The following is a 144,179-nucleotide window of genomic DNA, read 5'->3' on the forward strand; positions in this document are numbered from 1 at the left end:
ACCACACTCATTTTAAGAGAAGTGACTTTTTTACTTAATATTGCCAATTAGGATATAGGATGCAAATTGGACATGATTTATTCAAAGAATTTCAGTTACACAAATGAGTAATGTGATCGTTCCAGTAGAAATTAATCCAATTCTATCTGCTCTGTCTCTTACAAGTCCAAATGCATTTTGCATTTGAAAAATGTTGGGTAGACCTGTGAGGCAAAGTTGCACAAATAAATGAAATGATACATGTTTACCTCTTATTGTTTTTATGCATTGTGATCTGTTGACATAACTTAAGTAAATTTTGGTATTATAAGAAGGTATGATATTTAGTGATTTAGAAGGCACTGAAATATGATTTATATATAATTAAAAAAAATTAATGAATGCAAATAACCTTCATCCAGACATTTAGTAATCTTATACCAAATTCCACCAGATAATTAGTAAATATAAATAACTTTTGCCCAAATAATTAGTAATTATAAATTAGGTTGGACCAGATATGTAGTAAATCTAAATTAATTTTGCATAGAAAGTTAGTAAATGCAAGTCAGTTTTGCTTGTGAAATTAATTTGGATTTATAATAGTTTTAGGCTATATAACTCATCATTTGGCATGAAATTACTAAATCTTACACATTTTAACTGTTGCTGTTATTACAATGTATTTATTTCTTTGGTGTAAATCTAGTTGACTTATTCAATGAATTTTAATCAAAGTTGTAGTACTTAAAATCTATTCAATTATATCACTTGTCACTTTGTTGCCACAATTTTTTTAAGTAACCATTGGTCACATTTTTTACAGTGTTGTCTTCCCACTACAAAACAAACTAGGCTACTTGTGCATAATGTGGGTGTATAATATTTTCCCTATAAGTGATTAAATAATGTCCCCATGGCTCAACAATTAGGATTTCTTCAACATATTGATTCATTCTTCATTCCACCATTCTACCGAATACGTGCAAATTCAGAGGTTGAAACATTTTGAAAAAAGTGTCTTTTTTCCCCAAAACTTTTAATTCACATGCATTGTATAACATCTAAGGTACACATTTCTAATAATTTGACATTTTTATTTCATATTGTCTTTTTATACAGTTTTGGAATGTTTTCCTTCTCCCAAAATGTGTCACGACCGAAACACAATAACAATTAACAAAATAAGAAGTTTTATGATAACCTATCAGGAATTTCTTTACATATACCTTCTAAATATATTTTTTAGAATTTTTCTTAAAGCATTTCCATGATTCAACTGATAACAATAATATTTTTAACACAAAATAAAGCTCATTTATGAGATTAATTGCATTTTAAAAACAATATTTCTTTGTAAAATGCATAAAGTTGATCATACCGTTTTCAAATTTAAGGATGTATTACTATAAATATATATTTAACCAACAGGGTGTTAAGTGATGAAAAATACTTAAAAGTATTAGTATCTAACATGTTGACAATTGCTCAAAGAACACATATAACCTCCAGATCTAATTTTTAGTGTTCAATTTGTTACCTTCAGGGCCCTATATTGACAACCTAAGACGCATGATCTGAAGCATATGGTGCGCCAGGTGCATTGTTCAAAAGGATTGTTCTAATGTCCCTCGCCCCTTAATTGAAGGGCTACTTCAAAGTAAAAACGACCTAGGGTTTAAGTTTACAATACTGCGGTTTATCTGTATCTGTGGATGCCCATGGACACTACCGCCGAAGTGTAAGGCTATTTTGTTTTGGTTGTTTTTACGCTGGAGTATCCCTTTAAGCATGAATGTTTGTTATGTATAACGCATAACCCATAACTGCCAACACAGTTCCCGTTTTTCCGGGTTTCTCCCGTATTTCAAGGTCATCTCCCGGCGCCCACCCGTTTTGTTATTTCTCCCGGGGAAACTCCAAGAATATTGCATGACCATCAAACTTAATTTTAAAATCACGGATCTATTCATTTTTTCTGTTAGTCTGACATTTCCCAGGTTGCCAAATTGGGTATGATATGCACCCTACACATAGCCAACACAATGACTTACTTTCAATTTCAATCCTGTTGTCATTAAACCTGGCAACCCAAAATCCGTTTTTTAAAAGCTAAATGTCAGCAGGTATGCCATAACCAATCAGAAGAAAAACAATAAGAGTGCCATCTCCCATTCCCTAGGCAAGTAGGCCTACTGCATGTACCATGGCACCATACGGATGAGCAAACACATTTCTGCAGAAGGGATCTGCTGAAGGCTTATACTTTTTTATTCTTTAAATCAACAATTACCCCTACTAGGTACTCACACAAATGTGAAAGTGTGCAAAACAAAATGTGAAAGTATGTATGGAACTATTGTTGGAATGCTTGAAACCAGGCGACACCGGTTTGCCTTGTCCATAGCCAGCCTAAACTCTGACCCACTAGGTCAGACAGCCCAAGTAGATAAGCAAATCCACAGTTCACAGTTTTTGTTTTTTAAATGTAAGACAAGGTTCTTTCCCAAATTTCAACAATGAAAACAAAACGAGGGTGGAGGGAGTGGTCCACTGTGTAGGAATCCTGGATCATGACCCGGATCAGGAGTGAGGTTTAGGGGGCTTTAAGAGTGTAACGGTAGGTGTGCAGTATGTTGGTAAACCTCCCTGCAGACGCCTATAGAGTAGTGTTGCAGCCTGGGCTTTTGCTTTGCTATTGCTAGCATGCTCGACTCCTGATCCGAGGTGCTGCTGTTTGCGGGTTCGAGTCCGGACGAGTGACAGGTTGAGCCACGTGGTTCAACACAACACAGATTACACAGGCAAACCAGCGTCCCCAGGTGTATGGAGTATGTATGTGTCAGTGTACTGTTCATGCTCATGCACTTCGCTTCCTAACACCCTGATAACATTCCAATGAATGTTAAAAATGCTAAGGACATTCATCTAAGCACACCAGCCCAGACTTTGAATTGTGTTGCCAGGCACTTGTTGCTTAGGTCAGTGGTTCTTAAACGTTTTGACTGGTGACCCCTTTGACAATCTGATTTATTGTTTTCCAAAGGATAACTAGCACTCATCCAATGTATAACTGGCAGTCCTGTGGCAAGAAAAGGCTGCATAATGTTCTGTCACTGGTAAGCTTACGCACGGCATCTTTGAAGTTATCGTTGCAAGAGGCGCAGATAGAGATTTGAGTTTGTGTAAACAAAGCATCCACATTCGGAGGAACATTATGGAAACATTTTGAATTGTAACCCTATATCTAGGGCTACTGAATATCCCAGTTTTTAAACATGTCGGTCTGAAAACCCGCAAATCATTTCGCGACCCCTCCGATATTTTTGTCAACCCCTCTGGGGGTCCCGACCCCCAGTTTAAGAAACACTGGCTTAGGTCTTACCAGGCTGTTAGACTCCTGACAGTGCACCCTCAAAATAACTGAAATAATGCCCATTTAACTTTAGATCACATTCATTTTTTGTGGCGTCAAAATAGCAATTTGTGATCATAATATGCCTGACCACACCTGTTTTTTTCATCGATACACCCGTGGGTGTGCAAGGATCACACAGTATGGGTGTCTGGTGGAATAATGATAAAATGCGCTGACCTAAAACTAGGAAAACAATTGTGTTGCGACACAATTAACGCATGCCACTGGGTGTTCCCGACGGTAGCTATGCAAATGACTTGAAGTAAAACCGTAATGTGATTGGTTGGTGTCGTCCGTAGATTGGCTTGATTGGCCGGTGCCGTCTGTCGGTGCAGCAACAGCTAAACTCCTCAACGCGAGCGGCGGGAGAAACGCGACGCGACGGACCCACAATTCAGTTCGGCAACGGATCACGTGAGCCCATGTAAAGTGAATGGGATGCGTCTCCAGCAACGCGAAGCACGCAGCTGTGTGTGGGAGCCGTAAGATAGGGCCCTCAGTCTTCCTAACTAATGCTTCTGCAAAAATATGCAGTTGAACTAGCCTGGCTAGCGCCACCACTTCTCAATGAGACGTGGTCTGGGAACCAAACGTTCATTTTCTCGTATTTGAAAAAAATGCCCAGATCCGTTTATTGGGTGCCACGGATGTCTATCAAATGCGTCTGTGCATAGCTCATCATCGTCTTGCTTTCCCCCTTGTTCTGTGATTGGTCGCCTATCTCAGGAGAAAATTTGCTCCATGGTCTCCACGCTGCCTTAGCAGCGTGAATCAAATCGCGCGCAAGGTAGCATGGGAACACCCAGGCTACAGTTGAACAATGATTTCTTTCACTTTCCTTTCTTAAATATTCTTACTACTTGGTACTGAGTCATCCCTCAATATTTGTCTATATTTTATCAGTCTTTCTGCTCCACATTTTCTTTTATGTTTAGACATGTTGGCAATTTGTTTCTATATTCATGGGTGTCCCTGAATCAGGTCCCTTTCCACAGGTGTATACAATTAAGCACCTAGATTATGAATGCAGACTGCATGGTGCTTGACTAACGGCTCCCACACACAGCTGCGTTCCGTCAACGCATTCCAGTGGGTGTTCCCGACGGTAGCTATGCAAATGACTTGAAGTAAAACCGTAATGTGATTGGTTGGTGCCGTCCGTAGATTGGCTTGATTGGCCGGTGCCGTCTGTCGGTGCAGCAACAGCTGAACTCCTCAACGCGAGCGGCGGGAGAAACGCGACGCGACGGACCCACAATTCAGTTCGGCATGGATCACGTGAGCCCATTTAAAGTGAATGGGATGCGTCTCCAGCAACGCGATGCACGCAGCTGTGTGTGGGATCCGTAATACACCTGAGGAAAGGAACCTGATGAAACCCATGAATAGCACTATCTTAATCATTGAAACTAAAATTGTATTTTAGGTTGTAGGACTAGTCTTAAATATCCTAAAATGCATTTTATTTATATAAATGTGCAATTCGAAATATCACTGATTTACCAAAATATAGGACCTAACGGTCCATTTAGTCACTACCGAAACCATCTCGTCACAATCGAAACTTCAATACATGTTTCGGTTGTGACTGTTTCGTTGGTGACGAAAAAATATATTTTTGAGCCTATCTCAAAGATGCTAGTCAGCACATGGTTAGATAGCACAATTCTGAACATTTATACAAAATTATAAAAAAAAAACCCAACCAAAACAACTTGATTAATTGAAATAAATGTGATTTTGAGACTTTTGAATGCATTTACTCAAAAATGATTGGACTGATCTACTCACCATGTGGCCATGAGAGAGAGAGGGATTCACACACACTTCCTGGTCCAAAATGGAGGGGTGTGGCTAAAATCATTACCATCCTATGGGCTAAACCTTACAGTGTTTCGGTTGTGACATAAAAATGCGGGACAAAATTTTTTACATAATTTATGATTTTTGAAAAAAATATGCAATAAATATATTTTTTCGATTGCTTTTATCATAGGTATTCAAAAGATCTTTAGAAAAAAATTACAAAAATGATTTAATATTTTTTAAGGTGAAATTTAGGCCTTAGGGTTTGGGACAGCCACCTCTCAATTGAAAGTACATGATGATTTTATATATATTAAGCTTGATGCTACCTCAAATATTGTTTTAGTTCTTAATAGATAATAAAAAGATCTTCATAAATATGTAACATTTTTCTGTATAAATGCTTTTTAAATTACTTTTTAGGGTCTGGGACAGCAATTTGCACGAATTCGGTAGAATCGTCTCTATATCTGCGTTCATAATAACCTATTCAGGCACATTTGCACACAATTCCACATCTCATTCACTAAGCCTTACTGATACTATCACTGAGACCATCTCCTCAGCTCCTATTTACAGACTTGTCAGCAGAAGAACCATTGATGGTAAGGCCATTATTCTGTACAAATTTATTTTAAAGAAATGCACATATCTCCACAGTACAATAGTAAAGATTTACAGTTGCCAATTTCTCACGACAGGGCGTGACTCTGCTACGGTCCATACACAATGGTCCCCAATGGTATCTATGGCAGCAATAGAGCTGTTACATCTCAAGAGATCTGTACACACAAGTCAATCTGCAGAGAATACTCTCGGTAATCTGAGTCAATCTGCAGAGAATAGTCTCCATCTGTAATCTGAGTCAATCTACAGAGAATACTCTGTACATCATGGCCTATACAACAGTGTCACACCATGAGCACCAAGTCAGTTTGTTTGCATTTATAATAGTTACTCATTTCTTATCATCACTATGACGCCGGTTTAGTTTCAGTCAGAAGATTGTTAGTGTGTTTGTGTACAGTATTTGGTTTAAGCAAAAAGGCAGCACCAGTATATCAGAACTTTTCTCGGTTACACTTTACTTGACAGTATCGACATAAGAGTGACATGACACTGTCATGAATGTGTCATAAACAAGTCATAAATGTTTATGACATAACGCTTCTGTTATTAAGTGACATTCGGTTTTTGTCATAACAAGTTAGGGTTAGGTTTAGGGTTCATGTGTCATGACAGTGTCATATGTTGTGTCATGTCACTCTTATGTCGATACTGTCAAGTAAAGTGTTACCCTTTTCTCTTTAGAAGTTTTCTGATTATTTTTTTTTCATACATAGAGTACCACAAAGGCACATGGTGTTTGTGTAGTTCAATAGTTACATAAGGCACAGACAGAACTGTTTACAGATAATGTGTACATAAAGGTTTGCTCTCTTCCGCTAACTGTTGATAACACAACTGGAAACTTTAATATATACATTTTCAGGAACATTACATATTACCATGGATTATTCTAAAATGGAAAATTCAGTGTATGGGGTTTTGGGTTTCCATCATCATGCTTATACCAAAGAAAAGAGGTGTTTTTTCCAGTGTCTACTGAAAAAGAGCAGTATTTGATGCCATACTGGTGACTGAATTGATACATTTTGAGATGAGATTTTGATTTTGTCAAAAGATTAAAGTCAAATAAATCAATACAACCATTTATCAATAACCAATGACGAACAGATAAGAACTCTAAAAGTAACAAATACAAAACATCCTAAGACGGAAAAAAATAAAATTACGTGGAATATTGTGTATAATAATTCATCATAATTCTGTTGTTCAAACACAATGGACATAACCATCCATTCCAATTTGTTCAAGCCCAACCTTCAAGCATGTGGCAGTTTTCTTGATTAATGTGTATGCTAATCAAGTACTGACTTGTGAATTCCTTAATTGATGTGCTGTTCACAGTAATTAGCATAGTCAACGCAACGCTAGCTTTGCTCATAGAGGCTTGTTGCCATGTACTTCTCACCTAGCCGTGTGCCTGTCACAACAGCGTGAGTGTTAATTGTAGCTCCCTTCCTTGTGTTCATCTCCACAGGTACAGCAATGCAATAATTTGGTGATATGTTCAGTTTATAACGTGATATACTGTATGTTTGTATAAACATTTTTTGGGGTGGGAGTGGGGGGTGGCAAAATAATAGGGCATTTGCCATCCATGTAGTACACTTATGGCCAATGTGGACTGCATCCTCCAAAGAACTATTTTCACATAACTTAAACTCAGTCGCTGGAGTCATTTTCTTTTAACTTTATGCTTCCTTTAAGGGAATGTCTTTACAAGACAGTTACATGGTGTTAACACTAATTTCTCAATTAGTGGATTGTGTTTAATTAGTAATAAGCTAATAGTCTCCCAAGAGGGCATTCTCTCTGTTTCTCTTGTTCCTTCTCACTGTCTACTCACTGACTCGATAACGGTTATTTCTCAAATGCTGCTGGGTGTGTTTTAGGTGCACCAGGTCAGTGAGTTTCTTATTGCCCTATATCCACGCCAAGACTGATGAGGACTATAAGCACTGACACATGTGTCCTGGCAGCAGAACACGGCCTCTATTGAGCCTTTGTAGAGCAACAGGAGATGAATAGAGATATATATGTATATGTGTGTGTGTGTGTGTGTGTGTGTGTGCTTGTGTTTAATTTCCTTTTATGCGTCCATCATAAAACACTAAGCCTGTGACACATTTGTGAAAACATAGCTCCCAATAAATCCCAGCTGTTAACAACAAGCTGACGTTAACATATCAATGCTTTCAACAACGTGATAATACTGACAGCTTTTTGTCAATATAGTTATAACAAGACAGCCTCATTTACACACACAGCAAAACATCATAAAAAACAGGGACCAAACGATAGCTTAAACTCTGCTGTAGGGACAAACAGGAACAAGGAGTTACTTCTTTGGCTTGACACGTCCAGACGCCGCACAACACACACGCCTCACTGAGAGCGAGCGTGCTCATTGGTTGGGACACTTCCACCCATTTCCCCTAGCCTCTAGGTAGGGTAGCTCTTTGGCCAGAGAGAGGGAGGAATAGATGGAATGAAAGAGATGGAGAGAGAGAAAAAGAATGATGAATTACATTTAAAAAAGAGAAAGGGCTCCAAAAATAAAAATCTGGATGCATAGATAGATAGGTAGATAAAGAAAGAAAGAAAGAAGGAAAGAGAGATAGAGAGCCAGAGAAAGCAGCACTGGTGGAGAAGACAGAGAGAGAGAGGGAGACCAGTCTTTCAAGGAGATAATGACATAGGTGTGATCTAGCTGCACAGCAGACCGGCTGACTCTAGTTCTCCTGCAGCTTGATGTGCAGTCTCATGTGCAGGTTCTCGCCCAGCTCCCCCGAGAGGTAGTCTCTGTCCTTGATGTTGCGGAGCGCCCGAAGCTGGGCTGGACCGTATAGTGGTGCACTGCTGATCTCCAGCGTGTAGCTCCCCGGGGTCAGCCGACTCGACTGCCCCCGCCACGCCTCCTCTCCTTCCGATCCTGCCGACGACGCCAAGTGCAGGTAAGTGAGGCCGTCGTCGCTGTGCTCCAGGCGGAAGACGCCGGCCCCGTTGCCGCCGGCGATGGCGTAATGCACGTGGCCGTCGAGGGGCCGCAGGGCAGGCCGCAGCTCCAGGAGGTGCTGGCCGGGGTCCAGCTGGGAGAGGTTGAGCGTGAGTGTCAGCGGCTCGTCAATGTCCAGGCTAGCCAGGCTCACCTCGGGCTCCTGGGTAAATGGGCACACGCACACACACACACACACACACACACACACACACACACACACACACACACACACACACACACACACACACACTATGAGACATCTAGAAGGACATCACACCACTATGCCTTTTCTTTATTGGGATTATCTGGAAGCTCTCAAGTGTGACACACCCAAGCCCAATTATGTTCAAACCACTATTTATGCAGGAAAACATGGGAACTGCATTTGTCAGGCTGCTATAAAAAAACGTCTAGGCTAGCCAGGCTTACCTCTGGCTCCTGGGTAAATGGGCATACACACACACACACACTATGAGACATCTAGAAGGACATCACACCACTATGCCTTTTCTTTACTTGGATTATCTGGAAGCTCTCAAGTGTGACACACCCAAGTCCAATTATGTTCAAACCACTATAAATGCAGGACAACATGGGAACACATCACAACACACAAACACTCACCTACTGTATATGCACCCACACACACACACACACACACACACACACACAACAAACCCATAATCACCTACAGGTCATAGTATTTTCTAAAAACTCCAGCCCAAAGTGAGTGCTCCCAGCTGTTGCATCTAGCATAAACGTAACATTATTAACTAATGGGGATTAAATACCCCTTTGCCATGTGATTGGTTATCTGATCTTTTGTTAGTTTGCGCCATCTTCTGGTTATGTTGGGAAGTGCAATCTTACAGTTCCAAATAATGCTTCACCAGTTGGTTCAAACAATTTTTTTTCTTCTTGGTGTAAGACATTATACTTAAGAGTAAAGATTCTACCTACTTCTATTCCACTTCATCTTACCACCAAAGTTATCTAAACCGAAACATGGCTGCTTGGTCATAAAGAAAAGAAAAGGTCACGTCTAATGGATTTGTTGCCAACTCCTTTTCAGTTCTCCCTCTCAATTTTATTCTCACACAGCTGTACTGAAATTGAGTTCACATTCACATTGTTAGATCCCAAACAGCTACCAAATGAGTTGGGTCTTGGAGAAGTCCAAAAAGCCAATACATTTCAAAGGAACAGACTGAGATAGCAGTCAGTCAATCAACCGGTAACCTTACTGTCTGCATGCTAAATAGAGTGTAGTTGGTGCAATCTTATTTAGGTACAAGTAGAATGTCAGTATCATATCTTATATTATCATTCCTAATCCTAACTGTGTATCATTTTAACAGAGAGAGACAGAATGCCACTCCCTTTCATTTCCTTGGTTCCTCCTGCTCAGGAAATATTAAAATGGCCATCTACATCCTGTTATTTGCTGCAAACAGCCAATGCAAAATGTCCGATGACTACAGTCAACAGCTAAAACAGTATAGGAGAAACAAACATTTTAGCACAGAGAAAGCTTATGCTAACAGGCTGAAGGTAAAGCCTGTCCTCTCAGGGCTGACCCCAGTGGTCTCACCTCTTCGGCTAGGGTTTCATTGGCGTCCCTTCTCTTGCGTATCCCCCTCTTGGAGTGGCCGTTGATCTTACACTCGTAGCAGGCCTCAGGGGAGAGGGCGTTGTCTTCGTCCACTCCTTGTCCTCCTTGATGAGGCGTGTACAGGCCTTTCCCAAAGCCAGTGCCTGACACACAGTGACTGCAACACATAGTGACAGAAGATGTCAAAATAACAATATAATGTGGTAATCTAAAAGGTATAAATATGAAACTGCCTTCTGAGATGTTGCAGAATCTTTACTATGTCAATACACTGATATGTCTTCTTAACACAATAAAATTTTGTTTTGTTTAAATGATAAAATCCTGCGCAAGCAACCAATATGGCTGCCAGCATCAGATTGACTGACTGACTGGTAACTGACCTCATCTGACCCCATATTACCATACATGCAAAGCTAACAAGCAATCATCCACAGTTAAGTTAGCATTTAATTGACATTCCCCCTTGCTCTAATGAACTGCATATTAGCAGCCAACCATAGCATCAATACATTTAGCCTATTTATTCTTCTCATTTCATCTCATTTTCATTGCATATTATTCTCATTTTTATTGGAATTTTATGGAGGGCCAATATCCTGGTACCCGACCAGAACCTGCAAGCATGTGTTTAATCCAGTTTTTTCTCCCGACTGCTCTTATCCCGACTTCACATCAGCCAACTAGACATGAACCAGGAGCAGCAAATGATTGGCAGTGACCTTCTGCACAGTAAAACTGCAAATTAACCACTCAGTAGCTTACTCCTTCCAAATGAGGTCTGGCTGATTATTTCCACGTGTGTCGATGTGTATGTGTATGTGTATGTGTATGTGTATGTGTATGTGTGTGTGTGTGTGTGTGTGTGTGTGTGTGTGTGTGTGTGTGTGTGTGTGTGTGTGTGGGCAGGGGTAGGGGGGGTTAATCTCTCCTCACCCTTGGCCTACTCTGTAGTAGCCCGGGGGGCATCCACACAGGTAGCCCCCCTCAGTGTTGGAGCAGCCGTAGTTGCAGGGGTTCTTGCGGGAGCTGCACTCGTCCAAGTCACGGCAGCTGCTGCTGGGATGGTCGAAGGAGTAGCCCGAGGGGCAGGCGCACTTGAAGCTGCCCAGTGTGTTGTAGCAGGACGCCGAGCCGCAGCTGCTGGGGTTCGAGCACTCGTTTTCATCTGAGCGATGACAAGGGGAAAAACGAAGACAGGAATCATGAGCCCCATACAGTATGTTTTGTACTGTGGTTATTCTTGAGTTTTATTGTATCATTATACTGTGGCAATATACTTTATATTTGTGAAATTTACCTTGGTTTTGTATGTTACATGTGACAAACACAACAAAACTGTATACTGTATACTGCATATATATGCTAAAACGCCTAGGTGATGAGCATTTATGTATATAACTATAAAAAATATTCAGAGGAATGCTCCTATATCTGATCCTGAATCTTGGTAATTGGTAACGGTAATTGACTGAGTATTGCAACCATGAGCTCTTTAAGTTAAGACCACAAGACCACTAGCGTGCAAATTGTGTTTTATGGATGTGATGATGCCAAACACGCTCTAGGTGGCAGTGCAGAGACTGAAACAGTCTCTCTGTCTCTCCCTCCCTCTCCCTCTCATACTCCCTCTCACAGACTGTGTGGTCTCTTGATGGCAGTGGACACAAAAACTATAAAAAACAAAACTGACCATGATTGAAGTCATGACCCTTCAAATTTAAAATCCCCGGCCTGACACTTTGGACCACAAATCCTCTCCCTGTTGGTCCTTAGTAATAAACATGCTTCTCTCAATGATGTGTTCCAACGGCCACATAGTTCAGAAAAATAGAGACTTTATTCAAAGCTCTGCCAATTACCCATAATACTACAGGCATGCCAACACCGTGTGATACCGAATGGGAGGTGTTAGGTTTTACACTGTGCTCATGCTGATGTCCTATGATGGGACACGACTGTGTGTATTGGAGAGGTTGAGAAGGCAGCAGGCATGAGAAGCAATCGCTAACTGAAGTATGTGTGGTCAGGCGCCCAGCATCATAAAACCAGCCAATGGGGCTTTAATTAATGAACGCACTTCACAAATCCAAACTAAACAACAATGGCAGCCCACATTCTAGGAGAAGTCTGGCCTCTCGTGCATTGGGGCCCATTCATTTCAAAAGGATGCATGCACAGTGCTGTAAGCTATCTGATGACATCACTTAACATAATCCTACTTGGGGCTCCGCTGAAATAAGATAACCCACCAGGAGAAGAGATTTATGGTGCGGACAGACAGACAGGCGATACACACACACACACACACACACACACACACACAAACACACACACACACACACACACAGTATCCAAATAGGAATAAGGAATAATGTTGACAGAACCTCTTGAACTCAGTGAGATCCTATTTTATGGATAATGTGTCTCCATCTGTCTGTACTAAATGGTGCATGAGGCACATTGTATAAATCTGTTCTAAACATGAAAGCATTGTAAGTATCCAAACAGATGCACACACACATTGTGAGTGAAGGAGCAGATTAAGTGCATACATTTCTTGAAACTAAAAAAGAAAAACAGAAATCTGCACGAATCTTGCACAATTTTGACAGCGCCAAATAGTAATTTGATTTCCTCCAGCAAATCTTTTTTTTATCTTTTAACACCAGAAAGTAGATTACTCCTGCAGCCTCCCCCAATTCCCACCTCATTGACACTCACCCACACACTGATTCCACTGATAGTGCTGTGTGTAGCCTTGAGGGCAGCTGCAGCGATAGCCTCCCAGAATGTTCTGGCAGCCATACTGACACCTGTGGGTGCTCTTACACTCATCCACATCTGGACAGAGGGAGAGGGAGAGGCAAGAGAGAAAAGGAGGGAGTGATATAAGAGAGGGAGAGAGAAACAGAGGGGGGGAGGGAGAAAAGAGAGAGAGAGGTTTGACACACTTTTATTAAACCAATATTTACATATTTAACTTATTGCAAAACAATCACATCCACATGTATTACACATCCTCATCAAACATTGATACAGATCATAATCCAGACCCACTACTTCAGAGAGAGATAGAGGGGGTGGGGGGGGAAGAGTGGGCTTGATACATTAAGCGAACCAGGCACCACATCTTTGATCTCTGAGAGGTTCATACAGTTCCAGCTCCTGTCTTTCACGAGGCATCCTGACCCCTGAAAGATCTTACCTGCTATCTATCAAGGCGTTGGCTGGAAACTAGATGGCCTACCTCACAGCCATGCCAGGGATACCGCACTCTTTTTGCATGGGCAGTTAGCTTGTCACTTACAGTTGTCACGTTATTACCAAAGTGTCAAGATTAAATTAATAACCTAATATTTCTAGAAGTCTGTGCAGAACTGAAAAATAATATTTTCCATCTAAAATAAATAACATAGTTTCCATTAAGTACATACGTAAAGTACAGAAACAGAAATAGGTTGCGTTCTGCACAATCATCTCTTTTCCTGAAGCCCTTTTACTAGCACAACTCAAACGTAATGTGGAACAAAATCCCGCCTTGGGAGCTTGCAGCGCATTCTGATTCAGACACGTTGAGGAAATAAAATTATTTTCCCTCAGCCAAATTAGCCCACAACATTGAGGAGAAAAAAAAACAAAAAAAAAACGCTCCGTCGTTGTGAACCTGCCCTGTTGGCTCTCTCCAGTCGTGCGGCCCCGGTCCTAGGCTCTGGCGCATGTGTTTCCAATCCTCCACTCACGTGGCTCTCCTTCAGCTGAAACAGTTTCAGGTATTTTTATCCAAGAGGACGAGCGCCCGAAAACAGCCTCGCAGGGCCGTTTTTCTGCAGCTTCTGACTAACGCAAAACAGGTAAAAAAATCCACGATCCACTGAAGACAGTGGAACACTGGGGGACTCCAGGCCACTCAGATACTGCTGTTTTCAGTTCTTATCCATCCGTATTTATAAACACACAACAAAAGTGTATCCTATCGATTTGAACGTTTTGATTGTGTTTGGTGCACACACTCAGGGTGGACATTATTTGCTGAATGGAAGCAGAAGTTGTGGTTTTTGGGGCATGCCAGCCTGCATTGAGTTGGAGAGAACAATGCTTGGCCTCGGCAGAAGCCCCTAAATGAACTGGTATGTGTGCGCTTGGCAGACTGGAGCCACTTAAAGATGGAATCCAGGCTGGATTACTGGGTGGTGCAAAAAAAACGGGGTGAGAATCGAGGTGTCGAAAAACACGCTCACAGCTATGATTTACACCACTACACACACACACACACACACACACACACACACATACAAAACATATGTGCTAACATATTATTTCGCACATATAGGTAACCTAAATAGAACAAATGTGGAGGTGATCAGGTCGAAAAGTAAAGACGCTCCATCATCTAAATGTCTCAAAAACATTCCCTCACGAGGAAACAATGACATGCAAAACGACATCTTAAAACATAAACAAGATTTATGATTACGGCAGTCTGGCTACAGAACAGTTTTAGTCTTTCACTGAAACACAGCATGGTAAAAATAATACAGTGTATTTGGGATTCTGTCTCTCTCTCTCTCTCTTTCTTTCTTTCCTTTATTCTCTCTCTTGCTTTCCTTCTCTTTCTCTCACTCTCTCTATCCCTTTCCGTCCATTCATTCATCCATCCATGCATGCATCCATTTTCATATCTACATATATCGACTGATAAATAGTAGGACTGTAGCACACACCTTCGCAGTGCAGGCCAGTGTTGTCCAGGGAGTAGCCATGCTGGCAGTCACAGTTGAAGCTGCCCGGCGTGTTCTGGCAGATGCCCTTGGCTCCACAGAGGGTGGGCTCCGCTGCACACTCGTTATTGTCTGAGGAGCATAAAGCAACACCTGGGGCTCAACAAGCATGTCGCTTTGTATGGTGGCTGGTTAGGGTCATGGACTTTGGGGGAATTTATATGCTATATATGATTTTAGCACATTATACAGTTTAATGAAATGATGAGAATTGAATTGAATCAGATCGTTATTGACGTGTGTGTGTGTGTGTGTGTGTGTGTGTGTGTGTGTGTGTGTGTGTGTGTGTGTGTGTGTGTGTGTGTGTGTGTGTGTGTGTTTGTTTGTTTGTTTGTTTGTTTGTTTGTTTGTGCGCGTGAGCGTGCACTCACCTATACAGGCTGTGTGGTGCTGAGCAAAACCAGGAGGGCACTTGCAGGTGAAGCCGCCGATAGTGTTAACACAGATGAACTGGCAGTTGTGCTTCTTGGTCTGACACTCATCCAGATCTGCATGTGTGAGTTTGTGAACCATTTAGTCATTAAAACTGAGGCTTAACAGGAACTACTGGAAGTGCATCGCCTCCAGCTCCAAAATGGAAGGAGTTCATCTTTGAATGCATGCTTAATTAATGTTCATGTATTAATGCATTATGTATTATTATAATTGTAATGGCATCATAATGCATTAATACATAATTCTTAAAATGTGAAAGTTTAAAGAGTGTTAAAGGGTCATCCACCTTTGCAGGTCCTGCCATCCTCCTGCAGTGTGTAACCACGGGGACAGGAGCACGCGTAGCTGCCCTCTGTGTTTTTGCAGATGAAGTTGCACGGCTTGGGAGACATGGAACATTCATCCTGGTCTGAAAGACAGATGCATGTGTGTCAGCCTACATGTTAACCAAGTCACGTTCAGTCCACACGTTGACTGCATTTTAACTGCATTTCTTTCAGTAAATATATTTCCAATGAGGCTATGCACATGAAATTGTCACCATACTTTGGTATTAACTCAAGAAATTCACACATATAAAGAAATCCAAACATTAAAGTCCATAAATTAAGTTATGTGTAATAAAGTGGAATGACACAGGGAAAAAAAGTATTGAACTTGGCAACTGAAATTTCTTAAATACTTTGTGGAAAAGCCTTAGTTTGTAATGACAGCTTCAAGACATTTCCTGTATGGAAAAACAAATCAGCCACGGTATTCAGGTGTGATTTTGGCCCATTCTTCAAAACAGATAGTCTTTAAATCTCTTTTTAATCCTGATCTTTAGTTCCTTCCACAATTGTTCAATTGGATTTAAGTCAGGGCCTTAATTTTCTTTCTCTGAAACCAATTATGAGTTTCCTTGGCTGTATGCTTTGGATCGTTAACCTGCTGGAATGTCCACCCACGTCTTATCCTCATCAACCTGGTTGATGGCAAGATTCTCTTGGAAAAAATGGCTCCATTCATCGTTCCTTCAATTGTATGAAGCCTGCCAGCCCAGTACCATGGGATGAAAAACAGCCCCACACCATGGCGCATCCACCTCCAAACTTCACTCTTGGCATTGTATTTTAGGGTGATGTGCAGTGCCATTTCTCCACCGAACATGGTGTGTAGTATAACAGCTAAAAAGTTCCATTTTGCTCCTGTCTGACCAGACTACATTCTCTCATTTGGCCTGTCCAAATGTTGTGTAGCAAGGAGCGCTCTTTGCTTTTACCCATCATGAGATGTTTCTTGTGTGACACCTTGGTAAAGAAAAACCTTTTTTATAGCCTATCAATCTACTAACTTAGCTGATATTAATTTACACAGATAGGAGATATAAATACTTTCTAACTACTTGCAGATTTCAACTGGTTCCTTGCATTTGTGTACTGCTTTTTCTTAGCGTGTTCAATATTGTTTTGCTGTCTCATTTCACTTTATTACACATAACTTTATTTATGGACTTTAATGAAGTGATGAGAATTGAATTGAATCAGATCGTCATTGACGTGTGTGTGTGTGTGTGTGTGTGTGTGTGTTTGTGTGTGTCAGCCTCCTTGCACATATAGCCTCATTGGAAATATATTTACTGAAAGCATTTTAATTACATTCAATACTTATTTCCCCCACTGTAAATTGGCAAAAACATTTTGCTAATTAAATTTCCTGAACCAGGTCCTAAGCACAACATGGGTACGCACCATGCTCCCACCTGCCACAAGACCTCTTTAGTTCATATGTCAGACACTTTGTTTGTTTGCTGCCCAACTTTTCTTGTTGCCTGTCAATGAAACATGTGCCCCATATGTCTATAGCATAACAGTTTGTGTATTTTTAGCCTTACCATCACATGCTGTTCCACTGATAGAAGCGGTGTAGCCAGGCTTGCAGTGGCACTTGTAGGAGCCCATGGTGTTGATGCACTTCCCGTTCTTACACACGTCTGGGATGAGTTTGCACTCGTCTATGTCTGCAAAAGGAGATAAAAAAACATCACACCGCTCAATAACACAGGGCATACATTATGTTTTTCCCCATTTGACACCATGTCAGTGAGTTAGAAATCATTTTTTAAAAATCTCTGGTCTGGCTTGACTGAGCGGTTGCCAGGTTGTGGGCTACCAGCAGGATGAGGCCAACCAAAAGGAAAACCTTGAGGTAGAAGCTCTACAGGAAAATATGTACAACAAACTCGCCGCAAAACCACATGTATGTCTCAATACAGTTTTACAGGAAAAACCAAAGTCAGCACTCTATGGAATACTTCATGGCAAACATAAATCAACAAAAAGGATTAATTAAATCCACTTCATATTAACAGTCCTCATTACAATGTTATTAAGCAAGTAATAAATACTATTATTTGCTTCACAGATGTTATTACATGTTAACCATAAACTGAATCTCAACTGACCACAACTACATCTTCTACATGTAACTACTAAAATATAAATAATGTAACACAATGTACATGTAATTAAGTATTAATATTGTATTGCCATTGTATTGTAATATTGCAAAAATAATTACACATCAGTAGGTCTAATATATAATATATAAACATGAATAAAGAATATCTAAATAGATACAGTGAAAATAAATAAATTGGGGCACAGAGGGCAGTCTCTGACCTCTGCCGTCAGTGGCGTAGCCATGGCCGTGTGGGCACAGCTTCTTGTACTTGGCAGTGCCGGGCAGCGGGCAGAGCTCACACTGGTTGCCCCAGCCCCGGCCCCCGTCACAGCAGCACTGGGACTTGGTGGAGGGGGTCCTGCTACTGGAGGACATCTGGCACATGGTCTGCAGCACCTCTGTGAAGCAGAAGCCCTCCCGGTAGTCTGCACACACAATAAACACATGACACGTGAAGAGAAATCCGTGCGTAACATAACATAACCTAAGAAAAACGGTGCATGCATTCTTAAACTGACACAGGTATTTTGTTAAAATGTTAATAAAACAATTAGCAGTTGCCAATGTAGCATGATGCCAAAAAGTTAGTATTTACACACACATCTGCACACTATTCAAAAAGGGTATAATATCATAGTATAATATCATAGATAGTGTGGTCAGTTTGTCGCTGTTGGGGGGGAGGCTCACCTAAGCACTGAGTGCGGGTGGAGTCTGGCTGGAAGCCCTCCCCACACTCACACATGTAGCTGCCAATGGTGTTCACACAGCGGCCGTTCTCACAGATACCCGGCTTAGTGCGGCACTCGTTTTCATCTGAGAGAGAAGGAGGGAGAGAGAGAGAGAGAGGGAGGGAGGAAGGGAAATAGAGAGGGAGATAGAGAGAGAAATATGGATAGAGTGAGACAAATGGTGCTTCAGTCAATAAAATGTAAAATAACAAATGCTGTTAGAAACTTTTTTTGTCTCCCCACAGTGATGCCATACAGGGATTAAAAATGGTTCAAAGATCAAAAACTGTAATGAACTAAAATTTGGGGTGAATGTAACCGAAAACGGGAATAAAACTAGTTTCACTTGTTCCAGAGTGAAAATGGCAATTTTAGATCACTGGTATAATAATGGTATTTATCTTTTCAATGAACTTTTATTAGAATATTATTCAAAAGTCGATAGGCTTGGAAAGTCACCTGCCCACAAGGTTTTCCTCGGATTCTTTATAGGCTAAATTTAGTCAGACTTTATGAATCTGTGTCTACCCTGTATAATAGGCCTATTATAAGTTTGTAAGATGGATTTCCAATCCAACACTATCTGACTGCCTTTTCCAAATATGTAGTTTAAATTACTGAAACGTGTGAAATAACATACAAGAGAAACTCGGAAAAAATCTAGATCTAGTGTCACGCAGTTGGTAGCAACGTCCATAAGTTTAAGCCAGGGCTTAAAGCAAAGAAATTCTGTGCCTGAATTTAGACTATCAGACATTGTTGAAGATCTTATAGTGTACTGCCTTCTTTGATTTAAGCTTTAAGGCTGTTGTGCAGAAAAAGTTTAGGCTATTGTGCCACCTGTCATCAATCAATTTGTAAAGGCATTTGTAATGTTATTTAAAAGGAATGCTATTAACTGTTCTTCTATAACGCTCTAACCACTTACCATTTAGAGGAGAGACCTTGGAACACAAACTGGAACATAAAAATAATGTTTCAGAACGAACCAAAACGAAAATCCTTCTGTTTTTAGTCCCTGATGCCATGTGACACTAATTTCCTCAGGAAGAGAGGGAGCGCTGAGACTGAGAGCCACTGACCTTGGCACAGCTCATCGTCCAGGCGCCGAGTCATGCCTACCGGGCACACACACATGAAGGTGCCGATGAGGTTCTTACAAGCCATGCCCCGCGACTCACAGTCATGCAGGCCCTCCGCACACTCATCCAGGTCTGACAGAGAGAGAAAGAGAGAGAGGGAGAGAGAGAGAGAGAGAAAGAGAGAGAGAAAAAGAGAGAAAGGGAGAGAGTCTCATTATTAATAGCATTTATTTGGCACTGGTAAACAAACTACAAAGTGGGTCAGGAAAATATCCTAGAATGCAGAGCAAATATTGCAATAGTGTCAAATTAATGAAAGACTGATGACTGTATCCAATGATATTATGGTCCACCATTCATCACACCTTTGGGTTTTTCCATGTGTGCACTGTTTTTGTTATGATAGTCTCCTCAGGAAATGGGTTACGTTTCAGTGAATGATGTCATACCATGTCAGTTGGCCGTCTGTCTGATTTCATGTTATGATTGGCGTCTGAGACTTTCTTTGATGCTTATGAGCGTCCAGTGCGAGGCCTACTGTACCTTTGCACATCCTGCCGTCCTCCCGGAGCGTGTACCCTGCTGGACAGCTGCACTCGTAGCTGCCGAACGTGTTGATGCAGCGGAAGGCACAGAGCAGCGGGTTCTGCCCGCATTCGTTTATGTCTGAGCAAAAACACACCAAACAAACAAATCAGGTCAAACCGATCAAAACAGAGAGGGTGTCCTAAGATACACAAACAGCACATGACAACATAAAAGCAGAACTAAGTCGATTTTACAATTTATAAAAGAGCAACCTGACACAGGCAAACCTCATCGTTTGGCCTGAGAATCAGAATGATGCATATCACTCAGCATGACAACAACAACAGCAGAAATAAGTGAATTAACTAAACAACTGAAACAGTGACTCAGAGGCACTTTCACAAAAACGGTACAAATTCTCTGATCCAAGAAAGCACTCTCTCTTTCTTTCTCTTTAGTATAAGTGAATTTTTATCACTCATTCTCTCATTTGCCTGCATTTCATTTCTCCTCCATGTGGATAATCTATCATCTCATAACTTGGTCTTGCATAGCCACTGTCAGATAAAGTCCATACTGATATGTACACAGGGGAGTAGTGGTAAAATAACCGGTGGGTAAACTATGAATTCTGTGATCACAGTAAGGTGGACAGCACCATGCAGTATCAAATTTTGTAAAAAGGCATTCAGAACATGTTTGATGATGTTGGAGGTTATTTTCCAATGTTTATAACAATACCAGTGGTATTAAATGGTTCCTTGACTGTTGATGAGTGTACATATTGTGAATGTGAATAATACAGTGTGATTTTTGAATGTTAAAAGTTGAAATTTGTGAATAAACTGTTTTGAGAGGTGGATAAACTCTAATAAGAGGTGGAAAAACTCTATTTCTGAAATTTTAGAGGTGGATAAACTGTGTTTACTTGGGTTTAGTCTCCACTACAACCCTGTGTGTACCTACTGTACATAAGAGGAGTCTGTACAAAGCCACTACTAGAGTGGAGCAGTGACCAGAGAAGCAAGTGTAAAGGTCCAGCAGCACTACAGTGCCCTGCATGCAATCTTGGGTTTCCACCGGGTATCGCCAGGTAATTTAATATTAATAATAATAATAATAATAATAATAATAATAATAATGACAAAAAATCTAGAACAGTGCAAGAGTGATATCGATTTCTGCTGCAGTTTTATGGGTCAAATTAAATCAAATACAGAACATGTAATTAACTGTCTTGACGTAATTAAGAATTTTCATTAAACGTCTATTACATTGTAATTGACCGGATGATTTCATTTCCTATACATTTTTTTCCTTACCTGTGTCATTATTATCCAGGGAAATCTTGTATAGCATTACTGTACATGACATTTCCTCAACATTATATACGGACATCTGTGCTTTTCATTAGCAACATTGAACTTTCCCCACAACAAGCACAACTGCATACTTTTGGTGCATACATCAAAATAAGTCTATGTTTCTAGGCTGCCATTTATATGAAATCCTATTGACACAATATTAACTAATAGACTGATGAACACAGCATTCACTCAAAATGAGAACATCTAGGAGAATGAATGGGGTCTCCTTGAGTATACCCGATCCTTCCTCATTTCACTGATTAACTGAGAAATGACCAGTATCATTTCAAGTAAGAGCAGTATACCTTCACAAGTCATCATGGGTCCTGGTTCAAAGCCTTCCTCACAGGTGCACTCAAAGCCCCCGATCGCGTTGGTGCAGGTGCCGTTACCGCATGGGTTTCCCACCAAACACTCATCAATGTCTGCGCACACACACACACACACAGACACACACACACACACACAGACACACACAGACACCTCACTATTACTCAGCCCATTCAGATACACTGCATCTTATATGCTAAAGTTTGCGTCTTAAGTGTTTTGTGACTACCAAAAAGCAAATCATTCTTTTACCACAGCTGAATTTATCATGCTTTGGGGGGCAATCATTTTAAAGATGTCTCCAGAATGTTTCCGGACATTAATGCATTTCCTCTCCAGACTTAGCATATTCCACATTAGCAACATACTGTTGAAAGTGAATGGGAGTGAATGGGGTGGCTCTCTCACCGATACAGTGCACGCCAGTGTAGTTAAGTGTGTAGCCCATAGGACATTCACAGCGGAAGGAACCGTCAGTGTTGATACAGTGCCCGTTGTAGCAGATGCCTGGATTCTCCACGCATTCATTCAGGTCTGGCAGAGAGAGAGAGAGAGAGAGGGAGAGGGAGAGAGAGAGAAAGGTGGAGAGAGAGAAAGATGGAAAGGGAGGGAGAGTGGTATAGCCATAGGACTTAGATAACCACAAATCCAGATGAGACAAAGATTCATCCCTGTGCTATGCTTTGTTGTGTTTCCAAATCAACCCATGCAAATAAAATTCAAATGAAAGCAAATACAACACTTTCCAGTATAGAAAACAGAATGCAAGCAAGGTACAAAAACTAAAGGCTATAGCTACCATTTCCTGAAAACTCACATACTGATGACAAAAAATGTGTAGCTTAACATGATTTACTGTAGGTGTATCCTTACCGATACGCGAGTCATCAAATCCAGGGATTATGCCGAAGCCAAATGGACAGAGGTCCTTGAATCCAGCTTTAGTGGAGGAAAAGGACATTTAAATGCCGTTAAATTACAGAGCTCTATGCTGAATGTGTTAAAAGACAGATCAGTACCTGTAATGATCGAGTAGAACTCTTGAGTTCAAGAAGGTCGATGTCTGCAGCATGCACTATAAACTATGTTGAGTGCATACAGGCTTTTAGCAAAGCTGTCACACTGCAACACCCTGCAACATCATCAATCCTACAACCTTAAGTGAGGTGCATCAATGGTGTGCTGTGAATGACTGAGTGAGAGAGAGACACTTAAGCGTCAGTGATGTGAATGCGTCTGTGACCATCTGAGTGAGAGAGACACCTCTGTGTCAGTGCTACAGACACGTCTGTGGACCTCTGAGTGAGGGAGACACCCCAGCGTCAGTGGGGCGGACGTGTCTGTGAGCCTCTGAGTGAGGGAGACACCCCAGCGTCAGTGGGGCGGACGTGTCTGTGGGCCTCTGAGTGAGAGAGACACCCCAGTGTCAGTGATGTGGACAGGTCTGTGAGCGCCTCACCGTCGCTCTCCTTGGGGCAGAGCTCACAGGGGTCCCCCCAGCCCTCCTTGGGCATGTTGCTGCAGCAGCACTTGGCCTTGGTGGTGTTGAAGGCCTGTGGGAGCGAGCACTTGCCATTCTCAAAGCGCGTGAAACAGTAGCTCTCCCGCTTATCTGCACAAATCGGGGAGAAGGAGAGCGAAAACAAGCAGAGATGAGATGAAGAGGTGCGTTATGACAAGAGAGAGTCCTCCAGAGGAGAACCGGGCTCTGTGTAGGTAAAATAAACGTACATACACATCACTGTGGCATTCAACACGACAAAGGTGGAATGGTTTCTTAAGGATGCTCTAGTCATGACCAGTCTCGACCGGCTACTCATCATCAAAATAAACCAACAAATGTGGCATTGATAGCGTTCTGTAAACCAGACACTTGCATACATATTTGATGAATACTTGGACACAACACAGGCACTTTGTTTTTCTTTCTCTGAAACAGAAACTATTCAGTTTACAGACAGTGAGGAATGTTTTCTGCCCTTAGCAAACTCCACTTATTCAAAGCACATGGGTGAGGTAATTGAATAAGGGCATTATACAGGGTCACTTCAGGAAAAATTCCACATGAACACAAACAACTTAATTGCGTAAATAGGTGCAGTTTGAACAGAACGCTAAAATGGGCCACTTCAGCCTTCACACAATTCACCTACAGGAAGTCAAGTAACTATGAAGTAAATTATGTTAACGATTTCGTTTCACCTCATTAAAAAGCTCCTACTGAAACATCATCACTCTTTAAAAGCAGTTAGCACTCAATTTACTGGTAGTTTTTTCAGACATTAAAACACCAAGGCTACTTTCAGACAAATTTTATACTGAATTTAATGTGTGTGTGTGTTTTTTTTTTTTTTGTGGGACGGAGAGAGAAGTACCATAACATCTGCGTCCATTCTCCGACAGGATGAACCCAGGCTTGCAAACACACTCAAAGCTGCCAGGATTGTTGAAACAGGTCCCAAACAGGCAGATGTTCGGATCTTCCACACACTCATTGACATCTGTTTAAGAGAGGGGGACAGAGGAGCAAGAGAGAGAAAGAGAGAGAGAGAGAGAGAAAGAGAAACAGAGAAAGAGACTGATTCCGTCCATCAACCCATTTGCTCACAGAGAGAGAGAGAGAGAGAGAGAGAGAGCGAGAAAGCACACTGTAAACAAGAGTGAAAAAGCAGGGGGTGTGTTTGGAAGACTGTGACACAGTGCCCCAGAAAAGTCACACAACTGCAGCGGAGTGACTAATACATCATGGTCACCCAACCTGAAACAAGACTAGTGATGCATGCACACTTGCACACATACGCACATGGGCACACACACACACACACACGCATACACACACGCGTGCGCGCACACACATACACACTTGCTGCACACACACACGGGCACACACAAACACAGACACACACACACGCTCACGGGTGCGTGCACACACACACATATATCTATCAATCTATGAACTATGTGTGTGGCCCTACTAGTGAATTGACTGGAGGCTTTGTTGGACAACTAATGATCTAAGAGTCAAACAAGAGGGCCTATTAGCCCATGATGTTGAAAAGGGGCTGCCTTATATGAGCATAAAACCCTGCTGGACAGGACACTGCAGTTGGATAGAGCTGCATTCATTTGACTTGGGGGGGGGGGGGGGGGGGAGGTGCAGTTAACATCATTGTTCACTGTTCACAATTCCTTTACAAACTTAAGGGTTCCTTTATTTTTGTTGGCAGAGGGTTTTTTTCTCCATCCAAAAAAAAATAAAATGAAATAAGAGGGCAGTTGATGAGATAAACACACACACACACACACACACACACACACACACATTTAGACTCTCTCTCGTACACACGCGCACAGACACACAAACTTTCATATTGAGAAAAAACACCCGATGGCCCCTGTTGAGTCACCAGTTCACAGAGTCAAACAGACAGACACACACACACACACACACACACACACACACACACACACACAGTGGCGGGTGGACTGGGGCTCTCACCTACACAGTGTTCGTTCTGCACCCTGTAACCTTCGGGGCAGATGCAGCGGAATGACCCATCCAGGTTCTGACACGTCCCAGGAGCACACGTTCCCGGCAGGATGACACACTCGTTCACGTCTGACGTATTCCCATGAGAGAGGGAGGAGAGAGAGAGAGAGAGAGAGAGAGGAGGAACACAGAATGAGAGAAAAAAGAGATGGAGAGGTTGAAGACAAAGAACATATTAATAAAAAGAGTGAGGCAAGAGATGAAAAATAAATAAAGAGAGAGAGATGGAAAAAAGGAGATATACGCGATGAGATAATACTTTTTAAAAACTTGGATCCACAGTGTACCACTCTACTATCCAAAAACAAGAATAGCGTCACCATAACAACTCTCTGGACACTAGGCTCCGACTCACCGACGCAGTTCTTGCCGTCCAGATTGGGTTCGTAGCCCTCATCACACAGACACTGGAACAAGCCGATGCTGTTGATGCAGCGGCCATTCCTGCAGATCTGACCGTATGACGTCGTGCACTCATCGATGTCTGTTAGAAAATACAGAAGCAGGAAGACCACAGTGTTACCAAGGCTGAGAGTCCAAATACCTGACAAGTGAAGCATATGTATGCATTTTTCATTGTGGTATATGCTCGTTCACTGTAAATGGCTCTGGATTTCAGCGTCTGATAAATGACTAATAATGTAACACTCTATCTATATGTTGACATGCGATTAAATCACACAGGATGTGGATGGAATGTATGGGGATGACAGCAGACAAGGGCCTACCTGTGCAGTCATTGTTGTGCGTGATCTCAAAGCCAGGGTGGCAGAGGCAGTTGAAGGAGCCCACAGTGTTCTTGCATGTGCCATTTCCACAAGGCTGACGCACACACTCATCGATGTCTGGACAACAACAAGAGGAGGAACAGAGAGACACCAGACCAACATTTACAACTTTTATTACAGTGAAATAAAGGAGATGTTTAAACAAGACGTCAACACAGTTCCAAGCCAAAAGATAAATAAAGTAAAATCTTTCAATAAAACATTAACTAATGTTATTCGGGGCCAAAAGATAAAGTAAATAAAGCAACATCTTTCAATAAAACATTGACTAACATTATTCAGGGCCAAAAACACGGCTTATCCTGCTTCAACTATTTGAGTTGAAATATGTCTGGCTTTACTGCTGCCCTCGTGAGTGATCCCAAGAGGGTGAACTAACATGACAGAAACCATTAAGAAGACATATGATGTCTCAACAATCCTTCTACTCACCACTTCCTGTAATGCATCTTAAACCCGTTAGCATTAGCAGGGGTTAATGGAGGTCACTTCAAACACCACCTCCATCCTTGAGAGCACACGCGGACAGGACAGACTAAACAAAACAACAACCGAGGTGCGGGCCACTCACTCACCCATGCACATCCGCCGGTTGTTAGACACCCTGAAGCCGTTGTGGCACAAACACTCGTAGCCGCCGTCGATGTCCATGCATTCCCCGTGGCTGCAGACGTTGGGGATCTCCAAGCACTCGTTGCGGTCTGATGGTTGGCACAATCAAGGGTATGCGGTGGAGGGAGAGAGAAAGATAGAGAGACACAGAGAGAATGAGAGAGAGAGAGAGAGGGGGGGGGGTATGGATAAGGTCACTACATCTGGGTGCAATTAAACGATCAATCCAGGGAGAATCGAGACGGGAGAGGAGGCGGGAGCGGGTGGAAGAGCTTCCAAACAGAGTGGACGTGAGCGCCAAGCAACACAGAGAGGAGACAGTGGGAAAATAAGAGGCTGGCATGGTGCTGGTCTCCAGCTGGAGGTGCCGCCTGCCTGACTGCACGGGAACTGGGCGGACAGGGGAGCAGAAACAGATACCCTGCTGTGTGCCACCAAGGGTGGGAATGTCTAAGGTCATCTACTGCCAATGAGATTGCTAGCCAGCGCTTGGTTGAATTCCCTATTGTGATGCGCTCTTTAGAACGTCATTTGACTTCCAAATCGTTTCACACCTATGAAGTAGGCCTAGTTCCAGTTTTTCGCTGCATTACACTTGTATATCAATATGCCAAACTCATGAAGTTGAAATGAACTGTCATGTTGAAACAGATTTACAAATTAGCGACCTAATAGTCCAGAGCACGGCAACATTGTAACATTTGTCTGATATAACTTTATTACACTACATTTGGACTAAGGACAACAGTGATTTTATAAAGTTAAGGCCCCCGGCAGATCGGCACTAACATGAGTGCAGTCCACTGGACTTTCGGCATTCGATGACTTAGATTTCTTTGTTTTCAATACAACTCAGTACAACTCTACAATCCTGAACTTTTTATGATTTTAGAATCGTGCTTGCATTGAAGGGTACAGAATGTGGCACAGGATGCAGTGGTACAGTGCCACTAGAGGCATGGGTATGGAGTGAGTAGTGTGATGGGAGCTGTGAGGTGGTGAGTGTGGTGCGGTGCGGTGCGGTGCGGTGCGGTGCGGTGCTCTGGTCCTTACCGATGCAGGCCCCGGTGGGGGAGAGGTTGAAGCCGTCGGAGCACTCGCAGCGATAGCTCCCGGGACTGTTGATGCAGTCGGCGTTCCTCTGGCACAGAATCTCACCACTGCTGCACTCATCAATGTCTGAGGAAGGACAGAACAGAGAGAGAGAGAGAGAGAGAGAGAGAGAGGATGAGAGCGAGAAGGGGGGGGGAGAAAACAAGATGCCGTTTGTACAAATACTCTCTCAAGGAAAGAGAAAGAAGAATGGAATGAAATGGCTAAAAATAAGTCTGGCATAAAGAATAATGGAAGAATAACGGAAGTACAGTAGTTACCAAGCTACTTCTTCTGATGTGTTAGACTTAAACTCTCTAACTTGCTGCTAAAATGGTATATTTTGCCTCTTTCTTGAACTAATACCTGCCTTTTAGACATCTTTTCTAAAAAATAAAAAAAAAGACGTTTTTGTCTGCACCCTGCTTTATCTAAAAAAGAAAAAGACAATTTTCAACAAAAAGTCTTTCATATCAAGCTGTCAACTTATAAAAAGAAACACTAACTGTATTTAATAGAGACTGTCTGCTTGAGGTTGTAGAAACATTTCATGAATGGTTTTTGCAGCTTCCTCTTTTTATTAGACTTCATAAAGTCCCAGTGAACACCAGGGCCTTAATTTATATTAAACTTCACAGGAAATGAGGGGGTCTTTTCATAGAGGGAACCGGCAGGCACCGCTAAGAGTTTCCTGTCAAACCACATCTACCGCGCGTGAGTCAGTGCGAAATCGAAGACGTCTGTCTCAACTCCATAATGGCCCATTGAAGGAGCACAGGGCACCAAGCTTTGACATCCAGGGCAAGGAAAACAAAAGCTTGGATTTCACGTCAGAATGTGTCAGATGGCTAATTGAGTCTTATTATAGAGGGGCAGGAAGCTGGGGGGGAGAGAAATCCAATTAATGGCAAAACTATACAGTGACATGGCGCATTTCTGACAGATTCCTGGCAAGACATTTCTTTAATAAACCTGCAAAGATCACCAAAGATAATCGGAGGTAGATCATATATGATGATGAACCATGCCTTCTAAATCACTTGTTGACTTTAGCAGGACTGCATAGACATTAGGATTGACATAGCGATTATTAATTATTCCAACAAGTACTGTATGTAATTAACATTATGATATAATGTTATATGATATATAAATAATAGCTATATATTACAGCCTTTTTTTGCCTTTTCTCTGTCTGCCTATAGATCTGTCAGACTCATAAAAACATCCCAACTTGTCCAATCCTGGGAACAGCAGCAGTGCACCCAACCCCCCACACCACTCCGCTCCACTCAGCCCTGCTCTGGCCTGCCTGTCACATTTTCCCCTCATTGTGGTGGTTTGGAGGGGAGCGGTGAACCCCAATATAGCAACCGCTAATTACGTCTGCCCCCAGAGGATCGCCCGCTCACCACGGGGTGCCCCAGACCCACAGCCCCGGCGCCCTTCCGCTGGAGCACAGACAGGGGGGGTGAATGTGTGTGTGTGTGTGTGGGGTCACCACCAGCATGCTGGAGACACTTGAAAAGTAACGTTGGTTGGTTGGGTCACATCCCCGGCAGCTCCCCTGGCTGTCTCCCCTTCACACTCACACACACACACACACACACACACATATATATGAATCAAACTGTGGTTGCATCAAGAGCGGGTGTTGGGTTGCCCCCTAACAAAGGCTAAGTTGGTCGGCTCCTTTCCCCCTGCATCAACCCTTCACCACAGCATCCCTCCTCACACACACACACACACACACACAGACGCCTGGCAGGGAGCAAAGAGTGGTTGGATCCTTGTGGGCGGGCGGTGTGGGGGTTCAGAGGAGGGTGTTGGGTTGCCCTCTATCAAACAGAGCCCCTAATGTAGACTGACACCACATGCAGCGCAGACCACTCGGTGGGGGAAGTCATGAGAAACACAGGCAGACGCAAGGCTAATATTTGAAGAGACAGAGAGAGGGAAAGAGAGAGAGAGGAGAGAGAGAGAGGAGAGAGAGAGAGAGAGACAGGGAGGGCAAAGGGGCAGAAGAGGAGAGGGAGAAGAGGAGAAGGACAACAAAAAAACGAATGGGGGGGAACAGTGGGTGGAGGCGCACACGGTGAAATTCAACACACCCTCCGTCCTCAGTCTCCATGGCTTCCTGTGTTTTGGGACTTGAGGTCTCTGCTCTCAGTTTCTCTCTCTCTGCTCTGTCATACCAAAACACTACGGGGGCTTAGAGCTCCACCAGGGCCAGAGAAATTGCACAAGCACAATGCACAAGCAGGGAGAGCAGCGCAACACAGGGTGTCTTCATCTGGCCACAAACACAGAGACACAGGGACAGCACATCATAACTCTTGTCTGCACTCTTAAAACAAATGTGTTGTCCCTATCTTGACAAAGAAATGCGTTAAAAAACAAGTTGTGTTGTTTTCAACGCAGGTTGTGTTATTTTTTTCAACACATTGTGTCACAAATAAAAAAAGGAAACTACACAAACTGTGTTGTCCCTATCTGGACACAGAGATGTGTTAAAAACAACGCAAGTTGTGTTGTTTTCAACACATTCGTTTTAAGAGTGTGGGATGCAAAAGATTAAAAAACACCATAACTTTCCAAGCAGAGGTCTTCCAAGTACAGATAACCTCAAATACATCTGTTATTTTACTAGACTGGAGCTTAGTTTGGAGCTCCCAACCACAAGCTTAAAGTACCGTGACTAAAGTGCTGTTACAAGGCTAATAACTGCCCCATAATTCCAGTTCCAGGTTTTTGTTCATGATTTCACTTTGAGTTTGGTGTTTGACCAGCTGCCACTGATCGGTCACTGCTGTGAAAGTGAAAAAGAGTGTGTGTCTTGGTTCATTGCTTACCCTCACACACAAGCAGGAGGTCATTGTAGCTGAAACCTGTGGGGCATTCACAGCGGAAACTGCCGATCTGGTTGATGCAAACACCGTTGGCACAGATGCCAGGGATCTCCCGACACTCATCGATGTCTATGCGGAGGAACAGAGGAGCAGTCACAGACAAAACAAAACAACATTAAACTGTTGTCACAAAAGCTGAGCTGTATCTCGCATAGAAAGTGCTAAAGTTAAAAAAACATGGATGGCACTTAATTAAAACTTCTTACCTATGGCTTTACCAGTCTCAATATCCAGTTTGAACCCTGGCACTATGTTCCCACAGAGAATGCGATACTCATCTGAAATGTTCAAAACAGCCATTAGCTTCAGTCCAACCTGTTGAATGTACTTGTCAATGAACATAAGAAAATTACAGCATACTAACAGCATAGTGGTCAGGAGGAGCATAGGGCTGTTTTCAGATTGCAACCTGAGGTGCGTTCTGAGGTACAGTTACATTTTGGCGTAAACATTCCATTGTAACGGTAACATTTCGTCCAGCTCACGTCCACCTCCACTGTATGTTCCTGGAGAACTACCTCCTCAAACTGTTTGCGAGTGTTTGCAAACGTTCGTCGAGAACTCAAGGCAAACAGAAAAACTGTTTGCAAATGTTCGCCTATGTTTGCGAATTTAAACGCACCTCTGGAGTTTGTTGAGTTTGTTAGTTAACCCGTGGACAGGTCAGTGACTGCCATCTCACCTGTGGCAGGGGTTGGGCAGGCCTCGCAGGGCTTGTTCCAGGCTTTGCCCACGTTGTAGGAGCAGCAGCAGAGCCGGCGGGTCAGGTTGAAGGCCAACTCGTTCTCACACACCGTGCCATTATAGTTCCTGTAGCAGAGACTCTTCCTCATGTCTGGACGAGAGAGAGAGAGAGAGAGAGAGAGAGAGAGAGAGAGAGAGAGAGAGAGAGAGAGAGAGGGGAAGAGCAGAGCGCTGAGACCCACTTCTTTCACCAGAAAACTTCTCAGAGGATGATTAGAGAAATAACACCTCACAGCTTCTGCAGGGCTTTGCATATCGTCATTATAGTTGAATTGCACATTTCTTAAAGCATTGCAGTGATGCTTGCAATACATTAGCTAATTATGGATTTTTTGTTGAAAAAAATATATTTATACCATGTAATATGGTGGGGCATACAGTGTGTCACTTACCCATGCAGTTGTTGCCCCCGTTGACCTGCATGTACTCCTGTGGGCACACACAGGTGTAGTTGCCCAGGGTGTTATAGCAGGTGCCAGGTCCGCAGATGCCCGGGTTGACCACACACTCATCGATGTCTGAGACACACAAAGCAACAACATGACTGAAGCTTGTTGCAAATACAGAATGTGTTTTAGCTTTGGTCAAATAACAAATAAGCATCTGGAACTTCAATTTCAGTCATCATCAGTGTCTCCAAGAGGACAATGCAGGATGATTATCCTGTCATGTCGTTTATTTAGTTCAGAATAACTCCTAGTGCAAATGTGCTGAGTTCAGGTTCCTACCTTCACAGATGCGGCTGTCCACATTGAGGTAGTAGCCAGGAGGACAGTCACACTGGAAACTCCCAAAGGTGTTCACACAGTTCCCACCCTGGCAAAGACCCGGCAACTCCTGGCACTCATCAATGTCTACAACATAAACATTAACCGCCACCATAGTGACCACTTGAGTGGACAAGGACTAATGGCATTTTTTTTCTCTTCAACTTATTTTTCTTTATATTCATCTAGTTGTAAATGAGTTTAACCTTTTGACTGATTTTTTTTATGGTTTCATTTTGTCCATGACAAATGGCTTTTTTAGGAACTAACAATAAACAAAAGTTGCCTAAATCAGCCAAAACATCTTTTCCTACTTTACCTTCCAGTATGATGGTGATGGGATTAGGTCTGAAGCCCTCTCCACCTGGACACAAGGTGTTGTACTCCGCTGCAGGCAACACACAACAGATTACTCAGACTCCAACAAGCGATAAAGCCAGAGCAGATTTATGATGTAAGAAGACTACAGATGTCTAGATGGCATGTACTGTAATACCGAGCTCCTATTTTTATAGGTGCACAGGGTTTTACATTTTTAAGCAGCATACCTGTATGTGAAACCATCTGCATATAAGATTATTCCATATTATTGCACAATAGCCTAGTAAGTCTAGTAAGCCAAATAATGCTAAACATGATAAACGTGATTATGATCCTGATCATAGCATGTTGACATTATTAGTGATATTAATTATTAACTAGTTGATGTTATTCGTGATTGAGCGGTGGGTGTGAGAGAGTTTGTACTCACATGAGTTGATGGGGGGGCAGAGTTCACAGGGGTTTCCCCAGGCCCGGCCCAGGGAGCAGCAGCAGGAAGAGCGGCTCACGCCCACCCCCACTTCCACGCTGCAGGACAGGCTGCCCCGTCCACGAGGAGTCGCCTCCCGGAAACAGTTCCCCACACGAGTGTCTGGAAGAGGGAGCGAGACAGACGGGAGACGGGGAAGAGGGGGGGGGGTGGGGCAGAGAACAGAGAGAGAGAAGATCAAGGACCATGGGGTAACCCAACCGCCTAACTGCTACCAATGAGCAGGTCAATGCCTTTGCTGTTGGTATGCATGAGTGTGTGTGTGAATGGGTAAATGTGTGACGCATCAACCTGTAAAGCACTTGGAGTGCTCTAATGAATAAAAAAAGCACTACATAAATGCAGTCCATTTACCATTTAAAATTACACTGGCTTGGGGACATATCATAATAATGAAAGTGCTAAGCAATAAAATCCTGTGATCACCTTAGCTTTTTAAACAAACTTCATAAAGATCAATAAAAATCACTTACCGACACAGCCGACTCCAGTGGGGTTGAGCTCAAAGTCAGTTGGGCAGTTACACTCATACGATCCAGGGACATTCACGCAGAGGCCATTCACACAGTTTATAGGGTCCATGCACTCGTCTACATCTGTAAGAACAATCACACATGTATCAAACTACATTGCTGAAGACAACTTTTCTCTGTCAAAAAAGGCCTCCTTACAAGATATTGCTGTACGCAATCCCCAACACACAACAGAGAAGAACTCAATGGCATTAGAGACAAACATTAGGGAGAAACGTTAGGACAGAGAAGCATTTCAATGGGGCTGTCTGTCATCTGAGAGTGCAGTACCTGTGCAGTTTCCTCCAGAGCGATCCAGCTCATAGCCATCGTCACAGATGCAACGGAACATTCCAGGGAGGTTCTTGCATTTGCCAAACACACAAATGCTATGGAATTTGCACTCATCAATGTCTGAAACACAGGGATTAAACGTTTATTTGATGCTATGACAACCAAAGAGAGGTGTTTTTCTGAACATTTATATTAGTATTTGTAAGAGACAAGCCTACCAGGCATTATATGACACAGCTTAACTACCTCCAAAAATGTCAACAATTTACAACACATGAAGGACTAAGCCTGTGAAGCAAACATGCACACACAAGAACATGACCCATGTGCACCCTAACACACAGACACAGACTGTATGCACACACGCACACTGACATACACTGAGCGGTACCAGAGAAAACATAACAGGGCTTTATGAGTTTCATGTGATTGTATCTTATGGTCGGCTTTGGATACAATCACCTCTAGTGTTTGGATGTGGCTTTAAATAGAAGACAATTCTTTGATATGATCTTCTCCAGAGATATATATCATACTTTATTCACCACATTTACCCTGCTACACACACACACACACACACATAATGGAGGTGGGTGCACACACACACACACACACACACACACACACACACATAATGGTGGGTGCACACACACACAAACACAAACACAAACACACACACACACACACACACAGCTGTATTCATTTCTCCTCAGGGCAGCAGCGAGGAAGGATATGCTACTTCAGAAATCAACTTCGTCGAAAAGCAAACTTATGTGTAACTTATGCACAATATGCAGCAATATAAATGATGATGCATATTTTATCATAACTTGAAGGCAACATGGCTATAGACATGACATGACACATTACAGACCATGATGATTAGCGAGATAATTTAAGTAATTCTTGCATTTTCACAAAAGTATGATTTAGCATAAAACCTCACGAAAACTCTATAAGGTAAGTGTCTGTTTGCATGTTTTGCTTTGTGTGTGTGTGTGTGTGTGTGTGTGTGTGTGTGTATGTGTGTGTGTGTGTGTGTGTGTGTGTATTTGACTCACCTTGGCAGGTCTTGCTGTCAGGGGCTGGGACGAAGCCCATCTCACACTCACAGCGGTAGCCTCCCGGCACGTTCAGACACTGGCCGTTCTCACACAGGTTCACGTTCTCAGCGCACTCATCCATGTCTGTTTGAAAAACACATCAAATCTGTCTTGATGAAATGCATCGTGACACATCACTTTACCTGTGCAGGTGAGAGTGTGTTATTTACCTGTGCATGTGAGAGTGTGTTTTTACTTGTGCATATGAGAGGGTGTTATTTACCTGTGCATGTGAGAGTGTGTTTTTACCTGTGCATATGAGAGTGTGTTATTTACCTGTGCATGTGAGAGTGTGTTATTTACCTGTGCATGTGAGAGTGTGTTTTTACTTGTGCATATGAGAGTGTGTTATTTACCTGTGCATGTGAGAGTGTGTTATTTACCTGTGCATGTGAGAGTGTGTTTTTACCTGTGCATATGAGAGTGTGTTATTTACCTGTGCATGTGAGAGTGTGTTATTTACCTGTGCATGTGAGAGTGTGTTTTTACTTGTGCATATGAGAGTGTGTTATTTACCTGTGCATGTGAGAGTGTGTTATTTACCTGTGCATGTGAGAGTGTGTTATATACTTGTTCATGTAAGAGTGTGTTATTTACTTGTGCAGGTGCAAATGTGTTATTCACCTGTACAGAAAAGGGTGTGCTATCTACTTTTGCATGTAAGAGTGTGTTTACCTGAGGATATGAGAGTGTTGTTTACCTGTGCAGGTGCTGGTGTGTTATTTACCTGAGCAGGTAAAAGTCTGCTATTTACTTAAGCATGTGAGTGTCATTTACCTGTGCAGGTGCTGGTGTGCTATTTACCTGAGCAGGTAAAAGTCTGCTATTTACTTAAGCATGTGAGTGTCATTTACCTGTGCAGGTGCTGGTGTGCTATTTACCTGAGCAGGTAAAAGTCTGCTATTTACTTAAGCATGTGAGTGTCATTTACCTGTGCAGGTGCTGGTGTGCTATTTACCTGAGCAGGTAAAAGTCTGCTATTTACTTAAGCATGTGAGTGTCATTTACCTGTGCAGGTGCTGGTGTGCTATTTACCTGAGCAGGTAAAAGTCTGCTATTTACTTAAGCATGTGAGTGTCATTTACCTGTGCAGGTGCTGGTGTGCTATTTACCTGAGCAGGTAAAAGTCTGCTATTTACTTAAGCATGTGAGTGTCATTTACCTGAGCAGGTGCTGGTGTGCTATTTACCTGTGCAGGTGCTGGTGTGCTATTTACCTGAGCAGGTGCTGGTGTGCTATTTACCTGAGCAGGTGCTGGTGTGCTATTTACCTGAGCAGGTGCTGGTGTGCTATTTACCTGAGCAGGTGCTGGTGTGCTATTTACCTGAGCAGGTGCTGGTGTGCTATTTACCTGAGCAGGTGCTGGTGTGCTATTTACCTGAGCAGGTGAGGCCATCTCCAGTGAAGCCCGGTGAGCAGCTGCAGTGGTAGGAGCCAGGTGTGTTGACACACTCAGCGCTGACACTGCAGTGGTGCGTCCCATTGGTGCACTCGTCAAGGTCTACAAGGCCACACAGAGGAGGACACACAGCATCCATATGGTATGCATCATGGCTGTGGCTTTCATGAAGTTACATCATTTCTTTGACTTGGCATAAGAAGAGATTTAAAATAATGGAGATATGGTCTTGAGATATGGTCATTTTGTGGACAAAACAGGACTATTAGATTAAATAGATTAAGATTAAACATCAATTTAGCTTGTAAAGAATTTTTTTTGTTCTTCATCTGAAAGAGATTAAATTGTAATATTCCACAGATATATCTATATCTCCACAAACCAAACCAACTAAGGTATATTAATTTCTTGGACAAAACAAAGGAATTAAGACCAAATTAATTTGGCATTAGGTTATTTCGTTGGGCTTCAACAGAAAATAATTAAGTTGCGTTATTCAACAGACATCTGTATATCTCCACAAACCCAGGAGGATATTTGTATCATAGTTCTTCCCTGACTTTGATCTCCAGCATGGTTTCCATTTCACAATATCAGTGGTCAGCCACTTGGAGACATAACATCTGCACCCAGCTGTGAGCAGCATCTCAGTGGACCGCTGAGGGGCCGCAACAGAACCTGTGGGCCAGCCGGCTCCTCAGAAACGTAACAGGCGATGACAAGACTAACAGCCGACACACGACAGCCGTCTTCATGAAGTTGTTTTGTTTCTTTCCGCCCGCGACCGAATCCCCTCTTAAAAGCATCTGACCTGACTCCAAAACGCTGAGAGCCATCCACACAGAGGAGTTGCGGGGATGACGTAGCGACGGACTAGTGGACAAGGAGATAATGCATTCTAGTGTGTCCACTCTCCTGGGAGACACGAGGGGGGACGTAGCTGGACAGTAATGGGGAGATGGAATGAGACACTGTCTGAGGCGCGAAGGGGAGTGGCGTGGTTTACTGCAACGCTTCCAGCGTTTCACTTTACTGCACTGTGATATCACACACCAGGAGCACACAGCTGGACCCTTTTTTTCCTCCTCTCTTCTCTCTCTCTTTTTCCTTTTCAGTTCTTTTTCTTTTTGACCTTTTCTTTAATCCCTCCATCCCCTCTGTGTCTTTCTCTCTTCATTTGGAGAGAAGTTGTGTGTGTGTGTGTGTGTGTGTGTGTGTGTGTGTGTGTGTGTGTGTGGTGGGGGGGCATTAAATGGCTTGCACTAGATTGTTTTTTAATAAAGTTTATAAGCCTGTCTCTCTGTGTTTTCACTCTGCTTGCCCCTTTCTATTACACCCATCCATTATATCAATTTCTTCCAGCAAGTGGTCATTCCATCAGTTTCACCTCTTTCTGTTCTCTCCTCCTCAAATGTCTCTCCCTTTTATCCACACACACGCATACACACACACTGTCTGCCTGTAAGGCTCCAGAGTGCTGGCCCACCAAAGAGCTAGGCACAAAAGAGTCTAAGCAGCGCCATAGATCAAACTGATACACACCACACAGAAAGACAAAAGACACACACACACACACACACACACACCCCTGGTGGCACATTGAGACCACACTCTGCTCTAAATATACCCTCCTCCTTTATTACTGGCAACATCACTGCTCTCCTCAATGCATTTGTTTTAATGAGTGATTGTGAGCCGTGGCTTGGAAGTGAGCGCCTGTCTGAATTGCATTAGCAGGAAGCACAGACCACACAGTCATTTAAAAGTGGTTTCAGTAACTTACACACAAAGACAAAAGTCGTTTGGAAATCACGCAGATGTAATCCAAAGATACCCAAGTGTATTTTGAGGGCATTAAATGCCTCTAAGCCCCACACAGTCACCTGATCACAGACTCATCAAGTTGTTTAGCAGATGTCTTTTCCCCTCAAACTGGCTAACACTCCAGTCACAGCATCCATTTTGTCCACACGTCTACTTTATGGGAATTAACAACGACATTTCTGATTTTGCTAGGAAGTCTCACTAGTTTTCTAAGTCACGTTATGTGGGGTGAGTGATACCTTCTCCGCTGTGGTCATTTTTGCATTAGAGAGGGTGAAGCAAGCGCATGGAGGCCCGAGTGAGATCTTACCGACACACTTGACCCCGTTGCCCAGCCAGCCCTCGCGACAGGAGCAGTGGAAGCCCCCCGGGGTGTTGACACAGGTGGCGTGGACGTCACAGTTATGGGCGTCCACCTCGCACTCGTCCACATCTGCACACAGAGCGAGACAGCTTTAAACGTTACTGTTAGCTTCATGCGGATGACCGCAGACTATAAAGAAAGAGCCTTCAATGGAAACTGATTCACTTTAATGGAATTGGATGTTTAAACGTCTGACATTGAATGATATTTAAAAAAAACACCATTATATTAATAGTAATGTTTTCATTACTGACATACAACACTGTCATTCTAATGGGAGATATTAAATAGACATTAGGAACAACTTTTACAGGCCAAGTAAATCAGACAATGTTTGTGGTGCGGATGGGAACATAGGTATCAAAAACACTATGATCTGTCCAAAGGAAACATGCCATTAATAATTAACGAGACGAACACACGTAATGACGTTAATTAATCACAGTAATCAAAATCTGACCTGTGCAGCCTGACGTGCCGATCTTGACAGAGTAGCCCACGTCACAGTGGCATATGAAGGAACCCTTGGTGTTCTCACATTCTCCAAACAAGCACAGGTTGGTGTTCAGATCACACTCGTTCACATCTGCAGATGTAAAAAACACACACACACACACACACACACTTACATGTGAAAAGAAACGGCTTGAAGGTGGCGCTTTCCAGCAGCACACTTCAGCTGGGGCAGATGTGAGTGAAAAAAATATATTTTGTATGTATTTTTTTAACTCCATGACATCGGTTCCCGTAAAGGCACATGTGAACATGTCGTTGTCATGTCTGTTGCATCAGAGGCCTTTAATTGTGTATTTAGTGTTGTAGTGGAGGCCTGGCCATTGAAGTGGGTTTGTGAGTTATGGGGGCAGGCTGGGCTGACATGCTGAGGATCCTGTGTCTGAGGGCCCAGTGGGATTACGGACTACTTTCCCATGTGGGGCGGAAGAGGTTTGTCTCTTACACACACAGAGACACACAGAGACACACACACACACACACACACACACACACACACACACACACACACACATTCATAAACACATTCACACAGAGAAATATATATACACACACAATCATTCACAAATGTGACACGTGTAAACAAGTTCCACAATCTTCCTGTTGCACTTTATACATCATTACTTTTCCTTCATGAGCAACGTGAAGCAACCATCCATCAAAACACACACAAAAAATCGCACGCATGCACACAAATCCTTCACCAAGTTATTATTACTATGTTATTACATTTTATTGCCCATTACTTTGTTGGCCCGCACTTGAAACTGGCCATGTGCTTTGTGAACACTGTTTACCCAGAAGTCGTGCCAGTGAAAGCCCACAGTGAATGGGGCCAAATCAGAGCGCACAGGGAGGAGCGGGGAGCACTGTACTGTACCTATGCAGCTCTTCATGTCCAGGGACGCCATGAAGCCATCAAAGCACAGACAGTGGTACTCCCCAGGGAGGTTGGTGCACTGGCCTCCGTCACAGATGCCCAGCTCCTCCTCACATTCATCCACATCTGTGAAAGAGAAAGAGGAGAGAGAAAGAGAGAGAGAGAGAGAGAGAGAGAGAGAGAGGGATGAGAAACACAGAAAGTAACACAAACATAAAATATGACAGAATGTGCGTCAGAGAAGAGAGGAGAGAGGGAGAGAGAGTGAGAGCGAGCATAAGAGAGAAATGGAGAGAAGAGAAGGAAAAGAGAGAGAGAGACAGAGGGAGCACTCAAGAGCGAGCGAGAGAGAGAAAAAGAAAGAGAGTGAGAGAGAACAGCTGGAGACCAGACCTTCACCGCTGTATAAAAATCACCTCCATGACGGCCCTATTGTTTGAAGTGGAGAGAGCAGACCACAGTATGCAGAGCTGCCAGCTCTGGCCCTAAAGGCCATAAAGACCTCTGGCAGCCAGGAAACCTGAGAGGAATCTGCAACTGGGCAGCTGGGCAGTCCTGCTTCATTTCAACATATGCCCCCACTGCACATGACTCAAGTGCCCTATGCTTCAACTGGTACATTATTCTTGCGTTCATGTCCAACAATTTAATCAGAGTAAAACAAAACACTAAGTACACACAAGTAAAAAAAGTATATCTGTAGGTATTGCATATATCAGGAGGAAACTAAAGGAAAGTACAGTAATTGTATGAGAAACAATTGTCTTGAAATAAATTGAGTGGTAAAAAAAATAGTTGCCGATGCAAATGATAGATGATGACAGAGAAAACTTCAGATAAGAGAGAGCAGAGAGACAGACGCTAGCAGAACCCAAAAGTTCTGGGAGTTCTTGATGTATGCCATACCAGCACAGCTCCTCTGGTCGGGCATGAGGGCATAGCCTGAGGCACAGCTGCACTGGTAGCTGCCCTCAGAGTTGGTGCAGTGCACATCACAGCCACCGTTCTCTATGGTGCACTCGTCAATGTCTGCAACCCAAAACACACAACGTCAATGACTGCTTTCATAAACGAAAGAACAGAAGATGAAGTGAACCAGGCTAAGACATTGAATGGCGGGACACGTTGATGGATAAATGAACAGATGATGAAACTGACAAATCAAAAAGTACGGATAGATAAACGAATGGCATTATAAACATAGTGACAAGTCAAAAGAATGAAAAGGCCAATTTACATTCACACACTGGCACATACAGAAAAATGTGTTTATACATTTTAAGAAATCATTTATAATTCAGAAAAAGGAAAGTAACAAAGGCACTCTGTTTAAAAGAATATATGAAAACGCCTTTAATTAAACATGGCAACAAGTTAAAAACACATGGGGCTATGTGTAGACAGGTTTCCCGTTTACCAACAAAACTAGATGGATGCGCAGCCGTGGGGTAGAAGACGCTTTGTGGCCGTCCACAACGTTATAAACTTAACCTTATAGTCGGCTGCTGTAAGCTACAATCTGAATTTTTTTTGTATACCCCTGTTCAACATCTTATATATTATTTCAGACTATATTTCAGAGTTTGCCGTTCATTTGCATTATTAATATAACATCGTATTTTGTCATTTTTGGCAAAGACATGCATTCCGTTAGGGATATTGAACATATTGAACATTCTCTAACCATCGTGATTTCAAATTGGTGCCATTTTCAGCACAAAAACTCATTTTATTCTTTTCATGGAGAGCACTGCTCTATGCTGTTCTATGGTGCTTTCTGCCTCTTAGTTGTGCAAGCATGTTTTTGTGACGTTGCATAGAAATCCATGTATTGGCCTTTTTCAGGGCATGCTTGTCTAATTAAAGGCTTCTTTGATATCTTTTTCTAAACAAAGTGCCTTTGTTACTTTTTGACCTTACTCACACCTGCTACAAAAGAGCACCAGTTTGAAGTGATTACTGACATAAGTCTCCTAGGAGTTCTTTGAGCCATTTAGTTTTGTTCTCTCATTTATAACTCATATTTATATAAATGCAAAAAGTTTTCACATTAAAGACTGACTTGGCCAATTAACAATCTTCAGCATGAACACAGTCGTCTGTTTATAAATCATTTATAATACATCAATAACCCATCTATAATCCATCTATAATCCACCTATAATCTATCTAGAATCTGTCTAAATCGACCAGGTGGCTGGACAGGCCTCCTACCTGTGCATCCCTGTAGGTCAGGTGTGGGTTGGTAGCCGGAGTGGCAGGTGCAGCGGTATGTGCCCACCACGTTCACACACTCGCCGTTTCGACACAGGGTGGAGCTCAGCTCACACTCGTTCACATCTGCACAACAAAACCACACACACACACACACACACACACACACATCCCATCAGGAGACATTAGGACATCCTCACCGTCCAAGCGCAGAGATAATGTGATGAGACAATCTTAGAAAAGTTCAGCGGTCGTTAAAGAAGGTCTTAGCCGGGGGTCACTGGTCAAGACGGAGATCTGAAGGTCTAATGTGCCCAATATGTAAGTGGGTCTCTCATCTACTTAGCCTCATTGCCTTTTTAAGCCTCAACAGCTCAATTAAACACAGTGTCTTAATCCAGCTCTGAGCTTGGACTCTTTCACAGAGAAGACCAGCCAAGCTGTGAGAGGGGTCCTTTTCCAAATGGGAGGATAGAATGAGGCGGTCAGCCTTGTTAAATGACATCAATTGAAGGCCATGGAGTGAAAGTATCAGGGGGGCAACGTATTTGATGTTTGGTGTTTGATGTCTAGAGCGCTGAGCGGTTGGGAAATGTCCTGATTTATTTGGAAATAGCATTTGCTGACCCGTAACATTACAGCTTGACCACTCCACATCCAAGGGTGTGAAAGGATGACATCAGTACTTCTCTATTGCAATAGCGGATTGGAAATGAATGTAATAGTGTAATCTATGGGAGTCTACGCCAGTTTGTGTACACCAGTGTGGTCTCTCTCCCTCTGACTCACTCAAGGCCTTTAGTGTGTGTGTGTGTGTGTGTGTGTGTATGTGTGTGTGTGTGTGTGTATGTATGTGTGTGTGTTTGTATGCGTAAGAGTGTGTGAGAATCTGTGTGCATACTCACCCTCGCAAGCATTCCTATCTGTAGACAGCTGGTGTCCATGCGGACACACACACTCGTAACTGCCATCAGTGTTCTCACACTCGCCTCCACGGCACAGGCCAGGGTTCCGCTCACACTCGTCAATGTCTGCCACACAAAGAAACACACACACACACACACATACACACACACACACACACACACACACACACACACACACACACACACACAGACAAGGGCAAGAGAAAGAGACAGAGAGAGAGAGGGGGGGGGGGAAAGGAGAGAGAAACTCAAACAAATGAGAAACACAAAACAGAACATCGTCGGTGTATTTGTGCTTTACACACAATGTAAACATGATGTCAAATCAATGGAGCCCAAACAGCCAGCGCTCCCCTCATCCACACCCTGTACTCACCCATGCAGTTCTTCATCATCATGAAGCCACTCTCGTAGCCGTCGAAGCACTCACACTCGAAGCTGCCAGGTGTGTTCACACAGGTGCCATGACCACACAGGTCCGGTGAAATACGGCACTCGTCAATGTCTGTGCAAAAAAAAAAAACCCAGAGCCGTTAGATGCTATTCTCTACTATTCCAGGTGTAACTAACACGTATCCAACTCAGCCAGACAGTTTTGTGGAAGTGTACTACTGTAGGCCTTTACCAGTGCAGTTGCGCTCCTCCATGTCGAGGGCGAAGCCGTTGTCACAGCGACACCTGAAGCTGCCAATGGTGTTGCGGCATTTGCCATGGGTGCAGATGCTGGGGAACACTTTACATTCATTGATGTCTGTCCAAAGAAACATAGGTCATGAGAGTGCGAGGTACACTTACATTAAAGAGGCCTGAATTGTCACGTTTAAACATAGAATTTTGCCAAACTTATTCTTGCTGAGGTATAGCATTGTTCAGTTAAGTAGACTCTACATGGAGAGTATACATAACATAACTTACAACTTTTAACTTATAGCCTATGCCCTATATATGTCTTATTATAGTGGATGGAATCCACTATCTTGAAATCTCCTGGCTTCTTCTTCTTCTTCTCATTATAACCTTTTCTGTTTACCTTTTCAAGAATGAATGCGACTCTAACCGCTTAACGTACAGACATGTTGAAATAACCGTTCTGAAGGTCTGGAGTGAGGCAAGAGAGTTGTTATTTCAGATTTTTTAAAAAGTTTATACTTTTTGAGAAATAGGGGATTAAAAATGTTAAAAGCTCATTTTTCCCCCATAGACTTGAATGGCTGTGATGTCATAATGGCCTAAAGCCAGCTGCGCTTGTTAAGCTCCCAGAGTAGTCAAAGACTAGCAAGATAGAGCAACGCAATTCGTTACTATGGGAGCAAAACGGGACAGTTCCGGTCTGCATAAGTGGGAGTGTCACCTTACGTCACTAAATAAACTTTCTCTCTTAATAAGCAATAAGAACAGATAAACATAATTGTGTTGACAGTATTATTGTCTGTAATCATTTATGATACCAATGAATCATTCTTTAGGACATGATATGAATAATTTTTCTAATAATTAGTCATGTGAACCGAGCTAGCTAGCTAGCTAACACTAGCTTAAAATGCTATACAAGTGGATGGGAGTAGCTATGGCAATACAGCTATGCGCTAACAAGTGACTACAAGGATACAAGGAAGTTTATTTTCACATGCATATAGTTACTGGAAGTAAGAAATGCAGTGAAATTATGTCTGGTGTCAGCCTATTTCTGCATTTATGGGGGGGGGGGGGGGTGCAGTAGAAGAGGGGTTTAGTAGATTAAGTGGCAAGAGCTGCATAAGGTGGGGCACCAACAAGGAGCACCCAAGAGCAACAGGGGCAAGGAAAAACTCCCTTACCAAGTAAGAAACCTTGGGCAGATCCACGGCTCAAGGGGCTAACCCAACTGCCAGGGGTCTTGGTGTGTGTGTTGGGGGGATGACAGGGGAGATGGGATAGTGTGCTGTGTATGTGGGGAGAGGGCAGTGTGCAATATGTGTGTTGGAGAAGCTTCCTCATGAGACAATGTGCTGTGTATTGGGGGGGGGGGGGGCAGTGTGCTGTAGGTATGTTGGGGATGTGTGTTGGAGAAGCTTCCTGATGAAATAATGTGCTGTGTAGGTAGGGGAGAGGGGGGGGCAGTGTACTGCAAGTATGGTGAAGGGACTTACTATTGCAAGCAGAGTACTGTATGTATGATGTATGTGAGTGATGACAGTGAAGATGTGTGTGTGGGCGGGAGGGGAGTGGAGCAGTGACTGTGTGTGTGTGTGTGTAGTGAGTGTGTGGGTAGGTGGGGGAAGTGTGCTGTAAGTATGTAGAGGATGTGTGTTGGAGAAAATCCTGAAGACAATGTGCTGTGTATATAGGGAGGGGGGGGGGGGGCAGTGTGCAGCAAGTATGTAGAGGAGGCTTACTGTAGCAAGCAGTGTGCTGTATGTATGTATGACTAGAAGTTAAAGGACTTCGCTTAAACTGAATATACTGTTGCAAATTCACTTGAGTATAAACTATCCACTTTAACTAATGTCAGTAATGTTATGCAGCTAGTTATCATTTAAAAGAAATTACACTTCTCCATTTAAAATGTTACCTTAGATAAGAGGCTAGCTAGCATGCTAACAACCGGATAGTAACTGGCAGCAGCATGGTCATTAATATCATTAAGTTATTTTATTACAAATCCGAACACTAAAAAATTACACTTTTAGGGTTGAAATGATCCCAAACACTTACAGATTATGACAAAATTTTCCAAAAAACCCTCAACAAATCCAGAAAGACATAATGGTAAAATTCCACAAGTCTCCATTGACATTAGTGCAGCGAAGGTTTACTCTGGTCTGCATAAAGGGGGATCCCCCCCCCCCCCTTGCAATAATCGAACGTTTGCGCCTTTCGCTCCACTTTAACCCTCTCTGGAGTAGTTCCCAGGCTAATCAGAACACTGGCACAGGTGTCACCTGTGAATCCAACTGTCTCAGCTTCTAATGAATACAATGTGGCGCTCCCCAAAACTACACATCCTGTTTAACGGCTTCTGCACACAGTTGCGTTTCGTCAATGCATGCCAGTGGGTGTTCCCGACGGTAGCTATGCAAATGACTTGAAGTATAATCGTAATTTGATTGGTTGGTGCCGTCCGTCGATTGGCTTGATTGGCCGGTGCCGTCTGTCGGTGCAGCAACAGCTGAACTTCTCAATGCGAGCTACGGGAGAAACGCGACGCAACGGACCCACAATTCAGTTCGGCAACGGATGACGTGAGCCCATGTAAAGTGAATGGGATGCATCTCAAGCACTGCAACGCACGCAACTGTGTGTAGGAGCCGTAAGTGTTTCCCGTGTGTCAAAATAAAAGTCACAGCCATATCTCATGCTTTGCGCATTATATCTCCAGAATGGCTTGACGCATATGCTTCAAATTTGGTACAAGTGTTTGTATGGACTCATAGATGAAGTGAGTTGATGTTGGAGGTCAAAGGTCAAGTCCATGAATACTCTGAGCGCGATATCTCAAGAATGCCTTGACATACATGCCTGAAATTTGGTATGAGCGTTTGTATGGACTCAACGATGAAGTGAATTGATGTTGGAGGTCAAAGGTCAAATGTCAAGTTCAAAAACACCTTGAGTGTGATATCTCAACACCAGACACACAAGGTTTTTTAGTAAGAGGGTTTGTATGAACTCAAAGATTAAGCGATTCAATGTTTTTTTTTTCAGGAATCTCCCCACCAACATTAAGCCAGCAGCTTTCCATCCACTATTGTAATTCCTCTGGCATTACATTTTTAGTTCTATTTTTATTCAGGCTTCTCAGATCTGATCTTACCCTTGTAGAAGGGTCTCCCGGTGAGAACGTCGCCTCGGTTGGCAAAGCCGGGTCCTCGCGGGCAGAGGAGGTCGTAGTCGCGGTTACCAGGATCCGGACACGCCTCACACTCCTTCCCCCAGGCGGCCCCCACCGTGCAGCAGCATGCGTCCATCCGGAACCTTCCGGACACGGGCTGAGCGCAAGTGTCCTCGTCATAGGTCAGGTAACAGTGCTCTGAGCGGACATCTGCAGAGGACATGATGATGAAAGCAACAAAACATGGATTCAGAGAAAAGTGTGCCCTGTTTTTCAAAGACAAAGTGTTCCATCCCAACGTCAGTTTATATACTTGCATTGCTAGATAAGGCTGCAAAACACAGATATATGATATCAATATTTTGAGAAAGAAAGCAACAACAAAACAAAAACAATCGGAAAGCAATTAAATGCAGCGCACGCTTGGAATGAAACAACCCCCTCTTACAGAGCCTCCATAAGGATGTAACACATGTTGCATATTACTCATTATAAGCGTATGATTACAGCATATTATTCTGCATGCAATACACCATACTACAACCACAGAAACATGGCTGGGGCACTCGATTCTCTGTCAACGGCGATCTGATTTACCAACACAACATAATCAGAACCAAAGAAGATAAAAGCCCTAATTAAATCGTTATTATCACATTAAATGGCCAACTGAAGAGTCAAAATGTAAAACGAAAATAGAGATTTGTGCCAATGTGGGCCAGATGTCAGATGAACTGTCATTCTATTCTATGCAAGTAACACGTATTTATACTATACCTTGATTGTTCAGTTTTTATTTTTTATAAGATAAAAAAAAAATATATATATAAAAAATATAAAAAATGATTGACTGAATGTAAATGTAAAGACATGCTCACCGACACACAGGCGTCCAGTGGAGTCCAGGGTCAGGCCCTCGGGACACTGGCACTTGAAAGAGCCGTGGGTGTTCACGCAGCGGCCGTGAACACACACGCCAGGGAACACCTCACACTCATTCACGTCTACAGAAAAGATGGAGAAGAAGATTTGTCATGTCGCAGAGAAATTGGAGACCAGAAATCTGGAGATAATTTCTGCGGCTGACAAGCAGCTCACTGTCAACCTTTAACATCACACAATGCATACATATGTATCTACATTACTGTATGCTTGAGATGTAGGTGACATCTTGATGTGGACATGAGGTATTAACAAATACACAAGAAAAACAAGGAAAGATCTTTTGATGTATTGGCTTACTAATTTCCAAAGATATGAATCAGGAGTAAAATATGTAGACATGTAGACACTCAAAAGAGGGCACAAGGAGGTCAAGGTGGTAATGAGACATCTAAGAAAGAATCTATGTGCACAATTGACCCTTCGTTTTGAAAAAGTTCTCCAGGTCAACAACTGACCCTTCGCTTTGAAAAGGTTCTCCAGGTCAACAACAGGAGGCTGTTTGCCTTCAGGGTAAATACTTCACTGTAGAGACATCTGATCAGCTAACTTAATTCAGAAGTCTTCTAAGATGGAGGGAGGGAGGACCCAAAAATCAAGGGCTTAATTTTATGCCAAAGAGAATGCTATGGTGAATACAGGGAGCGAGACTCTTTCACTGTGTGTTCACTCTTTATTCTGAGTCCGGATTACTCTACATCTAGTTGGTTTAGATAGACAAACCCTATGGAGCATCTGAAGCACTGGTACACACCAAATTGCTCAGATTTCATCATGGTTATGATTCATAAATCAAAAGGCACAATCAAGATGAAAGCATGTAAGACCACCAAGTGTCCCTCTGATGAGAGTGATACTCATTTTGTCAGTGTCTGTGTCTAGTCCCCAAATGGTTCACCTTCACATGTGATCCCTTTTGGACGAGCGAACCCTCTGGAGCAAACAGGATCTGGAAGAGATAAGGAGAGCAGACAAAACAATGTATGGATTTAGCAATACTCACACATCTATTCCAGAGAACAGAGGTGCAGAAGACATAACATATAACATACAGAGCTTTGCAGCAGACATATTATGCATCGCTGTGCTTTACATCTCAATTCTTGCGATGCGTGTGTGTGTACTGTACTGTATGTGTGTGTGCGTGTATGCGTGCATATGCACAAGTCTGCTTGTGCTTTTTTTTTATGTGGTTGCGTGGTTGCACGCATTAGTGCATGCATGCATGCATGTATGTGCGTGTGTGTGCGTGGTTGCATGCTTGCATGCATGCGTGTGTGTGTGTGTGTGTCTGCACTAGTCTGCACACTAAAATGCTGTTCCGAAACTGATTTAATGCAGACACACATGCCCACATCCAGAAGCAGTGATCACAGGGTTCCAAGTGGCTATTCACATTTGGCGTGCAGGTAACGATCATGGCAGTGAGTGAGGCAGCATATAAATTTACATCACAAGATATTGGCACATGCGTGCCTTTAGATTGTGAAATATGTCAATTGCAGTGCCCCCTATAGACACAATGTAACACAATTTGCCATATATCTGCAGCATGTCAAACTTCATTAACTTTGAATCTTCCCATCACAAGATATTGGCACAAACTGTTGAGGGTGTCAAATGAAACGTGACGAGTAAATGTAAGCAAATGTGATGAAGTGTAAACATGCCAAATTTCATAACTGAAGGCAGCACTTCACAAAACTTGGCGTGCGTCCAGAGGTTGTCGTAATGATGTCAAATTTTGTAGGGTTCACATCTTCTCATCGCCATTGGAACACTTACATTTACATATTTCACTAGGTGGTGCTACACCACAAATGAATGGTGTAGGCGAGGTTCATACACCTCATAGAGACCAATGTACCACCAACATTTCAAAATTTTAGGCGCAATTGTAAATGAGGTACTGTATTCTATGAAAGTTGTTTTCAGTTTTCCCAGCTTTCAGGGGGGCTAGTGCAGGGGTGTGTGTGTGGGGGGGGGGGGGGGGGGGGGTGTTCAGGGACCAAAAGTTCCTATTCCATGTCAGCCTAGTGGGGGTACATGTCCACCAAGTCTCATATTCCCCAGTGTTTCAGTTTCAGTATTCTGGGAATTGTTGACCAAAAAAAGGTGAAAATGTGATCCTGCTGCACTAGCGCTAGCAGTGGTCATAATGATTACCACATTAACACAGCATACTGGAGGAATGTACAGTATGTCACTTTATATATAACATACAGTACATGTGTTTAAAACACTTGGCCAGTGTTTGAAAGGTGCTATATATTTAAATAAAGTTGCCTTTGCCTTGCCTATGTTATGTCTGAAAAAAATTACAGCTATTTTGCTCGGCTTTGCTGCAAACAATGTGGTAAGTAAACACACATGCAAAATACTGTTCTGGGAATGTCATTACACAGTAAAATCCCAAGAGTTAAAATGACAGAGTAGACTGTTATTGACTCTAATAGAGTTACATTTACTACAGTTAGAGTAAAATGTACTCTAGCATATTAGTTAAAAAACAGAGTTAAAATCACAAGAGTTAATCAACCACCTCATTTTCTCATTTGGACGCCATTTTAGACATTTCTTGGGAGATGTTTGCCTAATTATTATTTGGATATTATTCATAAAAAATCAAGTGTTTTCTTCTGGTTTATTCCAAAGTCATTCGGTAGCTTTAAGATTTTTTTCTGGACTAGGCTACTAAAAAATTACTTGCAAGTTTGTAGGCTAGCATGTGCTACAGTAAAATAGGCAAATACTGCTAAGCTATCTATAAACGGAGTCTCTGTTATCAAGCCTATAGCTGTTCACAAAGAATAGTCAAAGCGAACAAACATTATAATAATACTAATAATTATAAGTACTGTATGTTTGTTACATGCAAGTGTGTAAGGGCTCAGACAAATTACTAACTGGCGGAACGTGCCCTCTGGCATTTCACGTCAGAGACGAACGTTAGTAGCCTATCACCCACTTCCTTCCATTTGAGAGAATGCAGCGACGCGACGGAGCCTGGTTAGAAGAATCTCTCTGAAGTGTAGTTGAAGGTGAGTAGATGTTCATCTAAAATACACTTACTAGAGATTTATTTCACATGTTCCGTAGTATGCCTCGAAAATGATAAACAATAAGCGGTGACGCGTAAGAGGAGTGTAACTTAACGTAAATGTATGGTCAAGATATCATTCTGAAATTTGTTGACCTTCAGGGGCTAACGTTAACGTTAAGTTAACTGCTAACGAAGGTTGAAAGTTAACATGAACGTTAACGTTACCTCTGTGTAACATGAGGTACATGTCAATTCGTGCTCCCGTATTGTACAATGCTATAAGTTTTTTTTTATCATGTTAATATTTACTCAACCAAATATGATACCAGTATAATCGTCTTTCATGGTCAACATTGACTTGGTTAGCAGCTAGCCTATCAGCCAACGTAGCTCTCATTGGCAGCTTAGCATAATGCAAATCAGATATCAAATGAAGGCTATGGTTAGCTTAATGAGGTAACAGTTACTGTTGTTAGCTACTTAACATTAACAGTCATTAATAGGGCAAATTAGCTTAAAGTTCATGCTCTACAAAAAAGCTTGTTTCACGTAAAACAGGCATCCATAAGCATGAATTTGGCCTTCACAAGTTGGTTATTTCAAAACTAGCTGCATTAATTGACTATCAAGGACGTGTTGATTGCTGAATGTGCATCATTGATAGCATAGAAGACACGTGTTCAGTGCAAAGTGCCAACAGGTGCACGTGCCACATTTACTAGTTTAGTCAGTGTCACTGAGATAGTTGTTACCTGTTTTTTTTTTTAAGAAACTGTTTTAAAAGTAGTGTTGATTTTGTCTGAATGTTTGATTTTATGTTTTCTCAGGATGTTGGTGAAAGTTAAATACCAGGCAGACCAGATACATTAAAATGGTGGAAACTGATGCCACTCTAGAGGATTTATTTAACCAAGGTACTGATTTATTCAATTGTTGCATTGTTTAAGTCTATTGTCAGTTTTTTTTTGTAATGTTCTGTTTTTATTTTAGTGTTCATGAAATTTGATATTTAAGCCAAACACCAAGCTGGGCTAAAATGTATGATGAGTTTGGTACAGAAGATTGACAACTATGTGTCTGAAGATGTGGTGAAGGATCCAAAATGTGGTGTATTAAAGCTGAAGCCTGCAGAAGATGATGGTGAGTTGTAATATGGAATGTAGTTAAAACTTGGTACAAGTTTTGTGAATATATCAACAGCGGTTGCAACACATTGTTTTGATGGAATTCCACTCTGTGGGGTTTGTGGATGTTGATTATGTCCGTCTTTGAGCCTATTTAGTGTTTAAAAATCTCAGCCATCAAAGACTACATGACATACAGCCGTCACAGGTACTGGACATGACTATATAACTGATTTATTCTGTCCTCTGCTTTGTAGTAGATGCATTATGTGATTCAGATGACACCACTGCCTTGTTTCCAAATAAGCCCAAGGGAGATGATGGGGTAGAGCAAGTAAGTGGCATTTTTTCCCTTGTTAAATATTGGTAAAATCTTTATGCTGCCCATTAACACAAAGGTAACCTAAACTGAAACCCACACTGAGGTATTTTTTTTTCTTCAAAAAAATTCCACACACTCAGATCTGTGCAAAATGATCTTTCTATTCTAGATTTCGGTCATAGACCCTCTTCAGGAATCCTGAAAAAGGCCCATGACCGAAAGCTATATAAAAAGATAATTTTGCACAGATGTGAGTGTGTGGATTTGTCATGCTGTGCTTGACTTTTGACTTTAAATCCCAGCATCTCCACCACCAGATGAACAGTATTATTTGTCTCTTTTAAATGATTGAACTTGAAATGAAACCATTTCATAAGTATTTCTGCATACAAATTGTAATGAATCTGTTTAAGATCAAATACATTGTTTACAGTGCACTGAATTTCACATTGATCTCCATTTCTCAAGGTCACCGAGAACTGTCGGTACAGGGGGGAAAAAACAAAACAAAAAAACAATCGGATTCACTTAGCTCGAAATGCAGCAAGGAAGCTACTGTGCTACACTCTAGGGGCATGTTCCTGAGCCCTAATGTTCATGACCCCAGAGTGTAGCGCTGTAGCTGCACAGTCGCTTTAGCTGCTGGCTTTAGCAACTCGAGCTATGTAAAACCGATTGTTTTCGTTTTACATACTCGGTGACCCAATAAATGGAGATCTTTTTGGAAAATCGCTGGATTTCCCCTTAATGCTGGAACTCACCCTACTTTACACTGTTTTATAGGAACATTTCTATGATCCAGCCAGCGGAGCAGGGTACCTGGCCTGACGCATTAAAACAATTCAGAGGAAAGCCTCAGGAACCACAAAGTCCAGCACACAATGAACATAATGGAGGACCAGCTTCTGAAGATGTGCCCGAGCCAGTCCTGAATGAAGAACAGCTGAGAGAGGCTGTATCTCTAATGAAGCATTCTTCTGATGAAGAAGTTGTGCGGCTGAAGGTGAACGTTTGATTATCGTCAGAAAAAATGGTCCATGACCCTCAATCACCTCATATGCTTGCAACATTCTCTCGATTCGTGGATGTAATGGATCAGATTGAGCAAGACTGTGTTACTGTTTGGTGAGATTTCAGCGAACCTTCTTGAGAGGTAGTCAACTATGTTCAAAGAGAAGACTATTAAACAGAGTAAAGGTCTTTCTTCCTCCAGCATCGAACTGCAAAAAAGGATCCAGGTAGCAGAATCACCACATGGGCTGTGTCCCGGTAGAACACTCAGGTTAAAGTGTGGTGAGACTGGGTGTTTCAGGGACATTTTCTGGCTTTTAGAAAACATTTGGAAATGTTACATGAGTATAGCGTTAATAATGTTCATGTTTTGGAAAATAACTGTAGTGAACACAGAAGTAATGATTTGGCGGTAGATTTTGATACAGTGGTTCCTGTTATGCATTCTGCTGTACATGAGATACAGGTTAAGGAAACTATTCAGTTTTTTGAGTGATAAGCAAAGTGTTGAGGAAATGAATCATACTTTAAGTCATCTTGAAAATCTCTTCTAGGCCCCATCCATTGGATCATGCCTTAGGTATGAGCTACACCAGGCGCGTAACTGAAGCGTTCCGTTCGCGACGCGTAAAATTCATTTTAAATGAATGGTCTATTTTTTTCGAACGTACGCGCCGCTATCACGTCTGGTGTAGCTACCTCCATTGATTATAGTGGCAGCTAATTGTTGCAACAGACGCTATGCGAACGTAACGCTTCAGTTACGCGCCTGGTGTAGCTTCACTGTTAGAATGTGTAGACTTAAACATGTCGGTGATGCTAGAATGTTTCAGTACAGGCTGTAGAGTGAGTAAAATTGGTATGTAAGCTAATGTATCACTAACAACAACTTGATATTATGTTCTAGTGGCTTTGTTCCATTTGATGCCAAATGTGTTGTACATGCATTTACCAAAGGAAAAAAAAATGAAACTTTTTATATTGTATATTGATACATTAACTTAATATTTTGTAATAAATATATTTTCAATAATTTGTCTGTATGTCCTTCAGATTTTGTAGAGCTTGATAAAGACAAGCAAAATGGTGACTCTAGCAAGAGTAGCTGGGAATAAACTCTGAATAGAGATAAACTAAGATTACCCCATTAAGAGTTAAGATGACTCTGGAAAGAGTTGTTGGCTTATAGAGTAGATTTTTCTTTACTCCCTGTGGAGTTTATCTTGGTGATTTTTCAACTCTCTGTAGAGTAAATTTAACTCTGAAAAATGTGCTCTAGGAGAAGAGTCAAATTTACTCTCTGTGGGGTGGGACCAATGGGTCTCTATGACAGAGTCAGAATCGACTCTATTAGAGTTGAAAACAACTCTGACAATTTTACTGTGTAGAAACAGCAAACAACACACGTCTCCTCATGTTTAAGATTATTTTTGTCCTTTTCCTGTGAGACTCAATGATGTGATTTCCCCCCCACTTCTCCTCCATCTCTCTGTGGCTTGGATTGTCATTAAGCTCCACTGGCACAGGGATTAGAGGCAGTCAGTGAGTGCGTGGCCGCAGGGTTGCGCGCGGAGAGAGAGAGAGGGCGGGAAACACATACTGTGTGAAAGTCAGCCCAGGCCAGCCGCTTTTTCCCAGGGAGTCGGTGAGAGGGGGCAGGGGGCCAGACCACTGAAGATGAGGCTTCACAGGGGCCTACTGCTCTGGCCAAGAGACAGACCCCCCCAACTCATTTTTTCTTAACGGCCGCTGTCATAGACGGATACGTCTCAATTTGATATTCTGCACTCCACAACGTCCCGGGGGTACGCATCTGAGCTCTACTTCCCAAATGTGATGGGACCGGTGCGTGTGTATCAACACTTTACCCACAAACACACACGTCACCCCGCCCTAGTGCATTCTGTAGTAATACTGTACTCGTACCCACATGCAAAAAAACACACACACACGCACGCGCGCGCGCACACACACACACACACACACACACACGCCAGACCATCCAAGCGCAAACTGCACTAACATTTTCTCACACAGACACAAACACATACTCACATAGACTAAATGCTACCAACATACAACAAACCCACAATCTCATCCCTTGCATTTACTGTAACCTGTAACCAGTATGACTAAACATAACCCAAGGAGCAAGCAGTTTATTCAGTCTGACAAGTTTGAGACGATCAGCCTTGAGTAAATCCCACTTCCCTGGTCCACATTAGCCTTCCCTTTGAACACACACTCAACAGTGTCTTAGGAGTGACTGATTGATGTATAATCTTCACACAAACACGAGGGGAAAAATACATGGGACTGGAATACTCGTGGCCCAGCCACAGAAGCACAGTGGAATGAAAAACCAAATCTGCCAAACCATGTTCTCCCTGAACATGCAGAAAGTCATGTGGTTATAATGTATAACGGCTGTGGCAGGTATGATGTCATAATGCATAACGGGCTGGTTGCCATACCGATCTCGCACTGTTCGCAGGGGCTGCCCCAGGCGGCGCCCAGGGTGGCACAGCACTCAGACTTCAGTGTGCCGCCGTTGATGTTGACCTCGCAGCGGCCATCTTGGATGTGGAGCCAGCAGGTGCCTTTTAGGCTGTCTGTAAGAGAGGGAGCGTGCACACACACACACACACACACACACACACACATACAGAGAGAGAAGAAAGACAGAGAACCACACAAACACAGGAAGAGAGAGAGATAGAGAGGGGGAGAGAGAAAGAGATGAACACACACACATATACACATGCAAAGAAGACACAAAGACACACACACACAGCACAGTGGATAATGAGGACATCAATGGGCACTTTAGATGTTCAAAGTGTATTAAAAGTATATGAGGCATATAAAATGAAGCTAGGATGACATATTTTATCGTGCTTGACCTATTGTGCAAAGTGTGTGTGTGTCATTGGCTATAAATTGTAGGAGGAACATGTACATGCTGGTTTAATATGGTGTAAATGATCCGGCAGAGTTTCATGGGTGATTGAACTGATTGTATTTTTACAGGTTAAAATGTCAGGGTGAATTTGTGCGTGCGCGCAGGGATTGTCTGTGTATGTTCGAGTGTCTGTCTTCGTGTATGTGTGTGTGTGCAGCCATATGCATGTTTCCACCTGCACAGAGGCACTGTACCTACACCAGAGTGTGCACGTGCATTTATCTGTGTGTGTGTGCACATGCATACATATGCATGTATTTACCAGTGCAGATGTGTGTGTGTGTGTGTGTATGTGTACTGTATATGTATGCATGTAATTACCGATGCAGATGAGTCCTGTGGAATCCCTCTTGCCGCCTGGCGAACACTCACAGGCGAAGGAGCCAGCATTGTTCTTACACACCCCGTTGACACACGGATTACTCTCGCACTCATTCACATCTGAAACACAGAGGTCAGAGTTTAACACACACACACACACACACACACACACACACACACACACACACACACACACACACAGCAGGGGAGGACAAAGACATAAAGGGTACTGTCTCTGAGAAGTCCTGAGAAGCACTCTGGAGACCTTAAAAGGGTGACAGCACATTTCTGGATGAGTTGCAACGCTCTGCTATTCTATGAACGGAGACTGAACCACACTATAAACAAATCAAACATAATAATATTTACAAGCACTTGGACGGCGTCACTGGCAAAATGTCACTAAAGCACCTTACTTTATGCAGTTGTTAGTCAGGGATACAGGGTTAGTCAGAAAACAACTGGATTGCAACACTGATGGAGAACATGATGTAATGATTGTGCTACAGTAGTTTTTTACACTTTAAACATTTCTGAGGAAAATGTTGTGAGCTAAAATACTGGAATCCTATTGAATCTTAAATTACCTAGTAAATCTAGGTATTCCAAGAAACTACTTGGAACTTGTAGTTCAAAGTGTGAGATTTCTCAACATTTCACTGTAAGGGAAAGGGGAGTTAGTGAGTACCAGTGAGTCACTGTACAGTCACTTAAAAGTTCAAAATAGGGGGAGCCACCTCACACACACACACACACAAACACTGCCAGATGGCTCATTCCTTTACCCTCCTGATGGTAATAGGTTAGGTGAGTATTTAGATGAATAGCTGTTTGTGTGTGTGTGTGTGTGTTTGTGTTTGTGTGTGTGTGTGTGTGTGTGTGTGTGTGTGTGTGTGTGTGTGTGTGTGCGCTATTCCGAGCAATTCAAACACAACCAAGTGAGTCAAAGTGGGTGCACACTGGGTTAACTGTTGACGCACATAAAGCACTAAAATCACTATTAGCAATTGTAACAATAACAACATCAACCATACAAATGGTCTAGTATATCAGGCAGCTCTGCAAGATACAGTTCTTAGGTTTCCCAGCTGAAAAAAAGATTTAGAACTTATGTATAGCTTTCCTGCCAATGACGTAATGAGCAAGAAAAAAATAAGAATGCTCTTCTCTTCAGAGTCTCAGCATACAATAGTGTGATTCAGAACCGAAGTCAGTCCATCAGGTTCATGATCAGTCTCTCTCTTTGGTCAAATCTTTAGGTGGGGATTGCATAGGTCAGTGGCAAGCCGCAGCAGCAAGCATAACGCAATGCTCAGTCCATAATAAGTTCTATCTCGTTCCTAAGTAACACAAATCGCATTGCGCTTTTGAAAGTTGAACTAAGTTCAACGCTCAGCTTGTTCAACGCTAGCATTACGCTAGCGCTGCCACCGTTCCGCAGCCGAACCAAAGAGAACAATAGGAAACCTGCCGCTTGCCGCTGGTCAGTGTGACCCCTGCCTTAGTGAGACGGCCCTCAAGTGTGTCCCCTGGTCCCCTGATGCACTTGAAACATCCTGTGGGGGACCTCCTCCAGCTGTTGGACATCAGTGGATGACTGAGCCTCACCAGGGCCTCCCCTGCAGCTGCTCAAAGCCAAACGGTCAGCCTCCCTGCGACCGTCTGGGCAGCTCTGAGTTATGGCCCTATAAAACTACAGAGGGGTGTGACCGGAGAGAGGGACCACAGTCCAGTTTCGGTCTCCGCTCCCTTGGTCAGTGCAGAGTGTCTAGCAACAGCAGCACAAACATGATACAGTTCACAGTGTCAGCAATGACTGTCACTATGGTAACTGTTTCTAGGCCAAAAACTGACGGACCTGGTATGATAGTGTTTTACTATAGCAAGAGTTTAAAAAAAGACACAGTCTTTAAAAAAAAAAAGACTGGACTGCTAGCTCTCCTCCTCCCCCACTGTGATTTCAATGAGCCGAAGGAGAGTAAAAAAACTTTCTCACGTAATTAAACACGTGGAATTGGCACAGCTTCAAGGGTTTCCCTTAGAATACAGGCTATACCCATTAACCTGTTGACACCCTTTACTGGATTTTTTTCCAGAAAGTTCTGCCAATGGAGAAGACCTCCAAAGTAGCTATTTTTAAGCACCTGCAGGTGTTCAACCAACCAACCTCACAGTGACTGGCTAACACAAGTTCAGATATTCTATACTCTATGTACATTTCAAGGTATCATATGGTATTGCCCTTTCAAAGCTACCAGATAGAACTATACTGTACCATACTGTTACAGAAGGTTATGGCATAAAGACATACAGTGGATGTGATCCGACAGTGACCGACATATGGACTTTTCATAAACAAAAACATGTTTACTCACCTATAGCTACAGCACACGCACTTTGCATGTCTAGCCTAGCATTCTCAAGCGCTGACCTCATGCTTGAAATGTATATAAACACACCTTTCAAACAAGAGGGGGAAAAAAGACGGTGTCCATGGCGACACAGTCTTGCGGATTGAAAACCACACATTTTCCACCATGATGCACAGGTATTTTCTGGAGGTGGTGATGGGTGTGGGGGGCCATTTGGGGTGCCGAAGCAACAGCAGGTAAAGGTGTGTATTAAATGGGAGGAGAGATCTGGCCTGGAAACGACAGAAAGTAAAAATGAACGACGGAAAGGGTCGAGCCACGCCACGCGCTGACGGTATTACAGACGTGCAGACATTATTTGTCTGGCTGCTGGATGGATGAAACGCACGGAGGCTTCTATGTGGGTCAGCAACTCGGGGAATGTTGCCTGCAGGCAGCTGGGAAGAAACATCTGGTTCAGATGAGAGCCTACAGATAGCAGCAGACTCGACCAGCTCCACTGTCCTCAGTCACATATGAGGAGGAAGGAAGCGCTGACGCCTATCAGCTGAGTTCAGTGTTTAAAGGTTGTATCAGCGATTTCAGGCCCAAAAAACGCCCAAACATAAATGATCACACTGATCTAATCTTTCGTAATGATCCGCTAGCTGTCTGCCCCATAAGCAGGAGGTCAAAAAAACGCATCTCTGTAGGCAGCCTAGGCTCCGAGATCTGTACACAAAAACAATTGCTACCAACAAGGGTTGGCAACCCACTCAAAGGCAAAATAAAGTGTTTCAACCAATAACCAACGAGATGCGCATTTAGGAGAGTTTTAATTGCACTGGAGGGAGGGGGAGGGAGTAGCGAGCTAGCACTCTGTTTTGTTTGAACATCAACAGAAGTGATGTATCCCTGCTATCGCTGATACAACCTTTAACAGGGCACATGCAATAGCCAAGGGACTGAGGATCAAAGACCTTATATTACGTTGGGAGACAAATTTGGGAGATACATAAAAAATGTAAAAAAACATCTTACAAGAGAGGCCTGTTATATTCAGATTGCAAGCCCACATAGTGATTTAATAATATATATGTATATATAATATGTCTATGTGCAATCATTAATATTTTTATTTCATCCTCATGTCTAATTTCTGATAATTGACATTTGGCAGTGCCTGTCTCCTGCGAAACAATCACCACATGTGGCTATTGTAACTGTGACTGTGCAGTGTTGTACTGAACTACAAATGTAATCTCCTCAAAAGGTCAATTTAACTTCATGCTGCATTCCTAGTAGCTGGAAATTCCCTCCCTCCTACTCAGCCCCCCAAAAAACCCCACAAAATCAACACAATTACATTTCCTTAACTTGCTCTGTGCAAAGCCTCAGCAGCAGCAGTGTTCTCTCTGGCCTGTCGGGCAGAATCCCATCACTGATTGTCAGTACACGCCTGGCTTCTGGCAGGTGTCTGCCTCCACGCTGCGCAGCGTCACGTCGCTCGGTTTACACGCTCCGCTCACTTCGCTTAGCTTTGCTTCGCTCACTCACTCACCTTCGCACGTCTCCGAGTCCGGCCTGAAGAGGTAGCCCTTTGGACAGGTGCAAGTGTAGCTTCCCGGAACGTTCCGGCAAAGGCCGTTGTCACACAGCAGCCGGTTCACCAGGCACTCGTCAATGTCTGCGGAGGACAGAAGACAGGGGAAAAGATCTCAGTGCTGTTTCTTCAAGCTGTTTAGTAATTCAGCTCACTGTTTCTCTGAAAAGCTTACAAACATAGTCACTCTTTTGGCCTACAGCTCTGACTTGATGCAAAATGAAACATAATGCAAGATGAAACATCTTACTAACATTATTATTCTCTTTACCTTTCAATGATTTGGTGAATATTACAATAAAAAGACACTACAAAACTAGACATGCACATGCAAGGCTTGAGATAAACTACTCAAGAATCTAAACAGAATGTTCATGCCAAAAGGGAGATCACCCATTAGCATTTTTGTGGTATTAAATGGATGATGTGGAGTTAAAACAAACCAGGGTTTATTTGCGCTACAAGCTATAAGCCATTTCGTTGTTAAGGCAAAAACGCTCCAGCTCAAAACTACTCCGATTAACATATTTTTACTCCCAAACAAAAGTTTGAACTCATTACCATCCATAAATAGACCCTAGGTTGTTTTGACTTGGGATCATTCTTTGAAGATGGTATAATGATGTGTACATCATTGGATACATTTACCATTACAATGAATTAGGCACGCTGACTCAATAACTGTTCATAATTACTGAGAACAGCAGAATGATGAATGATCTTAATGGATGTCGTGTGTCCATTCTATTGTCAGAGGCTAAGTAATCTGCTCAAAGTTAACATACTTTATTTTCCCAGAACTGTCACCATGTCTTCTCTGGGTGTTCAAAGCTCAGTTCCCACTGGACCAGGCTGCCTACAGTGAAACACAGCAGCTTGGGGAAGTCCATTATAATTGCACTCAGGGAAAAATAGCCTATAAACCTCTTTTCATGGAGCATAAAAAGAAAGGCTGGAGACCCTCAATGCAGCTGCAGTCGTTACCAAGAATCAGAAAAATGCCACGAGGAATTTACAGCTCGGTTTTAAAAGCTTCGAGCGGCCTGTTTAAGAGGCGTCCCACGATTTCCTACGCACGATAGGACAACTCGCCGAGCACAGCGTGAGACAACGCGGGAGCTGTCCGTGCGCCTTTAACATGATGTTTGTTTTCCTTCTTGTTAAAAGCACGGTTTTTAGCTTCCCATGCCCGTAATGATGTGCATGTCGTACGGGGATCACAATTACTTTTGTTCCCTGAGTGTAACTGGCGACATCTGGGAGACCTTTGGCCGGGTTGGCTTGACAGATTTTTGTGCGCTGCTGTTGCTTATTCTCTCTCAGGCGCATGAGGCCCGTGTCTTCACGTGGATCATACTGGTCCACAACTGAAATGTGTCTTTGTGTCTGCATCTCCCTGCCAACAACCCCCTCCCCCAAACACACAGTAATAAACACGCACGCACGCACGCAAGCGCGCACACACACACACACACACACACACACACACACACACACACACACACACACACAAGTACACAATGACATCATAAGATCTCTCCACTGCACATGAAAAGTCAGTTGGTGCAGTTAGTGAAAAGGAGCTCTCTCTCTCTCTCTCTCATTCTCTCTGTCTCTATCTCCCTCTCTCTTTAGCCAGTTTTTGGCGAGGCTGTGTCAAGTCTGTCTGGTAAATGAGATTGTTTTGACTGGGCAAAGATAGAAGTTGGCTCAGCTCTGGGGGCAGGCTGGAGGCACTGAACCTCGTGTCTGTGCTCCAGGGCCTCAGTGTTTGAACAGGGGGAGAGGAGGGTGGGATGGATGTGGATGAGGTGGACAGAACTTTAAGATGTGATGCACTGCATATGGAGGGCACTTGCAGAGTGAAATGTATGTTTCAAAATGTATGTTTCAAAAACTACAGGATATGTGTTCATGTCAATGAAGGATAAAAAAATCCTTCTGAAGTTTGTAGAGCTGACTAAGATTAGTCCACTGAGGCCTCCCAGCTCCTACAGTACCTCCCGTTTACACATTTTCAAGTAGTCGCATAATCCTGACATGAGTGTGTGTGTGTGTGTGTGTGTGTGTGTATGTGTGTGTGTGAGTCACACTGGACTCCTGTCAATGTGACACAGACGTACGGGAACACACGGTGTTTTGTTTCGTTTTTGCGGTGGTCGGCTGGCGTGTGAACTCAGACTCACCCACGCAGTTCCTGCCGCTGCCGTCGGTCTCATAGCCCACGTTACAGATGCAGCGGTAGCTGCCCCTCAGGTTCTCACACACGCCGTTGGTACAGATGTCAGGGTCCAGTGCACACTCGTTAATGTCTGCTCACCACCACAACAACAACATGGACACATCACAGATACAGTCACAATTGATGCATGACAAAACAGCAACTTTTAGTTTTCCAAACCAAAATAGACTGTAGGTATATTGGTGGTAGGTTTGTTATGTTTGTGAATAGGATCCGATATCCGAGCCCGATAAACATGTGGTTTTAATTGAACAGGATAGCCCTGGATAAATGTGAGGCATGTTTAACAAGACAGTTTTCAAACTTTATTTGTCAAACAAAGCTGTTTGTTGAGTGCTTTTTCCTCACTGTTTACAAACAGTTGTCTGTGCAGAGTAAATGAGCGAGGAGAGTTGGGATTATTTATGATGGAGAAAAGCTCACCTGTCCCATCTACTGAGAAGCCAATACCACTCCCACACAATGCCTGGAATTCTCCTGAGAAAACAGACATAAACAAATGCGGAACAATCAAAACCTACACTGTTAGGAACAACAATAGCCTCCATCAGTGTGACGAAATAGAACAATACCACAGTGTTGCGCTACTCACAGAGCTAACAGTACTGCCAATATCAGCAATCGAAAAGAGATGTAAGACTCAGAGGCAGTTTAATTGTTTAGAACCATATATTACCACATTGCAATTTAATGCAAAAAAGCTCCATGCAATTTATCTAATTTGTGGTAAACCAAAGTCATACTGTCAATGTCATGTCAGTTAAAAAGGACTATCATGACTGAAAGTGACTGATCACAGTTCTCGTTCGTCTACTGTAATCTAATAAGCTGCGGTTTCATTGCCCTGACTGGCTTCTGCACTGGGGTTTGGGTATGGTGCATGCAGGTGTCAGTCCATCTGGACGAGAGGGGGGTGGGGGGGGGGGGGGGTGTCAGGGGCATAGTAGGAACTAGAAGCTTCAGATCCCAGAGCCTGTGAGAGAATGAGGCCAACAGTAAAGTAATGTAAAGCTACCTAAAGCTCATATGTCTGAGCCCACTTTAGAGTACAGACAGTTTCAAATCCATTGCCTGAAATAAAAGTTAATCAATCTCCTTACATGTTGATTTGATTTCTACTTTTGGAGAGAGTACATGAACCAGACATATGCAAGTCCCTTGGAGTCTTTCTTAGAGTTATTAAGCTAGGGTAAAGTCTCTTGTGGCCCCACCCCATAGGGGAATTAAGAGGAGTTCCTTCCTGTGGTAACACTTTGTGATGTAGAGCCCCTGGAATTTAGAGTAAATCCCCTCAGCTTCCTCTTCTCACCTCAACACTCAATCTGAGAGAGAGCAAAGGCCCAGCGTGTCCCAGGGGAGACAGGAGAGCCCAGGGGTGAGAGCGGAGTCGACCAGTTAGTGGGTGTGTGTGTGTGTGTGTGTGTGTCTGTGCTGGTGTGAAACTTAATTAAATCCACCACTCATTACACACTCACACACACACGTATATACTAACAAACACACATACACACACACAAACACACACACAAGCATGTGCACACGCACGCACACACGCACACACACACACACACACACAAAATCACTGGAATATGTTGGAAACATGGCCAAGTGTTAAATGTTGTCTACAAATTCTCCAAACCATGACACACATGAGACATTCAAACACTCATTTCAATAGCCAACCATTTTACAAAAGCAATTAAATGAATGATAAATGTAAATGATCTGATTGAGAGCGATCTGTAGTGACCTTACTGGAAATGAAAGCCTCCACTTACAGCTCATGAAGCAGATAAATGCATGGCTTTTATGGGAGATCACTCAAAGAGACAGCTACCAAGAAAGATCTGTAGGTGTAAATCTTTCGAAACACCTGTTTTCCATTGCTCAGAGAGCATCTACAGGGCTACAGACATATTTGTTTATTTGTAACATGGTCTCATTCAATTGTTGTTGCATTTGATCATTGTCTTTTTTACTTTTTACTTTTTTTCCTTCTTTCAGTCTCTTTCTTTCTTTCTTTCTTTCTTTCTTTCCTTTTTTCTTGACAGCAAAGGACAAAAAGCAGACTTATTTTATGCGGGAAAAACAGTGCTATTCTACCCAGTTTTCTTCGAAAAAAAGAAAATCACACAAATTCGAGAAGCGGTGGCCTACAAGCATACTTCTTTAATTGAGTAAATGCCCTATAATAGCTCTGGTTTGGCCGAGTCTTACCGATGGCGCTGGTGCTGGGTGGTTTTTAGGGGTAGGGGTGGGGGCTTGTGGTGTACCTGAATTCTTGGCTGGGCAGGGTTGGCAGGGCTCGCCGAAGCTGTAATCGGCGTTGGCGCAGCAGCACTCGGACTTGGTGACCGCTCCCTGGAATGGCCGAACACACACGCCCTTCCTGATGCCTCCGTAGCAGGTGCTGCGCATGTGTGTGTCTGGGGTTGGGGATGAGCATGTGTGCATGTGTGTGTGTGTATGTGTGTGTGTGTGTGTGTGTGTGTGTGTGTGTGTGTGTGTGGAGAAGGAAGAGGAACAAAAGAGGAGAATTTTTGAGGTTCTATGAATAGAAACATCCAGTCAAGAAAATACACTCTGCGTCCATCTTCAGCCTTCCCATTGTATGTTGTGCTGAACATTTTGAATATAATTTAAACTGAATCATGGTACACAGCACAACATATTTCCCAACCCAATATTTGACAAAAATAAGATTGAATTATAGGGTTACTAACCCTTATTGTAAAGATACAGTGCCTATTGTTCAGCAGTGACACATTACATAAATATGTTGTCAACAGATATTTCACAGCTCAGATCTGTATGTGCACACACACACACATAATTTTCTCGAGTAGAACACAGCATTAGTTTCCTGAAACCTCCCTGGAGAAAGAGGACTAGAAAGTCTCTCTCCCTCTGACTCACTCAGAGGCCAGTATGACCAGTATGTGTGTGTGTGTGTGTGTGTGTGTGTGTGTGTGTGTGTGTGTGTGTGTGTGTGTGTGTGTGTGTGTGAAGGAGAGAAGGAGTTTGGCACCATCACTGCCTGGCCCTTACACACAAATTCAAAACAGGTTTGGAGTGTCACAGACAAACAGAGAGAATAGAGGAATGGACTTGAGGGTTTGTGTGTGTGTGTGTGTGTGTGTGTGTGTGTGTGTGTGTGTGTGTGTGTGTGTGTGTGTGTGTGCGTGTGCGTGTGCGTGTGTGTGCGTGAGCGTGTGTGTGCGTGAGTGTGTGTGAGGGAGAGAGAAGAGTGTGTGTATGTGTGTGTGTGTGTTCAAGTGCATGTACAAAAGAACAGAAAGAAAGATGGGCAAGAGAAAGAACAGAAGAAGACAGGAAATAATCAAGAATAATGAGGAAAGACAAAAAGAAAGGGACATTTACAAAGAATGTTCAAGAAGCATGGAAAACTTAAAATGTTTGTAATTAGTATGTGCATGGCATCCTTACTGTATCTTATTCCAGCACATTCCGGTTATTTACACGACTAAATAGGGCCTTCCAGCACTTTAGAGCCCATTTTTGCTGAGGAGCATGTCTGTGTAGATTTACTGTATGCTTTGCATTTGCTGGAGTTGTGTATAAATATGCTTAGACGACTCACCCACTACTCACTGGGAGTTCTGGACACACTGCAGAATGTGGATATGATACACTAGCTGAATATCTGTGAGTCCTCGTCTGTGTCTGAGTGTGTGTGTGTGTGTGTGTGTGTGTGAGTGTGTGTGTGCTGAGACTATGGGTGTGTGTTGTGAGTGTGTGTGTCTGTGTGTGTGTGTGTGTGTGTGTGTGTGTGTGTGTGTGTGTCTGTGTGTGTGAGTGTGTGTGTGCTGAGAGTGTATACACTTTTCCCCTTACCTACGCAGGACCGTCCATCTGTGCTGACGGCAAGTCCTGCCATACAATCACAGCGGAAGGAGCCATCGGTGTTCACACAGCGACCGTTCATACACATGCCTGGAGTCTGACACTCATCAATATCTGAGAAACAGAGGGAGAGGGAGAGAGAGAGAGAGAGACAATCAACACCAAATCTGTAACCTCTAAACAACCTCAATGAACTGTCAGGAAAGAGAAGAACAGAGAAAAGAAGAGGAGGATGAGAAAAGAGAGGATAAGAGAAGAGCAGCTATGAGATGAGATGAAGACAGAGGAGAAGAAATGATCATAGAAGAGAACAAAGAGAAGAAAGGAGGAGAGGAAAAGAGAAGAGAAGAAAAGAGAAGAGAGGAGAGGAGAGGAGAGAAGAGAAGAAAAAAGAGGAAAGGAGAGGAAAGGAGAGGAGAGAGGAGGGACTGACCTATGCAGTAGCGGCCACTGGAGGCCAGCGTGAAGCCCGGTTTGCAGATGCACTTGAAGCTGCCGTCCTCGTTGATGCACATGCCATTGAGACACATGTTGGTGGTGGCACACTCATCATGGTCTGGAGAAAACACCACAACATCGTGTCAAACCTCTCACCGAGCGAATCTGCTTTGCACTCTCACTGTGTCAGATTACTCCAAAGCACACATTTGAAAAAGGTACAGGTTGAACAACCTATCCTTTTACACAACTTCTATTGAAATAAACTTTTCTGGCCCAGTTTTCCATACATGGATTGAAAATTTCAGTGAAAATCTCCACTGAAAAAATGCTGTTATTCTACAACCAGGCTTAAAGGAACAGTATGTAGGAAATAGTGGAAAATAAATTGTAACCATTCCAAAAATGATCGCCATATGTCATCAGAGAGTAAGGAAACACGATGAATTGAAGTAATGGCTTATTTGACAACATTACTATAACCCGTAAAACCCATAAAAAGAATGAGTTACGTGGAATCTCTTTTGTTTATGTTTTGAACGATTAATTCTAGAATAGCGTATTAATAATGGGCTGGCGTGTCCTCCTATTTGTGTTGCCAAATTAGCAACGGCCAACTGTCAACATGCTGTCAGTTGTAGTCATGAACGCCTACGAGAGGCAGGCAAATTTTAAAACAAGAAACCAAAACAAGTGGACATCGGAGGAGCTTCCTGAGATGGCGACATCTTCGTCAAACGAAGAATATCAAGTCTGACACAGGGCTGCCATTTCTTTTGTTGTCACATGTGCATGTAATAATTTTCAAAGGTGCTTGAGGACCACATCACTTCACTTGTGGTTCACATGTGGTGGAAGGTCACTTGTCAGCACATCATTTCAATGGAAGCAGCCCAGTTAGGATATTAAAATCTGGTGTGCTGCGATAAAAATTCCATTATCTCATTGTGGCACGCCTTCCTTCAGCCTAACCGCAATGTGGCTTCCCGTCTTAAATGTGCAGGTGCAACAGTGACTTAATGCTTTTGATGAAATACTTTGGCTACTAGGCCGCTTCTAAGACTCCCCTCCCTCGAACGTTGCACAGATGCAGTGAGCCGTTTTTCTTTTTAACAATCGGCCTACCAGCATCGCCATACAGCCTCGTATATCAGCATTTATGTTACAACAGCCTGAGTGTGTGAGTGGAGTTTATTGCAGTTAGATCCATCTGCTCCCAAATGCCTGGCAGTGCGGTGAGGTGGAGGTGGAAGTGGGGGTGATATGAGGGTGGAGTGGGGTTAGTGTTGAGGTTGGGTTGGGGGTGCAGGTGGAAGGGGGGGGGCATCTTACCCACGCAGTTCCTTCTGTCGGGGGTGAGCTGGAAGCCTGCGTTGCAGATGCACTGGAAGGTGCCCTCTGTGTTCAGACAGCGGCCGTTGTTGCACAGTACCCCGTTGTGCAGGCACTCGTCGATGTCTGCGGAGGAAATGATGTCATCGCTGCAGTAAAAAAGCTTACACAGACTCAGGGGGGCATAGAAAGAACAAAGGGTCATGTCCATTGTTAAAACATGTTTCTAGTTACAGTCTACATACCTACTCATAGAACATAGCAAATGTATAACATTAAGCTTTGCCAACTGATACTGCTAAAACTAGTGTCACACATTTAGCAAGATGTTAGTATATGGGTTCATTTTCTTGACACTAGTTATGATGATGAAATGCATACCTTCAGAGTGCTCTTAATTACATTCTTAAAAAGCATCTGATGAATTTATGTAATTAAATCCAGTGTAATGCAACTGAAAATGGCTGATGACAGCCCTTATGTCAGCAGTTAGAGCGTGACAGTCTCACCTATGCATGTCTGCTTGGTGGGAGTCCTGAGGAAGCCTGCGTGGCATTTGCAGTAGTAGGAGCCAGGGGTGTTGACGCAGTCTCCGTTAGAGCAGGGGTCTGAGGCGCACTCATCAAAATCTGACCGTGACACAGATGTAATGAGCACTGTGGAACATCATGTGTGTGTGAGTGTGTGTGTGTGTGTGTGTGTGTGTGTGTCTGTATGTATGTGTGTACGCGTGTGTCTGTGTCTGTGTGTTGTGTGGGTGCGTGTTTAGTGTGTGTGTGTGTGTGTGTGTGTGTGTGCTTGAGTGTGTGTCTATACTGTACTACTGTTTGCTTACACTGCAAATACACTTCAAAAGACGACAATTTCCATGTCTGCTCAATATTATGGGCAAAGGTCTTAGGTTTGCTTTGTACTTAACTGTACGAGTACAAGAAGGAAAAAAAAACATTGTCTTTGGTGTCTATATCTTGTGATTTAAGATAAAGGAGTCAACACTAAATATGTAGAGAGAAGAACTAAAATACTACAAAAACAGGATATTACAGTACATTTTAAAATAATTTGGCTGATTCACAGGAGGCAGTAGGAGGTGTCTTTCTGTACAGATGCTTTGTAAAAGTAAACAGACCCAATGACTGGACATACCTATGCAGTCTCCTCTGACATCCAGCATGTAGCCCTTGTTACACTCACAGCGGTAGCTCGACGCCACAGAGATGCAGCGCCCGTTTACACACAGATTTGGCACCTGCCTGCAGTAGTCCACAGTCTGGTTCAGAGTCGCTGAGATAGAGGGGGAGGTGGCACAGTGTGTGACTTATGGGACACCATACAATTACTTTAATACATACATGTATATTACAGCATTTCTATATATATTATAGAGAAATAAAAGACACGACATAGATGTACATGGATGACAGGCTGATACAACAAGACTCTTTGTGGGACATAGGATCTATGGCACAATGTCAACATAAAAAGAAGTGTTTATTGATGAATGTTTATTTGGGCAGCCGTGGCCCACTGGTTAGCACTCTGGACTTGTAACCAGAGGGTTGCCGGTTCGAGCCCCGACCAGTGGGCCGCGGCTGAAGTGCCCTTGAGCAAAGCACCTAACCCCGCTGTTGAAGCAGGCAGCTCACTGCGCCGGGTGTGCTTCACCTCACTGTGTGTTCACTGTGTGCTGTTTGTGTTTCACTAATTCACTGATTGGGTTAAATGCAGAGACCAAATTTCCCTCACGGGATCAAAAAAGTAAGTACTTATACTTATACTTATACTTGTTTTCATAATGACAAGGATGGTGGACCTTGCTTTAACGTTGAGAATATGTACTTTTCGCAGGTTACATATCATGGGTATAGCCTACTTCCTGGTCCTGCTCAACAGACACAGTATTCACTCACCATAGTCATACTGCTGGGGTATTTTGTGACCGTTGCCATTGACAGGGTGCGTCCTGTGGCCATTCCCATTCACCGGGGTCTGGGGGTAGGGGTGTCCGTTTCCGTTGACCCTGCGGCCATTGAGCGTGGGGTCGTAGTCTTTGGGGCCCTGTGGGTAGGGCACTCGGCCGCCTACGATCACTGGATCCCCCTCTGGGTACGGCCGCACCAGAGCTCCCTCCTGACACAGTCTCTGGTGCGCCTCTGCGGAGCGGTCAGAACAAAAGGGCTAGTCAGTATCTAGGACAGTTTTCTACTCCACATGCAGTTGGTCAGTGGAGTCTTTTGTGGCTTTGGGACGCAGTATTATTTGTGCATTTGTGTCTGCTAAGTGTGATGCCACTGAAGCAAATCAAATTACATGACGTTGCATTAAATGTAATTCCAATTTACTGAATGGAATTCCCTTTGTCTTTATATGGGACTAAAATGGGTGATTAAAAATGGCTGGACTGAGTTTGCATGGATTTTTATTGGTTAATCTGTTGGAATCTAATTGACAGGAACTCCAGTCACCATTCCATTGCCTTACATGTTTCTGATTATTTATATCTGATACTGCTGATGCAATTCCAGCCCATTATCCTGCATTACCGCCCAAAACAGAACTGATCCAGGACCTGTCGGGCACCACAGCAGCGGTGCACATTTATTAAGCGGCCCCTAAATCAGATCATGGGGATGGCAGCACAATGGAAGGGGAAAATAGGTCAGAGGGGCGAGGCGAAGTGATCGTGTGCCACGGAGGGGGCGAGGGGAAGGGCAGGTGGGTGGGCGGGTGAGTGGCTTGCCCGCTCGCCCGCCTGCCTGTCTGCCCGTCTGCCTGTGCCATCAGCCAACCTGCCCTCCATCCCGTGAGCTCCAGAGTTCTGGGGCGCGTGCCAACAGGGGAAATGAGTAACGTGCCAGGGGCCCCTTCTCCATCACCCACCCGCCTGCCTGCCTGCCTGCCAGCCAGCCAGCCAGAGCATGGCTGACATAACCAAGACACACAGCAGGGTGGAGAGGAGAGGAGGAGAGAGGAGAGGAGAGAAGGAGAGCAGGGCCATCATTTACCAGCCTGACACACACACACACACACACACACACACACACAGGCACTGGTCGGATCTGCTGCGTACGAGCAGAGCGCTGCTGGCTATTTATAGGAGATATTGTGCAGCTGCTGGGTGCAGCTGAGGTCGCTATGGGCAGGTGGGGATGGGGGGGGGGGGGTTGTAGTGGAGCTGATGTTTAGAAGTGTTACAGATGTTGAAAGTTGCTATTGCCTTTGTGCAGAAAATCCCCTTTACTTTGAAAACAAAATGCTGGTGGGTTAGTGACCAGGCCATTGTTTACAAAAGCTCATTGTTTGAACTACATACAAACAGCACAGAACTAATTTAAACCCCATAAAAAAGAGAAGTTATTGACTTACAGACTTTACATATTGCCTCATGATACCCACATGACATATTTAGACCCCTTATAGGTTAACTGAGCTTGACCCACATAATTCCCCATTAGGATTCTCCCTGCAAACACTTCTTGAAAGGCTATTTACAGATTAAGAATTCTTTGGCTGCAAGCTCCAAAGAAATTTTCAGTTTTTCAGCAAGGGTATCAGAATTCATTTAAGCTCTAAAGAAACCTCTCTTTTTGCCAACAGATATTCTTCATCCAATTCATGAGGCTTTTTCACAGAACCATAAGTTTGAAAAGCCAGTATGTCGAGGGAGAGTGTTTGAGTCCTGTGGCCACCTAGGCACCTGTAAATCTCTCCTGCTCAGAGTGAACCTGCTCTCTCCTCCAGTGGCTCAGCTAGTACAGAAAGACACCAAGGAGGTCTGTTTGGGAGCAGACAAACTGATGTAATGGTACATGTGTACCTGTACTGCAAATCTCTTTGGATAAAACTGTCTGCTAAATAAATGTATATGAATAAAGGTGAATGTTATTGTAAACATGTGAGAAGTCTTAATATAAATGCACTGTAAGTAGCTTTGGATAAAAACATGAAAGCAACACCATGGAAGAATAGATATTTATGGCCCTTTGTGTCAATATTCAATGCCATTTAGCACAATGTTTGTCAAAAAATAACTCAATGGGTCATGATCCTACCTGAACAACAACATTACATAGTGCAATATCATGCATACCAAGCACGTAAGGGCTGCTTTAATAAATGAAAGTCTGTAAGCGTAAGTGCAATCATGTGCGAGGGGACTGACCGGAGCCTGGGACAGGGCACAGCTCTGGCAGGTTGCCTCTTGCCCAGCAGCGTCCAGCGTCGCAGCAGCACTGGACCTTACTGAAGCGGCCTGGTAGCTCCTGGGTGCAGCGGCCACTCAGCAGTCCAGAGAAACACAGGCCCGAGTGCTGGTCTGAGGGGAGACACACATATATATATATATATATAAGAGAAAAAGAGACATTATAATTTCTTGTTATAAAGAAACAAGTATGCCAACTAAAATAGATATCTTGAATTACGGTATGGATTACATAACTAAATGCAGACTATTTCTTCTCATGTTGCAAAACTAAAATAATTCAGAAGAAACCCAGATATTGGACATGATTTTTTAGATCAAAATGTACAATTGTCTGCCATAGCAGTTGGACCACCAAACCAACACATGGGAATCATTCCGGTCAAACCTCCAGATTACCTCTCACTTTAATACTACAGTAAAACGTTATAGTGCAGAATAAAGTTGGCTTGTGAGTAGCAGACAAAATCCAGATTTGCGGTTCACCACAAAGTGATTTGACCTCTTGTAATCCCCCCTCTGTCTCATGTTTGGCCTGGTGGCCCTTCTTTTATCGAGTGTGTGTGTGGGGTGTGTGTGTGTGTGTGTGTGTGGGGGGGGGGTCCTGGTTTTGCGTTTTGTTGTGAAAACAGAGAGAGTGGCGTTTGTCCATGGGCACCCCCCAGAGGAGCGTGCGTGCTGAGATAGAGCTGTGAAATCTCCCAGAGTTGTGTCGGAGACACGGGAGGGCAGGGGTCGACACAGGCCCGGGTCAGAACACACACATGTATGGCATGCCACACACTTGCACGCACACACACACACACACACACACACACACACACACACACACACACACACACACACACACACACACACACACACACACACTCTCTCTCTCTCTCTCTCTCTTTCTCTCATACACACAAACACACATCCACACATATCTTGGCATTCATTCATAGATGCACACACACAATACCTCTTACACACTTTCTTTCTATGCATCACACACACACACACACACTCACACACACAGATGATCTGTTTTTTCCTAAGAACTCTCTCTTTCTCTTTTTATTTCAATTTACTAGATTCCTTCTTCCTCTCTCCACCTCCTCAATTCTCTCCTCCACAACACCTCCTCCCTCACTCCATCTAAACGACCCACTATCTCTGTGAGGGCAGGAAGTGGAAAGAAGGAGAGGCAGAGTACAGTGAAGCGGAAGAGAGGACTGGAGAGAATATGAGAAGGAGAGGGGGAGAGAGCAGCCAGTGAAGCTCTCAACACAGGGCTTTATGGGCCTGCATATTTCCACAGTGTGGTGTGAACTGCAGGGTGGCTGAGAGGGGGGGGGAGAGAGGGAGAGAGAGAGAGAGAGAGAGAGAGAGAAAAGAGGCAGCAGGACAGCAAGAGAGACATGAGCAAATGTGAGATAAAAAAAACAACAATATTGAAACATTGAGACATAGAAGTTGTAGATAGAGAGAAATAAAGAAAGAAAGAAATAGAGGGAGAAGAAAAGTGCAGAGAGAGAGAGAAGGAGAAAGAGACATGATAAAGGAGGGTATAGAGAGAGAGAGAAGGAGAAAGACATGATAAAGGAGGGTATAGAGAGAGAGAGAAGGAGAAAGACATGATAAAGGAGGGTATAGAGAGAGAGAGAAGGAGAAAGAGACATGATAAAGGAGGGTATAGAGAGAGAGAGAAGGAGAAAGACATGATAAAGGAGGGTATAGAGAGAGAGGGAGAGAGTGAGAAAGAGAGGGCGAGAGAGATAGATGAGAGAGATAGATTGTTTGGAAGTACAGTACAGAGTATGTAGGTCAGGCGGGCCCTTCCAAGACGCTCATCTTGCCCCAGCATCCGCAGCCAGAGGGTCTGTTTGCACGTGTGGCTCTGTGGGCAGCTCATGAAAGGCTGGCGGCTTCCAGTCTCCAGTCTCTCTCTCTCTCCCCCTCCCTCTCACTCTCTCCCCCTCTCTCCCTCTCTCGCTCTCTCTAGCTCTCTCTCCCTCTCTCTCTCTGTCTTTCCCCTTCAGAGGTACAAGCCAAGGCAGGAAGCACGCACTAAGAGAGCTAAGCACTGGAGGATGAGTCTCACCCTCCTCAGCTTCACAGCAGACTTAGCCTTTAGTTACGCTAATTCTGAAGTGTTTCAAGTTATATCACATAAAGAGAGAGAGAGAGAGAAAGAGAGAGAGAGAGAGAGAGGGAGAGAGAAGTGGGGGAGAGGGAGACAGCGAGAGAGAGAGAGAGAGAGAGAGAGAGAGAGAGAGAGTGAGGGAGAGTGAGAAATAAAAGGGAAAGAGAGATGGATGACTAGAAAGAGAGAAAGTACGGCCACGGGTGCAGCACAGTTTTTATCAGATGACAGTTTCCCAAGTCGGGCTGTTTGCCAGGAACTTTCTTCAACACATGCCAGGTTTTCAGGGTCCCAGAGGCAGCCCAGGAGAGGGACTCTACGAGACTCTATGTCTCTATGAGATTTCTCTTGTGTGTCAGGATTTCTTTTTTGGTACAAAAAGGGAGGGGGTGGGGGCACACTGGCAGACCACAAGATAATTGTTGATGTTAAGGTTGTATTTGTGGTTGTGGTTACAATCGAAAGGGGAACTGATACCGGTATTGAACTCGGCGTGCTCTCAAACCGCAAACTGACACCGCGGCTTAAAACAGCATCTCGCCCATTTCACGTTCACCTTATCTGTCTTGTCAGCCTTCCCTATCAGAAATCTCCCAATCTGTTGCTTTTTACAGCCCTCCAAAGAAGCAATTTCTGTTATCGTGTTGTTCCTCGTAGAGCTCTCACTCCCAAGCCAGTGTGGCTCAATCGTCGTTTACAATCTGATGCTGAGAGGGGAAAAAAGCGCTTAGACACGACGTCCAAAACAAATGGACCGAGGCACAGTGGGAGATTGGGCAGGAGGTCTACACATGCACGGCCCTCTCCAAAATAAACCCCAGCACTCTGAGTAACGTTATCTTATTGTTGTAATGGTAGGGGGTAGGGTCAGGTGGGTAGGGGGTTGTTGGGTGTGAGTGGGAGAGGGGTAGTTTTAGATGCCATTGGCAAGGTTAGATAGGGCCTTTTTTATCCACTCTTTTTTATCCACTTCACGCTACTCTCTTTCCCTCCCTTCCTCCCTCCCTCCCTCCCTCATTCCCTCCCTTCCTCCCTCATTCTCTCCCTCCCCTCGCTTGCTGCTATCTCTGGAGCTGGTTAGCATGATTGTGACGCTCGGTTAATATCTAGCCTCAGGAGGGAGGGACAGAGAGGCCAGCCAGACAGGCCACATGCCTGGGCTCTGGCTACTATCCTCCTCTCCCGTTATTTACCAATCTCGGCCACCATGTTGGAATAACTTCCTAACTGCTACCTGAAAATCATATTTTTCACCTTTTTCCATTGTAAATGAGCCACACAGACATGCACACACACACACACACACACACACACACACACACACACACATATATATATATATATATATTGACCACCTGAATGACCACCTATGTGGTCACTTAAATTGCTGTTTGGTTGCCCTTTTTTATGAATCAGCACAGAAGCCACTCGCAGAAGCCTGATATGGCACACACCAGACAATTCACCTTTTCAGGTCCCCATCCTCACATATGCAAACTTCAATATGTCTTTTCATGTCCTCCTAGACTATTTGAACAGCCCCATATGTGCGCTGTGTTGGTGTTCTAGCGGTCTGGACAGACAGTGAAAATCATTTGAGGCGCATCTGTGTATTAGTTACGTACCCCCTGCTGAGTGACTGATGTGTGTGTGAGGAATGTGACTGAGGGACTTGAGGGAGCCACCTCACTCTACACTTCACCTTCTCCCTCTCTATCCATTTCTCTCTCTCCCTCGCTTCTTCCCTCTTTCTATGTCTCTATGCTTCTCCCTCTCTTTCTCCCCCTTCCTCTTTTTATCTCTCTCTAGTCATCCTCTCTCTGTGAGATTCCCAGACCACTTCCTCTGCTCCTGGTCCCCCCTTCTCTCCCTGACTGGAATGCGACACTTGTTGGGTGGTAATTGTAGGTTGGGGTCTAGCTGCTATGTGCTGCTGACATTGTGTGATCTGTCTACACTTCCCTGTGCTTTATTCTTCCTCTCTTTCTCTCTTTCTTTTCTTGCTATGTCTTTCTCTCCCTCTCTCTCTCTCTCTTCCCCTTCGTCTCTCGTCTCTCCTCTCTTTTGGGGGAAGAGCATTCTGCACCTGTCCAGGCTTGCTTCCGCCCCAGCAGCAGCATGAGGGGACCGGCAGTAAAACCTTGGAGAGCTGGTCTGTAATTGCCCCAACTCCAGACACACACACACACCACACACACACACACACACACACACACACACACACACACACACACACACACACACACACACACACACACACACACACACACACACACACACACACACACACACACACACGCATGCACGCACACACACACACACGCAGAGCAGGGTCCCCTGCCAGGCTTCTAATCTACATGAAAGGCCAGAGGGCTAAGGGAGAGTTTGGGGAAGAGACAGAGCAGGGAAAACAGATTAAGGGGCGGACATCCAACAAACCACACGTTACCAAATGGATACCTGTTGGGAGGTGGGATACCTGGTTTCACCCAAAACCACACATTACCAAATGGATATCTGGTTGGAGGTGGGATACCTGGTTTCACACACTCTCGCCCCCACCACACCCCCTTTTTCTCTCTGCTATCCTACACCAAGGCAGCTATTTGGGTCACGTCTGAAATTCCTAGCATCCTTGGTGAGAAAGAGGTGAGTGAACTTTGACCATTTAGTGTAAACAATTTTGTAACCTAAGGTGAACATACCTTACATGCTAACAAATAAGTATAATAGTAATAAAAAACAATAAAATGTTCAAAGGCACATATATACGATACTTTTGTAAGAGCTAAGCAAATCTAAGGCCTGACACATAAAGCCTGATTATGAAAATATCTGGTCCAACATCAACCTAACTATACCATTCAAAGACAAGGAAAAAAGGAAAGACTGAAACTAAATAGGCAGGGGACCTTTTGACTATATACCGGGTGTTGAATGAATGAATGAATGAAACAAAGAAGCTCTTTCCACAGAGTGTTTGTATAGAATTTAATTAACCGAGCTCTGCAGATGAGTTTGCATGCTGCTCCCTCAGCACAACCCAGTCATGAGGCCAGCATTGCACCTGAAACAACAGGGGGAACCGACAAACCAAACATGCACCCCATGCTCTCTATCTGCAGCCAATGCCAGACTGACAATTACCTTATCTGCTCCCTGACAAACCACAGTTTATTTGACTGCAACGGAAAAATACTAACCCTGATTGGCACTGAAGTGTCAAATAGATACCGAAAGAATGCCGCCTTTGCATTGTAGATAGAGAAACAGGCTGCAGGCCTGTCCTGTCACTTATCAAACGCACGGAACTGCTGAACTGCTCAACTGTGAACACCGAGGAACTAAACTGCTTGTTTAGACAGCATAACGCACTTCGGTTCGGATTATTAAGCTGATGGAAGATAGACTGCCGTTCCCGGGTTCAGGCTGAGGATAGTCGTCTGTCCGTGCAGGTCTTTCAGTGCCAGTTGTCCATAAAAATATTTCTCAGACACCCACTGAAATTCCTTTGATAGGGACACTGCTGCACTGTCTGCTGTGCTCTTTTTCCTGGTCACAGGAGGAAATGGGAGTTGCAGCAGACGGACTTACCGAGGCAGCGGGTCTTGTCCGCAGAGGGCACCAGGCCGGCAGGGCACACACAGGAGTAGCTGCCCACGGTGTTCACGCACCGGCCACCGTCACACGCACGTGGGATGATGGCACACTCGTCCACATCTGGCCAACACAAACACGCAGCAGACTGGTGTCAGACGGATTCGCGTTTAACGCCATAAAACATTCAAGAAGACAAAAATCAGCTTGTTCCACAAAAATGATGTTAGGGTTGATGCGTACTGTAATTTAAAACAAATTTAATCTAATTAATGTATGAATCAACTGATCACAAAAACACAAAAGATGGCACATACAAAAATAAACACATAAAGGGACACACCTGTGTGAAATACTACATAAACAAAGCTGTTTCTTGCCACTATAAGGCAAGATATAATGCTCACAAATTGCATACCCACTAAAATGTAATGCAATAGGCCATTTGTGCACGGGATATATTTAATCCATCTTTGCCTTTTGCATGGAGATGTGAGAAGAGTATCAGGTAGGTGATGGTGGAGCATTGGCATGAGTGCTGAGTAAATGCTTCCTTTTACAGTGTCTTACCTCCTGCTTAGTGGAACAGTGGACTCAATGTGCGAGTCTGTGTGTGTGTGTGTGTGTGTGTGTGTGTGTGTGTGTGTGTGTGTGTGTGTGTGTGTGTGTGTGCTGTGTAAACTCCACAGGCTGCACTAGCCACTCTCTGGATTTCCACCCGAAACGAAAGAAAAGAGAAATGCCTTTCAGAGTGCGAAACTGAGAGAAAACCACAAATAATGCACTGTTCTTATCAAACAGATCTGAACTGATGTAATGCTGACTCAAAGCGCTTTCAGACATACGTGTAAGACCGGAGGTTCTGCCGATGTTAAACGGTGGGGCCGTATATCTGAACGACATAACCGGTCATATGGAAGTCCGAATTCACCCGGTGTTTATACTACCCCCGACCTAGTATTTACTCCGGACATTATGTAAATGTGCTGTGTCTGAACGAGGCGTAGAACATGCGGTTAAAATTCACACCTAGTGAGAGGGCGTGTTGGTGACGTTTCTTTCGTGCGTCCATGTGGTTAAATCTGACTTAAATGCCAGTGTTATGATGGAGTGGCATAGTGCTGTCCAGAAAATCTCCGACATGGAAAGATGCAGACATCACGGAGCTACTATCCATGAGGGCATACAACATTTTGATAAAACACATGAAGGGAATGGCACGTTGTAGCCTACAACTGCATGGCAAGGCCAAACGAATTCAAAAGACTGAATCATCATAAGCAGAAGGCGCTGAAAAGGCAGTAGCCTACAGCGACGTCGTTGACGACAATAACATTTAATAAATTGTTAGCCAACACGGTTTTCTGTTCATTGATAGCCTTAGGCAGAATTAGGCTACAGAAAAGAATACAGGATTTTTCTCTCTCCCGGCAGTAAAGACAGTAGATTCGTGTTTAAAATTAAATGAAAATTAAAGGTAGGCTATAGGCTAATTATGCATATGACCATCCAGAGGAGGCTGGTGATCTGTCAAGAATGATGAAGATCGTAAGATACAGATGGTTTTATTGTTGCTGTCATTATTACCACAAACACGAATTGACAACGAAACCATGGCGATCGTGGGTTATATCTTGCCTGCTTATTAGGCCATGCACAGCCCTGTCAGAACTCCGTGTAGCATGCATACTGGCAGTTTTCATAAACCATCACCAACTAGTTCGCACTTTGGATATATCGTTGGATTGTGAAAAGCCCAATTTCGAATAACTACAGATGAGGTAGGATGCATCTTTTGCAATTAGAATTTCGTGTTGGTGAGACCTGTTGCCTATCAGTAGACATGTCATCTCGAGTTCCACGACAGCTTAGCTAGTGCCACCGAAATATGACACTGAAATCCTTTCACTATTGGAGTCGCTCAGATAGAAACAGCTGTAACGTGGTTAGGACACTTTTGCTGTGGACTGGAGACGCCATAAGTTAGGTGTGGTTTTGACAATCAGAAAAGCAATATACTGAAATAGTTTAATGATGTAAAGTCAAGTGCTGGTCTGGTGTGTGTGCACGCAGTTTTTATTGATGAGTCGGAGTGGCAAGGGCATTATAAAACTTCTCGCTCTTAGGCCTACTCATACACCGCGTTGAAATGGCGTAGCTGTCTAAATTCAAATCATATCATGCTAGGGGAGAAATCGTTGGACATCCATTATTTTGTTATTCAGCACCCATGGTCAAAAATATGTTACCGCGCGCCTGCATGGGGATAGTATGCTTTTGAAAAAAAATAAATCATGAAAAAACTTCACTGTTATGTAGTATTTTGTTTGTTGCTTAAAAACGTTGTATGATGGCCTTGAAGTCTTGAGTTAGCCTACTGAATTGGCTGGTAGCCTACCATAAAGTGTGTGCATGCTCTCTCTCTCCAATGCAAACCAGATTCTGGCACATAACGTTAAAAACAGATAAATGTGTTTACTCGAAGCACACATACAAATACTGTATGTGCGCACTTACGTGACTATCCTACTTCAAGTATTAGCCTACGCACAATAGATTTCTCTTCTTTAGCCTATAATGCATAGGCTACACTGTAAACAAAAAGCAGCTGTGACAGGCAGCGGCCGCATATATTCTGCGTCATATATCTCGCATCTTGTGAACTCTAAGCCCCCACCCCTCACTCGACAACCACACGGAGATTCTGTAATGTGCGTGTATGTCGTTCACACATACGTCCTTATAAGGTCAGTATTAGGTCCGCAGGTTAGCATCATATCTGAATCATCCGAAGGGTAGGACCTCCGTTTGACAAACCTCCGCATGTACTCCGGAGGTTATATCTGAAAGCGCTTTCAGTCTGGTTTGTGGAGATGTTAGTCAGAGAGGGGATTAGGGATTAATGACTTTAATGACAAAATGTATGTTTCATGTTCAAGTCCAATGTTCTGTTTGTATCACTCAGGATAAATTACCCTTACTTTGAGTTTCAGACCTAAATGTTATTCCTTTCGATAGGAGTAGGCTACACCCAGTAGCCTATGACATTATGGGTACTGTAGGTGAATAAAATCAGTAAAGAGACAGTGGTATTATAATAGGAATATTTGACAAAATAATGGCTAAAACAGAAAATCTACTAGAAAAAACTGCATGCAACAGCAAAGGCATTACTTTGCTTGCTCAAACCACACCAATGTAGCCTAACTTCACCCTCAACTGGCCCACAAGCCACTCTACGGATAGCCTAAGGGGCCTATGATTACTCACCTGATTAGCGCTAGCAGCCCAAGCACTGGGTAGTTTGGTTGTAATTAGCATGTGACAAACCACTGAGTCACAAGGTAAAGACAATGGGATAAATGTTTACAATTACGTAATTTTCAGGTGGATTGTGCGGTCTGGTCTGGCAAATTGACCCCCTGAAGCAAGAGGGGTGAAATTCCAGTGAAAGGAAACACTAGACTTAATAATGGATGCTAACGCTAGCAGGGGGTATTATGGCAGTTAGAAATTAGCAGAACAAACAGAAGTGTTCAAGAAGACTGCTTCAGGAGGTGTGAGACCTGGTTATTTTAGACAGTGCAGAGCTTTCCAGACCTGGGCGAAGACAGACAGTAAATCTGGGTGTGGGGCTGGGTGTGGGGCTGTCTGTTTGGCGTGAGAGAAAATTTTGAAATGACAGGCTGCTGCTAAGAGGAATGTGGCTAAGCTGTTTCACTCGACCACTGACGTGTCAGTGTCTGAACAGAACAAGTGATGCTGATGGTTTAGTCATATCTGGGCCTCAGGGTGAAATGAGCTGAATTTAGCTCTGGCAGAAATGAAATTTCCCACCTGTCTTAATATCAGTTTGATGATCTCTACTCACCTACTTTTAACTGGGACAGGTAATTGATAATTAGTCTAAGTAGGCTAATTCCATTTAATGTTTCATTCCGTTTTCAAGGATCAGATTTGTTTTCTTGATTGGGCCGGTGGTTTTGATTTTGTGCTATGCTCCACTTCTACCATAAAATTATATGTGTGTAAGTGTGTGTGTGTGTGTGTGTGTGTGTGTGTGCATGTGTGCATCTGTCTGTGTGTGTGTTTCAGGTGCTTTTTCCCATGCCTTTAATAACAGTCCAAAAAGCAGGTCCTAACACCCACCATCTGTCAGCAGACAGCTGTGTGTATGAAACCAACATACTCATTCAAAGCCCTTCTTCACCCCTCGAAAGATTTAGCAGTGCATTCCCCACAGGTAACATCAGCCATATCCTAGTAACGTGGAGATGATTGTTTGGACTTAATCTGATTTAAACCTCATTAAAATGACAGCTTGTCATTGCATGGCTGGTATTCTTTGTTTACTTTGATCTCAATAGCACCTTGATTATGTCACCATCACCATGCTCATTACTGTTATATGAACAATCTGGTTAGGGGATGTTCTAGAAAATGGAAAATGACCACATTACCATAACCATCTGTGCTCAGCTCTAAGCCATGCCAGTAAACACCTTGTCTTGACTCTTATCATATATTCATATTGGTAACTCATATTTCCTGCCTACTGTATATAAATGGATACATCACCCGGATGTTCACTGGAGTTTATATTAAGCCTACACCTGTCCCAGGTGAATTTACACCTCTACAACTGCCTGCCACTGAAGTAACCATGAAATATTACTTCTGGATCACTCACCTTCACACTTCTGATTGGCTTCGTTCTGACGATGACCAGCTGGGCACTTGCACTCATACGAGCCCACAGTGTTAATGCAGTTGCCTCCTTGGCACAGCCCTGGAATGGCCTGGCACTCGTCAACATCTGGGCACACAAAGACAAGATCGTATAAACAATCACGACAACATCTGGAAGCTAACGCCAGCAGCACATTAATGTCACAACAGCGGTCGGCCAAGTGACATAAATACAGACACGGATGGCAAAGAAAGCTACAGTGACTGCAACATTTGCTTCAGCGTAGGGTGTAAATGAGCCTGTTTTGCCTTTTAAAATAAACCATCAAAAACTTTTGCTTTCCTCTTACATTTTGCTATTACGCTCATGATTTTAACAGCCTCTGCGTAGGAAAATTCTACTTCTCCTTCGCCGGGCCTGCCAAGCACATAAAACAAGAGTTGAGAGCTGCTAAATTTAACAGAGGCAGTTCACTCATAACCAGCAAATCACTGCTTTGTTTCACACAAACACCTGGACCTCGATGTTCAACCAATCCAGCAGTAACGCCGTTCTGTTATCACACCCCTTGCTTTTATGTGGCTTGCTAATAAACGCCATTATACATGGCTGGATCTCAAGTTCTCGGTTGTCTTTCTCTGTGGAGGCATTGTGTGTGTGTGTGTGTGTGTGTGTGTGTGTGTGTGTGTGTGTGTGTGTGTGTGTGTGTGTGTGTGTGTGTGTGTGTGTGGAGTGTGATCCAGTGGGCTGCGTGACTTCCTGTGTCCCTGTGGACAGGGGCCATGCCATGGCTTTTCCCTCCTCTCCTGAAGAAGGCATTTTTTGGCCGACACCACTTAAAGAGGGAGCCGGCACTCCACAGTGACAATATGACGGCGGACAGAAGCAGCATTCACAGGGGCTTTAATATATCCTCCCTCAGCCCACACCCCGGAGGAATGAAGGGCCCCTTGTGTGACTGACTGTAGGAGGGTGGAGAAACAGAGCCAAGGAGAGAAAGGGAGAAGGGAGAGAAAGAGAGAAGAAACAAGAAAGAGAGAAGGAGTGGGTTGGGGAAGTGTGTGTGTGTGTGTGTGTGTGAGTGTGTGCATGTGTTGGTGTGTGTGAGTGGGCATGTGTTTGTGCGTGTGTGTGTGTGTGTGTGTGTGTGCATGTGTTTGTGCGTGTATGTGTGTGTGTGTGAGAGAGAGAGAGAGAAAGAGAGAGAGAAATTGAAAGGCATGCTTAATGCATGTGAATCTGAGCTTCCCTGAAAGTAAAACAAAGAAGGTCTCTAGTTTTCCATCCCGGTTATTTGTGGATGAAAATATTTAGATTTCATGGACGTCCACATGCGCTGGAACACAGCACAGGAGCAGCACTAACGCTAACATGACAGACCTCAGTAGGGGGAGGGGGGGGGGGGGTGCACAAGTAAGTGCTATCTCTTACTCAGCTTCACCCCACAGACCTGGCAACCATGACGCGCTCTCTCTCTCTCTCTCTCTCTCTCTCTCGCACACACACACACACACACACAGACACACATATGCATGTATGCACCTACACACATACCGGTATGCACGCACGCACAATCAAAAGGCACACAGGGTTACACCATTGCTCCTGTGACTGCCCCTCTCATCCTGTCTCTCTCTCTCTCTCTCTCTCTCTCTCTCTCTCTCTTTCTCTCGCTCTTTTGATTTAATTTTCTCTTTTGGAATTTCTAAAATGTGGTATTACCACAGCATGTAACACCCAGAGCTCCAGTGCTACATTCAGGCTTTTTTTGTGGTTCTGACATATTGTGATTTATTTTTAATTTAAGTAACTTTAACATACTTCAAAATCTTCTCATTTTATAATAAGTCATAAACTCACTGACTGTCCCTCTTTCTGAAATTGAAGGGTTTTCCCTCTCCACACCTCTATTATATTGTGCTGGTATGAGAAAAGTCATTCTCTTTCCTCACCACCTCTCATCCCTTTATATCATAAAATTAAACATGCAGTCAGTTCTGACTGTCTAACTACGTCTGATAACTGTGACTTATGGGGGCTTCTAGTACAGTATATTCCTATCAACGGGTACTCTCATTAGCACTAAATAATCACACATTTTGAATTAGACAGCAGTGAAAAATATCACTATTATACATACTAACATTACATCAGCAGCCTGGATCTGACCAAAGACCCTACTCATTTATTGTACCAAAATAGCAGAAACAGGGTCAATTGAGTTCTCAATGGCAAGACTTCAATTTGGCAGAAGTGAACATTGGAATACGCCTATCTATGGTTCATACACACGATTACAAGACATTCATTCTCTAAAAAGCTGGTCAGCCACAACCACAACAGAAGACTACATTCATACTTCTCTTCAACTTCCAAAAATAAAATTAAGACGTTTAATTGTGTACCTAATTATTCTTTTCCCTGATGAAAAAGAAAAAATGAGGTTGGTCACATCCTGTGTGTCTGGCCAAACGGTGATTTCACTCAGGCAGGAAACGTGCCCGAATGGCTACACCTGAGCACTAATTAGGAGGTAAATAAAGCTCGTCAGATCCCCAGCCTGTGTTGTGTGTTGTTTGTCAACCCTCACCAATATGCTAAAGATTACCCCAAAGTTATTCCAGATGGTGAAATGGTGCCAGTTTTTTCGGTGATAAGGCCTGGCAGCGGATTTAAAAAAAAAAGTGGCTTTCCAGACAAGTTTGAGCTTTGATAAATTGCTCCAGTATGCTGACGGCAGCGCTGTGTAGCCGCCATCTACTCTCTCCACTGGAGGGACTGCCAGCTGGACTGTATGGGGGGTATCAGAGTTCTGGTCAGTCTCTTCTCACTGGCAGTGAGGGGACTGGAGAGGCAGTAGAGAGAGAGATCGAAAGGGGGAAAAAGAGAGAGTGGGGGAAGGAGGAAGCAGTATGAGAAAAAAAAATGCGTGTTAAGAGCCAGAAGTAGTGCATGCACATGTATGCGTGTGCGTGCCTGTGTGATGTGTGATGATGCGTGTGTGTGTGTGTGTGTGTGTGATTTGTGTGTGAGTGAGTGAGAGAGAGACAGAAAGAGAGACAGATAGGAAATAGGGAACAGAGAACAGGGAGAAAAAGGAGGGAGAGTCCCTTCTTTACAGTCCGTCAATGTTTCCAGTAACACACTCCATAGAGAAGATAAAGAATTGGGGAAAAGAAATCGACGCCGTCTTGAACTGATTGGGGCGTTTTGCTCGGCTGGAAAGCGCCTCAGTGTTTGTCGTTTCCTCATCCCAAGGGCATCACAGCTTGTTCGCTGAGAAGTGGTTTGATGTGATGTGCTTTTCAGGGGCTTAATTAGGCCACAAACAAAATGCCATTTGTCTGTGATGGTGACGCGCCTGCACAGAAGGGCGTCCAACAACAACAATTATATTTGTGTTTGCCGTCCAGAATAATTGAAACCAGGTCAGTGTGGCAGTGTGAAATTGCGAGAACTCTATATGGTAACATGTCCTTTAATCCTGTCAACAGATTGCTATAGATTAGGGTGAAGTTCTGAATGAAGTTCTTGTTGAATAAAGTTAGGGGAAACACTTAAGTTGCAGGAAATAGAATCATTCTATTCTCCCAGTTTGATGGTGAAAAGTAAAAGAGAGACAGTCTCAGGGGCAACATTATCACCAGCACTGAAATATACAAATACAACAAGCACACAGTCCCAAATAACAACCTTAGAGAAAGTTATAAGACTTATACCAAGACAAGAAAATATGGACTGCTCACAAAGTCCTTATCAGTCAAGACAAAGCTGTCCCCCCAGCCAAGAAAGGCCAACCACCCATCACACACACACACACACACACACACACACACACACACTACCATGTCAGTGATGAAAGATCAAAGGGGAATGTGGGGGAAATCAGTCATACCATTCTCAAGCATCTGCTCTGTCTGTGACAAAGGGGGGAGGCCAGCTCTGATTGGTGACTGAGTGGGAACTGTTAGGGGAGTGACAGACAACAACCCCATAGATTTAATCTTGTTTTCCCCTTTATACTCCTTCTTAATCTTTTGTTTGTCCTTGCTTCCTTGTATGTGATTGTGTTGGTGATGTTATGAAATATTTGCATTCCACCGGTCTTAATGGTTTAGTCTTAATGTTTAGCCTTTTGTGATATTTTTTGTCTTCCACACAACAGTGTTGCTATGATGCAAAACAAATGACTGGTTAAATCTGACAGCGTCCAATCCCATCATCGTACTGCATGTCCTAGAAGCTCCAATAAAATCAGCCCCCTTTCCTCTTCCTCCTCCTCTTCTCCTTGGCATCTCAGCAGTCGGGCACGTCAGGAAGACTCTGCCATGAGAGGCCTTGACAGCCCAGACACACTTCAGGTTTCCTCGGCCAGCCCATATGCCGGGCACTGGCCCACACATACACACCACTGGTGTATTAAACACAAATTCCACATCTCCTTCACAGGAAAGGGGAGCACGCTGCGTGCTGCGCGCCCGCCCACACGCCCACCCGCCCGCCAGGTCCTAATGGCCGCCTCACGGCCGTCTTCCTGCCCAGTTTCTCGGCTCGCTGCTCTGATCCCTGATTCTGAGACGTTCTTGATGGCACCGGGATGGATGTCTGCTCCACTTCCCCTTTCGTCTGGAGCTGGGGCTCGACCCGACTCGGGGAGCTGAGCGGCTGTATTATTATGCCTGCCCTCTTTGAATCTCCCCTCGCTTACTTCCTGTCCCTCTGGCTCCAGCGTGGGGAATGCATACGGGATGAGAGCAAACGCCGCAGGGTCGCGAGGGGACAAAAGCGGCTACTGAAGTATCCACAAGTATCTGGATGGACGATGCACTGCTGTGGCTCATAAGCGCAGCGCATATAAGTGCAAACCTGAGTGTGACATGAGACACTTTCTGTTTTCTTTCTGTTTATTGCTCCCCGCACACCCGTGACGAAGTTCACCTGACAAGCATTCGATTAACAATGGATGTTAAGCTGAATCGTAATCTACACAGCGGTGCCGAAAGGGTTTGGCGGTGGTGTACAGGATTGTATTGAAAACAATGGAATCTGAGTAATCAAATGTTGAAAGCGAAGTGCACCAATGTGCAAGGGCCATTAGTCACCGCATAGAAAATCCAGCAAGTGAGGGATAAGGCATTGCCACAGAGTGTGTTTTTCTTCAATTTGCATAAAACTGCTGTGCAAAAAATATAAAGATATCAATGTGATTTTATTCAATTAATGTTATTCAACATGCCTTGCTGACTTATTATACTTATACATTGGAGCTGGGTATAAGGGCTGCTGTTTGGAACGAAACACAACATTTCATTTGGAAAGTTCACCAGGAATGTTTTGGACATCATTTATGATGCATATTTGACTAAGAGTCTACCCAGGTTGGATAAGGTTTTGTCAAAGTGATGTATTTTGGAAAGTTGGAAACAACTGCATGAATTCAAGTAATCCTTCCATTAGAATCTATCCCTGTTAAAGTTTGGCTTATCGAACATAGTGAAAGGTCAGCTGACCTGGGCTCCTCGGTGAAAAGCATGGAAGCCAAAGACTACAGTATGTAACAGTGGAGTATTACAAATGCATTGTGCTAGATTATTATGTTATGCTTATAGAAACTATCAGGATGATTGTAGGTGATGATATTGCTTTTGAGTAAGAGCTACATAACATTTACATAAAAATGGTTTGAGGGACTAATTTCATTCTTGCAACAAGAAGAAGTTATTTTACATTATCAGCATGTATTGTTCCAACATATGGGAGAGATATGGTTGGTGGCACGTACCCTGGCATGCCCCGGTGCGGATGTTGGGAATGAAGCCACGGCGGCAGGGCTGGGGCTGGGCTGGGCACATCTCACAGGGGTGGCCCCAGGCTCGGCCCACGGTGGCACAGCACAACGTCTTGGTGCAGACGATACCACTCACCTGGCCCTGGCACATCTGGTTGTTGACCTGGGTAAAGCAGGGCCCTGTACGGTAGTCTGTAGGGCAACAGAATCAGAAGCCGTAGGTAAGTGGGTGGCTTTACTGGACACTGGAGTTCAACTTTTACACTTTGAGTGAGTATTCATAATGTCTAACACAGGAATTAGAAATGATTGACATGAATGGTGACCCATTTTATAACACATTCAGTTCATGAAGACAGAGGAAAATATCATATTTTGGCATCCAAAGAAGTGTCTGAAAGAGCGAGAATGAGGTGAACAATTTCCAATATGGATCGATTACAATTGAAAGATTGCCCTACGAGTGATTGTTTTGTGCTCTAGCCAGACCAAATAAATTCTGACTAGACGAGAGTTATGCTGACTCCAAAATCAGAAAATATATCATTTAAAAGCCAATTTTTTTATAACTTAGCAACATAAACAAAACAGAAAAGTCAGCATGTGAAGTCAATTTTGAAGCAAAACACCTCATTCAGATGAACGTCTCGCTCAAAAGGAGACCTTCAAACACCGAGTATCCACTTGAGCGAATAAATATTTGACTTAAAAGCCTCTGGCTGCAGCCGGGGGAAAGCACCACAAACACATCATGAAACTCAAAATAAGCATGTAAGCAGTCGGATTTAGTGTGGTGACGAGCGTTATTGCTCGCAGTTAAGAAATCATTCCCGCCATTCCTAGGACCCTGGGATACCCCCCTTTGGACTGGCTCTTTGCTTGTACAGTGGAATCCCCCCTCTCATCCTAACTGAACCGTGCCTCAGCTCCTCGAGCGGATCATCCCTGTGGCCTCAGCGAGTAAACCCTCGTAAAAAGCTAGCCTCGCCGAAAGCGTGCACATCTGCGGCGACTGTTGTAAATTGCTAAGCAAAACGGTAAATACAGCTGCAGACAGGCACAGCCGTGCAGCGCCGTCTGTGTCGCTCTCCGCGGTCGCTTTTAAAACTTGGGTATAAACATTTACAGAAGACACGCAGAGACCCCACGTTTGGTGGTGCGCGTCAATGTGACGGTCAAGACAGGATGTGAGCCTTTCAGAAGATGGAAGAGACGGCGGCTAAAGATTAGAGCGGATTAGTGGAGAGCGAGTTGGGTCTGTGGTTAGGCTAACAGTATTGACAAAGACATAGTGAGAGTGGCAGAATAGTAGCCTAGAAATGATGGAAGAGCACAATGCTAAATATAGGCTCTGCTTGGGGGTTATGCATCCATTTGGCAAATCCAGCCATCTATGTCTGTTCATTCATACAGTAAGAACAACCAGGAGGAGATCTTTCAGAGCAGCTCTGAGGTAGGCTATGCAACAAGAGAAATGTGTGGCACAGTAGGCCTAAAGCCAATTTCAGGTTTCATCATGCTATGCATCTGTGCTAGGGTCAGGAACACACTGTCCAAAAGTAGTCTGTAGTCATGGTCATTTTAAACAATCAAATCCCATCCTTGACCATGACCCAAATGACTATTTTAACCTACACCATACAACTAATATGCCACGATACCCCTGGCAAAGTACTCTGTGGCCTCCACACTAATATAGGAAAGGATTGGATGCATGGGATCTCCCTGTAACCCACTTCATTATTACTGTCCAGACTTTAGAGCTAAAGACTTCAACCCTAAAGCACTTAAGAGCCTTTAATAGGAAAAAGGAACTTTCTAGATGAAAAGTGAACACTGGGAGGATTTCGATCCCTCAGAGGCACACTTGTGTGGCCCACATCTTACAGTCTTTCCCATCAAAGGACCACTGTCAATATTTCTTTATATAACACTAGGTGAGGGTACATAAAGGAATGTGGGGCATATGTTTTGAAAGGGTATACCTTCATCCATCACGGTTTGTTTCTGTGGAATGATTTGGTTCAATATTTGTTTTTGACATCTGGTTATTGAATCTATCCGCAAAGCAACCTCTTGAAGACAAGGGGTGGGCATCACTATGAATCAATGTTAGCTTTCAGCAGGGTTTTTTTTCTGTCATTAAAACAAGTTAGTACTTTCCAAGGCCTAATATCACAGTGTCAGACACCCATGGCTAATGCTACACAAATGTTATTGGAACCACAGCTGTGATGTTGAGCAAAACTGCAACTCGGTAAAAAAGTCTGTCAAAGTCAGTAGAAGCGGCAGCATGGGGGAGTAGCCTAGTGAATATCATGTCAAAGCTATTTAGTCAATGGTGACATTGTTATAAAAAAGAATTAATGGGACTTAAATATCAACACATATCTGCATTTAAAGAGATTCCTTAGAGAAGTTGTCAAACTTCTATCCGTTCTACATAAGAATGACTAAATTGGATGGGAAATATTGCCTTAGTGAAACAAGAGAAGCCAACCACCAATAACAGGCAATCAGAAGGCAATCATGAATCATTGTCTGACTAGCGGGTGTTGTCTGAAGTGAATTTGACACAGTACAAAGAAAGAAATGACAGAAGCAAGAGAAAAGTCCCACTGATGGAACACAAGATCTATGTCTGGGTGGAGCTGGGATGCGTCTTCACCACTTTTTCCTCAGGGTTAGCGTTAGGAGAGTCAAGGCAAAAAAAACAGAGAGCTACATCATCCTCAATCTGTCACAGACATGCGAGAAAGGCCATTCTGACACACAAGCACAAACAGTTTGTCTCATCCGGCTGCAAGCCGACCTAAATTTAGAAAACATGGCTTGCTCAGAGCTCTGAAATCGCAGTCATTTACTATTCCCTCCACTGTTTAGGGTTTAGTTACATTATAACCGCCTACAATCACTTGCTTTTCACATAGAAGCAACAGGATTCAAGCAACAGCAGCATCAGACAAACAGAAGGATCATTTCAACAATAAAAGATCCCACCATTATCCCTATTTATTTTGTGTAAACACAGCATAGCCAAAGGCTTTTGTATTATATAATTGCACTGATTTGATTCATGGTTTGTTGATGCCAACAGACATTTGCCTTTCATTTAATTTCCATTTGTTGCATCACAAGGGGAATTAATTGCAAAGACTTCATTGCACATTCACCACTCTGTATGTTTACTGCTACTTAAGATGAACTGTACATTGTGCCAGCAATCAACAACACGCTGTTTCTGTGCTACTTTGATCATCTATAAATATCATCACATGGTAAAGTTGGGACCACAGTTTGCATAAACGGGGTGATGTATTCGTTAAAATGACATTTTTTCTGACTGGTTTAAAGTCGCTACAGTCTCTGTCGCAAAGCTGTAAAGTATACAGTATCTTGAGACATAAACAATTGGAACTCACAAAGTCCCACAACTAGTGCAGCATCAGTGTACAAATCATTCATCCTGAGAGATGCAGAACATATACTGATTACTTCCTGTCATTGACACTAGGGCCAATGAACAAGTTCCCGCATCACCACAATACAACAAATACATCCAGCGCTTACCAATGCTGCTATTTATACTGTAATGATGGGAAATACAGTCTCTGCTAATGGTGATGGAAAAATAGTCATGGAAAAAACACCTCGCTCAATTAAGCAGAACTTATATGAACTCTGTGTAGGATCAGCACACAAAGTAGTGTCTGTGACACTTGACAAAGTCCTCAAACTGAGGCCTTTTGAATCTGGATCTCCAGACAACTCCATCAGGAGCAGGGCCCTGCTATGGGCAGAGACCGGGGAGGAAATGAGTCTGGTCAGTCCGAAGCTCCAAGCGCTCACTGGCTAGCTGGCTGGACCTACTACCCTGAGTGCTCCGTTCCTCTCCTCTATCTCTCCTCCACACGGATAGACTCTCTCCATCTTCGTTCAGGCACGTTCCACATGTGTTCCACATTACTGACCAGCCGTGTGCTTCGGCTCGCGGTGCACTCATAAGGCAAGAGAGTCTTCCCCTCCCAGCCCCTATCCTTTATCTAGTCCAGCCCACGCCAACCCACCGCCTCCACTGACCTCCCTCTACAGCGAGATGGACTGACTGACTGGCTGCCTTTGATTCGTCAATTCATCTTCACCACCGATGGAATTTTCACTCGGCGAAACGCTTGGCGGTTTCAAACACACCCATTTCAGGAAGTGGCAGAATCTGTGGAGAAGTGCCAAGTGCCTGCTAATTGGGAAATGTCCCCTGGAGTTAAAAGGGAACTGGGGAAGTACAAGCAAACTTTGATCAATACATGAACTGAGCACATGAAATGAGCTCTGTTTACATGACAAAACATTTCCAACATAAACTCTTTTGTTTCCATGACGACACCAATCAGGAAAAAAGCACCCTGACAGTAAAACTCCTAGGTCTCTGCACATAGAAACAGACACACCCTTGAAAAGATTACAGCCTGTCAGGCCACTAGCCCCTACCCCAGCATAACCCACACATCAGCAGCTTTTCTACTAATGAGTGGTGGCAAAGCAGTTTCTTCTGCTGCGCGACAAACTGTGACATCCTCGATGACACGTCAAGACACACAGCTGTCAGTGGTCTGGTCTCAAGTCGAAACGCAGGTCCCCCGAACTGGTGATTTAATCAGCTGGACCCAGCGACTTGAAACACATTCCTCGCCCCCCCTCTCTGTTCTGATTAGAGGGGGGTTTCAGTGACAGTTGGAGGGAAACGTTTACTCTTTCAAGGCCTGTCCAGGTTTTTTCTCTCTCCCTTTTTCCAAAACTACCTATTCAAGACCTCTAAGTCAGGTTGTCAAAATGGGGGCCCTCTATTTAAAAAGTGAACATATGACAGACCAGCACAACACATAACAGACTGCTTGGCAACGGTAACTAGGGAGAATGAAAGTGAAGTGTGTGAGCGAACAGGTGACGGTCCAGGGGGAGTGAGAGGGCGAGAGCTTTACGCAAGGGTCCTGCGACTGACCTTACTGATGTTACAGAACATGAGTTTCAATCATATACGTCTACATACAGCCCATGCATGATGTCCATTTGAACAGATCCGCCACTGAATTGACCCAGGATGGGTTGTAACAGCAATCTCACAGGAATATGGTTTTGTCAGAGTACACAGCATGACCAATACGACTCTGCCTACGTACCGGTATACACATTTCAGCGTGTTTCATCAGACAAGTTAAAGGAAACTAGATAAACGTCTCCACACACCCACATCCAATCATCCCACTTGTCTTGGAACCAAGTGCTTATTGTTCTTGGTCGGTTCCATCTCCTCGTGATGTGTGTGCGTGTGCGTCCGCTGTCTGATATCTTTCCCAGAGGTACCCCAGAGGCTCCAAGAGCTGACATAGAACCCAGCGGCAGCAGCAGACCGCACCTGGGACTGCTGTGTGTCCGCACAACCAGGGAGGGCCAGCAAGATGTCTGCATGGCGTCCCTCTGTGATTTGCTAGGCTAGGCTTGCGCCGTGGGGTTGAGGAAAAGACTCCCTGTCCAGGGGCTTAGTCTAGGGAGGTGGTGGAGGGAATAGGGTTTTGAGATGGCAGGGGGGCGAGTGAGTGAGTGTCTATGTGTGTGTGTGTGTGTGTGTGGGGGGGGGGGGGTTATGTGATACATCTGATGAATCTCCTAAACTTGTTCGTCTCTCCCAAACTCCTCATGCACCAAGACGAGCATCATCTGTGCTCCCAAGACGGCCAAATCAATTGAGGAATTCATTAGCAGACAAATAAATTGTAGTGTGCAAATGAAGCCAGCTTCTTTCCAACGCGTCAAGTCATTTTCCATTTTAACTATCAAAAATGCATGCAGACTCTTTTTCTGATTGGAAAACAGTCACCACGTATCAACAAAAAGTGACATCTTTAACACAAATCTCTCTCTCGCTCAGTGGCTCCACCAGGCAGCTGAGAGGGACTTGAGTGCTAGATGGCTACATGAGTAAGAGCACTGAAGCAGGTACAGGGGTGCAGATGGTAAGAGTCCGGCGCACATGTTTTGGAAATGAGAGGAAATAGAAGAGGCTCTATCACGTGGCCCTGCCTCTACTTCTCCCTCTGTCTCATTTCTTTCTCTCTTTCTTTCTCTCTCTCTCTTTCTCTTGCATACACACACACACAAACACACACACACACAGAGAGAAAGAGAGAAAGACAGAGGGAGACTAACATCTCTCACTACTTTATCCCTACTTCTTTCTCATGATCCAGCTTCCTCTCCCTTCCTTTCTTTTTCTGTCTTTTCTCCCTCCCTGCCTCCCCCCTGCCCCCCACCCCTTTTCTGAGTTAGTCACTTCCTTCATGAAGATACAGCGAGGGGCAGGCAGGCAGTCTGCAGTCCCACGTGACATGGCCCAGGCAACAGCAACGAAAGACCAGAAACCCCCCACCCACCCCAACCATACGCCCCTTCACACACGCGCACACACACACACACACACACACACACACACACACACACACACACTCCATCCCCCTCGCAGACATAACAGTGAGACAGACTTTCCACACAGAGCTTCTCCCTTACCTCTCTCACACTGGGGCCCAGTGAAGCCGTAGACACAGGCGCACCGGTTCGGCCCGATGCAGCGCCCACCATTATGGCACTGCCTCTCACAGACGGCTGGAGGGAAAGGGAACACAAGGCCCAGACACCAGCTCGTTAGTCTCACACAGATAGAACAGCACAAACACAATACACATGGTGGAGGTTTACACACAAATACGCCAACAAACGTCACCAACAATTTTTAAAAAAACGCTTTGACGTAGGAAAATGTTTGTCAAATACTGATTGTGAGTAAATAGTTTGTGGCCTACAAGCATGTCCAATGCTAATGGCAAACTGATGGAGAATTCGGAACGTCGGTCTTCACTATGATAAATGGTCTGGGAAACAGCCATTTAGGAGGTGGAAGAAACTCATCTTTTTAATTGAGAGCTGTGATCTCCATTACATTTATTTGGACAAAGCAACTCATCGTATGGGGTCATGTCAACTGCCAACACTGAAGAAGATCCTCGAGCTGTTTAAGTGATTAAAAGGTCATTACATCCAGTTCTTCCACTCAACCAGAGCTCCACGAGTTCCCTTAACAGGCAAACTGGAACGCTCAAAAACAGCTCGGCCGGCTCTCATCCTCGCCTTTTTCCATCGAATGCCAAAAAGCTTCGGGTTTGAGATGATAAATCACACCGGCCCCGACTCTGTGTATTCGACACTTGCTGAGTTGAGGTCTGAGCGAAGCGCCAGAAGAGATTTTAATTTTTTGGACCTTCAACTTGTCTGTCCACTTCTAAACCCCCGCCCCCCCCAATTCCCTCTCACTCTTCCTTCCACTTATCATCTCTGTCGTCCCCTTGCACGGTAAACTGCAACTTGCCGATGATTTACGCCACCTTGAGCCTGCTGGTGCTGCGACCCATTAGAGTATTCCAGGTGACCCGCGGATGCCTGAGAGACGCAGGTCAGACGGAGGGGGGAGAGTCCGGTGGGGCCGAGGCCCCCACGGCAAGTGGAGAGGTGCTGAGAATTACGGGCCCCTGCGCTTTATGGCAGGGCAAGACCCCTGATGGAGGCGAGGGCCTTCGTCTCGGCGAGAGACTGACAAGTCGCGACCGCACCCTTAGGGGTCTATGGGGGTTATGGAAAAGCTTTTTAGAGTATTTGGAACATCTGAAGAGTGAATCTCAAACTATGACGTATGGAAACATATACAACATAAAATATTATACAGTATATAGACTAGCCCTGTCATTTTCAGTTGAGAGATGAGATGTGAGACCATCTAGGATAGACAGTTAGAATTCCAGAAGTGAAAAATCTAGAAAAACGGAAAAGTAAGTATTTAGTCTACTTTCCTCTTAGGAGTGACATTCTTCTTGACAGATTACTGCATGCCAGCTATAAGATAGATGTGTCTGCAGTTTATTGTGACACAGTGAATGGCCATTCAGCGTTTTGGGCAGTGAAAGATGGAGGGATGCTTCACTTACGTTGTCCACAATGGGCTCCTGTGTATCCCTTCGGGCACTGGCAGTGGTCTTCTGCGCAGGCTCCGCCATTCATACACCTGATACTGCACTGCTGAGCTGGACATACAGGGAGCAATGTCAAATAACAAAACTGAACGTCTAAAATGAAAGTCAATGTGGGAAACATTAAAAAAAGGAAATACAAGATAAGGCTTTATGCAATTTCAAACAAGAATGGGCTCTGCTCAAGATCTACGATCCTCATCACCGCAGAATGCAAAGCTTAGCATATTTTTATTTGTTTTTCGTCTGGATGATGTTCTGTTGAGTCAACAGTATTAATTTCCCATTCTCTAACTATGGGGATTCCAGTCAAATGACTCCAAAGGGGGATAAAAAAAAAAAGTCATAAGCGTGCTCTGTGGCTTCGTCTTAAGAAAGCAGTTTTCATGGGGTCGCTTAAGAAGGAGGAGGACTTACGGGATTTGGTCGCACAGGTTGGGGCAATGTGACCACTTGGACAAGTGCACATGTTGGGACGTGAGCAGAAACCATCTCCACAGCTGTTACGGCATATGGCTAGGAGGGGGGAAGAAGGGGACAAGACAACATCAACATCAAACGCAGAACATGTGTGAGCAATGACAGCTGGGAAGATAAGGTGTGGGGCTATTCAGGTCTAAGTCACAGGAGCACTTGAATTGTAATAAGAGCATGACAGCCAGCTAACCTTTATGGAAGCTGTTCGAGGAGACATTACTTTCTAGTAACCCATGTCTACAGTATATACATTTACCTGTACAAGACTACAGAGGGTTAATGGTTATCCTATATTTCTATGTAAAGGTACTATTTATTGTTACTCTAAGGTTTCTAATTAAACTGTAGCTTGAATAGTATGAATGGTATGTCACTTTGGATAAATGCATCAGTTAAAGAAATCTATGGCAATGTGATGTCTGGCAGTATGCATTCCATTTAGCCCCCCCCAAACTGCGCAAACATTGTTAGTTCTGAGCGCGGGGTGACATGGCACACTGACCAACTCATGGAGAGAGAGAGTTTGTTATAGACCACATCTGGTGCACTACTTACGCACGATACACTGGTTGCCCCCTGGCAACGTTTTCCAGCCTGGACAGCAGTAGGAATGGAAACGAGATCCACACACATTTGGTCTGTAAAACAGTTAGGATATGCCGTGTTGGTTACAAACTGACACATTAATCAACTAGGAATAGCCTTGAGGTTGAGTTTGAAGTACAGTAATTTATTGACAGCATCCTTGATACTGTCTTTTATGTGAGGTCAACACAAACAAATGGCGCCATGCAAAAAGAGTCAGGCAAGTGCTTCTACTTACATGGCTGAGTGCAATGCAGCAGAGGTAATACATAAATAATATGAACAACTGTTAATTATTCAACCCCTGGAAAACTGGACAGCACCAAACAATGACATTGAAAACTTTCATAAAACAACTTAGACCATGTAAATACACAGCCAACATTTAATTCTCCTGCCCATCTCATCAGGTGCTGTTCATCATACATATCCTTATTCTAATTATCTTAAATATATGATATTAAATTCAAAATTAACTATACGCACAGATCCCATACTTTGAACAAAAGTGCGACAGAAATGCTTAGATATATAGCACAGGATTTATTCGTTTCCAATGTGTTGAGTTATACTTGACAGGTAAATAGATGTAATGTATTAATTTACTGTCTCTCTAAGTCAGAAACTCCATCTGAAAAACTTTACCCAGTCTTACCCTGTTAGCGCATCTTGTTTTCCACGTCTGCGTACCCTGCTACTTGATGCAGAACCATCATATTGAGTCCTCCCGTGATTCTCAGGAATCTGTCCCATAACAGTATTCATCAAAATACCCAACAAACTCACATATCCGAGTACGAATGCCATGGTCCACTTTATCCACACCATGAATGTTTGTTTTAAATTTCAAATTGACCAATATTCAACTTGATACGCTACTAAAAAATCGTGCGTAAAAGTTCAACTGGCTAGAAAAAGTCCATTTTCTGTCAATAAATCCCAACGTAATAGGGTTTGCGAATGTACGACCGAAGTAAACAACAAAATAACGGCAAACATAAGATTTGCATTCCCTTCGTCAGAAAAATGTCCATCCAGCCATGGCAAGCAGTAAGTCTAAAATCCAGAGAGTGCAGATTCGGAAAAACTCTAACAACACAACAGCGGAAAAGAGCGGAGGTTCAAACGCGGTGGCTGCACAGTGCGTGGAGAAGAGGCTCCAGTGGTTGTGCGTGTGCTCCTGGTGTCAGATGGTGCGCAAGTCGCAGCAGTCAGCGTCCGCGGTGCACCTACAGGCTATGCTGATGGCTGGACAGACAAATACGTCCTCCCAGATAACTGACCCCTGGAGAATTCTCTACACGTGTCCGTCATGTTTATGTATGCACCGCAGTTGAGTGACGTACTTTTGACTTGTCCTTAAAGCAGCGTAGAAGGCGTTTTTTTATGGCACCGTATGTTGGGTAACATCCAAACCTCATTATAAAGAAATATGTAAGGCTGGACGTCAGGTAATTTAGGGCAAACAATTTCGAGAAATATACTGTAAATTCCGAGATAGGCTATCCGAAAAAATAATACTAAAACACAGAACGGTGTGGGTGGTCGGTAGTCTGATAGTTAACCCAGTTCACACTGCTGAATTCATCCACCCATACATTGCTCTTGCTGTATATAAACGGAATGTGTAATTTGCCCTTTTTTCACTGCGATCCGTTTTGCCAACCCTCTGGCATGTCTATAAAGCTAGGCTTCAAACATTTGGGTGGCTGTAGCCTACCCTGGGTTGAATTGAAGGTGCGCACCGAAAAAGCGCCTTTGAGCTACATCCTTACCATCTCTTAATTAGAAAGTCAACGGGAAGTGTTATATATGATTATAACGCGTCAAATAAACTGTGAGTGTAATTACACAACATTTCATTTAGCCTTCCCCCACCTTCTCATGTCATCCTAACATTAAGTCTTATACTTCACAGACACAGTCTGTGAAAACTATGTCTTTAGCTGACCTCTAGAGGACATGAGTGAAAAATGCATGACAGCCCACCAAATGAAACCCCAGTGTAACTCAAAGTACTGGAAGCCTAGAAAACAAAATCATTTTATATCTTTAACAAACAGGACATAAACTGGACCAAGGTAATAATACCAACATTGCATAGAATAGGTTTGTACCATATGCAATATTGACTTTGAAGGACATTAGGATATACTTTTTTTCCCATTCAAGTATAATTTTTGGAGCATCCATATCTCCAGTCAGTCCTGTCTCTATCCCCGGGTACACAGAACACATCATCTACCTATGGTAGATATAGCTAGCCGAAAAATGCAGATCTGCACCAAACAAACTCACAAATCTGAGCACATTTTTAAGTGTATAACTGCAAAATGTCTGCAGGTGCCTATAGCATAAATTACACAGAACTGTAGGCCTACACAGAAAACAAACTGGGCACAATAGTGTTTTTAAACAAGCAGTATTTTAATAGACATTACAGTCCAAGTAAATATTATCACATTAGATGTACTGTATGTCCATTTCATTTGTGTTTGCTGAGAATCAGATTTTCTCCTTGTCATGACCAACAGACTACATGGGCATTTACACAAATCTGTTATTTTCATACCACCCAAGCGGTTGAGAGCAAAAGCCTTAATTTCTCTTCCCATTAATATTGGGTACAGTCAAGACTACTTGTATTGCACACTTTTACAACTAAGTATTTCAATAACATAATGTTAGCTTGATAGCTTATATGGTCTATCGGCTAGTAAGGTGTATGCGCATCAGAATTCCACCCAAATGCCTCATAAAACTCAACACATCCACCTACCTTTACACCTACCTCTGTTAGGTATAAAATATGCAATACCCAAACAATGGGATCGTTGTCTGTAATCTTAAAACCATTTTGACAAAATTTAGTCAAATTTCATTCCTTTACATTAGCTCTGGAATATCTTCACTTTAGGTTTTGGACAGAAAGGCTTTGGGTACTACTATACACTCATAGCATATTCAGGATTTGCACACTGCTAGCACACTGTCTTAATATCGATATTGATTGAGTTTATATTACTGTCAATAATTAAAAAACAAATCCACCATGACACAAACTGGACGTAAGGGTGTTTCTATCAAAACCATAATCTTATTAACTGCTAAACATGTCTGATATTTTTTTTAATATAAAATCTAAGATGCTATATGCTACATACATATAGCAACACACAATCACAACACATAACATAAAATGAATATACCTGTAATGTAGTGTTTTAAATGCTGAATGCCATTTCACTGAAATGTATCTGATGTACTGAAGCCTGAGATTTGAAATCAGTGCAGATGACCAAAACAGACGAACCAGTGTGTCTGGAGTGATTGTGTCCACCAAGCCATGTTCATGCTCCTGAACATGCCACTGTCACTATATAAGTAACAATCACTTTAGATCGCTTGAATCAAAAGGATTCAAAAGTTCTCCGAAAGGGTCAAAGCTATGTGCTCAAAAAGAGACCAACAGTCTGTCAGTTTGAAGCACATGCATGTAACTTTCCGAAGGAATGTATGAAATGCCTACTTTAAAGACTATTTCATATAATGTTGCACAAAAAAAAAAATAACATTGCAGTTGAACAAGAATAGCCATATCCACTCTAGTCACTTGTTAGCGGATTCTCAATGAGTATTGAATGCGAACAGTGAAAACACTGCCCTCTGTCTGTAAAAAGGTGATTCAGAATAGTACTTGACTACTATTGGCTGAGGAATGTCTCTTTGTTTGTTACCACTTCCATGTCTTGTGGGCTACAGTCGTATCTTGCCTGAGAGAATGTCATCAAATACAGCTTGAGTGAGAGGCATGTAGTCCTTCTGGGAACTGTCCAGGAAGTAGAGTGGGTCTTGGACAGTCTCAGGATTAAATCCTTCCTGGACAAGTTTCCCCTTCTGCTGCTTGAAAGTCTCTGTGACATCTATGGATGTCTGAGGATGGCATGGGAACAGAAAAGAGATCAGGACATGTTCCCATCTGGATTGTTTATAGTGTGACACCGCAGCATCTGTAAAACTTCATGCTGCCACCAGAAAATGTTACTTCAACTAAAGTACCGGTAAAACATTTAGAGAATGCTACAGCTAACCAAACACCTGCAACTGAAAGGGATATTAATGTCCACCAATAAGTTCAAACAGGGATTCCCAAACTGTGGTACGTGTACCACCGGTGGTAAGCTTCCACTAGGGGGTACATGAGATGAAAAGACCTGCTTGAAGCTGGCCCCCCATGTTATTCAAAAATGATTAAAAACACTGCTATTCGTTTGTGCTATGTTTGTGCCAGTTTGTGCCGTAAAAATGACCGTTTGTGCTGTTAAAGGTTTTAGGTAATTAAACTTTACATTTTCTGGCCAGTGACGTCACTCAGCCCCCCATACTTGTCCAAATTTCCCCAAAATAGTCTCAATCATTTGTGCTACGTTTGTGCTCATTTGTGCCGTTAAAAGTAACATTTGTGCTACTATGTTATTAAAGATATTCCATGTTATTTGTTACGCGTGTGACGTCATCCAGCCCCCCATCAATGTCTAAATCTTCCCAAAATGGTCTCAATCATTTGTGCTAGGTTTGTGCCGATTTGTGCCGTCAAAAGAAACATTTGTGCTACTATGTTTTCTAAGTTATTATGGTCTATTTATTACTCGCGTGACGTCACCAGCCCCCCATCAATGTCCAAAGGTGTTCAAAATGATAAGCCTATGTTCTCTTTGTTCTTTGTGTTTCATAATGTTGCTCTCCACACTGTTTTTTAGTGTGAGAGCTCATAGACCAGTTGCACATTTTGATTTTGTTATTTGTTATCATATAGGGCGGCTAATTAAACATGATGCCTAGAATGCGTCAATGGAATGTGTTAATGTTTTTTATGTGTCAGATGGTGGGGGTGGTAAACGGGGAAAAAAGTTTGGGAACCGCTGAGTTAAACCATAACATACTAGTTACCACTGACTAAGAAATGTATTAGATAAAAACATTAAAAGACTATGACTTTACATTATTAAAATACATATTGCAGCTATGAATGATTTTCTGCATTTACCTCCACTCTTAGAAACCATGGCCATGCGTATGCTGGAAGATTCTGAACCAAATGGCTGTAGAATCTCCTACCATCCAGTTTTTGGTCGGGCTTCAGGACAATGGCTGCCATACCTGCTCTGCCTTCATATCCTATTATTGAAAAAAGAAACATTAAATCTTCTCTATCTCAAGATACTGATAGAAAAGGAATGACAAAGGCATACCACATGTAATGTGTGACTTAAACCTTTCATGTTTTGGTAGAAATGTGTGTAAGACTGGAAATGTGTTTTGCTAAAACAGCTGTCTTCTACAGGTAGTTTTCTATGCTATTTTACTCCACTGGGTCTTACATGACAACTTAACACCTTTGCAAAAACAGTGCATTCAGACAGAATTAAAACTAAAGATGAATTTAGCACAAAAGACAATCTGTTGAGTGAACACTACAAAAACAGAGGATATTGGCTACTGGTCTTTAAAAGGCTGGTTTTACACACCTGGCACTGACACGCCGTAGACATTCACATCCTGCACAAAGTCCAGACCTCCCAGGATCTCGGACACCTCAGTTGTAGCAACGTTCTCACCTTTCCATCTGAAGGACACACAAGGACGGCCCAGTCAGCCCACACAGGTCCAACATTCAATACCTCTTAATCGCCTCTGGCTACATTTTACAAGAACTAAGTTCTATTAATTTCACATTCATAGGAACAATTTCTGATGTTGCACAACTCTTTCAGGGGAAAAGTTCATATTTTCTTAGCAGCACTACACCATAAACTGATTATTTCCTCTGATATGGTTGGCGCAGTTTCTCTGTTTGAAGCCCACAGCTTCTCTGATTCCAAAGCTTAATGGAGATCTTATGCTTGGCTGCTCGTCCACTAGCTCTGTGTCCTTCACCACTAGATGGTGCTGATAGTCAGGGTTAGAGTGAGGGGACGACAGTGTGAGGGGAAACAGCTGAGTGTAGCACTGCTTCTCTTGGGGGAAAAGAGGGAGTATGAGGAGACAGAGAAACAATCCATGCACTGCCCTAATTCACTATTCGCTATATTCCCAAAGTGACAGCACAGGCTAAGACCAAGAAGACAGACAGAGCGAGAACAGAAAACAACTCTGTGTTCGTGCGGATTTCATTTTTAGTTTCATTTCTTGAGATATATGAACAAATGACCTCTTTTTTTTGTTCTTATTCCACGGGTTGTTCTTATTTGTTCTTATTTTGTTAGTAACCACGGATTTCTGGAATGATTATTTTAAAACAAAAACATTTATGTTTGATAAACATAAAAAATATGAAGATTGGATAATTACATTTGTGGGCTAAAGGGCTATTGATCCCAGCTAAGAATATAAAAAATGTTCGGATGATATTGCATGCTTTCAGCTGCTGAGTGGCTTCCAGGGTGCTTTTATGCTCTATCCAATGCTTCGGCATGTGACAAGGTATTTGCACACAACACCACACCTTCCCTTACATACTGTAGTGTTTAGAGGGCTAACAACAAACACGTGTGGTTTTAATCATTCACACCAGGACATGTACTGTATATCTTAATAGTAATAATGTTTGGTGCATCCAGAGTTGATATAATTAGTTTAGTCTGTGATTGTTTGTGGCCTCTATTCTTACAAATGGCAACAACAAAAAAGAACAGAACAGAAATTTAAGAAAAAACACAAGACATCTAAGAGAATGCTGGCTGGTTACAAACGAGTCATACCCTTACATGCATACATGCATATATGTATATATATATATATATATATATATATATATATATATATATATATATATATATATACACACACACTTTCTCAGTTCTGTCAGAAAACAAATGCTACAACACCAGCCTCTCAATAGTAGAAGCACCAAAAAAACCTCTTGAACTCATTCTTGAGGAATTTTTAATGCAGTGCTCTTCAAATCCACATCCTCTCCACAAATCACCGTGCTGTACTCATACGTCACCTAATCGGCACGCAGTTTCTGCGTCACACCATCAGCGCTCGCTACCTGCCAGACAGCCAGAAGACAAACGACCACATTGTGACCCTGCACTCCCAGACTCCTCGCTTAGACGCAAGCTTTTGACCCAATGGCAGGGCTTCACTAATGAACCTATTGTCTCTTTAATCTTCTCGTCATGGTAACCGGTTCCAATGGAGCCCCTTCAACTAGGAACGGCGGGGTGGAGGGGGGCCAAGGCCAAACTATCGAGTCCTCTAGGCTGTAATTGGAGCTTTTTCCCCTCATCACACACACACACACACACACACACACACACACAGGCGCGCACACATGCACACACACACACACACACCCTTCCTTAGCCACTTTAAGAGGGTGGGGGTCCTGCGTCACTGCGTCTGGGTGGTTTTTGTGAATGGCTGCGGTGGCCTGGTTTCTTGGCCTCTTTCAGTTGCCCCTGCCAATGCCGTTTAGTCCAAGCCAACACTTCTTCCGCTAGGGTGCCAACAGCCAGCAGGGACCAAAAAAAAAAAAACCCAGCTCTCTCTTGGGTGAGTTTTCTTCTTTGTGTGCTCTGCTACAACTTAGATGGTGTTAATTCATATGGGTATTGAGTCTAGGGAGCCACAGCAGGGGGAGAGTGGCTACTGGAAGGTGGCAGGAATGTCGGCGGCTGTGACGAATGGCACGGCCGGAGCATCAATCTCTGCCAGCATGCCAGAGCAGTTGGGGGCTCAACAATGGGGAGGGTCACCCGAGGCCGAGGGTGGCAATGTAGAGAGGGGGCGCACAATGAGGGAAAAGGGGGCACAACATGCAAAATGTCCACCCTGGGAAATATATGGGCCTTCATGGGAGGGAGGGATGGAGAGATTAAGGGAAAGGAGGGAGAGTGAAATGGCAGATACAGATGAGAGTTGTTCAGAGGAGAGGAGAGATGAGAGAGAGAGAGAGAGAAGAGGAGAGACGAAGGAAGAAGAGCTTGAACAGAGATCACTTGGTCACCTGTTTAAACACTCACTGCTCTCTGGACTACTACACCGCAGAGTGGATACTATAAAATATCTGTTTCACTCACAAAATATATATGCAGACATGTAGTGGAGGACTGGTGGGAAATTTAGTTTGAGAAATTATTCTACCAGCACAGAGCCTTCCTAAACTGAGAAAATCCACTCTAGCCATCTGGAATTCTGGATCTCATTTTAAACCCTCTATACAACGTGTTTCTGATTTAATATTCTATCCAAAATTTCAATCTGAATAATCTGTAAAGATATTGCTTTTCTGTTCAATAGGTACTCTGTCCTGAAATCACTTCCAAGACAAGAACGTTCAAATGGTATATCAATTAATACAGACTTACTGTAAGTTCTTCTGCAGCTGTATGTAGACCATGCAATGAATTTCTCCAGCGTTGGACCATTTGAAAAGTACTCTGGTTTATGTAAACCCTATAATTATCAGTGTACATGCAGTCTCCAGTATGTCAAATTCTCTTTAAGGCATTCATAAAAGTAAGCAGTCTCTGAGAAGATCTCTTATAAAACAGATCTTAGAACTAGATTGAGTGAAGGGGAAACCAAATCAATTAAAGTAGAAAATGTAAATTTTTGGAGCTCTATCAAGAGCTACAGTATCAAACAAAGAAATATTATGGCTGTTGAGAGTATCCTGAAACAGAGGAAAGCACTGGATTTGTTGGGAGAGCTTTTGCTGTCAAATTGAAAGCCCTGCTTAGTGGTTTTGGTTACTTTGAAACCCCACAGGCCCTGGTCAGGCATGAATAGGATTCTCCGTTTCTAACCTGACCATGGGGCAATTTGTGGTCAGTGACATCAAAGACTTGAATAATACTGAGAAATAGGCATGAGAGCAAGCTTGTGTGTACAATATTACATAATAACCAGTCAACAGCGGACTTGCATCAAGGAGGCTTTGAGTACCCTACACTGAGGTGCGTATTTCATCAATATCCCAAAAGAACAAATGAAAAATAAACTGTACCTGAATGTGTCTCCAATGCGGTCTCGGAAGTGCACAAAATCCCTGTGGTCCTGCAGCATCAGGTCACCAGTGTTGAAGTACACATCCCCTTCCTGGAAGACATTCCGGAGCAGTTTCCTCTCGGACATCTCCTTGTTGCCGGCGTACCCCAGGAAAGGGTTCATGCCAGAGACAGGGGCCACAAGAATACCAGTTTCCCCTTAAAACAGCAGATGACGCAGTAAGTGACAGGACCATCTCTGGTTGTTTGGTTTGACCGATTTCACATCACTACTAGGCTAATATTTGTCTGCACTCTTTCAGCCCATAGCAACTGTCATTTATGTTCAAGATCTTTAACTTGAAGAAATCCGTATGCAGTGATAGGGGACCATCATATTATAGACGTATTATAGACAGAGCCATCTACAAGTTGTAATTTCACTGAACAGTGGTCACTTATGTCTCAAACCACCTACTTGCATACTTCAAATACTTAGTTTAAGTATATAGTGCAGATACTGGGACAATACTAACCATCGAAAAGTGGGCACAATGCAAGTAAGCGCTCAGTGCACACTAGCAGTGTGATGACGGAAGTATGCGGTTTCAGACACAGCCAAGATCTCTACTCACCTTTCTTTGCTCTTATGCATCTTCCTGATTCTGTGCGGATTGGCTCATATGTGTTGGGATCACACTTCAGGAAGTCAAAGGGCGAGTTCCTCTGGGAATAACCGTATATGCACGGTCACACAGCAATGTACACAATATGATTAATATGAATATGCTTAAAATGAATCATTCAGCAAATATATACTGTAAGTATTGTAAAATGCTACAAAATCATTAACGTAATTCAGTACATGACAAAAACCCATAGACTGAAGACCATATTTTGTTTATGTTTATATTTTTCCCAATGTGACATTTTTATTCAAAAACATTTTTGTTTTCCAGTAAAGACTAGACAAGAAGTGTACATTTAGCTACAAACATAGCTTTTTGGTCAAATCCAAAGAAGGGTGTGTACCCAAAGTCAGGATCTGATGCAAGCGAAAGCCGTGGGAGCAGAAAACCACCTCAGACTTACCTTGTTGAAATAACTTGCACGGCCAATGGGTCCGATTTCATTAGTGTAGTTGAGGAAGCCAATGCTGGCCTCGGTCATACCATAGGCCTCACGGATATGGATTTTGCCAAAGCGCTTGGCGAATTCTCTCCAAACATCAGCTCGCAGGCCACTCCCCGCTGCTATTCGGACTTGGTGCGCAGTCTCTTCAGCGGTCTAACAGGGATTATAACCAGATTAGTAATATCAGAATGCAGATTAGATTTAAATCCAGCTACTCATACAGTAGAAGTGTGTGATACTGATGGAGATTTCAAGGGAGAAAAGCAGCACAAGCCAAGCAAGTGTTATTTTATTTAGTTGAATTTCAATTTGACTGTATTGTTGAAATTATTCTAACTACAAATTGAAGTACTAGACATAGCATGAATATAAAAAGGAGTAAGTCTGTTTGCTTTCTGAAATAAGGAGTACATCATGAGAAGTTTGTGATTTACCTTAGGCTGATTGATCAGGTACCGACAGAGCTCTCCGATGTACTGGAAGACAGTCACATTGTATTTCTGGCAGTCTTTCCAAAACTGCCTTGCAGAGAATTTTTTCTTGAGTATGCAAGTGGCTCCTGTGGGAGAAATAAACAGGTTTGTTTTGTTTTTATCATCACTTTTTACCACCAATTAGGAGTAGTGAGGATCTATGTGAAACCTTCCCAAAATTTTTTAATTATTTATTACATAATTACTATATATATACTAATATTGTATGATTTTTTTTGTATATGTTAACATATTACATATATAACAAAGATTTTCACAAACCACCTCAATCCAACTGGGTAGGTTCCATGTGTTTTTACTCATACTGTAGATGCTTGCTCAAAACAATGCATTTTTACAGTCTCTGCTCTGCCTGCAAGTCATGCCTTGAAATGTAGCTATCAGACAACCACTACAACCGGGGCATGCTTGGGCATTTCCAGGAATTGTGCAACTTGGACTTGTTTTTTTCCCCTCTAAAGCGGTAGCTAAAAATATCCTATAGTGAGAGTACACAGCCAACTTTTTATAGGGTTGTAGGTTAAGCTGAATTCGATGCCATGGGAAAGAAGCACCTCTCTAAAACTACACAAAGTCTTTGTTCAAATCAATGTTTTACTTTTAACAACACATACTGCCCAAAAAGAGCTTTCAAAGAAAGAAAAGCTTAATTCTTCAAAGCACATTGTTTTGAGTTTTGATTATCTCGCATGTGATTCTGCAACGAGTATTTGTGAAGTTTTGGATTCTAATTTTTAAGACATAGACAGTCTGTGGATAGTCTGTGGATAGCTACAAAGACAATATTCCAGATGCTCTTAGTGTTTAGCCATGTCAATGTTTTCAACCATTATTTTACCAAAGCGCTTGATCTTTCTTCAAAATGCGTTATTCCTTACCAAGCTCGATGCAACCCCCAATGCCAAGAAGGGAGGCAGACATGTGGTAAAGGGGGAGTGTGACATAGATATTGTCATTGGCTGCAGCTCCACATAAACGCAGGAAACTCATGCACATCACCGCTTTGATGTGACTCACACGGGCAGCCTTAGGGAGACCTGAGGAAATAACAACAGAAAGTTCCGCTGAATGAGGACACATAAAAGCCTCTTATAAATGCTACAGAGTGAGTTTAGAAGAGTGTACTCTACGGGCTAACTGATGAAGGACTTACAGTTTAAATGTAGGCCTACACATTGGAGTAAAATTATATGATTTGAATGAATGACAAAAAAAACACACAAAAAAAAACCGGCTAACGATACGATCAGTCGTTTGGCGAGGCAGCCTTTAGTGATAGTGCTCCAACTGCATGGAACGAGCAGCAGAAACACTTAAAACAGGAGCTTTTCATCTCATTACTTGTAAGGCATTTCTTAATCAATTCTATGACTCTGTCGGTTCTTCTATTCAAATTTGATATTGTTTCACTTTCATTTTTGCATTTCGATTTTTATATTGTTGTCATTGCTGTTTTCCCGTTGGTCAATGTTGTCTTTTGTCTTTTTGCGTGCTGCCTTCTTGGCCAGGGCCCATTTGATAAAGAGATAGTGAAATAAGTGTACACTGGAGTACAACTAGGATTTAAATTAACAACAAACACAAAATAAAAACCAGCATTACTATTACTACTACTACTACCACTACCATTAAGTTATTTCCAACCATGCCTTGAGCAGATCAGATAAGACAGCAAAATCAGCTTTTATGGTCAAAATAACAGTGTCTAAAATGACCAACAGCACCAGGAGCACTTACATTCACACATGGCTATTTATTGTATTCCTGTCAAATCCGCCTTGATTTTGGGAGCCCAGTGCCATGTGGGAAACTGGCACTGGAGACAAAAGGAAGTGGCCATGCTGTTAATCCAGAACACATTTACCCCTTCATAAAACCAAGTGGATTGTTTCTGACATGGCAAATTACAGCTCTCTAAGGATGCTGGTTCGCCTCGCGACAGCACATTGAGTGACTTATATGGGTGTTGAGCAAAGCTGTTAAAAGTGTCCTTTCTCTGTGCCAGACTTTAGTAATTGTGAGACAGATGTGTTTAATGCATGTTTTACGCACATGCTAAGCATGCATAACTTTGCTGGAACTCTCTGTGGGGCCTGCAAGATGTTGCTGGGATTTTGCAGGCAAGGGTGTCAACACCATTTGAATTTGCAGTACATTACACAATTCGAAACATCCAGAAAAAAAACACCACTGTACTGCTAAATATTAGTTTTCCAGACAGGACTTCTCATTAGTGTAAGAGAAACTGACCACCGTGTATGTTAGCATTTTGTTAGATTCAAACCCTATCACAGTCCATGGATATCTGGATGAACTACAAACCATGAGTCCATTCCTTCAAACCAAAAACCAAAAAAACATTATGGGCATTTCAGTGGCTTAATTTCCCCTGGCACTTTAATTAGTTGAATGAAGAGGGTAAAACAAGGCAGTATAACTGCCAGAGGTGTGGGCAATGGCCAAAGGCCAAATGACTGTGAGTGCTTCCCTCAGAAGGAGGGACTAAACACTGTCTAGCGGGTTTGGAACTTTGGATGCTGGCCTACCTGTGGTTCCCGAGGTGAAGATGAAGAGGAAGTTTGACATGAGCGTAGCCATGGTCTTTTCCGAGGGCGGCTGGGCTTCACCCGAAGCCTCTTCCACTTTGTCCAGTAACGTGCGCAAACCCTCCACCGACGAGCTGTTGTCTGTAACCCACAGCTCAATCCCATTGTCCTTCAGGCTAGATAGTACATCTTTTCGGGAGCTAACCAAATCTGAGAAAAGAGGAAGACGTAGCCTACTTACGATTTTGTCAAAATACCCAATAAAGATGTTTTTTGCCCATTCTAATGCACTCTTGGGAGTCGGGACAGAATGACAACACAGGGGGGAAGAGACATTACTCTGGGGGAAAACGAGTGAGGCAAGTTCAGTATAGACCCTTTCAAGAGAGTTCCATTATCAGCATCATAGTTGGCCCCACAAGGCTTCCGTTTTAACATTCCATATGTTATTTTAATGCAGAGGAAGTAGATTGGGACCCAAATAGAACGTTCAAGCATTGTTTTTGTTTTTATTGCTGAAAGGGTCTAGGCCTACTATGTAATGAGTAAATTGGAGTATTTTGAACCCTGGAATAAGTGCAATGGACACTGCGTAGAGGGTCTCTTACTCTGGCCAGAAGTAAATTACCTCTGGTTGAACACACCCTACTCTGATCTCCAGTGTAATTCAAACACACCTTTTAAAAGTTAAAGGAACACTATACAACATTTTCACCTATGCAACGTTTACCAAGCCAATTTGATGGTAAACGAATCGTTCACCTAGCATAGCATAGACGTAGCGAGTCGCTACCGAGAAAACCAGACATGGGGCCCTAAACGTGTAGCCTACCTTTAACCCCAGATATCACCTCATAGATGGTGTGAAGTATGATAAGAATAGGAACAAATTCCAACGAGGACACTTGACATAAGTTAGCCTATATCATGGAAATTATCTTCTGAGCATAAAATAAGTGATAGGCCCTATTGAATGATATCAGGAAACAGATGGCTATCCATAACTTTTGTCTTAGGACTGCTGGCTTACATTATTCACATCACATATTTGCAATTAGGCCATTTGTTATAAATATATGCGTGCTGCTTGTAGCCTAGGCCTACTCTATGGAAATGTAGGCTGTTGTTTGCAACATCTGTAGCGTAAACGTTAGTGTAAAAAATCCTGATTGCGCAACCCGATAATTAAAGAGGAATATAATACGACAAATATGCTACAAGAACGATGTCAGCTTGGAATAACCTAAAATGACTACCGACATATAGATAACTCGTAGCACATGATTTAACAGACCTGTACAAATGTCATTTTCATAGGCTGCAACTTGCGACACGTTAGATACGTGGAGCACTATTTACATGATTGACAACTGGCTAACACTACCTTGGTTTGAACCAGAGGGAGTAGAACCAGCCCTGCGTCACATATGCAAGCTATAGGCTATGCAAGCGCAAGTTAATGTCGTATACCTGAGCCTACGACGAGTGTGTTTGCCCCACAGCTCTGAAAACAGTGAAGAAAAGACTTGGATTTGATGTTAAAATTGAGGAACGCGACCTCACAGCCCAGTTTGCACAGTCCAAACCAAACGCATATGAAATCTGGTTCATTGCTCATCAAAAGTGCAACAATGTCTCCTTGTTTCAATCCTCCCTCGTTTTTAAACACGTTTGCAAATTTGTTGCTCCTTACATCAACGTCCTGGTAAGTCAGAACTTGACTCTCAAAAACGATGAACGGTTTGCCAGGAGTTGTCCTTGTCTGGTTAACAAAACAGTCGAGATAGGTGATAACCCCGCTCTTCATCCGTGACTTCACGGCCACCCCGACCTTTCGTAGTTTTAAGTAATACATCAAGTCATCCCAAAAGTAAGGGTAAAACATCCGTTGAAAAGCCAGGAGCGTCAATAATCCAGTTGCAGTGGTAGTAAGCACCCAAGTCAACATTATGTTTGTACAAGGAGGGAACGCCTCAGCCGCTTACTACTCAGTAAAAGTTTGAAGCTTTACCCCTATATTTAAATGCCTGCACGTGCACCGCGCATGCTCAAGATGGAGTAAGCTTTTTTAATTTCATACCAGCGGTCCATTGGCCAAAATCTGCAAGTGTCAAAACTTTCTTCTTGAAGTGATCAACTTAATTCTTGTTGATAATTAGTCAAATTTGTCTATCACAATTTTACTAATGACAAAAAGTGATTTGTTATTATAACAAATGCAATAGGCTTATATTTGCTGAATCTCAGTTAGCAGTTATGTAGCCTATGACATAGCCTACACTGAGGGTCAAATTCTCTCACTTGTTTACATTTGCATCAACCTGAGCATCATTCCAAATGTCTCATATCCAATAGTCCTGATATATCACAAGTAATTTCGAAAGATGGCCTACTGAAATAATATAACAATGCCCATAACCCAAATTAATCAATCATATTTTGCCTTTCATCTCCCACTAAATTATACAAACAATAAACAAAGTACAGAGTATACAACCCATTGAAAATTAAACAACTCCTCCTGTGTTGTCCTGCTGGGCTACAGTATTGCTCCAACTTCTCTAACTCACTCATATTCCTTGTAATTATGCTGTACGACTGTCTGCTATTACCCATGACCTATGGCACAGATCTATTTTAGTGAACTCAGGGGTATCTGTACATAAGCTTTTTGTGAATAACAAGTTGTAATAGGTTATAAAAAGTTATTTTCGTCTGTAAAATATTTCTCCAAACAGTAATGGACAATGTGGTAGTACAGTGGCTTTTACAGCAGTGGCTGTAAAAGTGTTTGAATGATTTGCATATAATCATACCACTCTGTCTTTTCTACTTCCTTTCTCACTGCTCTACAATCATCGCAAGATAAGCCTATAGGACAACTACTCCAATCTGTAACAACTTCTCCTTTTGCCTCTCCTCCCTATCCCTATAAAAAATGATTGAATGACTTTTCGGTAGTGTTTCATAAGTGTAAATTGTCTTATCTGACTGATTCAGTGACAATCTCTACGTAGTTTTTTATACAATATATAATAATAATAAAAATGACAAATAGAGTAGCCGCAAACTCTGATCTCTTTATGTTTATTAACCAATCTTTCGGCACATGCAGCCTTTATCAAAGTTTAATGATTATCATTAAAACTTGATAAAGGCTGGGTGCCGAAACGTCAGCTCATAAACATACAGAGATCAGAGTGTGCGGCTACTCTATTTTTAATTCGATATACCTCCTGGCCAGCACCCTCCTCCAAGATTTTCATATATAATAATACAAAAATAAACACCAAGAAGTCGTTCCATGAGTTGAGATAATACTAATAATAAAGACTTTGTTGATTTGTTCAACTTGTTTGTTGAATCCTTTATCATGTTTCAAACAGATAAGACAAACTGTATGGGTGTATGTGTGGCAAATAGATTGAGGGAATTATCAATGCAAAAGATCTTTGTGCTGATAAACAATTAATTATCAGTTACCAAGAGAAACCTGTGTAATTCCCTTTGACTAACGGAACAAATGACAGTGATAAATTGAGCTCAGGAAAGCTACCAACCTTGGCCACAAGATAGGGCTATAACGCAAGCTAATCATTTGTGACTCAAACAGTCATTCAGTGAAAGTTAACAATAGAGCCAAACCATTGAGGAGTAACAGTGCGGAAAGGGCGGGGTGAGATTCAGGGTGTGTGTGTGTGTGTGTGTGTGTGCGTGTGTACAGTATGTGCGTGTGTGTGTGTGCGTGTGTGTGTGTGTGTGTGTGTGTGTGTGTGTGTGTGTGTGTGTGTGTGTGTGTGTGTGTGTGTGTGTGTGTCTGCACTGCAGTATTTAGTAGGCTACAGGCATACATTCTAATAATGATATATGTTGTATTTTTTTTTTAAATTCTATTACTGGCAACCGTTCAGAAACCATGTATTGTAGGATATCTACCTTGGGGTAAGTTCTTGCTTGCTTAGTAGGTGAGTTTCTTGCTTAATTGATCGTTCCTATTGAGGTTGGTTTTATAGTGCAACTGGAAAGATTTCAGTCCCTTTCAAGTTTTCCACGTTTCAAGTTTCAGACTCATCTTAAAATGGATTCAATTCATTTTTTTCCGTCTACACACAATACCCCAACACTCATCAAAAAAGCAGGTGTTTAAAGTGTTTTGTAAATTCATAAAAAATAAAAGACTGAAATATTTCATTTACATAAGTATTCAGACCCTTTGACACTTACAATTGAGCTCTGGTGCATACTACTTATATCAATGGTCCTTGAGATGCTTCTACAACTTCTCAAAGTTGATATGTCAGAGTGAAAACCAAGCCACAAGGTTGAGAGAATTGTCTGTAGACCTGCGAGACAGGGTTGAGTAAAGACACAGACCTGGGGAAGGATACAAGAAACTTTCTGCAGCATCGAAAGTGCCCAAGAGCCCTCCATCATTCTCAAATGGAAAAGTTTGGAACAACCAACAGTCTTCCTAGATCTGGCTGCTCACAAAGGGCCTTGGTCAGACAGGTAACCAAGGACCTAATGGTCACTATGAATGAGATCCAGAGTTCCTTTGAGAGGATGAGAGAAGTGTAAAGAAGGACAGACATCAGTGCAGCACTCCACCATTCAGGCCTTTATGGTAGAGTGGACAGATGGAAGCCATTTTTTGCCGGGAGTTTTTTGAAGCCATTTTTTGCCGGGAGTCTTTGTTTCATCTGGTCTGATGAAACAAAGACTGAACTATGGCCACAATTCCCAACGGCGTGTGTGGAAGAAACCAATCACTAAGCTGCACTGATGTTTGTGGAGGTGGTGGAGGCTATCTAAGTAGCTATGTGGTTTTGTGATGCCCAATTACAGTATAGTGTGACTCTCAGACACCCACATACAACTGAATGAGGAACTATCTATGGAACTGCCCTTTCCTGCAGTGATGAGTCAAATTTCTACTTTATCAGGCATCTCTCCATCAAACAGTAACAACAACAGAGGAGGCCTCAAAAGGGATAATTCACCATTTTCAGACTGAGAGGGTCACCTGTTGTCAGAGTGATTGTCACAGGTAACTCAGAGCTTCCTGGAGCGTGAGAGAGGAGCTCAGAGACACAGGGGTAAGGCATACTGAAGAGGCCCTGAGCTGATAGCAATCAAAGGACTCCGACAGAGGACAGAAGACTTGAAATAAATAGGACCCATATAATTCCAGACCTTGATAAATAGGTGACAGCATTGAGTGAGAACAGACAATACAGATGAGAGGAGTTTCCCAGGGATGGATATAAATGGCACTCTTACATTTAGAGTGGTGCTCTATAAAGTTGAGAGGTGATGTCCTTCTTAATTTATATGAAATATTAACAGCCAAAGAGTGAAACAGAGAGGCAATTTATAATAATTACAGTTTCATCATAAGTGCAATAATGCCTTATGCCTTATTAGACAAAATGCCTTATGTAGTATTTCGCACTGTAAGTATTATTATATATTAGTTGAGAAGTTCTTCTCTAAATGTTGCAATTTGAGTAGATAAGATAATATGAGATTAGATAATACGATGAGTCCGATTTATACAAGAGTAGCCTACTGACTCACTTGAAACGCCTACAGGATTCAGATAGGCTACAGATTTAAGGGATAGAGAGATGACTGTTCTAGAGTAGCCTACATAATTCGATTACCCACATGCCACCATAAATATGTTTTGCAACGCTGCACCAATTCCTCATAGCCTCATAACTGTGTCTTGAAAGCCTAAGGTAGGCCTACATGACAATTTCTCTTTCTATTTAATAGCTATGTAACTGACATAAAGGTGTGGTCTGTTTTCTACACTGTTCCACAGATGTTTTTGTCATAGATAAACCGAAGCATGCTATGAAGGACACGCCCACTACGGAGGTTGGTTGTACAACAAGAGTCACATGACACATTACGTGTGTCATAAATACGAATGACAAGCTCCACGAACTGTATTCTCCACACCACATGTAACGGAGCAGAGTGTCACTGCAAAACATGTTAAAATCAGCATTTGATGCTACTGTTTAGTCTTCGGGTAGCCTAGAAATCTAGAAGCGCCCTAGTCTTCGGGCGCACTCGACTTGAAACTGCTGTGCAATTTTCTAAGCGTTGCTTAAGTGAAACGGCAGTGATGATCTCTCCAGTGACATGGGTGTCAGCACTGTTGGCGGGTATCTTTTCGGTGCATATTGCACAAAAAATGCGTTTTCCTTACTTTTGGAAAGACTTCTTCTACTTGCTGAAAGTAATCAGATATGGCATTCGCTTGGAAATATACAAACGGACTAAAAGAGTGGTGACAGTCATTGACAGATTTGTTCAACAGGCTGCAGAAATTCCCAACAAGACCTTTCTTATTTATGAAGGAGTCAGTTACACCTATGAAGAGATTGATAAACGAAGCAACAAGGTGGCACAGGTGTTTGCCGAACGGGGGACCGTGAAGAAAGGAGACACTGTTGCGCTGCTGATGAGCAACGAGCCAGATTTCGTGTGTGTCTGGTTTGGATTGAGCAAACTGGGATGTTCTGTGGCTTTCCTCAACATAAACATTAAATCAAGATCCCTGTTGCATTGTTTCAACTGCTGTGGAGCCAAACTTATGGTTGTTGGTGCAGGTAAACATGTGAATCCAAGTTTTACAGGTCACAGCTTTGTCATATATGGTTGCACATGTTGTTACAGTAATGTTTTAACATAGTACGAGGTAGGGACAGTTTCCAGGTCTGGGAAGAAGGCACGTGGAGCCAAGAATGACCGATGTTTGTTAATCAGGCGCGCCTGCGCTCCGGCTGTCAACCCATCATGTCGGCGCCAGAACATACAATAGGCTAGGGCTAATCGAACATAACTCTCTGAAGTAGCCTATGGCAGGTGGACTGTGAATCAGCCTAAATATTAGTGTGTAACCTGTATGATGTCTTTCTCGGTGCGATCCGTGCAGTTGCGCAACCTCGATATGACCTCCCTTTCTGACCCATTGGCTATGTTATACAAAAGCGAGCTGTAGTCTTTTCGGATTATCAGTGAGTGGTATTCACACTGAAACTTTATTAACATCTAATGGGACTGTATTGTTCCACCAAAACAAATTCACACAGCACATTGCCTGTAGGAACATCCCTGACGATCAGGATAGCGCTGTAGTCAACACCGCCATACACACCGCATTCTTTTCTTAGAGGAGCACACGCCCTCTTGACCCAGAAGGAGATGAGTTTTCCTCCAGAAATTATCTAATTTCCTACTTCACGTGGTGAATGAACCTGTAGTCATGGTTGCAAATCACGTTTGTCTTGGTGATGGGGAAGAGTATTCTGAAAAGTCCATAAACTCAAACTTGCCATACTCTTTCACACTTTTTAAAATGTGTTTTTATGTGTGGAGAATTGAGAGAATACATTGCTGGAGGACTCGTGTAATTCTCAAACATGTAATGATTAAAATGCTAAATTTGACAGCTTCATGAACATGACTAACTGATGTTATAGGTTTTTCATGATTGTGTTTGCGAAGAAGACTCCTTCATTCATACAAGTCTACACTGAATCAGATTGTGTCCTCTGGGTAGGCCTACCTACCATTGCCTCTGGGATTTCATCCTTAATATTTGTTTATGATATGTCATGGCAACAGAATAGGGTTATTTAGACATCTCTTGGTTAAACCATGCCAGTTGGCTCCTAAGAACTATTTAAAGTAGAATCACATTTATAACAGAAGGGTTGTGGTGCATGGCAGAAAAGCTGTGTGGTGCGTCTGATCTAGACCTATTGTGTCTCTCTCTGCAGGTAGATGTATTGGAAATGGCAGCATGCATATTGCACACACTTCTTCCAGTGGTGTATGTCTTAATACACATTAGAATGTTTTAAAGCAATTGAGCATGCTTTACATAGATATGGACATGTGGACATATGGATAAATAGAAAGGTTCTCGCATTATAGTGATGTTTTGTTGATGCAGGTGCCAAACTACAAACCTAAAACACCTCTCCTCTCCTTGTCTTTCTCTGAATCTTTACTTCAGACTTGTTGGACACCTTGGAGGACATTCTGCCCAACCTCCAAGAGGACAGCATCTCAGTATGGGCCATGAAGAAGGAAACGGCTTATCCTGGGGTCAACACCCTCATGGACAAGATGGAGGAGGCCTCGGACAAACCTGTCCCAGCTAAGCTTCGGGGTATCACTTGCCTCAAAACGCCAAACCTCTACATCTTTACTTCAGGGACAACCGGTATGTCAATTGCTCCTATTCTGCATCTATGTATCATAATACTTAATTAAACAGATACTTAAACAGATCACATCATGAACAGTTCCAATTCCTGAAACAACGAGCCCCTTTGATTTGTCCTCAACTTGGTCCTTGGTGAAGGAAGTAAACGTATTTCTATAATTACATATACGCATAAGGTTTTTGATTATAATGGTTGGAAAATTCCTACAATTTGGTACTCTTCGAATCTATGATTGGAGCTAGTTTTCAGAAAGTGTATAGCCAATTCCTGGCTATAGAAGTATATCAAATGACAGAGTGTAGATTGATTTAAACAAAACTTTTCTCAAACTCTCAGCTAGTCCTGGTTTAGAGGTATGATCTTAGAGGCCAGAATGATGGCAAAATGGCAGATAGACCAGGATCCCCTTGATGTCAGAGCTATTTAATTTCTTATCTGCACAAACTAGCTAATTACATGTAGACAAAGACAGTTATAACATTTTCTGTTGTTCTGTGAGTAAATAGGTCATATTTCCAATATATGTTGAACACATTTAGAGCTCATTTCGTATGACAAGGTATCACACTTGAAGTTGTCCCAGTGTGAAAAATCCTATTTGTATTGACTCTTGATTGTTTTCATATCTCAACTGTAATACTCCTTTAACACCCCCAGAGATCCCATGGTTCTTATCACTGAGTCTAAATAGGTCATTAGAATGAAATGTAATGCAAAACAAAGTACTCTGTGTACTGCAGCAGGTGCAGAAATCCACAAATCATACACCAGATAGCTAGTAGGTCTGCCAACCATAATAATTATTACAAGTTGCACAATGTACTTAATGAACAGCGCTTTTAGGAACAGCTGAGATTGGGACCAAACAACCAAAGCTGGTTTGTACCTACCAATGGAATGACCTACCAAGCTCTACCAGAGTAGGGGCATTGTCCCTCTCTATCTTAAAGAAGCTCTTGAAGACCCAACTCTTCCTCCTCTCTTAATGCATCTAGCAACCCAACACACCTAACCAGTGGTTTAAGTGAGATTTGGCAGGTGGGGGAACCCTAAAATCCAGTGCAACAGGGAAAAATTACTCACCGTTGGACAACATATTGAGTATTGTGGTGTAGCAGTACTTTTTGGACAAGAATTGCTAGCTTCTTGGTCACCTCTGTACACGCGAAAAATTAACTCACTTTTATTTTAACAATATCATCGCACTATATTGTTGGTATGAATGAATATATTTATTATTAATTATTTATTATTATCTAAGGTGGCGGAACTGCGTTCCTCCCCGTTCCCCCCACTTTAACCCCTGCACCTAACGTGCATTTACCATACACTTCCTTTCTTACCTGCTAAATGAATAAATGTAAATGTAATCATCATTATCATTTGGTACACTGAGCTTGAATTGCAAGGGGCAAACAGTGGTAAATTGTGGTGTGTGTGTGTGTGTGTGTGTGTGTGTGTGTGTGTTAGTGTGTGTGTGTGTGTGTGAGAGAGAGAGAGAGACTAGAGAGAGAGTTATTTGCGTGTAAGCATGTACACGTAGAACGCGTCTGCTAATACTCTCAGGGGAGGTGACAACATAATTTATGAAAGAATAACAGCACAGCTTCTTTGTGATCTTGCAATTCATTCCACTTCCGTTCGCCCAATTGAATGATGCTGTGTCATCAATTGACTGGCAGCCTTTTAAGCCTTATGCCATGCTGTGTAGACCTTACGTCATGCTGTTATTGATTTGGCCTGATATCGTCCATTGTGGATCAAGTGAGAAAGGGCAGTTGGCACCAGAGGGCTTAGGCCACATTTAAAAGGTTCTTGCACCAGTGGACTTAGATATTTTCTGTTAGTCTGTTTTTATTCTGTTATTTCCATGTCTTACAAAAATGTGTAGTAACTTCAGTTAGTTGGTTGATGGTGTAGTGGTGTTTAGTGGCCTAATTACATTTTAATTCACAAAATTACAAATTGATAATTTACCAGCAAACTTACCAGAAAAGACTTGTCAGAACACACTTGACAGTGATGGATTAACCCTAATTTACCTCAGATATCTGCCCATGCACGTCTGATAACACCACTGAATGAGTCATGTCAGAATCAGAAACAGTTTTATTTGCCGTTTTAGCTTTCAGCATTATTAAGTGAGTCAGTGCACAAGGAATTTGTCTCAGGCCGATGATGTTACTGAAGCATATTGTTCAATATACAAAACAACGTATCAGACCATATACAACATAGACAATAAACAGTTAATAAATGTTAATAAATGTTAGTAAATGAGGGAGCCTTTGTGCTGGTTTTCAGTGATGTCACTTACAGCTGCTCTGAGTCGTGTCTGTGCGTGCCCCATTGAGTTTTGCTCTCATTTAAAAGTGTCACTGCCATTTGTGTGTGTTTTGTTTGCCTCGCTGTCTCAGGGCTGCCCAAAGCGGCTGTGATCACACACCTGCAGTCACTGAAAGCAGCAGCGGGCTTCTGGGCGTACGGTGGCACCAGCGATGACGTGATCTACACGCCCCTGCCCCTCTACCACAGTGCTGCCTCCCTGGTTGGCATCGGAGGGACCATCGAAATGGGTATGCACTACAATAACTATAATAACTATAATAATAACTAACAATAACTAATAATTACCCAATAACTTACCCTCATGAGATTTGCTTCTTTAATGGCTGCGCTAACTACAACTACACAATCAGACCGAATTTAGATGAACGCTTCAGTGCACGACAGTGCAGTAAATGTTAGTACACACAAAGTAAAAACAAAAGATTAGAGTCTGTGTATTTCTGAGAAAGATTGGAGCAAAAGGTGGGTACAGGAATTTTATACAGCCATGAATGGGTTAAGTTTAGATTGGAATCCATCAGAAAAGAAGGAAATTAAAAACTGAGCTGATACCAAATTGAATGATCTAAATGCTGTAAATGCTGCTGTATTCATTGTGACTGTGAACCTTGAATGCACATAATGTATTCTGGGAATATAAGCTATAGACTGAAACCAGGGCCCTCTATTTTCACAGTCATTGTACATTCAGAAGTGCTTGATTATGCACTGGTCCAAATTCCTCATCACAATTTCACCTCATTTAGACATGTCAGACATTTATTTTTTAAACTGAAGGGCTTTTGTGTTGTGAAATTATTGCTGAATTAGTGTCTCACTGATAATTGCTCACACCAGTCACAGAGCACAAGTTTCTAGGCAACCGAGCGAGGCTTCTGTCGAGGTAGTCCCACAGGTGCTTGTGAAAGAGATGGAAGGAACTGCTGTTAACATGAATGAAACGCCAATGCACTTACATATTGAAAATAATGAAAAAGCAAGTGAAAACACATTTTTTTAAAGTATGTTTCCTGTTGATTGATTCCTGCCACACAAAAATGTCTTAACTAAATTAAACAGTTTGGCATAGTTGTACTGAAAAGCACCTCTTGATAATTGACCATACGTGAAACGTTACAAGAATTCTTTACTTATGAAGTGTTGATCTAGAGAAGCGACCTTACAGTGAACTCCCCAGATCAACATCAAAACCAACTCAAACTCAGATTGCTTCGCAAAATCAACACTGCAACTAGATGTATTTGTACAGTACATGGACTATGACTCGGGCTACATAATATCCTTTCAAAGTGTCCTTGCATTCTCAAAAAACTTCTCACCGCAGGTCTGAAGGAGGAAAAAGAGCTTAGCATGACCTGGAAACTGAGAAGCAGTTGATACAGAGAGAGAGGTGCGGCGTTCAAGTCCTCTCTGTCCTAGTTAAGCTGAGAGCGTTCAGTCTGTGGGACTGTCAGGGTCCAAACTGTGGGGTTTTGTCCCCGACTCTGCTCAGTAAGCCGACAGTGCGTTTGACCCAGGCACTGCTGGAGAAGAAAGAAGTATTTCTTTCATAAGAATGACCGCGATTCATTGGCCGGATGGACGCTGATGTAATGTTTGCATTCAGATGATGAGGTGCTGAAGCGAAGTGAAATGCTGTGCAGTCAGAAATCACACTTTACATTTGCACTTTTTTAAAGAAAATGTTTGGAACTTTTCAAGAACAGACCCACTAATCACTATAATAGATTGCAGCCATTTGTTAAGGTTACAGAGGAAGTTGTATAAAGGTTAGAACTGTGACAACAGCATTCACCACTTCACATCTGGAACCTCATCACCTAAGAGTTACAGAAAACGAGTCACTTGAATAGCAAGGAACATCATCTTTTCCAGAAATCATAGAGTTTCTCTGTTAGCCCTCAAAAGTTTTTACCTCTAAAAAGAACACATTGACAACTTCTTGGCATGATATGAGAGACACCAAACGTGTCTTTATTATATTACAAGTGCCGCTATAAAACAAATACTGTATTTCCAGTCTTTAATTCCGATTGGCTGAGCTGCGTTTGCAAACATTCTAATCACATATTGTGACCGTACTCCTCAACAGGCTAACAACTCCTTTGAGGGTTGGTCAGTACCATAAGAAGGGAGTCTCATGGTGATTCTTGGCAAGGTATACCACCCTAGAGTTAGAAAACAAGTGATAGCATTGAATTGGTAGTAGCTTTTTGTATGTTATCACCCTGTTTATATCTATTATATGCTTATGCAGGGATATATTACAGGTAAATAGGCTAAACGTCTTAACTAATACATACCCCACAAAACTTCTACAGCTGATTATCTACATTATGTCAATAATGTTTTCTATTGTCTAAATATGTAAATTGTCCATTATCTAATGAAATATGCAATAATTTGCATACATTTCAAGTACAGAAATCTTAACACTGGATAAAGTCAGGTTCAAAATGTTTCTTTTTGTATTGGTGACATATTAGAGTGAAATATGATTCCTGAAATGCTGTATTTTTGAGAATGTCTTTATACATTTGCTGAAAACCCATATACTGAATTGCTGAAAACCCATGTTATATCCAGAATTTTTATTTACTTTCTATGCTATAGGTTACAAATCATATATGAACAATCTCCTCTATTAAATCCTTCAGCATATATGAGTATAACTGGAAACTTTAGTGTAAAGTGTAAGTACTGTTGAAGTGGAGATTTCTTGTTCAGAGTTTTAAAAATTATACATTTGTTTTAATGGCTGTTCTTTTGATCTATTCAAAATACCCACATTCAAAACACCCACTGTATTAACATTTTACTCTAATACTGTATGTGCAATATCTAATAATTGAAAAACAAAATGAAACATTTTGAACCTGACCTTATCCAGTGTTAAGGTTGCTGTACTTAAAATGTATGCAAATTATTGCATATTTTAGCAGATGATTCATTCAGATGTCTCATTTACATACTTTGCAAAATTTGCAATACAAAAAATATTGTAAATAATCAGCTGTGTAAGTTTTGTGGGAATATCTATTAGTTAAAATGTTTAGCCTATTCAACTGTAAGATATCCATAGACATACAATGGATATACTGTAAAGAGGCTGATAAAACACACCAAAAAAAAAAAAAAAAAGCTACCCCAAATGCAATGCTATCACGTATTTTCTAATTCTAGGGTTGTATACCTTGTCAAAAGTCACTATGAGACTTATTTTGCTTGAATGGTACCGATTGACCAAAATTAGGGGGTCTGGTTCAACGAATAATTGCAGGAAGATATCTCATAGAGACATTATAGCAGTCCATTGTTCATGGCTGGTATGATCCCATTTTGACTACTCTGAAGTATTAGAAAGTCTAATCTAGAATCTTTGTTACCCATGTCATTCCACAGGTGCTACATGTGTCCTGAAGAAGAAGTTCTCCGCCTCACAGTTCTGGAATGACTGCAAGAAACATAACGTAACCATCTTCCAGTACATCGGAGAGCTCTGTAGATATCTGTGCAACCAGCCCAAGGTAACTAGCACGTTCCGTCAGCTGTCATTGTTCCAAGTTGTTCATCTCTCCTTTCACAATATGATGTACACCAAACATACACACTGACCCATAAACAATACATACACCTAGTATGAGATAGTAAAGTAATGATGGATTAAACGGGCAGAAGAGACACTGTAGCACTGTAGCTTTCTACACTGAGCAAGAGCCTAAAGTCATGACGAAGCAGTGTTATGAGTTGACTTGTGATGAGGAGACCCAAAGCTTCCAGTGACTACCCTGATGTCATCTGAAGCCAGTTAATGGTCTAATAGCAGCAGTTCACAAATCCAATCTGTCCTGCCTCTTGTGCTGAGATCAGAAGCCCAATTGATGAAACGCATGAAGTCCTGACCAACTTACGGCACAAAGCAGCTTTGTGGGTTTGTCATCGTTCCGCCGTTGTATCGGTCGAAAAAAAAAAAAGAATGTGTTCCAACCCCGAGAGAACTCACAGAACCTTCTGGTGATTATGTAAATTCTGTGCTGCCGTGCTTTTGGTCAGGGTCTTCTCTGGGAGGAAGTGGACTTTGGAAACATTGTGGTTGATTGTGTTGCATTTTCATGGTTGAGGGACAGTGAGTGGGATTGTGTGTGTGTGTGTGTGTGTGTGTGTGTGTGTGTGTGCTTGTCCTTGCCAGGCTTCTCAGTGTCTTGTTTTCTCTGGACATCGGGGGACCGAGCCTTGTCCAGTCAGGGAACTGAACAAGTGCAGTGGCCTCAAAGCGGTCTTTGTTCCTGTCCCTCTCTCTCTATCGTCACTACAGCCACCACACACACACACACACACAGACATCCTCCCCCACCGCCCACCAGTGCACTGTAGTGGCCGGCAGGATGGCAGTGGCTGACTCCATAGGGTTGCCATGATGACCACATAACACACGCACACGCACACACACACACAGGCATGCACGCACGCAGGCATGGTGCCATGTCATCAGACACATTCAGGTATTTGTAGATGGACAATCACATGCTCCATATGGCCACAGTAGGGGTGCACTGACCAATCACACACACATGCTGGGTCACTCATGCTGCTAGACACACACACACACACACACAAACACACACACACACACACACACACACACACACACACACACACACACACACACACACACACACACACACAAATACACACACACAAATACACAAATACACAAATACACAAATACACTAATACACGAATACAGCTGGTCTTATACTCAAGCACAAGTATGCACCTACTTACACTCAATATAATAAACACACAACATAAGTGTGTCAAATGTGTCATCAATGCATGTGTGTTACTTCCAAACAGACATACTGAACCCAAACCCAGCGCACTGTCAAATTGCCATATGCAGCTTCATACAAACAGGGTCCACACAGTCAAGTCAGGGATGCCAAAACAAAAACTCACAGCCTCACAACCATGCCCTTACACAATCTTGTACTTGGCAACGGGGCCTTAATGGCCTTAAGTGTTAGAATGCCATGTTAGGCACAGTGTTTTAGATCAGAACGTAGCGTTAGAATGGCATGTAGACAGGCACAGTCTTTCAGACTAATTTTATTATGTGGCTAACTTCCTGCATGTGAACACAAAGGTGTTGATGAATGGTGGAGAATGCGGGTCAACCAGTAAAGACCGTGGACACTCCCCAGTAGATTCCTCAGATTGTATCTGACTGACTGGCTTCCTTTGTCATCACACACACACACACACACACACACCTCACAGTAGTGACATGGCAAACCCAAAGCCCTGCCTATGGAGTAACTAGGAAATTAATGAGTGAAACCGGTATGATGGTATGTCTGTCAGCAGGTTTGCTAAACTGTGGTGGTCACACCTTTGACTTTGATTTTCATATCAGCATTAAGCAGAGGTGAAATGGTTCTAAGAGAGGGTGACGATCTGTTATCATTAGCAAAATTCTTGACGAGTTATCTTCATGCTTTAAAAATCAGTGCAGTTTGCTTTGATTAGGTTAGTTGATTTTGGTGAGTTATTATGTTGTTTTGAAATCAATACATTGATTACAGTCTTATCAATACATGTGCATTTTTGGAATGCGAGATTATATTTGTTCATTATCGTTTACATGTATTTAGAATTATAACTTTCTGTAACAGTTATATGTTAATGTTTCTTGACAGACACTTTTGTCCAAAGCGACTATCAATTAACACTAAATTATCATATAGAAAGCAAGTCTTGACAATAACAATAACCATAAGTAACTGTGAATCTTTAAAGGTTGTATCAGCGATAGCAGGGTAACGCCACTTCTGTTGACGTTCAAACAAAACAGAGAGCTAGCTCGCTGCTCCCTCCCCCTCCCTCCCGTGCAATTGAAACTCTCCTAAACTCTCCTAAATGGGCATCTCGTTGGGGATTGGTTGGAACACTATTTATTTTGGTTTTGAGTGGTTGGTAGCACTGTTGCGGTCTATTGTTTTTGTGTACAGATCTTGGAGCATAGGCTGCCTTTCAGAGACACACTTTTTTGACAGCTTGCTTATGGGGCAGCTGCGGGCAGCTAGCGGATCGTGAGGAAAGATTAGATGAATGTAATCACTTATGTTTGGGCCAGCAATCGCTGATACAACCTTTAAAGATAATTAGGTATGGTAAGGTAAATAGAGCCTTTAAACATTTCCTGGAAATCCAAAAACTATGACAGGAACATAGAACACAATGTAAATCATTCCACCAGCCAGGAATCACAGACAACAAGGGTCTCCACTGTGACCTCATAGTGTTAATTGAAGGCCGACACACAGAAGCTCATTACAGGGCTGCGATGGTCGAGAGGGGGAATAAAGTTGGATTGTTCTCAAATTATACCAAAATACACATGAACATTAGGTGTGTGTGTGTATGTGTGTGTGTGGTGTATGTGGAGTGTGTGTGGAGTGTGTGTGTCCATTTGTTTATGTGTGTTTATGTGTTTGTGTGTGCAGGGAGAGAATGACAAGCAGCACAAAGTGCACATGGGTGTTGGGAATGGCCTCCGGCAGGACGTGTGGCGCGAGTTCCACCGGCGCTTCGGCGAGATCCGCATGTGCGAGCTCTATGGCTCCACCGAGGGCAACCTCTGCTTCATGAACCACATCGGCAAGATCGGCGCAGTTGGACGCTCCAACTTCTTCTATAAGGTCAGTACCCTGGGCCCCGGGTCCAGTGAGCAGTACGCTATTCTCTGTACTCTGTTCAGGCATTTTGGAGTCTGAAGAGGTCTGTGGTCACTGAATGCCCTTCTGGTTGTTTATGAGTTACTTGTTTGCTTGGTTGGTCCAGACAGTCACCAGCCAAGTGGCCAAGCAAAGTGTTTGGATGCGAAATCCATGTTTTCTTTTTTGGCAAATTTCAACCTGAGTGAATATTGTTGCATTCTGCATGTATATTAAGCCCAACTAGCACACAAGGCTTCCCTTCTTGTGCAAGGCTGTCCTTCTTGTGGCTGTTTGCTATGTACTATTCATTTCCCCCCACAAACAGCAAGTATTTGCTGAGAGAAAGAATGACTGCATTGTAGCTTTCTGGCCTTGAATGACCTCTAGGAATTCCATCACACGCTAAGTAAGTTTGTTGTTGGCCTTTGTTTACAAAACAAATGCATGCAATTTGCTTTTAGTTAGCTTTTTTTTGGTTTACATTTTTTTTTAAATAGCCTGACATTTGGCTTCATTGTGAATATCATACATTTTGTTGCCTGACATCGTCAGAGTCCAGCTTTTTCACATATGTGTGATTTTTATTATGTATAACGGGCATGTTAACACTAATCTGATGTCTAAACACATTCTCCTTTGACCTTTGACCTTAATCCATCTTTGCATACCATTTGTAGCCCTCATCCTCACCCTCACCACAATGTTTGGGTGTTTTATAAGGATCCACCGATATATCGGTCTTGTTGACTGATATTTACCGATGTCAGTTCTGCAAAAGATAAATGTTATGCTATGAAGGCCTGAAAGACTTGAAAATGGTTCAGTTATTTTTGGTTATGAATATTTTTGTTCCCGCTCTACTAAAGAGTATAATTAACAACAAAAACTAAACAAGCAAACAAAGAAAAAGAATATTCGTATCGGCATCAGTTATCGGCCAAATTGTTATTTCATACATCGTTTCGAAATCGGTCCAGAATTTCACAATTGCTAGTGTTTCATTATGTGCCTCTACCTGTTGGCTGTCGTTCAATCCTGACTCTGCTGCTCCTTGGTAATGAGCTGCATCACTTGGCACTCACTTGAGATTATCCCCCGCTGTCTTTTGTTGCATCGTAGATTGTTTGCTACACAGTGTTGGCTTTATTCCTAAATTATTAACTTACAAGAACTGGTATTCTGCCTCAGCAGTTACATGTAGTTTGCTTCAGTTGTCCATTGGTTTGGAAAATAAGTGGCGAGAATACTGTCAATTTCAATGCTAATGTAATGTTTATTGTTGTAAGTCACTTTGGATAAAAGCATTTAAAGTAAACATAAGCATGAATGTAAAACAAACAGATTATACAATTAAATGGAGAACATCAACTTCAACTCGAATTGCTTCACAGCTCAGAAAAATTTGTTGCAAAGGACACAAGTTCATGTGGGTTTGCCGAGACTAAAGCTCAATTGTAGTGGATGGGTGGATGGAACCCATGGCTTGGGACCGATCCAAAACATTAGTCGATTAGCACTGGCATGGCCACTGAAGTTTGAGAGTTTGTTACGGTGGCCTTAACAGGATTTGGTTCAGAGGTCCTCCTTTGGGGTGTTGCATGCAAATTAATGTAAGCTTTTTTTATATATAAAAACAGTTTTATTATTATAATTTTTTTAGTTCGAATTTGTTTTGGAAATTGTAGGAATTTGTTTTGGAAATTCAATCACACTTTGGTGACTTTTTTTACAGTCCTTTAAAACTAGCCGGGTTGAAGTTGGCCCAATAGCCCGCAGGTTCCTGAAAGATCCAGATCCCCCAGCAGGCCATCTTATCATTACTGTGTGTAAGGGAAGACCTATCAGGGGGACCCAGAGAGAGTATAGAGAGTTTGACGGTGGCCTGTGGAATTGACACAGATGACTCAGTGTGAGTGGCCTGGGTCATCTCCAGATGATCATCTGGCTGTCTTATAATGGTTCAAGTCGTTAAGGAGCGCCTCAGGTCTATAATGGTCCCAGTTAGCCGAAAGCTGTTTGAATGAATTCAATACATTTCTGTGTAAAACATATTTTATGTGGGTATAGGCAGACCTAAGTGCCCAGTAAAGTCAATAGTAGTGAATCTGGTGATCTATCAGCTGACCTTACATATGCAGCTTCACAAACTTTACATTACATTACTACACTTGTGTCAATTATATGTATTAGTATAGCTGTTAGCATGCTGATTTTTGCTTGTCAAAGGTAAGTCCATTTAGGTGTGGACCTAAATGAACTTTATCTGTTCTCTACAGTACAAAAGTACAGAATATGTAGATGTACGTAAAGTAGTTGTTTGCAGAGTGTATAAAGGGCATACTTTTCAGATAGCATACATGGCTTTTTTCTATGGTACACATCCAGTCACAGTGATGACTTATCTCCCCTCTATGGTTGCGTGCCCAGCAGTAGATTTTCCTTAGACTCGGCTGTCCATTGTGGAGAAGGTCTGGTCACATAAAACATGATTAGGGCGTTCTTGTTCTCCATGCTGTCTGTCCTAAGAGGCTGTTGTAAGAGCATTGCGGAGGATTACTTTAGATAAGAATGCTACCTTAAGTTATTTATAAAACCATCACTTTGACAGCTGACCTAGGGGTAACATTACAAAACCTTTTCAAATCAGACAGCACATGTGCCAAGGCTGTTATGTGTCACTGATTGGTTTATTGTATAGTTGAGCCAATCTCTTTTAAACAAATATAGCTATACATGTTATTATCAGGACATGGGATATGACTTCACCTGTCATTTTAATGAAAGCACTAGTGTCCTGCAGCAGAGCAATTACACAATTAAAGCAATTATACTTGAGATGTTTTTTGGTGGGAGCTTGAATGGCTTTAGTTTAGTCTAAGTGTAATGACTCAGATGCTATTAACACACTAAGACAGTGAGACTTAATCACTTAAGCATCTCCGTCTGGTCAACAGGGCAGGAGTTCAGTGCAGTTCCATGTCGTGTCATGTCATGCTCATAACGTGTTTTGTAACTATTTAGTACTTCATCTATATAATGTCTTTAACTTCACCTTGGGACAGGTTTTTGAAACTAATATTTAAACATACCTGCATTAAAGGAACATGCCAACTTTTTGGCAAATATGCTTATTTATATATAAAAAGCATCCCAAATAAGCTTTCATTTACAGTAAATGATGTTTTAATTACCAGTGCTACCACTAGAGTCTTGTGAGGAATGCCTCCGACCACTGGTGTGGAAGTAAATAAGAAAGTAAGACCTACAGGTATGTGACCCTATAACTGACCCTATTTGGGGGCAGATAGTGGCACAGAAGGGTGGTGAATCAGGGGCATAATTCCACCATATACTGTACCCCTAATGAGAAAAAAGGTAAACTAAAAATGTCCTCAGTTCTGCTGGAAAAAAGATTTATACTGTCAGACTACAATGACCCACCCTCTCCGGTGCAAGGAATGGTTAGATGCTCTGAAAATGAGCATTACAGTGTATTTTGGGAACATTGCCTGAACAACCTACCAATAAATCTACATAGGAATTCTGTTGAGCTACACACTTCATTTTGTGGCAGAAAGGAAAGATTATGTCTGATCTGTACTTTTTTAGTTCTCCACAAGCTTAAATGTATGTGCCTAATTTCCTAACTTTGTCCTTGAAAAGAGTTCCTAGAGATTTGTGTGCTAGATAATCTCAGATTTGTTTTCGAGCTAAAGGGTTTTAGTCACAAGGAGAAAGGTCAGGTTTTTTCATTTTTGACACAAGGGAGTGCATGCCGGCACTCTCGCTTACAGTAAATGAAAGTCTCTTTGATTTGGTTATGTACTGTAAGTGTACACTGTAAGCTTGGTTGTGTGTGTGTGTGAGTGTGTGTGTGTGTGTGTGTGTGTGTGTGTGTGTGGTGTGTATGTGTATGTGTGTGTGTGTGTGTGTGTGTGTGTGTGTGTGTGTATAGTTGTAGTGAGTGTGTAGTATCACTTTGAAATTCTAGTTATTCGAAGAGTAGGCCTCTACTCCTAAACAGAGAAACGGCATCCAGGGACTGAAGGTTTGCAGGCCCAGCTTTTTTTTTTTTGCTCCTAAGCAGAGCTAAATCTTATTTATGATTCCTGGAATTGGATATGTACATGTGCTGCTATCAGACTCCTGTTTGTAACCATCTGTTGCTCCCTGTACCCAACACACTGAAAACCAATATGGCGAGAATCCCAAAGCAACACATACCATTCATACCACGAATGTTTTTTTTCTGCACTCCACTACTATGTTCGCCAGTGTTTGTTTCTTGAGATGGAGGAGTTGGCTTGTAGTGAAATTTCAGTAGCGTTAGTGTGGTCAGTGACACCTTCACATCTGGTGTTTATTTCTACTCATGCTTTTAAGTGAAACCCTGTTCACTTCCTATCAAGTTAACATGCTCCTCCAGCAAATGCAATTTAAAAAGCTTTTTTAAAAGGTTATTTTTGTTGCTGGTTGGGTTTGTTTGTTTGTTTTTTGGTCATAAGTTATTGTTTTGTTCATGTGACTCTGCTCATGCCGCAGGAATGAGTAACCTGATTAAGTGCTTGAACCCATGAGACTCACCCAGAATTGACTCAGGTGTTTATGCCGAGATAGTAACAACATACCGTACCCACGATGTCCCCACAGAATAACATTCACTATTCACTATGCACCCACATAGTTACATACTCACAGCCCCATAGCATTGTTGCTTGCTGCAGCTCTTTGAGGGTTGAGGGGTTGACCTCTGAATGACTTACTTCTGTCAAACTGACATGAGTCTACATGCTGTCCTTCCTCCCGCTCTAGCTTCTGTTTAAGTATGTGCTGGTGAGATACGACATGGTGAGAGACGAACCAGTGAGGAACAAGCAAGGCTTCTGTGAACCAGTCAGGAGAGGTGAGGATGCGCTCCTTTGAACCCACTGGGAAAACATAATGCCCATCCTGTCTTGTGGTGTTTGCAGAATAGTAATCCTAAAACCTCTTTTTGTGATGTAGCTTGAATAGTAACTCATTTGTAAGTTCTCATTTGTAAGTAACTCGTTAGTAACTCATTTGTAAGTTCTCATTTGTAAGTTGCTTTGGATAAAAGTGTCAGCTGAATGCATAAATGGTAAATAATGATTAAATTATCTAAATGGCCCTGCAAGTTGCAAAGTGTTTGATTAGCTACAATGGCTATCTGTGTCTTTTCTCTTGACAATGCACTTGATTTAATTTTAGAGTTAACTCTGCATAATGATTTTTATTTGAGTCTACATTAGTGAATGGCAGTGTTATGATTGCAAAATCTGCTCCTCAGAAACTACATTAAATTGTACACATATGGCTGAAAAGTGTTGCTCTTTAGCACATAGTGTTCCTTAGGTCAGTACTCTGGATGAAATGTTTGTCTGTGGATCCCGTGGATTCATACGCCACATTGACGTTTATTTAGGTGAATCGGGACTGCTGCTGTCCAAGATAGGCCCCCAAAGTCCATTCTTCGGCTACGCTGGCAGTAAACAGCTGACGGAGAAGAAGATTCTGAGGGACGTGTTTGCGAAAGGGGATGCCTACTTTAACACGGGGGACCTCATGGCTGAGGACGATGAGGACTTCATCTCCTTCAAGGACAGAGTTGGGGACACCTTCAGGTAAAAGAACCAAATGTTCCCTCAGTGCTTCCCTAGTGATAAAAGTTTTTGATTTGCTGTTGATTGTTTTTGTGGTAGCTTTTGTTGTTGTTTTTTGTGAGGATGCAATTAAACTTACCAGCACACGTAACATTATTAAACGTAATCTGCACTTGGACCACCATCTCCTCACGGGACTAGTAGGGCATGTTTGCACAGTAACTTTTTATTTTATTTTTATGTGTGGTAAGCTGATGTTTGTTTTCAGGTGGAAGGGTGAAAACGTGGCCACAACAGAGGTGACGGAGATCCTCGGACTGGTGGACTTTATTCAGGAGGCCAATGTGTACGGGGTGGAGGTTCCAGGTACTGTATGTTCTGATAGCATCAGCATCAAATATTTGTCAAAAGTCAATGTCCTCTCAAGAGCCTGCTCTGTGCACATGTTGCTTGGCTTATTGACGGATAATATTTACTTTTCAGGTCTCCTGCGGGATATTCTAAGTACGTGACAAATCTGGTTAAGTCAACTCAGAGTAAGAGGTATACCCCCTAATAAAAGAGACCTACTGTATGGTTTCAATCTCCAAGCAAAACAAAATCAATAGGACTCTATTAGGAGGTTCGCCACTAACTCTGAGTTATCTTAACCAGGTTTATCACTAAACCGTGTGCTTGGAGTAATCCCCAGTTCTTGCCATTAGATAGATAGATAGATAGATAGATAGATAGATAGATACTTTATTGATCCCCAAGGTGAAATTCAATACATGTACATTAATGTCACATGCGTCACCAGTTACACTATATGGCAAAGACACGTCTCTCTTTGTGATATGGTCACAACAGAAAATTAAAAGGCACTTTGATTCTTGTCCACAGGAAATGAGGGAAAAGCAGGTATGGCTGCCATCATTGTAAGACCTGACTTCAAGTTTGATGGAAAGAAGCTGTTCGACCATGCAGTCAGGGACCTGCCAACCTATGCACGCCCTCTGTTCATAAGGCTACAGGTATGTGGTGGCCACCACATTTCACTGCCAGACATGTATGGCAGTGAAATTTACACAAGCCAATAACAAGGCCTAATGCCAATTTACACAATAAAAAACACTGAATCAGTGGTTTAAGGATGCAGACGTAGTGGAGCAGCGGTAATGTCGGCCTGGGTTTGGCCTGGGTTCGGCCTTGGTTTGATTCCCAACTCTTCCGTTGTGTGTCTGTGTCGCTTTAGATAAAAGTCTCTGCTAAGTGCCAGGCAACTCTAACTTTAATTGTGTCATGTGCTGTAATGAAACCACATCGCGTGACCATCATGATTTTCTGACAGCCTAGTTCATGTCAGATAAAACAGAAACAGATTGCTAATATAAAGAACATTGTGGTGACAGTCTTTGTTGCACGTGGGAGGAAGGGTTAACAAGTACTGCATTTGTCCAAGGACAGTCCTGTGTTTCAGTATTGTTTTTGGCATCCTATGCCCAGTGAATGTAGGCTACCACATATTGGCATCAAATGTTGTGTTCATCTTTGTCCAGCATGGTCTGATGAATCAGTTAGCCTTCAGTGACCCAAGTCTGCTACAAAATAAATAATTTACAATTGTTGAGACAAGTATTAAAAAATCAGGCTGCCTAACTGGATCTTAGGTCAGAGATGTTAGTAAGCTGTTAGTAACAGAAAAAAACTTTAGTTTATCAATAAACCGGCAGTGTTGCACTTTTGAAAAGTGGTGTGGAAAGTGTGGTTTGGCTGTTACGGTATGAGGTGTTTTTTTTACTGTGCATAGTGTTTTTAAAGTTACATTTTACAGTGATTTTTCACAAGGGAAGTCATGGTGTTCCACTTGAAATGTATTCAAGCAAACACCATGATAGTGAGGCAGAGAAGTAAAGGACCATTTTCTGAGAACTGGGTAGTTCGTTAGTCGTTTTTATGGTTTTGTAGAAGTTTGCTGAAGTTTTGAAGTTACACCTTGAATAAACGTCTCCATCTTGAACTTCCATTACCCTTACACCACGTCAAGTCACATGAACCCCTGTGTGCTAAAGGCATTTTATGTTTGATGGCAAGCTAGCGTGCAGACTTTGAGACATTTGTGTGTACCACTCAGAGGCTACACGAAGGCACCCACCAGCTCTTCCCGTGTCTGGTCTTGCCCACAGATCATGGCGGCTAGCGCTCACAAGGTGGATGACAGATGAACGGTACTGGTGCTTTGCATCTTATGTGGGTTGGATCGGATCCATTGCGGCGTATGAATAAAGTGGCGCCTTGAGGCATAGATAAGGCTGAGCCTCTATCCCCAGTGGAGTGTGCGTGCCTCACTTATTGAGTTGAAATGCTGGCAATTAGTATCTCCATGCCGAGAGAATGAAAAAATATTTGGGTGTCTGAACGTTTCACTAAATTGAGTTGTTTGGCTGACACTTCACGTAACCTCAACTGGCGAATGGAAGTGTCTGAACTTTTGACATGATTGTGTGGTTTTGTTATGACCTTTCAGCTAACGTCAGAAGGCATGTTTGGGTGTCTGAACTCCAGTTGGTAGGCTGTGACCATCTAGGTAACCTCAATTAATTATGGAACAGACACGCTCAATAATGAGGCCGCTGAATATCTGTGGTTGTCTGACGCACACAGATGTGTCACGGCCCTGCAGGTTTTGTTTTTTCCCTGAAAAGTCAGCTTCACCTTATCTTGACCTTGCTCTACCCTTTACCTGTGAAGGGGTCATGTAGAGGTCAATCACTTTGTGTGTGTCTTTCTTACTGGTTCCACCTCTGGCTAACACACTCCATTATCACCTTTATACAGCTGTGCTTGCCGAGGAAGGGACATCATTTATCCAGTAGTTATTTAATTTGATTTTATTTTCCTACTAAACACTATACCTGGTAAGCCTAGCTATGTTGATGGAATGGGAGCGTGTCTGTTAGCATGGATTATTTTCTTCAAGCTGTACATCTGCAGTGTACAAATTAGCGAAACGATGGGGCTATGGCCTCCATACTCCAACCAGCCAGAGATCCCGACTGAAGACACATCAAATCTTCTTCAGCCTGATGTTGTCATATTGGCAACTTCAGGAAAAATAATGTGCCCAAAGACAAATATTATGTCGGTCTCTAAATTAAATGAACTTACATTAAATTTAACAAATGCAGTAAGAAACATTTACAGTAGCTATGCTGTGCTGTCATTGCTGGAGACAGGTAGTTGCTTCTTAAACTCTTCTTAAAATGTGCCACAGCGATGGATTGTCAAAAGTGCCACTGATGAGTCCGACAGGAAGCATTCAGGTCAAAGGGGGAACACGAGGGGGCACGACAGATGCTGCATCCCAACTCATTTCCAACCTGAAATTTAGCTCCGACTTTAAAGTCAGGGTAAATGGAATTTGCTCATGCTTGAGTAGGAACTCCAATGTTGAGTTTTGTACTTTTTCTACTAGGGGGTTGGAAAATCTCAACTTCCGAGTTTGTCTGGAATGCAGGATAAGATGCTGTCTCTTGGGGATATTGTTGTTCCACTGTTGCGTGAGATTGAGTGTCTTGAAGCACAACAGCATGCCCAGACACTCCAAACATGAGTGCAGAGTAACATCTCAGAAACGGTGTAACCACAAGGCCTAAAGGCTCATGAGGCAGTAGACTTGTCCCTGACTTTGTGTTGTGTCCTACTTTAAAACACTCATCATGTCTCGCTCATTCAAACCACCGATGAGGGGGTGATAAGCCGGTCGCACATAAGCACTGACATGAGTGTGCCGCACTCTGCTTTCGAGCAATACCATTGCCCTGTATTTATACTCAGGGGCAGTAGAGAAACTGAATGGCATCTCATATGTGGAAGAACACATAACAGAGACATAACAAATCATTCAACACTTGAATGAGCCTGCGGATAACCCAGTATAAGCAAAGTCCTTTTAGGCAAGTCCCTCCACTCGGCGGCCATATTGCTACGCTTTTTAGGCACTCACCGGGCATCCTATTTGGCAGAAATGCACGTGCACAAGGCTTCACGACACCAACCTTGCTCCAGCGGCGAGTTCACAACACATGATTGGCACGATGTCTTCACAACACACCATATTATTGGCTCAGTGTATTCACATCACATGATTGGCTCATTATATTCACATGTCGACGTTTTGCCGAGGAAGGGGTGGGATATGTGTAGACAACGGCCATATTGGCGTTACAAACTAACCCCATGCATTTCTATGGAGGATTTTTTGAGTGCTGTGTCTCCTCATTAGAAAGTCTCTGGTATAAGTCATACCAGAGTGGGGCCTGTGTCTCTGCAGTTGACTTTAGTGATGGTGATGTGCAAAGTGATGTGCAAAGCTTCACAGTAGTGCTACGCATATACATTTGCAGTATACACACTGCTAAATCTCAATTGTGTAACTTCCTCCTGTAAACACCTTGTTAGATTTTCTTTTGCTTCTGTAACTTGGTAGGTCCATATTAAAAGCATGTGACTGTTTTTATGAAGAACATATATTGAACTAAATCAATAAGTAAATATGGCTGGAATTGGCCTTTTAAAAGGCCCTGGTAGATATTGCTTTCATGCAGATCCGGTAACTGCGTTGCACCCAACTTCTCTGGTGACTGATTGATAGAAAATACAATGAAGAGTACTTAGTTATGGTTATGGTTATGCTTATGCTTATATCCAAAGCGACATACAAATACAAAACAATATAATAGTTAAATTTTAACAGGGAACAAATTAAGATGTTGGTCAGCCTATAATAAGGAGAATAGCAATAATAAACAACCATGTCAATTCAATCAATAGCCTAATGACATAAACAATGAAAAAAGGAGAAATAGCAATAATAAACAATAATGTGCGTTCAATCAATAATATAATAACAATAACAATAGCATGGTAAGACTACATTATGGAGAATATCAATAATAAACAACAATGTCAAATTAATCAACAGCCTAATGAAAATAAAACAATACCATACAAACCATAACACATAAGAAGTGCCTAATGATGAACTAAGTGCATGTTGAACAGATATGTCTTTAGACCCCTTTTAAAAGACCCAAAACTCTCACAGGAATGGAGAGCACTGGGCAACTCATTCCACCAACATGGAACCACTGAGGGAAAAAGTCTTGAATTTGAATTTTTGTGTTTATGACTGGACGACACAACAGACGCTCTTCAGAAGACCGCAGTGGGCGGTTGGGGATGTACGTCTTGATCATTGCATTAAAATAACAAGGAGCAAATCCAGTCAAGGTCCTATAGGCCAAAATGAGAGATTTAAATTTAATTCTGGCTACTATAGGGAGCCAATGGATAGTAACTAGGAGAGGAGTTACATGTGTCCTCTTTGGCTGATTGAAGACCAGGCGTGCTGCATAGTCCAGCTTGGCGATGACCATGGCCTGAACAAGAAGTTGTGTGGAATCTTGTGTCAGATAAGGTCTGATCTTCCTTATGTTGTAAATTATTTTGCAATTGAAGCTACATGCTCAGAGTAATCATCGGTCATCAATTACAACGCCCAAGTTGCGTGCCGATCTAGTTGGGGTCAGTGAAGTTGAGTCAAGCTATATGTTAATCTGTTGTTTAACATAAGTATCATCACCATCACCATCACCATCACCATTCAATTTACCCTTACTCAACAGAAGTTTGTATGCCATAAATGTTGGCATGTATGTTGTCATTCACACTTTTCACATTTTAGTAATCTCATGATTTGATTTATTTGACTGTTCGCCCAACTTCTAAAAGTATCTACAATCACTTTGGCTTGTGTGCTTCAAGTTATGCTGTAAAAAATAAAAACGAGTTTTTGGTATACACAGAGTACTCCCAGATCTACACTCTGCTGGGTAGTGGATCATGTATTTTATACAACAGTGCCCTCTGTTGGTCGTTTTGTGTAGTGGCACAGGTTAGTTTTACAGAGTGTAAAAAAATATATATGTTTCTGTTTGTTATTTCAACTATGGCAGACTACAAGCAAGCTTTCATTACCACCACATGACACGATATGCGCAACGCAATTTGTTAATACTGACATGCACAAACTAATGTTAATTTAATTAACTGGGCAAAACATTTAGCTAATTGAATACCTGGCTACACAAATGCACCAGTGGCTCATGGCACAGACAAGGAACTTCTCAGTACATGAATTTGTTTAAAGTGATACCCTTTCCAGGAAACTTCTAAAAATCGTCAAAGTCTCATTTAAAGTAAACCTCTCTCATGTCTGCTTTATTGAACCGTGTGATGATGAATTATCAATATTGGTATCACCCTCTGTTCTCTCTGTGATTTCAGCCGCATGTTAGCCAAGCGCACTTGCCCCAAGTTTGTTAAAGCATTCATAAATTCAAATGATTTTTGGGTTTTGTGCCATCAGTGTGGAAAGCCAGCAATTGTTGGAGTTTGTTGTGGCATTCTGATGATGGTGAATGATAAATATCTATGGAGCTCATTTGCCAACAAGAACACAGGGTCTGTCCAGAATTACTGCAGAGCTCATATGCCAATTTGATCATGAGTCACTCAAACAAAAACATCGGCTGGGCTCACTCGCCGATTTGACCATGAGGCCCACACATCAATCTAACCTCTGGGCCTATGTACTGTTTTGGGCATTGGAGCCTGCATGTACATTATTTGTCAGTCAGTCTAAAATAACTTTTTATGCAGTCATGCATTGAGTTATGTTGTGTAAAATAAAAAAAATTAAAAAAAAGCTTTTGGCAAACACGAGGCCCTCACTGATCTAGACTCCACAGGGATATTGGCTAAGCATTGTACTGCCCACTGCTGGTTGTAGTATGTAGTGGCTGTGCAGATTGTTTCTGGTATTTTCTTTCCAGATGTATCACTTCAAAGCCTTCCACAATACTTAATTTATTGTTTTTTACCCATTTATTGTATCCCACTTAAGACAGTAAAAGAATATATAGGAGCAGACATGCCTCAAAAAATATATTTCATATTTCTAAATCCTAATTTTATTTTACAAGAGATCAAGAATGTTTTCCTTTCCTCTCTAAACTAGTATTGTGTGAATGTGTTTGTGGTCTGTAGGAGTCTATGGAGATGACGGGCACCTTCAAGCAGCAGAAATTTCAACTGGTGGCAAGTGGATTCAACCCTTCCACGATAACAGACCCTCTGTACTTCCTGGACTACTCGCAGAAATGCTACGGCCCACTGACCACCTCGGCCTACGAATCCATTCTGGGAGGCCAGTGTAAGCTATAGCTGCACTGGCTCACTCTACAAACAAACAAACAAACAAACAAAATGGCTGCAATCCCGAACGATAAGATGACCAATCGCGGTGTGACAGAAGAGAAACCTTTTGTGGGTTGCCAGGCTCATTTAGTCCTCTTGTATATTTCATGGGAGTCAAAAGCAACCTTTTGAATCAAATCCATTTGTGAATAATGAATGGCACCATTTTCTTTGTGTTTGCGCCTCGCCCTGGTCCAGAATCACTCAATAATGAATTAGAGACGCTAAGAGGGTCACTGTGGCTCTCACTGACCTCCGCCAAAAACGTCAAGAGATTAGACGAGCGGTCAGTGACGAGGCAAACAACCAAGAGCCACACGGGGGGCTCAGCAATGTAACGCAACTGACAGGTGTCCGGTTCCTCCATGTCGAGATTCTTTTGTCCAGGTAAGGTAACCACACGTCTGGCTGATGTCCCCTGGCCGATCCTTTAGTGTCTGTCACTGCTACCCTCTCACTTCTGGCTGTTGTAAGTGCTGTTTTAAAAAACAGACCATAATAAGAAGAGTGATTAAAAACCAAGTTTAAAAAAAAAAAAAAAGTTTGCATGTATAGCTTTGTAATTGTTTGGTCAAACTTGACAAGTTTGTGATTCTGCTGTACTGGGAGAAAATATTCCAATATGCTTGATCATCTATGTCAAGATAAACTTAACATGCTTTGTGTTGAACTTCTCAGAAGATTGTTGTGATTAATCAAACAATTAAATTAAATGGAAACACAATGCAGTTATATTTTATAGTAGAGCTACAAAAATATTAAGCATTGCACAATGCTGAAATGTTATCCAGATGGTCATCACAATTCGCCATAATGTTACAATGGAGGAGTTGTTTAAAGCCTTTTTTGGAAGTAATGCACATGATGGTACTGTACTGTTAACATGCCATACAACTTCAGTAACAACATTATCAGATAAAGCAAAGTATTTGTATTTGTGACCTAGAGATGGTTCGGTTATATTTTGTTCTGTGAAAATCAGATATGTTGCAATACTACTGGAGATAGTGCCTTTAGATTTCTTTTTTTTTTTAAATAAATACTGTAGCTATCATAGCTACAGTATTTACAGTATATGTAATGTAACGCTTTTGTCCTTGCACAATGACTGTATAGCTCTTGAATCTTATCAAGAATATGACCTCCTCACCACTCCAGTGTCAACTGTATTAAAAGTAGTGGTCTCTTTAAAAGCTTTGGGAGTTTGGGAGTTTGGGAGATTCAAGTTCTGCAAAGCACCTGTGTCTTCCTAGAATGACCATTCTTATGTAATTTCTCTAGTCCTACACAAAACAACAAACACATTTCTTCATTATTTCCTGACTTTTGTTTACGCTTCATTAAACTTAAGAACATATTGTTAGATATATTGTCAGCCAATATTGTCTTTTGTTTTGTGTATTTCACTGGATCTTGTTATGATATGTTTGGTCTCAGGAAGGAGGGACTAGACAGAGAGATTTTAAAGAATGCACAGTTGGATTCAAGTTGCTGTTTACAGCTTGCAGAGATGCTGATTTGACATTTCTAAGGTGTCTGTAACTTGTGCTGATAGGTATCCCTCATCAGCATTACCTTTGTGATGTATTTTTAATCATGGCTGATTTTGTTAATTTAATGCAGGGTTTTTTTTATCTTTAATTGGTGAAATATTTTAAATGCACTGGGCATTTGGATTCTTTTAACGAGTTAAATGTCTTTTATGTTAAATAGATGTTTTATTACAAGTTTAATATGGGAGTGATTGTGCCTAGTTTATAGTCATAAAGACAGCCTTTTGTCATGTTGTCTTTTAGGTGTGAATGTGATTTCACCAATTCCATCAAACACATATTCTCAGTTTGATACACATTGTTTGTCCAGCATCAGACTATTTGTAACATAAAATATGTTTTAATACATGCCATTAAACACTATTTGGAATAAGTCTGTTAGTATGTTACGTCATTTATCACAGGTTTTGTCATTTTAAAATTTGGGGGCGACGGCTTTCCATATCATTTGTCTATGCGAATTCAAACAATACATTTCTGTTTTTCATTATCACTGGTTTCTTATGAGAATTTTTTTTGTGACACCCTTGTGTTAAAGGGAAAAGAATGTCAACAAACTTGTCTTACTTACGACTCATTTCAAATGATGTGTATAGTGTGTTGGATTGGATGCTACAGATCATTCTGTATTCATGTGTCATCCTCATTTTTTAAGATGTCCAATTTTCCAGCAATGATAAAAAACTACTGTTATTACAGAATGGCAACTCTAATCATAACATGCACTGTATAAAGTTGAGTCATTAAAAGAAAGAAAAATCTTTTTGTCCTCCAGTGTGTGAGTTCTCTCTGTAACAGAATGCAATACTACATCTGTAAACAGCAACAAGCAGCTGTGTTACACAACAACCTGGGCCTATCCAGGTTCTTACTGTTA

General features: G+C 42.5%; 3 protein-coding genes and 2 long non-coding RNA genes across 7 annotated transcripts in view; 3 read left to right on the forward strand and 2 right to left on the reverse strand.

Moving 5' to 3' along the window:
• The window catches only part of LOC143122497 (uncharacterized), a 2,366-nt gene extending 2,155 nt beyond the window's left edge, over positions 1-211 (forward strand). For both annotated transcript variants that reach the window (XR_012986703.1, XR_012986702.1), the window contains exon 4: positions 1-211. This exon is cut by the window's left edge and continues 393 nt beyond it. This is a non-coding gene — a long non-coding RNA (uncharacterized LOC143122497).
• Positions 212-5,817: 5,606 nt separating this feature from the next.
• fbn2 (fibrillin 2) lies at positions 5,818-99,393 on the reverse strand. Its single transcript, XM_076284374.1, has 65 exons — positions 98,998-99,393; positions 98,313-98,395; positions 97,698-97,796; positions 97,239-97,334; positions 95,770-95,865; positions 89,203-89,400; positions 83,421-83,546; positions 78,728-78,853; positions 72,967-73,119; positions 70,715-70,957; positions 69,951-70,088; positions 69,314-69,433; positions 68,805-68,930; positions 67,468-67,590; positions 67,026-67,148; positions 65,444-65,596; positions 63,594-63,647; positions 63,115-63,240; positions 60,887-61,012; positions 56,975-57,094; positions 56,166-56,303; positions 49,090-49,140; positions 48,128-48,253; positions 47,232-47,459; positions 44,064-44,189; positions 43,815-43,943; positions 43,418-43,543; positions 42,513-42,638; positions 41,205-41,327; positions 40,299-40,424; positions 39,366-39,491; positions 38,852-38,974; positions 36,697-36,819; positions 35,277-35,402; positions 34,213-34,335; positions 33,883-34,005; positions 33,350-33,511; positions 32,918-32,986; positions 32,560-32,685; positions 32,224-32,349; positions 31,770-31,922; positions 31,294-31,365; positions 31,031-31,156; positions 28,140-28,265; positions 27,050-27,175; positions 26,415-26,531; positions 26,042-26,170; positions 25,636-25,755; positions 24,512-24,637; positions 23,596-23,748; positions 23,010-23,075; positions 22,545-22,670; positions 22,112-22,231; positions 20,455-20,577; positions 19,912-20,043; positions 18,789-18,914; positions 18,317-18,523; positions 17,530-17,655; positions 15,943-16,065; positions 15,593-15,709; positions 15,165-15,293; positions 13,165-13,284; positions 11,377-11,608; positions 10,420-10,597; positions 5,818-8,988 (listed from the first exon to the last, which is right to left on the reverse strand). The coding sequence occupies exons 1-65, from the start codon at positions 99,168-99,170 to the stop codon at positions 8,563-8,565; spliced, it is 8,727 nt and encodes a 2,908-aa protein (XP_076140489.1). The 5' UTR covers positions 99,171-99,393; the 3' UTR covers positions 5,818-8,562.
• LOC143123178 (uncharacterized) lies at positions 50,596-54,724 on the forward strand. The gene is made up of 5 exons (XR_012986798.1): positions 50,596-51,232; positions 52,062-52,148; positions 52,225-52,374; positions 52,616-52,692; positions 53,464-54,724. It is a non-coding gene; the product is annotated as an uncharacterized LOC143123178 (long non-coding RNA).
• Positions 99,394-100,748: 1,355 nt separating the features above from the next.
• On the reverse strand, positions 100,749-113,517 carry LOC143123182 (long-chain fatty acid transport protein 3). 2 transcript variants are annotated; one of them, XM_076284376.1, is made up of 10 exons: positions 112,983-113,517; positions 111,513-111,722; positions 109,845-110,003; positions 108,907-109,031; positions 108,431-108,625; positions 107,974-108,064; positions 107,359-107,557; positions 103,871-103,968; positions 103,390-103,520; positions 100,749-102,275 (listed from the first exon to the last, which is right to left on the reverse strand). In XM_076284376.1, exons 1-10 carry the CDS (start codon positions 113,458-113,460, stop codon positions 102,099-102,101), a joined length of 1,863 nt encoding a protein of 620 aa, XP_076140491.1. In that variant the 5' UTR covers positions 113,461-113,517; the 3' UTR covers positions 100,749-102,098. The 2 variants fall into 2 exon arrangements, with proteins under 2 accessions (XP_076140491.1, XP_076140492.1); XM_076284377.1 differs by having other exon boundaries at positions 113,206-113,324.
• A 3,977-nt stretch (positions 113,518-117,494) lies between these two features.
• slc27a6 (solute carrier family 27 member 6) lies at positions 117,495-142,947 on the forward strand. The gene is made up of 10 exons (XM_076284375.1): positions 117,495-118,135; positions 119,548-119,757; positions 122,179-122,337; positions 125,513-125,637; positions 128,617-128,811; positions 133,642-133,732; positions 134,273-134,471; positions 134,719-134,816; positions 135,333-135,463; positions 141,540-142,947. The coding sequence occupies exons 1-10, from the start codon at positions 117,649-117,651 to the stop codon at positions 141,714-141,716; spliced, it is 1,872 nt and encodes a 623-aa protein (XP_076140490.1). The 5' UTR covers positions 117,495-117,648; the 3' UTR covers positions 141,717-142,947.
• The last annotated feature ends 1,232 nt before the right edge of the window (positions 142,948-144,179 follow it).

Source organism: Alosa pseudoharengus, unplaced genomic scaffold (genome assembly GCF_046254945.1).
Source record: "Alosa pseudoharengus isolate Yale_2024_CS ecotype anadromous, Long Island Sound unplaced genomic scaffold, YU_APseudo_1.1 YU_APseudo_1.1_scf_14, whole genome shotgun sequence".
Taxonomy (NCBI): Eukaryota; Metazoa; Chordata; class Actinopteri; order Clupeiformes; family Clupeidae; genus Alosa; species Alosa pseudoharengus.

Coding starts and splice junctions, on each gene's coding strand:
- slc27a6 (XM_076284375.1), top strand. CDS start 117,649: ATGATCTCTCCAGTGACATGGGTGTCAGCACTGTTGGCGGGTATCTTT. Junction 119,758..122,178: donor CTTTACTTCAGGGACAACCG/GTATGTCAATTG, acceptor TCGCTGTCTCAG/GGCTGCCCAAAGCGGCTGTG. Junction 134,817..135,332: donor GTACGGGGTGGAGGTTCCAG/GTACTGTATGTT, acceptor TCTTGTCCACAG/GAAATGAGGGAAAAGCAGGT.
- fbn2 (XM_076284374.1), bottom strand. CDS start 99,170: ATGGTGTGGATAAAGTGGACCATGGCATTCGTACTCGGATATGTGAGT. Junction 18,524..18,788: donor CACCCGCACTCAGTGCTTAG/GTGAGCCTCCCC, acceptor TTGTGTGTGCAG/ACTACCGGGAGGGCTTCTGC. Junction 17,656..18,316: donor CTACGCCACTGACGGCAGAG/GTCAGAGACTGC, acceptor CTCCTTTTGCAG/ACATAGACGAGTGCAAACTC.
- LOC143123182 (XM_076284376.1), bottom strand. CDS start 113,460: ATGTTGACTTGGGTGCTTACTACCACTGCAACTGGATTATTGACGCTC. Junction 109,032..109,844: donor TGGGGGTTGCATCGAGCTTG/GTAAGGAATAAC, acceptor TTTCTCCCACAG/GAGCCACTTGCATACTCAAG. Junction 107,558..107,973: donor ATGCATAAGAGCAAAGAAAG/GTGAGTAGAGAT, acceptor TGCTGTTTTAAG/GGGAAACTGGTATTCTTGTG.